The sequence below is a fragment of the Spermophilus citellus genome (assembly GCF_964194105.1).
Source record: "Spermophilus citellus genome assembly, chromosome: 8".
NCBI lineage: Eukaryota > Metazoa > Chordata > Mammalia > Rodentia > Sciuridae > Spermophilus > Spermophilus citellus.
The window spans coordinates 101,138,389-101,282,567 of NC_138189.1; the positions used below are offsets into that span (position 1 = coordinate 101,138,389).

The 144,179-nt window shown below is 35.4% G+C and overlaps 1 protein-coding gene across 1 annotated transcript; it reads left to right on the forward strand.

Annotated features, from left to right (window-relative positions):
- Window positions 1-12,509: 12,509 nt before the first annotated feature.
- On the forward strand, window positions 12,510-86,679 carry PPA2 (inorganic pyrophosphatase 2). The gene is made up of 12 exons (XM_081304459.1): window positions 12,510-12,751; window positions 21,986-22,053; window positions 24,344-24,388; window positions 28,790-28,843; window positions 33,196-33,315; window positions 41,846-41,932; window positions 56,744-56,870; window positions 69,607-69,734; window positions 72,067-72,152; window positions 75,350-75,419; window positions 85,354-85,393; window positions 86,485-86,679. Exons 1-12 carry the CDS (start codon window positions 12,577-12,579, stop codon window positions 86,511-86,513), a joined length of 1,029 nt encoding a protein of 342 aa, XP_081160585.1. The 5' UTR covers window positions 12,510-12,576; the 3' UTR covers window positions 86,514-86,679.
- The last annotated feature ends 57,500 nt before the right edge of the window (window positions 86,680-144,179 follow it).

The window sequence follows — 144,179 nt, forward strand, 5'->3', positions numbered from 1 at the left end:
TATCCCCTGTTTGAGATCACAGTAACATTTACAATAAAATCAATCTTTGAATACAATTTTCAATGAACTAAAGTCTGGCCCATTTGGGGGTCATTTTGACACGTAGTCAAGTGGAAGGTAAAGCCTTATCTCAGGTAAGCCGGGCTCTTTACAAATCTTAGGAAAAGTGTTCTAGTTCTGAAGCTGATCTTTGTCTCTCTTTTTTAGATACCATTTTATAAAGTTTACATATATTGTGTCCTGAGTCTGTATGAATGTTAGCAAAGTGAATATGACATTACATCTAAAACATGAATCAACATTCCCATTATCTTTTAAAATACCTTTAAATTTTTATATTCCAGTGTAAAAGGTAACATATGATATAAATAAATCCCCAATAAAATCTGTTATCCTTATAAGTTTAAAATAACTATTACAGACAATTTTAGTTTGGAGAACACCAGCTTGATGAAATGCTCCTTTAAACCTTTTATATTAAAGACTTGTATACCTGAAAGATGTGAACACATTTAATGTGTATAGAGGTGTAATGGTACCACAGTTACACTGATGTTTTTATATTAACCAAGTTTATCTTTTAAAGAAAAAATGTAGACTCTATAATGTAATACAATACTCTAAAATAACATTTGATGTTTAACCACAGATGTACAAACCTTAATTTCTTCAAGATTAGTTGCTCTAGGGAATGAAACTTAACAGACACAATGTAATAAATATTTTAAGAAGTTTTTGTTATTTTAACATATAAGTCAAACTTTGGTTTATATCAGCACATTAATATTTTTTCTTAGTGTACAACCTTGAATAGTTTCAACTATTTGTGTTACATATATATAACCAACTTAGCCATATATAAACCTTTTAATATTTATCCTTTATATATAGATTTTTATATTACTTAATTAGACCCTCTTATTGTTTATTTATATGTATTACATTTATACTTTACCACATAAAGACTTTCTTACCTGGAAACATGTTTTTTCCTTTTACTAAATAGATCTTTATATTTAGAAACTTTTAATAATTTTTTAATCCATTGGTCCCTCTTTCTGTTTATACTTTGAAATAATCCTTATATATTTTTTGAATTTAGATAAATTATTCCATTTTAATAAGATGAAATACTATGTTATTTACAGTTCTAATTAAAGTACAGTTGAAAGCTTTTGGACCCCTTGTATATAGAATTATACCTGTTGGGACTTTTAACTTTTAATAACCTTGTTTTAGTGATGACACACAGTAATTTTAAATTCCTTTTTAATTTACCAATTTATGAAAACACCAATATTTTTTAAGTGTTTCACTTAAGGAGTTAAGAGTACTTGATGTTATATTTAACAGTTAGCATTTTAACTTTGTAAGCCAATCAGAGGTCTCTAACAAAATATCCTTGATTAATTCCATACATGTCAGATCTAATTCACGTATTTAAAAAAAAAAACAAATTATCAGACAAGTGCATTGAAGAGCATTAGTCATTTTTTTTTCTGTTGAAGAAAATTCCTAGAGACAATGGATATTAGACACTTTATAGACATTAACATTCATTAACAACGGTTTGATCACCTAGAAGCAAAACTGTGCATTAGTAACTTTAAAGACATTTTTGCTTTTACTTATTTACCCAATTTAAATTGAACCTTTCAAATCATATGAACCAAAAGTATTTGGATCTATTTTTTAAAATTTTAATTTATGAGCTCATTCGTTAATTTTGGTACCAAATAGATGCAGACATGGCAATACATGTAAACGTATAGTACATGGGTGCACCTATACAAAACAAATAAACAAAAGCCTTGTAGGTTATTTTTTAAAAACCTATTAGATTGAGAGTTAATCCTTGTAAATTGGCCTTAGAACAAAGCATACTGTAGTCAGAAAACATTAACCTAGGCATGTTGAATCAAAATCATGAATTTAACAGATATAGAATTTGAAAAGCCTTCTTGGCCTTTGTCTGGAGCTGGAACTGCTCATCAAAGGTGAAAAGAGTTAAGGGGACATAGACAAACAATGGGGATTTATTCTTCCCCGAGGGAACTTCCCAAAGAGGCAGCTATATTGGTGACCTTGGAGGAGACCCCTGCCCCATTGGGGTCCTATTCTAAACTGGTTTTTCTGGTTTCTTGGATAGCAGCCACCAAATTTTAGCCTGATAATGAAAAATCTTTGGACAATTTTTAATAGTTGGTAGTTATTCATGCTTGCGAATACTGAGAGACAAAAGCCAAATTTCCTAGGCAAAATTATGTTTTTCAACACAGAATTTAGAATAATAATCTTATTTTAATCTGCCCTCTTTAGGAACTGACACTGTCTACCCTGTTGGTCACCTAGCCCAGTTCCTAAATGAAGGCAATCTCTAGAATGCTTTTTTTACCTTTAGCTTTTACTCTTGACATTTGTTTTAGTCCTGTTGGCAGCAGTTTACATTTTAATGCAAGCATTAGTGAGCACAGTTAAAACCTTTTTAACCATTTTTTTAAACATTAGAAACAAACTGACATAGAAATTAAACACAAAACAAAATGGGGACAAACAATAACAAACAAAAAACAAGAAAAGACAAAATCACAAGACGAACAATAAGACACACAACAAGTAGGCACCAAGGACAAATTTAACTGACAGAAAACCAGACTTAGACCAGAGGAACGAGTAAAACTCAGACTTGGACAAAAAGACCAAGGAAAAACCAGAGCAGAGAACCAAGAGGCTTCTTGCTACAGCCCTGGACTTGGGGAAATAATGCTGTGTCCAGCTTTCCCTGGAGCCTCTCCAGACTCGGATCTGCACAGACCAGACTTACCTTCCCCAGGGAAACATAGATGACTCTTAGCAGTTTTAGGTGGGCAGGGTTCAGTGGAGGGATGGCCTGGGACTGAGGAACATCTTCTCAGAGGCCTTCCCCTGGGTAATCTCTCTGCCACCACACCTCCCTTGGTGGTCCTGAGAGATCTTCAGAATTCGAGAAAAGTAAATCTCACTGGAGCCTCCAAATATTGTGGGGCAGGTTGCTCAGAAAACACACCAAATCTCAGTTTTATTCAAATTGAAGAGTCTCTATTTAGCAGGTTGGCCAGTGACTGCTCCCCCCAGAGGACCCATAACTGTCTCTGCAAGGAACAGCCCTGAGCCTGAGCATTTTGGATATTTTAAGGCAAAAGCTGCATCTGGGTTGATGTAGCTGTAAGCAAGTAGGTACAGACCCTGAATTGGGCAGTTAGTGAGACAATGCAATGGGTACATTGGTATTTTCCATGGGACTTTCCAGGTTGGCATAGCAGCAAGCAAGCAGAAAGTGGGTCAAAATGATCTTAGTCCAGTACAAGTAAGAGAATGGTTACTAATATCTAGACAATCAATCTCTGACAAGGTACATTGCCCAAGAAAAATGGAAACCAAAGAAAACAGTTTTACATTGTATAAGAATTGCTATTTTGTATTGCTAAGTATGTTATGCTAGGTAATCCGTACAGAGATGGGGCTTTCCCATTTCTTACATGATATGGAGTCTCAGGGTAAAATGGAGTCTGTTTGGTCATTGTCCATATAGCCTGGCTCATAACAGATGGACATGGAGATGCGCAGTTTCCCATTCAAGGACTTACTTTCTCAGTTGTAGGGAATACTATTAGCAGAGAACTTTCAAAACTGTCAGTCCCCCTCAGGCACGGTCTCCACTGCAGAATTACCTTCCCAAAGTGGGTTATACCCACCAACTGATGTGAGGGTCATAAAGATCCATCAAGGCTAATGCTCACCAGCCATTTTACCTCTAGTGCTCCCTGTAAGTTCAGCCAAAGCTGTTGTTTGGGTCTGTCTTACAAATATAGTTCTCTTTCTGCTAAATCCTGAATCTTTTGTCTTCTACAACTGTTATTGACAAGGAACCTCCCTGATAAATACCCTTTATTAGAGCCTGCTTCTCCCTGGAGAACCCAAAACTTGGCAAATATAAATTTTATGTATTTTGGCAAAGATTTTGTCAGGATGTATTTCTCAGACAAATGTTGCCTCAGGACCCGTGCCCATTCTTTTCTGTATACCATGCTCCCCTTTGCTATTATCTCCATTTTTTTAAAGCTGCCTACTGAAATGCTACACCTTTACAATGGCTGCCTTTGAATCTCAGACTAAACAGATATCCATATGATTCTGTAATAGCTTCGTATATTTTCTTTCATGGAACTTATTTTGCTTTAATCTCATCTATAGGTTTACTTGATTATTTTTCATGCCTGAAACTTTAACAAGACTAATTATATATTTAGTATATTTTAGTCTAATAAATGAAGGGTTGAATAAATGACAGAATAAAAAATGAATGCTCCTAAAAATATAAACAAGAAAAACTCTCCAGCTGCTAAGATTCTAAATGCTTCTTATCACAAATATCATTAACTGAAATTACAATACTATTCTGTATTATTTTGGGGAGGTCTGGGATTTCTCTTTGGTGTGGACATGAGGTCTGCTATAAATTAATCCTATTCACATTTTCTAGCATTGAATTATATCAGATTTATTTCAAGGAATTGCCTTTGGAATCCAGGGTTCTTTTGAATCCAATCTGAAACCCATTACTCCATGTAATTAGAATATGTATAAAGAGGAAAAAATAGTTCTATAGTTAAATCATTTAAAAACAAAATTAATTCCCATTGCTCAAGGCCTAAAAAGAAAGTCTAGAAAGTGGGCAGAGAAAATGGGTTGTCTCATTAGATTTTGTTCATGACCTATTATTACCAATTTTGTAGCTCAACCCTTGAATTGGATTAGAGTATTATTATGATTACTATATTTATAATATTACAAGGGATTTATAATGTGTCATTTGGAGCTGAAATTCCTCATGATTATTTTAGCCTAGAAGCAATAATAATACTTAATCAAGCAAAACTTTCTGTTTTTCTCATGCTACTTAGCAATGTGTAGTTAAATTACATGATTCTTATATGATAGATAAATTTTATTATGTCCAATTTAGTAAATAGCCAGGAAGACTGAAATCTTAATACCAAATATATTCTGTGAATCATTGGGACTTGGTTAAAAACAACCTGATTGTTCTCTTTTCTATTTTTAAGAGGAATATGGGCCTCAGGACATGGGCTTATTTTCACTTAGATAAAATCAGTTTGAAAAGGATTTCTATATGCTAACATTTTCTTTCTCTCTCTTTTTTCCAGTCACAGGAAAATTAAACTAATTTCTCATCTCTCAACCAATTATGTCTCTATTTGCTGTAGATGTTGCAGAATCTGTTTCTTGGATCACTTGTTTCATTGAAAGTTCTATCAAAATCTCTTTTAAAGTAAAAAAAAATCTAAAATGAAATTAAAGAATAGATCTTTTATTTGCTCTTTAATCATGATAGTCTTAAAAAGAAACCCAATGTACCAATGTAGTTGCTTTTATTTAATTTTGTTTTATTTGTCTAACATATTCTCTTATTCAGCTCTTCTTAACCACTTACACTTAACTACTTCTAAGGGAGAAGGAAAAATTAGGTGTTTGTAACTAAGGTAGAAATAGGAAATTAGTGAACTTTTTTTTTTAAGATTTAATTTTTATTTTTGTTAACTTCCAGCTGAAGCACAGCAATAAAGCCTATTGTAGTGTTAGTAGTACCTCTGATTTTTATCTTTAGTAAAATGACATGTAATTAATATATTGCTTTCTAGATGTTGCAAATGTCTGTAAATATGATCTACACCCATTGCTATTTCAATATTGTGGTATTTACTAAATTTGCTGCTAGGTCTGATCATTTAAGTCCTAAAAGAAGAGGCAAGTATGTCATTAGATCACAAAAGATTTTTTCCTAAAATACTTTGTAGATATGTTTCAATATAATTGGTTTCTTCTTTATGTATTTTATTTTATGCATTTACAAACATTATTTTGAGAAGAATTTCATAGTCCTAATGAGGCTGCCAATAGGGTGCATAGAACAAAGATAGTCAGGAACTCTAAAGCAGTTATTTTCAAACTTATTAGACCTAATTTCCCTCTTTCTAAAAAATTGAGGTGAAATTCACGTAACACACACTATTCTGGAGTGCAGAATTTAGTGGCATTTACAGTGGCATTTATAGTTGTGATATTGTGTAACAATTACTTTTCTCTGATTTTGAATGATTTTAGTCACCCAAATACCCATACCCTTTAAGTAACGTTTTCCTCTCCACTTCCTTCACAACCACTAATCTGATCTCTATCGGTTTGAATGTCTTTGATGTTTCATTATCAAAGAAAAAAATACAACATGTGACTTTTGGGTCTGGCTTCTTTCACCTAGTGTAATGTTTTTGATGTCCATCCAAGTCGTAGCACGTATCATCCTGCATTCCCTTTATGGTGAAGTAACATACATTGTCTCGCAATTTGTATATCCAACTCAACAACAAACTTAAAAATGAACAGTGAACTTAAATAGAAGTTTCTCCAAAGAAGATACAGAAAGACCAAAAACCACATGAATAGGTGTTCAACTTTATTGGTCATTAAGGAACTACAAATCATTCTTATTTTGAAGTATCTCATCAGAATGGTTATAATAATTTCAAAAATAAATAAAAAACAACAAGATTCAACAAGGATGTAGAGAAATAAGAACATTTGCATATTGCTGGCAGGGATGTAAAACAATACAACTAATATGGAAAAATTGGTGATTCCTCAAAAAGCTAAACATAGAATTGCCAAATGATCAAGCAATTCAACTCCTAGGTGTGTGTGTGTGTGTGTGTGTGTGTGTGTGTGTGTGTGTATCAAGGAAATGAAAATGTATATCTACATAGAAAGTTTTATATGAATGTTTATACCAGAATTGTGATAATAGCCAAAAGGTAGAAACAATTTGAATGTTCAATGATAGATGAATGGATAAACACAACCTACCTTTTAATAGGAAATATTTTCTAACAGCTTTTTAATTTCTTCCAAAAGGGAATTCATACATAATAAAACCTGTCATGCTCACAATTTTCAGAAAATCAATTTAATGAATATTATATAAAAAGAAGTAAAAGTAATTTGTAATAAAATTATATGTATTTTGACATTCAAATACTCAGGCCTCAGTACTCTGGACAAATGTAGTAGTCATATGTTTGCAACTATATGCATAATCACTGGTGAATTGAAAGCTCTAAATGAAGAATGATACAGTGTGTATTATTAGTGACTTAAATACCATAAGCATATTAAAACAAGGCAAAAATAACTTTGTGTTTATATCCAAAATGACATTAGTTTTTCTGCTGAGATAATTTTTAAAAAATATTTTTTCACCTACATAAATGTCCAGTGAGACATTTGACAACAAATGACACAATACACATGATGAGTCTCTTTTGTGGGGGCTATCCTATGAATTATAGGATGTGCAGCATCCCTGGCCCCTACACACTAAATGACAGTAAAGCTCCTCAATCATTGTGACACTAGAAAATACCCTAACAATTTCAAAAATGCCTCCTTGGGGGCAGTACTTACCCTTTGGAACCTTTGATGCAAAGTCTACTTTCTAATTCTTAAAATCTCTCTAAAGATTCATATTTTACTCTTAAAATTAAATGCAAGTTCTGTATTCTATGATATCACATAAGGGTGATTGTTTAAATCTATACATAATTCTCACGTATCTAAACTGCATGGAGGAAGATACATTGTTCTTAAAAACAAGGCCTGCCTCCAACAGCATTAATGAGTAATATTGATGGCCCTATAAGGTAAGGAAAAGTTTATACTTCATCACACACAGTAAAACTTCCTTAAAATCCATTCAAAAACCAGGTGTAGTGGTGCATGCCTGTAATCCCAGTAGCTTTGGAGGCTGAGGAGGGAGGATCACAAGTTCAAAGCCAGCCTCGGCAACTTAGGCCCTAAGCAACTTATTGAGACTCAGTCTCAAATTTTTAAAAGCATAAAAATAAAAAGGGCTGGAGGTGTGACTCAGTGGTTAAGCAACCCCTGGGTTCAATCTCCAGTACCAAAAAGAGACCAAAATCCTCTACTCTTTCCTCAATCTATTGTTTAGATTTTGCAGCCAAACTAACTTCAAGTCAAAATAAAATCTCATGACAGGTTTTCTGGTCCCTACATCCAGATGGACACAGACTTCTTGGAGAATGAATGATTTTTGTATTGTCCTTTTGTCACTTTATAGTGAGGGAAATGGTCAAATAAGGTGATTAGACATCTGGGATCTAGTGTTTAAGTTTTCGGAAAAGACTTAGGGGAACACTGTGGCCCTCAGATATGTGCTTTGCAGCCTTGCCTCCTAGTTGCTCAACCCTTGAATTGGATTAGAATATTACCATGATTACTATATTTATTTATAATATTACAAGGGATTTATAATGTGTCATTTGGAGCTGAAATTCCTCATGATTATTTTAGCCTAGAAGCAATAATAATACTTAATCAAGCAAAACTTTTTATTTTTCTCATGCTATTTAGCAATGTGTGGTTAAATTATGTGATTCTTGTATGATAGATAAATTTTATTATGTCCAATTTAGTAAATAGCCAGGAAGACTGAAAGCTTAATACCAAATATATTCTACAAATCATTGGGACTGATTGCTCATGGAATCATAGTGTTGCCACTCTACAGTGGCTTTCTCTGAGTAGGTAGTTAAAAATTGCTTTAAACTAATCAATTTTCAGAGATTTGTCTGATAGTAAAAAAATTAGGAAAATAACTTTAAAAGGGTCACTTCAGACAGGATGTACAGCATCCTGAATTTTTTATAACAGTTTTTTAAAAAACCCTTCCAAAATGAAATGAGTAGTTTTACTTCTACAGAATTCACAGTTGGCTTTTAGATGTCTTAAAGGCTGAGCCACCAACATTGAGGATTTAGATACTCTCATTTATTCTTTGTCACATGGTTAGAAGCATCAGCCCTACTGAAATTCTTTTTACTTGGACCAAATATCTATTTTCTTAATTCAAAGTACCCAGAGCTATGTCCTAATATTTGAGTTGAACAATCTTATCACAAATTCTCACGAAAAAATATTCTGCTGAATTATCATACAGGTGTGGAACTACTAGACATATGAGATCTACATAACACAAAGAGAAAATGATTACCAATGAAATATGGCCTCATTCAGAAACTCATCCTATTCATATTAAAAATCCCTGAAAGTGGGAGCTAAAATTAGTTGCTTTTCAATAGCTGTATCTATTTTAGAAAGAATTTTTGTATTTCCAATTAGGGTTCAGAAACTTTTCAAAAAAGGGCCTCTAAGAATTTAAGCTTTTATTCATTAAGCTGGTAGAGGTGTGGGAGGGAAAGGTGAATAAAATTCTATGAAATGAAAATTAGCAAAGACATTTGCTTGAAAGTAAAGGTAGACAAAATATTCTCAATAAGGAATATCTGAGTGAAATCATCTAGGGATGGCCACAAGGAAACCTAGTTACACTTAACATATAAAGACTAACAATTTTGCAGGCTAAGCTGCAAAAGTAGCAAAACATGAAGATGCTTAGCAAGGGAAATTCAACTTAAGAGTAAATGAATGTTAGAAAGAGAACATTTAAAGGTACTAATTATATTCTAACAAGCAACATTAGAAAACTAAAAAAAAACTGTTTTTCATTAGATGATAAAGAATAGTAGATTATCATAAAAAAGGAAAAAAAAACAATTTCAAAATTTAAATTACCATGCTAGATATTGGTTCTCTAGTTTTTGAGATGTCTCTTTCCATCAATTGTTTTGTTGAGATTAAGTTTGTTTCTTCATGTTTTAAATACTTTATATTTTTAGACCAGTTTGGGATTCACAGCAAAATTGAGCAGAAGACAGAGGGATTTCTCTGCCCTATACAAATACACACAACCCACTTACTACCAATTATTAAACACCAGAGTCCTATATTTGTTTACAAAGGAATCTATATCAACATCTCATTAGCATCCAAAAGGGTTCACTTTTGGCTTTGCATATTTTGTAGGCTTAGACGAATGTATGGCATGTATTCACCATTCTAGGATCCATTCATAGTAGTCTTACTGCCCTACAGTTTCTTAGTATCCCACGATTCAATAAATGCCAGTGAGAATGAGAAGCAACTGGAACTCTCACACATTGTTGGTCCATTGCTACTTTGGATTTCAGTCATATATTGAGGCCGTGTGTACAACCTACAAAAATTTACTCTGTCCATGGTAAGTCCAGTCTCACATTCTGCTACTCAGAGACCCCTACTGGTGAAAGTAGTTTTATCTTTAATGAAAACTGCATTGTGTTAAACTCAACATATTCCAAGCCAAGTTTATCATCTAATCTCCAAAAGTTTTAATCCATTTTTATTTCTTTATATCTGGGAACAACACAACATCTCTTTTGGTTGGTCTGTATAAAAAACTGTGTATTTTTTTTAACTCTTCCATCACCGTTTCACCGCTTTCAATAGGCATCAAAAATTGGTTCCTTTTTCAAATGCAGTGTTCCTTTCTGTTTCTACTCCCAGAACTACTGTGTCCTCGTCACTTGATATTTGAGATACTGTCAATACATAGACAGCGTATCTCCTATTTCCTATTCTGGCCCTTTCTACATATAAATTATAAGTCAGTTTCTCCAAATCATAAAATTTATGAACTCAATTCTTTTCAAGAATCTCTAGTGGTTTTGTATTTTGTAAACCCTGGACACATTATTTAACAGTTTTATGTGTCATTGTCTTTACGCTCTACCTTATAAATTCCCAGAATTGAGATTTATACTTGCTACATGATGATAACAGAGGATGTCAATGAAGGAAGTCCAATGAGTTAGACCCCCAAATGTCAAAATTTGCAATAATTAAATATTGTAAAATAAACATTGTCCTCAAACTCATATTTTAAAATTATTAAAGAAGTTAATCTGACTCATCTATTACTATTTTATATCAATCATATTACATACTCTGACATTTGATATTCAAATATTTTAGTAAATTGTAGAGAATGGAAAATGGGATTCTAAGTAATTATAAACTTATTTAATAAAATTCATTGTTTCCTTTTTGGATGTATAACTCTGCAACATTTAAAATGTAATTTACAAAATAACAAGTTAGTGTCAAGATTTCATTTTAAGTAAATATTATATTTTGAAATGCTTAATATTTTCTTCATTAGTTTTTACAAATCAGGATGCACATAACTTGATGGTTACTAAAAAATGCTCCCAGAATTAAGGAAAGCTATTGACAAGAGAGGCCTCAGAACTACATTCTAGATTCTCCCAAAGGATAACTACAAGCATTAGGATACAGAGAATGGTGTTAATTTGAGAAATAATTCTGAGAAAATTTTTCTCTTCACTTTGCAAAGTTTAAAACTCTGTAGATTTTTAAAACAACCTAGATTTTTAGCTACCTTGTTTCAGCAGGAATTCGTCTTGTTGAAACATCTGATCGTCAAGGTTAATTGAACAATTAACTTTTTTTCATATAAAGAAACCATAAAATTATACAACCACCATGATATATGCACAAAAGAAATGTTCTCTCCTTTTTATGGAAGAGTCTACCTCATAGTTCAGTCTAGTCAAGTTGACACATAAGAAAGCCACCAGTGCTGACAAAAATATTTTAGAATCTACAGTTTAGTCAGTCTAAGTGGTCAGTGAACTTCACCTAGATATCCTTTCTGGAAACTTGGTAGAGCAGGTTTCTAATTTTAACTGTCACGATATAACTGGAGATAAGTGGAAGAAACTGAATGCCTAATGTGAATCCTGTTGTCATCTAGGGTAGAAACTTGTGGAGTTTCAGAGGTCTTCCTAGTGGCCTAATGGTTCCCTAAATAGGTGGTCTAAAGGAGGGAAAACTGATATTTGTGGCAGACTTCTGCTTGCTTGCAACATCTGTTCTTCCATTCTTCTGTAGTGGTATGGCTCTCATTTTTTTTTTTTTTAACCTGAGCCCGTGACCACTCAGAGTAAAAGCTACTGGGTTATAGTTATTTGTGGCCACTATATTAAGTGCTGTCCAGTGGGGTATAAGTAGCTACAGGTAGTGCAGGCTAATTGTGGAAAGTTGCCTCTACTTGGACTAAACAGCAAAAGGCTTCATGGAGGAGGTAAGGAAATTACTTATGACCTTTATGTAAGTCAGCGTCAAGGCCAAATTTTCATATGGAGGCATGATCATTATGTCTTACTGGGACGTCTTTGTGTAAGTACACTTGTCTCCTATGTTGGACAGGGTCTAGAGCAGCCTTTGGCACAGTAGTGCATTACCGCAGCAAAAATACAATATGATAGTAAAGGTTAATGGGGGTAAGTGAAGGATTGAGCGGACGAATGAGCGCTCCTCTGGGGTGGTGGACCTTGTCTTGTTCATCTTTCAGTCTTGGCTTGGCTATATATACCCTGTGCACCGCTGGCGGGGCGCTGGTATTCCACTAGTAAGGGTGGGAATCCTGGTCCAAGGCCCAGGGTGGGAGTGACGACTCCCGAGCGGTAGGGGGCGCCGTCGTGCGGCCGGGTCGGGCCGGGTGGCTACCACAGCCCTGCACAGAACCGCACAGTCGTCTACGCCATGCGCGCGCTGCTGCCGCTGCTGCGCACCGGTAGCGGGTGGCGCGTGGGGGTCCCTGCCGCCGCCCGCCTGCCTCAAGCCTCGAGCGCGGGGAGCGGGCCGCGCCGCGCCATGGCCCTGTACCGCACGGAGGAACGCGGCCAGCTCCACTCGCAGGATTACCGCATCTTCTTCAGTAAGTAGCTCGAAGAGGTCCGCGGCGGGGCGCGCCGGAGGAATGTGGCTGAGTAGTGGAACCAGGGGGACCTGCGCTGCCCGCGCGGCCTGCCTCTCTCTTTCAGGCCTTCCGCGGTCGCCGCGCAGTCCAGGCCATCTTCTTGCACGCGGGAGCCCGCGCTGAGCCATGGGAGCTTCCAGCGAGGGCCTCTGACCAAGACCTCAAACGCGGATTGTGGAGATTTAGGACGACAGGCATCCCCGGCGCCGAGTCGCCCACGGCCCAGCCAACCGCCCTCTCGGAGCGCATCCGAGCGCGCGGCCACCCCTGCGGCCCGCAGCCTTTCGCGGAACCGGGGCGGCAGTCTGGGTTCACACCGCTTAGTTGAGGAAGGAGGCCGAGTCCGCCAGCGCCCTCCCTTCCGATGGCGTAAGAAAGCCCCTCCTTTCGCGCAGTGGAGAGGCAGGCTGAACTCTGGAGATACAGGGATCTTCTCTCAAAAACACACGTTTGTGCTCACAAGTTTGCATCCTGAGTGCTATCCACAAGCAAGAGCCGCCCGGGCCTTGTGGTAGGGAGATGGTCCTACTTCCTCTGCAAATTGCACTAGCTAGAGGGTCAAGCGACATGTCGGGCACTGAGCTGGCCAACTAAGACTTTCGGAAAAGGACCCAGGTCTCCGTGACTGTCATTTATTTTTCTATGCACCCCAGGCTCCCCTTTGTACGTTAGCAGCACCCGGAAAGTAGCAACGGGGATTGATTGGTTTTCACACTCCATTGACTTCAGAGCCCCGAGGGGAGCTGTAAAATCCACCTGGTACCGTCACTCACCTATTAGTAATCCAGGTCCTGGAGTAAACCGTGAAGGGCTTCTTCACTGTTTAGCTCTATAACCCTGATTCCGGGCGAATTTCTTACTTTGCCAAACCGTGATATTTTTCCCCCCTCCTCTTCTGGAAAACAGGGCTGCAAACATCATATGACATATTGTGTATGTAAAGTGATTAGTTGCAGGGCCTAATATGAATTATTTAACAATAATAATATCTGTAAGCATTTTTGATATCTGCTATTTTTAAAAGGTTTATAGTTTTCCTGCCTGAGATTACCGTCTAGGGTTATTTTATGGGAGAGATAACAGAGCTTGCCTAAACTCTTGTGAGGCAGCTGGTACTAAAATTTGTTTTCTTCAGCATTGGTTGTTCTTTTCCTTTATGCTACAAGCTTTTTTCTCCATCCTCCTTTGGTCAACATTGATCAGGTCGTGTTAAAAAGTGCTGAACCAATGTTATGCGCACCTGTAATCCCAGCGATTTGAGAGACCGAGGCAGGAGCATTCAAAGTTCAAAGCCAGCTGCAGCAAATTAGCAAGGCCCTCAGCAATTTAGGAATCCCTCTCTCAAAAAGTAAAATGGGCTAGGGATGTGGCTCAGTGGTTAAATACCCCTGGGTTCAATACCTGGTACTCCCCCACCCTAAAAAAAAAATTACAATGTAATTTTTACTGGAACTAGTTTCCCATAGAAACAATGCTGTACAATGGCATTTAGCTTAAGCAGATAAAAGCTTGTCCCCTACTGCATAATACATGGAAGTATCCTAGATCTGCAATAAGTGTAGTTATTAACAGGCAAAGTAGTTAATATCTATGAAGTGTACTAGATTTGATAGGCATGGCACAGAGGAGGTTTCATCGTGGTCCCTGCCCTCAAGAGATTCACAATATTAATGTAACTCATAAATGAGAATATAAAAACACTAAATATATTTTACTTGAATCTTGAAGAGAGGCAGGGAAAAAAGTGCAGAGAAGTCTGGAGCTCACAGTGTAGTTGAACAAGCACTGGATTTGGACTGGAGAGTTCTAAGCTTTAATTCTCGTCCTGCCTTTAACTTGCTGTGTACTGTTAGGCCAGTGTTTGCTACATTTCTTTTTCATAGGGACAGTTTCCTCAACTGTAAAAGGAAGTAATTTGCCTTGAAGTGATCCTCACCCAAGGCCTTCTTGGCACTGGTATTCCTCGAAGGCACTGGATGAATGATAGAGATCCTAATGGTCTCTGTTGTTGCAAGACCTCTAACCCCTTATTTTGGAGTCTGTTGGCCTGTTTTTGTGGTTTCTTTAGCTGCAAATGTACTTCAAATCCTTGATTTTTCTGTGATTTACATAAGTAAGAATTACTTTTCACTCATTTGAGAAAATAGCAGGTAGGAAAAAAGAGGTCTTACTGAGGTATATGAGCAACAATTGGAATAAAGGGGAGTATGATTTTGGGGGAGTCCAAATGGTGAGATTCTAATTGGAGAAGGTATGTTGGATTAAATAATTCCTGATCTAACCACCAGATGGCAGTCTTGGCAAAGGACTGTTTACTACTGACTGGAAAGAGTAGGACAAAATGATAGGAAGATGCTTGGGGGGTAAGTGGGTTCACCGGAAAACAAGGGACAAATTGCTTTTTTGTAAAGAGGCTCACTCACAATAACTAGGTGGATGGGTTTGAAGGATCCCAACACATAGAAGTGATAATGTTTGAGGAGATGGAAATGCTAACTACCCTGATAGGATTAATACATGAATTGTATACATGAATTATAACACTCTACCTCATAAATAAGTACAAATAGTATATGTCAATTTAAAACAATTTGGTTTCAAATTGGATACACAGTACTAGCATCTGTACATACCTTCACGAGTAATTCTGTCTCACTTTAAAGAGGAAAAAAACAACAACAAAAACAAAATAAAACATGATATAGCACTACTGGCTCTGTTCCGCATTATTAAAATGGAAGTTTTTCCACAAACCCAATTATATCTCAAATCTCTGAAATACCAGTGTAGTGAGTGATACAACATTTTTGAGCTTCCTCTCTGTAAATGGTTGCTCTTTTGTGCCATTAAGGAGAATATTGATAGATATAATTCTTTAAAAAAAAAATTGGTATAACTTTGTGAAAATAGTATCAAAGTAAGACAGGATGATTCAGGGGAAGGAGCATCCTGGATCATCAGGCCTCCTTGGTGACAGCTCTGGTCCTATTAGTAACCTGCTGCACAGCCTTGTATCACTTCACCATTCTGTACCTCATTTTATTAAATCATAGAATGAAAAGTTTAGACTACATCATTTTCCATTCTGTTCCATAACTTGAACACAAGCATCTCATTATTAGGATTTCTTTTAAAACAAAATATTTCATGGTTTAACAAATTAAAACACTCATTGCTTTATTGCCTTCTTGTAGAGTAATATTATTCATGTTAAAGTACTAGGAAATTCTGACATAAATTGTCCCACACTTTTGAACCACAGAATACTTATTTCACAGAACATTGTTAATGTCTTAGTGATATTAGAGTTTCATGGAACTTATTTTGGGAAGTACTGTGTAGGACAATTTCTACAACTTCTAGAAGCAACTGGGTTGTGATAACAGTTCTAGACCAAGGTCCATTAGATTGTAGTCCTAACTTCACCATCTTGGACAAGTCTTGGCTCAACTAACCACTAGATGGCATCTCATAGCTTAGATGGTGTCCTTTAGCTCAATTTCTCCATCTGTAAAGTGGGTCTAGCACTAATATTTCTATAGAATTGCTGTGGCAGTTAAATCAGACTGTGTGTAAAGATCAGTATCTTACACACAGTAGATATTAAATATATGTTATTTCTTTTTCAATGTTAAGACATTAGACAAATCTTATCACTAGATTCCAAGAAGGGTGAAAGGTAATGGAATATGTGTAAAAGTCAATATTTTGAAAATGTTCCACTTTATTAATTTCTAGGTTTCAGAATTTTAGTGGGTACTGCCCTACAGTCTTTTTGTGTAATCTTTAACTGTAAAACAATAATGAAATTAAATTTGTGTATATGAGATCAAACACCTACCACTGCATGTTAATGTACCTTGATACATTGGATGTTTTTGTTTGTTTTGTTGTGATAATACACATTTTAGATTTTAAACTTTTCCTACAGGATAGGGAAAAGTTGTTTTCCATAATTTGAATTTTTGTTACTATGGGGTAGATAACTGGTTTATTTAAAGAAACAGTGCTGTGAATAGTTGAAGATACTTTTACGTAGACTGAGGATGAATCATGTAGTTCTTTATCAGTTTGCTTTATCATTTATGGTAAGCATAGGCTTGTGTTGAAATTATGGTAAGTTTTCTCTAAGTGCATAATTTGAGTAATAGGTAGAATATGACATTGAATGTGCTATATATTTGAACCTATTAAAGCTTCCTATGAATAAGTTCTCATGACCTTTTAATTTTTAAGTTTGCCCATATAGAACTCAAATTGACACATTAAAAGATAATGGCTATTGTGTGAATATAAAAAAATTTGATTTCCTTTTTTTTAATCCTCTTAAAAACAGCTTAGTTTCCTAAATGAAGTGCTCTGAAATATAAATCTTGTGATCTATAAACTTCTTTAAATTTCTGGATCTTACCAGAAAATAAAACAATTACAGTGAACACACTGATCTTTTTAAATGTTCAGACTCTGCTCAAAATCCTAGTGACTTTCTATTTCATGCTAAAATAAATAAATTTGAAATCTTTACTGGTACACAAGATCAAATACTGGTCTACACCTCTGGTTTAACTGCCTGCCACATTTCCCTTTGTCAGCTTCCTATCATCCTGGCCTCCTTAACTGTTTCTCAGATAGCCTGAGAAGTGCTCTCCTCAACACCTGTGCTTTCTGTGCCTTCAGTGCTCTTCCCTCAATGTCTGCTTGACCTACCCCCTCACTCCATCAGGTCTGTGCTGACATGTTACTTATAGGGGAGATCTTTCTTGATCATTCAGTATGAAATATCACCCCTTCCTTTAGTCACTCTTAACACACCCTGGTTTGTTTTCCTTTAGAATGCTTATCATACTGCTATAGTATATACATATTCATTACTTCTGTTCTCCCACTAGAATGCAAGTTCTATAAGAACAGAGCATTGGAATTTGTATTCCTGGTACATAGAATAGTGCTTGGCATAGAATATGTGTTCAGTAAATATTTACCAAGTGAATTAATTTAAGGAAAACTTACAAGGTAAATAGGACAAATAGAAAGCAGAAAGAAGAAAACTCAAATTCGAAGTTAATGGGTGTTCTCTGATATTTTTAAAGGCCAAGGCACCCAAGCAAAAGGAAAAAGAGGGGATGAAGAAATAGCCAAATTGAGCTCTTGAAAACTAAAATGTGATTTAAAAAAAAAAATACAGCCTCAGCAGAAAGTACAGTGAGCTGAATTGTGTTGTTTCAAACTACAAAATTTGCGATAATTTGTCATAACACACTAAGAAACTAATATAGATGAATCAGAAGAGAAAGTAAATATATGTGTATATATTTTTTATCAGAAAATAGAACAAAATATCAGAATAGAAAAAGGAGATAAAAGGAAGAGACATGGAAATTCTAGGATGTCTCACATGTGACTAATGTGAGTTTTAAAAGGAAAGAACAGATACAGCAATGGAGAGGATATTTATTATCAGAGGGATAATAGGGGAGAGTTAACAATCGAATGACCCAAGTATTAGACCCCCAGTCACTTTGTTGTGCAATCTCAGAAAAATGGAGACTGTGAAGAAGATCCAGAAAGTGACTGGAGGGCTGGGCAGTAGGGGGATAGCAGGCCACTTGCAAAGGGATGAGAATCAAACTGTTATCTGACTTATAGCACCAGAGAATGCTTAAAGACTGTGGGAGTAATGCCTTCAAAACTCTGAGAACATAATTTCCCTCCTAGCATTCTCTACCCAGCCAGCCATCAGTCTGGGTAAGGACCAAATAAAGATCTTTCACACACTCATATGCCTCATGTGCAGTTGTTTTTAGAGAACACATGTTAGGGAATGGTCCCCCCAAACAAAGAAGTGAACTAAAAGAGATAACTGCATGGGACCCAGAAAACCAAAGGTCTTAGGATGCCAATAAAACATCAAATCCAGATGACAGCAAGAAAATAGAGGGCTCCAGAGAGGATTCCGGTTTTGATGGTATCTGTGAGGTACTGGAATAATTTGTAGATATGATTGTGACAGATAATTCAAGAAAGGTAATTAGAAACATAAGGAAAAATAGAAGTTGAACAAGAAAGGAAGCTTAAATTATAACATCCTATTTGTCAAAAATCAACACATGAAACAGTGCTTCTCAAACTTGCCTGAGCATAAGTTTTAATGAGTTCTCATCCTTCCTTTGTGTACCAGGGGAAATGACTAAGTGTGCTGGGAGGACTCCTTTATGTTTAAGCGTATTTAAACTCCTTTGTAAGTGTGCATTACTTAATGGAAGAAACTACTGAGAAAATTAAGCTTTTGAGAAATTAAGTGATTTACAGGAATATTACCCATTAAAGCATTATCCTTACCTGAGATCTAAAGATATATTTACTTTTTTCCAGTAACAATTGTTTTATTATTTTTAATTCATTATTATTTATGAATGCTATTTTATGATCCAAGTCACTTCTAATCTATATGGTTATCTAAGTCTGTACACTGACAATTTATTCACTTATTTGATAATTAATCACTGACTAATAATCATTCAAAAATTAGTAATGTTATTTATTTTGTTCTTTTATTGATCGTAGATAACTTTGAAAATCAAGTAAATGATTTGAAATTGGATGTGGAATGCATTAGGGAAATTTTTGTTTTGTTTTTAAGGTTTATCCTTTTAATTCGTGAAAAAGGCTTATAGGTCGTAGCCAAAGTTTTATAGACTTTGCTCTTTGTATGCTTTGCTTCAATTTTATCTCTTCCTTATACAGATGTTCTTTAGAAGTTGCCTTGCTGTCAGGGTGGAAAAAGAAAAATTAACAGTTTGGAAGGGAAAAAATAAAATAATAATGGAGATATTTATTCAACGAATCCTCTCTGGGCAGATATTTATTGAATGTCAATTTACATGCCAGCTAGTTTTCTAGATACCGGGGATCCAAAAGAAAGTAGAACAAGACAAAGCTGCTAAAGAGATAGCAGTACAGAATTAAAATCTACATGACTTAAGAAATTACCAAATGAAAATTTTGTATGTTTGTATTAAGCCTAGCTTTTAGAAACAGATATTGTTCAATACAACTGTATATTGGGTCATTGCACTTGTTTAAATAATATATACTTTTAAAAGTATTTTAAATAAATATTTCAGTATATAACTTTTAAGATAAGGTAGTTTCTGTTATTGAAGTTTGTTTTGTTTTAAGCTTAATATTAATATTCTTACCACTTTGAGTGGAAACAAATGATTTGTTTCTCTCCATAATGAGACCATTGGATTTTTCTTCTTCATCTTTTTAAAAAATATCATTATTTGTTCTAAATAGTTTTACATGAAAGCAGAATGCATTTCGATTCATTGTACACAAATGGAACACAACTTTCATTTCTCTGGTTGTATAGGTCAAGTCCCACCATATGTGCAGTCATACACATACCTAGAGTAATGATGTCCATCTCATTCCATCATCTTTCCTGCCCCCCAAAACCTTCCCCTTCCCTATCTCCTCTTCGCCCAAACAAAGTTCCTCCATTCTTCCCACAATCCCTCCTCCCCCGACATGGATCAGCACCCACTTATCAGAAAAAACATTCGGCCTTTGGTTTTTGGGGATTGGCTTACTTTGCTTAGCATGATATTCTCCATCCCCATCTATTTACCTGCAAATACCATAATTTTATTCTCTTTTAATGCTGAGTAGTATTGCATTGTGTATGTGTACCACAGTTTCTTTATTCATTCATCTGTTGAAGGGCGTCTAGGTTGGTTCCACAGTTTAGCTATTGTGAATTGAGCTGCTGTGGACATTGATGTAGCTGTGTCACTATAGTATGATGATTTTAAGTCCTTTGGGTATAGACCGAGGAGTAGGATAGCTGTGTCAAATGGTGGTTCCATTCCCAGTTTTCTAAGGAATCTCCATACCGCTTTCCAGATTGGTTGCACCAATTTTCAGGGCCACCAGCAATATATGAATGTACCTTTTTCTCCACATCCTCACAAATACTTATTATTGCTTGTATTCTTGATAATTACCATTCTGACTCAAGTGAGATGAAATCTTAGAGTAGTTTTGATTTGCATTTCTCTGATTACTAGAGAAGTTGAACATTTTTCATATATTTTGATTGATTATATATCTTCTTCTGAGAAGTGTCTTCAGTTCCTTAGCCCATTTATTGAAGGCACCGAAAATATACATTAGCAAAAATATGGCCTCTTCAACAAATGGTGCTGGAAAAACTTGAAATCCATATGCAACAAAATAAAATTAAACCACTCAAAGTAGATCAAGGACCTAGGAATTAGACCAGAGACCCTACACCTAATAGAAGAAAAAGTAGGCCCAAATCTTCATCATTTCGGATTAGGTCCTGACTTCCTTAACCAGACTCCTAAACCATAAGATGTAAAATCAAGAATTAATAAATGGGATGGACTTAAGCTAAAAAGCTTCTTCTCAGCAAAGGAAACGATCAGTAACATGAAGAAAGAGCCCACAGAGTAGGAGAACATCTTTATTACACATACATCAACTAGAGCACAAATCTCCAGGATATATAAAGAATTCAAGGGCTGGGGATGTGGCTCAAAAGCGGTAGCGCGCTTGCCTGGCATGCGTGCAGCCCGGGTTCGATCCTCAGCACCACATACAAACAAAGATGTTGTGTCCACAGAAAAACTAAAAAATAAATATTAAAAAATTCTCTCTCTCTCTCTCTCTCTCTCTCTCTCTCTCTCTCTCTCTCAAAAAAAAAAAAAAAAAGAATTCAAAAAGCTTGACACCAATAAAAATAAATACCCCAATCAATAAATGGACTTTTCTTCTTATGCATTATAGGTGAAAATTGGGAATTCTGTTACTAGGTTTCCTAGGGAAATTGTTGTCAGTTTTAGTCTAGTTCACTTAGTAATGGGTCTCTTCAAAAGTGAATTTTTTTTCATAGTTTGGATTTTAATTTATTGTAGGTGTTTTCTGTTTGGGGTGTTTTAGGTCACAGGAATAAGTAAATGATTTCAGCAACCTAGTACTGTTTAGTTGGTATATATTTTTCTTTGGTCCTCAAATAGGAACAAATTTTAAAAGTTGAATTAAACTTTAAATCAGGAGTTAATGCTAATTTGAAAAAGTTGGGTAAACTTAAAAGAGGATGAGGATATTATTGCTATAAAGAACAGTGTGTCCATTGATTTAATTCTGTGTTTTTATTCTCTACAGAGAATGTAGCTGGTCACTACATTTCCCCCTTTCATGATATTCCTCTGAAGGTGGACTCTAAGAAAGAGGTATTATTTTAACTTGTCTTGGGGGTGAAAATAGGTACTGCTAGTATTGCCATAAGATGATTTTTTTGAAAGCCCCTTGAAAAAAAAGAATGTGGTTGTTAATCAGGAGGAGAAACTGAGGAGTCATAACAGGATTGCAAGTCTCCTTCATGAATTAAAATTTGCATGAAAATAGTATTCTTCCAGAAAGGATTGGGAGGAAAGGATGTGAGTGGTTCATAAAATTTAGGCAATCTGGTAGGAAATAAGGATTAAAGGTAATAGTTTAGGAAATTAACAAGAGGCTTATAATTTTAGTAATAGTAATATTGTTAAATTTTTTGGATTATTTCAGTTTGCTAACCACTATATGAACATATGCTATTTTATTTAATCCTTGTGGATTGCTCTTATTTTCTCCAAGACATTAAGGCTGCAGGCATTTTATTGATTTAATATCTCACAGCAGATAAGTGCCGGAGTCAAGTTTTAAAGTGGCATTTCTGACCACAGAGCTCATGCTCCTTGACGGTTCTGAATCAAGAACTAGAAAAGTAAGCCAGGGGCTGAGGGAGGTGGCAATGGTAATGTTTGAATAGAACCTAGTCAGTTGACAATTGTATGGATATAAAGGATATTTGTTGAGGAGGAATAGGAGGAACCTATTGTAGGGAGAACTGAGAAGGCCTCGGAAATATGCACTGGGGCATTTTGATACTAATACCTTTGGGGTATTAGTCACCTTAGAGGCTGAACATCACACATGATACTGAGTTTGTGGAACACTGAAGTAGGGTTAGCAAAGAGTACCAAATTGTCATTAATAGTGGCAGTAGGGTCAGTGGTAGGATCTGTTGAGTGCTTGTGGTACTTGGCCAGGCACTGTGGACAGCATTATCTCAATCCTTTTTGGAACTACTGTGATTCCCTTTATTTTGTTAATGATGTTAAACACCTTACATGGTTACATATATAGACAATTGTGGAGGTGGAGTTGAATTTAGGTGCTTTAATTCCAAGAACTGCCTCCCTTCTCTCATGCAATGTCTTGTTTATTACTGTAAGTGTTTTTATAGGACAAGGGGTCACATAATCTGTAGAGAGAGAGAAACCAGAGATGGCAGAAATAACTCAGTGTTTCTGTGTGTGTATGTGTGTCCATGTGTTTTGTTTTGTTTTAGCCAGGGAACTATTAAACCTGAATTTTTCCTCTCTCCCCACACCTCTCTTTGCTTTGGCTAAAGCATTCATTCATTCATTTATTCATTCAATGAATAATCATTGCATGTTTATTATGAGGCAGCCATTATTTCAGGGACTGCTTGTACTGGAAGTGTTTAAGTGTCATTCACACTCAGTTGGAGGAGACAGACAAGCACAAAATCAATCAGATAATGGTAAGTTCTAAAAGGGAAGTGTAGGACAAAGAGTTGACTAGTGGGTGATATTGTTGGGGTATACCATGGCAAATCTGTGTACCTTATAATAACACCACAATAATGGGAAGTCATGTAGTAGGTAGGGATAGAATTAGAAGAAAGTGATATGGAAACATCTTGGTGGGCATAATATTCCAAAGAGGATGGATTTGGGTGAATGTGAGATTCAGGATTGGACAAAATTGAATAGGTTTCCCTAATTTTCAGCCAGTGAGGATTGGAATTTTTGTACCTTATACTTTGGGATGTAGAATTTTAGTAATAGAAATAATGTTTCAGGGCTGACCTGGAGTAATTATTTTTCTGTTTGTTTTCCTCATTAGTAGTCGTTTTGGTGTGTAAATGTTACGTATACTGGGTGAATGTCTGTGAGTGGCATGATTTTCCTTCCCAACACACCACGTAGTCTGGTTTAATTTAAAAATGCTTAGTGGAGGCGTAATAATCACACCTTGGTAGAATTCACAGGCAGGAGGTGCAGCGAGTACTTTCATGGCTTGTTAGTCATGCTCCCTGGAGTTTCATTTCAATAATGAAATGACTGTTTTAAGCGTAATCACTGGAAATTGCCAGTCTTTCCTTTAAGACTGAACAGAGCCTTTGCTTATTTTATAAAACCTTGGAAAATATACTTGAAATAGATTCAGCTTTTCTGATAATTTATTTTATAAAACACATCTATGCTGTGTTCACTGGAGATGCTAATACTGAAGGAAAGACTATGTGGGCATTTGGTAGGTTCTCTGTTGAGTCAGATTTCTGGACAGCCTCTGTAATAGAATGGATATACAGTAAGCATACTTCTATTGCTGTGCAGTGCATCTGTATTTTGTGAAATATTGCAATCATAAATACTATCTTTTCTTTTATAGGAAAATGGCATTCCTACAAAGAAAGCACGAAATGATGAATCTGAGGTATATCTAAAAGTTTTTATTTCTGAGAATCACTTTTTTACTGTCTCTTAAAGGCCTTGATGATCGTTTAGATTTGTGAAAGTACGTCTAAATTTTTTTCCTGCAAGACTTTCGTATGCATGTTTTTTTTTTTTTTTTCTAATCTCTCTTTAAGGCAGCTAGGACAGAAAGCACCATTTAATATTGTTTATTGTGATTAAATATTTATAATATAAAATTTGCCATTTTAGCCTTTTAAAAGTATATAGTTGATTGGCATGAAATACTTCCACAATGTTGTGCAATCATCACTACCATATATTTATCCCAAAGTGTAACTCTAGACCCATCAAGCAGTGGGTTCCAACTTCTTCTCCCCCAGCCCCTTGTAAATACTCCTGTCTCTGAATTTGACTTTTCTAGATACTTTATTACTATTTCATTTTTTATTTTTACTTATTTTAAATTTTTTTTGTAGTTGTAGATGAACAGAATGCTTTTATTTTGTTTATTTTTATGTGGTGCTGAGGATTGAACCCAGTGCCTCACGCATGGTAGGCAAGTGCTCTGCCTCTGAGCTACAGCCCCAGACCACCATTTCATTTTTTTTTTTTTAATATTTTTATTTTTTAGTTCTCGGCGGACACAACATCTTTGTTGGTATGTGGTGCTGAGGATCGAACCCGGGCCGCACGCATGCCAGGCGAGCGCGCTACCGCTTGAGCCACATCCCCAGCCCCACCATTTCATTTTTTAAGTGAAAAAAACTAGAGAATCAAAGCATGAACCCAGATTTTAGTAGCAAATTATCACAGTAGATAACCTAAAGTAAATGTATGCCATGAAAATTGTTCTGTTAATCTGTTAAAAATTATAATAGAGAAGATAGTTGGAGAGCAGGTTTCAGAATTGAGAAACCTGTCTTTTTGGAATACAGGAGAAGAAAAAGTTACATCAACTATATGCCAAAATAAATATATTCCAAATATATCTTTCAACTGTGTGATTGTCAAAACTTTTATAGTTATTCACATAGGACCAGATCATTTGATTGACATCTTTTCCCATCTCCTACTCTGGGTGCCCTTTTATTGTGCTGATGCCAGTCAGCTTTTCTTACCACTCTTTACTTTTGTGGCCTTATCTCCTTCTATTCTCTATCCTTACTGAAACTTTTGACTCTAGTGTTTCTACCCTGGAACCACTTAGAACACTTATTAGAAATTCACATTTCAGGCCCCATCCCATAGCTGCTAAATCAGAATCACTACTTCATGGGCCCTGGATGAACTACATGCTTAGCAAGTATTTAATGTATATCCTAAACATGAAGTTCGAGAACTAATACCCCAGATGTTGGGCAAACAGACCCTCAGGGACTTGAGACCTTATAGTTCCTAGCAACTTGTATATTAACCTGAAACAGTTTTTTCAGTGGCAAAAAAAATATGTTTTGTGTTCAGACAATCAAATTAAAAATTTCTTACACTGCAGTTTCTATGTTGGAGACCATCCAATACATGTTTATTTGAAAGACAGAAGAAGGAAGGCTGATTTTCTCTTGCCCCTCCTGGCTTTTCCCAAAATACAGAAAATGTAGTGACTCTCTTTTCATATTATTAGTTTTTCTTTTTTATTTCTGCAACAAAAATACAAGGAAAAAAATGGAGGAAAAGAAAAGGGCTGGCTGGAGGAGAATGGCCCTGTCATATGCACAGCTTTCTGATTTGATTTGAGTTCCTTTTATCTTTTTGGTTTTCTAATAAATTCTGGCAGGCCATTGTCAGTTTATAATTAACACTAATCTTAGGAAAACCAGACTAACATTGACTTTAAAAAATTACAGGCCAAATGCATTTTAGCTGTAGAGAAGAAAGGCAGGCTAGGAATAAGCCCGAAGTGATCAGGAGCAAATGATGAAGGAGAGTGTGGCTTTTGGGGTTAAAATTCAAACCTATTCTTCATCTATTGTTCTTTTGGCCTAATTCAAGTCTGTGAGTGGTTTGGTAGGTGTCATTGTATGAAACGATTGTCACTAGCATGGTCTCCTCTGTCATCTCTGAGTACTCATCCACATGCATTTGTCCTCTTATAGCTAGGCTTTCAAGGATGAATAAATTATGTGAACATCTGCCATTTACTTTGGTTCTTCTTTTTAACAGCTTCTTCAGACATATTTAAACAGGTGCAGGGGTACCTCATGAAAGAGCATAGAAAATGAAACATAACAGCAGGACTGTGTGTATCGTTGCTAGGATAGGTATGAGCCTTACTTCTGAGGAGCACTGTTGAGAATTCATTTTCAGCTTTGTTTACTTCCTTAATGGGTTTGCAGTCTTGCCATTTGTAATATTTAGTCTTCTCTAGAAAAACTTGGTAAAACCAACATTACTTTTGTGCCTTAATGTATTTTTATATTTAATTGTAAAAAAAAAAATGGCATTCTTTGAATTAATAGCTTTTGTGTTTCACTAAAAAAACCCCAGGAACTTGTTTAGCAGTGCTTTAAGCCAACTCTGGCTGCATAGTAAAATAGCTTGGAAAGATTTTAAAAATAAGCAGTGTCCTGGCTCCACCCCAGCTCAACGGAATTCAAATAGGTGGGTGGTGGGGCTTTAGGCATTCTTTTTATTTTTTCCTAATTCTTTCAAGCTCACCAGGTAATTTTGATGTGTGGCATGATTAAGTATATTAAATTACTCAAATGTTCACTGGTTTTTTGGTTTATTTCTATCTGTTGTGAACTAATGATTTTTTTTATTTGTTCTTTTTAGATACACATGACAGTAGAGTATGGTTTGACATATTATGCATAGCTGGAATATATCTTATTCTAATTAGGATTCTATTCTTATGGTTGGACATGATGTGGAATTTCACATATATGAACATAGGAAAGTTATATCTGATTCATTCTACTGTCTTTCCTATTCCCATCCTCTTCCCTTCATTCCCCTTTCTCTAATCCAAAGTACTCTGTTCTTCTTTTCCCTACCCTCCCTTGTTGTGAGTTAGCATCCACATATCAGAGAGAACATTTGGACTTTGGTTCTTAGGGGTTGGCGTATTTCATTTAGCATGATAGTCTTCAGTTCCGTCCATTTATCGGCAAATGCCATAATTTCATTCTTTTTTATGGCTGAGTAATATTCCAGTGTGCATGTGTGACATTTTTTTTAATCCATTCACCTGTTGAAGCGTACCTAGGTTGGTTCTGTAGCTTAGCTATTGTGAAATAAGTTGCTATAAACATTAATGTGACTGCATATGCTGATTTTAAGTCCTTTGGGTATATGTTGAGCAGTGGGATAACTGAGGCAAATGGTGGTTTCATTCCAAGTTTTCTGAGAAATATCCATACTGCTTTCCAGAGTGGTTGCACCAATTTGCAGTCCCAAACAGCAATGTGTGAATGAACGTTTTCCCCCACATCCTCGCCAACATTTATTGTCATCAAGTTCTGATTTTGGATGATTAGTTTCAACAGACATAAAAATTACTGTCAATTTGCTATGATATTTTTAAATGAGCCAAATACCAACCTGTTTGCAGACTGGCCTGATGCTGGGCCACACTTGGAGCAATGCTGTTTTAAACCATTGCTCCTTCCTGATCACTCATTGGTTACAGATATAAAAAGGCAGGCAAATCACCTTGAACCTTATGGCTTTCTCTTTGTAAGGCAAATTGTGGGAAATTATTTTTATTCCCCATTCTCCTTGGTTTAAGAATTCTACAAAGTTCAGTTGTAAGAAAAGAAGATATAGTTCTTTTGTAATTTTAGCGAGTCTGATATCGTTAGCTAAACCTGCTATGGTTAGGAAGGCATATCTAACTCTTTGTGAATTTTGTAACTACCTATCCTGACATCCTTAATTTTATATTATGATTGTAACTTGGCATAAATATTCTTTTATAATATTCAAATATTTAACTTAATAATTTTCTGTGGACTTTCTTTTAAGTGATGTAATTGATCTTTCCAGCCTCATGCTGACTGGGACACAGATGAGAGGTGTGTGAGACTGAATGTGTGTATGAGGGACCCAGTCTCTCACTCCATTTTAGCTGGAGGATGAAAATCAGAGCACATTTCTTGACTTCATTCTAGTTCTACCACTACATTGCAAAGGTACTTTTGTGTAGTAACCTCTAACTGCAGTAGGGGTCAGATGACATATAAAGGCTTTCATTCTGCTGTTTGTGTTAGACAACTTCTCCCATTTTTAGAAAAAAATTAAGGCATGAGTAGACAAATAATGCAAACACTGAGCATTTTTTGTGAGATCAAAACCTAAAGCATATTTTTAAAGTCTCTACTGATTTTCATTTAGCAAAAGTTTCTCCAAGTGAAAAAATAAGAGATCTGTAAAACATTTTATGTTCTGCTTATCTTTCTCTCTCTCTTTTTTTTAACCACAGAATTTGTTTAATATGGTTGTAGAAATACCTCGGTGGACAAACGCTAAAATGGAGGTATGGATGTATTCTGTTAAGGAAAATTGAAATGCTAACTTAACGGTGATCTACATTGTTTTTAACTGCTTGGCATAATACTTTGAATTAGATGATTGATAGACTTCTTTATAATGAACACAATTAAAAATATTGTTATGCACTTAGACTTAAATTTTAAAAAGGAAAAGTATTCAAAGCTGGGAATACACTTTAGATAGAATGTATTTAAAATTTTTAAATTTTGTCTGTGTACTTTGTTATATGTATACTTTTCATCGCCTTTTCTTTGACAAGATGGCTGATCCTTCCTACATTTTCAATGTTTCCTTAAATAGATTTTGAGATGTATTCAGTTCATAGACACAAGTGAAACATTTATTTAAGGTTAATGATAGTTTTAATTTCTGAGGACTTAATTCTCCTTTAGATTTTTACCATGCCTGTAATGAATGTGTTTTCCTGACTAACTTAAGTTATTAACACTATCTAATAGCCTTTTTGTTTACACAGTGAGTTTTTTAAAAAATTATTTTAAATTTCCAATGACTCCAGGAGGCTAAAGCAGGAGGTTCACAGGTTCAAAACCAGCTTCAGCAATTTAGTGAGGCCCTCAGCAACTGAGTGAGGCCTTGTCTCAAAAAAATAAAAAATAAAAAGGGTTGGAGATTCGGTTCAGTGATAAAACACCTCCCTGGGACCAATCCTGATACTACCAAAATAAAAAAAAAAATTAATTTTAATCTTTTCCATGAGACATGAATCTATCAAGAATAGTTTTTTTCAGTGTTTTATGTTCTTTCTTCAGTTAGATAAGATTCCTTATGTTTCTGAGCAAAATTTAATTTGTGACCCTTAGATTGTTTAGTTAATTAAGTCTTCAATAATTAGGGATGTGATGGCAAGTATAATTTTCTGAATCTGTATTCAGAAAATTATTAGTAATTTTTGTTAACATTTTAATAGAAGGGAAAGGTGTTCGATTCTTCTTTTTATATTGTTGTAAGTATAATGTTTCATCTTTCTTGCTATACTTCACTTCAAATATAGGAGCAAGGGTGTGTGAGAGTCTACCTATGTTAAATAGCATTTCTTCATTCAAACATGGCTTTAACTTTTTTTTTTTTTTAAATAACAGATTTGGGTTTTTTTGTTTTGTTTTTAAATGACAACATGAATGTGTTTGGTAGGAAAGTAACTTAGAAATGAAATCATTTGGTTAGATTGGGTTCTTTTAACCATTTTATAAAGTTGTATAGCAAATGAACAATTTATATTTTATATATTTATGGAATACAAAGTGATATTGTGATCGATGAGTACAATATAGAGAAACTAAATCAGACCAATCAGCATACGTACCACCTTAAATAACTATCATTTTTTGTGCTGAAGGCATTTGAGTTTACTTGGCAATTTTGAAATATACAACACATTATTAACTATATTCACTGTGCTTTGTAATAGATCAAGAACAAAACAAAATCTTACTCCTCTTTCTGAGATTTCGTACCTTTTGACCATCATCTACCCAGAACCCTCACAGCCCAGTGTCTGTAACCACCATTCCACACTCTGCTTTTTTAAAATGTTATATTGCTTTTGTTTTTAATTGATACATAAAAACATGAAAATTACACATATTAGTAGGGTACCATGTGATGTTTTCATACATCTGTACATTGTGTAATGTTTAAATCAGATTAAATATTTCTATCTCTGCAAACGTGAATCATCTTTATAGTGAAAATTTTCAATATCCTTTGTTCTAGCTTTTGGAAATTTACAGTCCATTATTGTTTTCTGTTGTTGCCCTACTGTGCAATAGCACAGTAGCATTTCTTCTATCTAACTGTAACTTAGTACCAATGACTCCTCTCTCTCCACCCCCTGTACTTTCCCCAGCTTCTGGCAAGCACTGTTTGAGTCTCAAATTCTAGGAGATCAACTTTTTTAGATTTCCCATATGAGTGAAATCATGTGGTACTTGTCTTTCAGTGCCTGGCTTATTTCACTTAACATAATGGTCTCCAGTTCTATCCATGTGTTACAGATGGCAAGATTTCATTTTTTTTTTATAGTCGAATACTATTCTGTTGTGTATATATACAACATTTTCTTTATCCATTCATCAGTTGATGGAAACTTAGGTTGTTTACATCTCTTGGCTTTTGTGAATAATACTACAATGAATATGGGCATGCAGATGTCTCTTCCATGTACCAATTTAGTTTCCTTTGGCTATATATTCCGGAGTTTATTGCTGGATCTTATGCTAGTTCTATTTTTAGTTTTTTGAGTAAGATCTCTACTTTTTTTCTGTATTATACTAAATTACATTTCCATCAACGGTACACTTGGGTTCCTTTTTTCAGTATCCTCACTAGCACCTATTATCTGTAGTGTTTTTTTAGAAATATTTTTTAGCTTTAGGTGGACACAATATTTTATTTTTATGTGGTGCTGAGGATCGAACCCAGTGCCTCACGCATACCAGGTGAGCGAGCTACTACTTGAGCCATATCCCTAGCCCATCTGTAGTGTTTTTGATAATAGCCGTTCTTACTGAGATGAGGTGATCTCTTTTTGTGGTTTTGATTTGGATTTCCCTGATGATTAGCATTGTTGAGCATTTTTTCATATACCTGTTGGCCATCTGTATATCTTTTGAGAACTATTTAGGTCTTTTGTCCATTTTTTAGCTAGATTACTTTTTAAATTAATTAATGAATTAATTAATTAATTTCCTGTTATATGTTCTGGATACCAACCCCTTTGCAGATGTGTCGTTTTGCTAATATTTTCTCCCATTTTGTAGTTTGTCTTTTCACTCTTTTTATTATCTCTTTGCTGACCAACAGGTTCTTAGTTGGATGTAATTGCATTTGCCTATTTTTGCTTTTATTGCCTATGTTTTGAGAGTCAAGTCCAAAAACATTGCCTAGAATAGTGTGTAGTTCCCCCCCATACACACTTTTTTTCTTTTTAATAGTATCTGGTCTGACATTTAAATATTTACCCTTTTTATGTTGCTTTTGTGTAGCTATGAGGTATCAGGGTTCAGTTTCATTCTTGCAAATTGGATATACAGTTTTCTCTAATAAAATTTATTGAAGAGACTGTCTTTGTAATGTTGTGTTTTATTGGCATCTTTGTTGAAAATCAGTTGACCATATACATGTGGGTTCATTTCTGGGCTTTCTAATTTATTTTACTGATCATTGTTTCAGAATTTTTTTGTTAGTATCATGCTGTACTATTACTTTGACTTTGTGGTATAGCTTGAAATTAGGTAGTATCATGCATTCACTTTTGTTTTGTGTGTGTGTGTATGTGTGTGTGTGAGTGATTTGCCTTGGCTACTCAGGGGTATTTTTATGGTTACTTATGAACTTTAGGATTTTTTTTTATATTTCTCTTTAAAGCAATGACTTTGAAATTTTGATAAAGATTGAATTGAATCCAGTTTACATTACTTTGAATAGTGTGGATATTTTAGCAGTATTTTTTTTTTCAATTCATGAACATGGGATGCCTTTCCATTTACTTGTGTCCCCTTTGATTTTTTTCCAAAAGAGAAATCAAGAGAACAATCCCATTTACAATAACAACAACAACAAAACAAAAAAACTTAAATTACTTAGGAATAAACTTCATCAAGGAAGCAATAGACCTGTATGCTAGTAAGTGTAAAATGTTGGTAGCGTATAGAAGTGCTATTGATTTTTTGTGCTGGTTTTGTATCTTGTAACTTTATTACATTACTTTATTATTCTAACAGATTTTTGGTGGAATCTTTAGTCTTTTATACATATATGATTGTATTGCCAGGAAACCGAAATAATTTCACTTCTTCCTTTCCTATTTGGATGCCTTTTATTTATTTCTCTTGCCTAATTGCTATTGGAAGGACTTCTGATGTTTTGTTCAATAAAAGTGGCAAGAGTGAGTATTGTTGACTTATTTCAGATCATATAGGAGAGGCTTTCAGTCTGAGAATATAGTGAAAATCTTTGCAATAATCTTTGTTGGTAGGTAATAAGAGGCCCAAGATTAGTAACAAAAAAGCAAGTAGATTAATCTTTATTTTCTTGCCATTTCAAAGATTTTATTATTTGTGTTAGAAATAATGGAATTTATGAATAGTTTAATTCCTAAACATATAATTAGTTGTTTCCTTTCCAGACAGCTTTCTCTTACACAGTGCTGTAAATTAGTAATAAGAACTGGCTTTATTTTAAGTCACCTTTGATTTTTAAGTTGGAATATGAAAATTTAGTTTGAAAAATGGCAGATTTAAGAAATACTGTTTGGGTATAGGAATAATCATTTCACATCCCCCTCTACCTTCTTTTCCCCTGTGATCTGCTTAGATAGCCACCCAGGAGCCATTGAATCCCATTAAGCAAGATGTAAAGGATGGCAAGCCACGCTTCACGGCGAATATCTTCCCTTACAAAGGTTATATATGGAATTATGGAGCCCTCCCTCAGGTAACATTTTTGTTATAATGGTAAAACTTTTCTGTCTTCTGAAAAATTGCCCTGTAAATCCTGTGAATTACTTGAATTTAAATTGGTTCTGAGGACATGTCAGTTTGAGAGATTTGTAAATTTAAAAGTTTTTAATGTGGAGTTTTATTGTATCAGTAAATTTTGTTTCAAACCATATATGTTTATATTCAAGTTTTTAGAGTACGAGGCATATAGAATGCTCAAATTTGATATTTTGAGCACACTTCTTTTTCCGCGCTTGGCTATTGTCAGTGAAAAAATTTTAAGCAAGGCTTTATCTGTAGTCCTTCCTTTAATTGTGCTTTTGTATACATTCATATCTGATATGATGAATTTTATGTTTTTAAATTCAAATCTTTTAGGTTATAAACTTTTTTTCAGAACTCATTATAAACAGATGACTTGTATTAGTCACTGTTTTGCATTTACAATTTCCTTGTGAAAACAATGAAAATGGGGACTAATATTGATGGAGAATTTTTCTTATTATTGTTTTTAATCCTTTCTTGCCCCTGTGTCCTCATTCTTATTAAGCAGCAACTCTTCCAGATTATTTAGTGAGTAGAACTCAATGTGCTGGGTCCAAAGTCTAGATTGTGAAAAAATAAAGAAGCATTTGCTTTTATGTTTATAGAACCCTTTTGATCATCTGTATGGAGATTTAATTTTTATGTTTTTATTTATTAATTTTAATATTATACATTAAATCCAAAGATGCTACTGGGGAAATATATGAGAAGGGGATGGGGGTTCAGGCTTAATCTATCCTGGAAAACAGCTGCCAGTGTAGAATAAACATTCACAGGGAAAGAAAAAAGAATTGTTCTCTTTAAGAGCCGCCGGCCTCTGATGCAGTTGGACCACCCACTTGGTTAAATTTTTGGCTGAAGGCGAGCTCCTGAAATGATGTGCTAAGAATGAGAAAATCTATGGAAACCATGAAAGCAGGTTTTTTGACTTGCCAGGTGCATAAACAGACATTCTGTTTAACCCAACAGTTCAAGGTTAAACAAATCTGTAAAACCTAGTGGGTACTGAGAAAGAGAGTGTATGGATGAGGGGATGGCCAAAGAAGCCACTGAATCAGAGATGGCATAAACAGGCATATAAAGTAGAGTAGCTGAGGGAAAACTAAAATGTATGTATTTGTTCATGTCTTTAAACATGTGTTAAGGATTTACATGCTCTGCAGTATATCAGATGTTGGGTTTTCAGACAGATGAGATGCAGATATGCAATCAAGGCAGCGTAGTAATTGGCTAACTGTGAAAGTGGGAATCATTAGTGACATAACTTTGGGTAGGATGCTTTGTGTTCTGTGTCTCACTTTCTTCTGTAAACTGGAGAACGTAAAATGCTTATTGCCCATAGTTGTGTTGAGGTGAAATAAGTTTGTTATATTAGAATCCTGTGTAATGGATGCTAATCAGTTATAATTACTATTATTATTATAACCAGTACTTTTATTATCATCTGGTCCTTTTTCTGAATCTATTTACAGTATGAATAGGATGGTTCCCAGCTAAGTCAGTAGTTACAATGTAGCATAATAGGTGCAACTAACACTAATTTTATTATTTTGTGATGGAAAAAATAATAAAGCAGATCTACTGACAGCAGGGAAGGAGTGAGGCATGAAGGCAAAAACAAAAGCTTACATACTTTTCTGTTTAAAGTCATGTTAAATTTTTGTGTTCCTCTACATTTGAATTTTCAAGATGCTCTTTTCTGTTGTGATATTAGACTGTTAGATGCAGTAGTTCTTCTCAGATCTAAGGAAAGTAAGGACATGAGTAGCCTGAACATCGAGAGCAAAAGCAGTCCAACAAGAAACAGCAATTGTAAGGGCTGAGGTAGGAGAAAGATAGTGTGGCTAGAACGGAAGTGAAGGAGAGGAAGTAGACCTGCATTCTCTCTGCCATTTTTAACCAGATATCAAATTGATCTTGCAATGTGTGTGTGTCCGTGCATGCGCATGCACACGCTCCTGCATATGCATGAACACTGTAGACGGCATGTGTTCATTATCTACTAAGCAAAAAATGACTAAATTCAATATGTTTTTCCACAGTCGAAGTCATGCATATTAGTTAAGTGAAGGGATAATATAAGATAAAAGCCAGCCCCTAGTCCTGTTTACCTTTTTGATGTTGTCTGTGTCTGTCCTCCTCTCTCTCCTCTTCCTCCCTTTCCCTCACTCCCTGCTGGCACTCTGATGTATAGGTGCACTCCCTCCTCAGGCCTTCCCAGCTACTGTGTCCTCTCTTTGGAACATTTTCTCAGATATACATATGCATATACCTCCTGAAATGTTTGCACAAATCACCTTCTTCATAACTCGGCCACCTGAACTCATTCTTGCTTCTATATTTTTTCCTCCTTTGCATAACATCTACCAAAATGTAACCTACTATATAATTTCATTATTTATTATGTTTATTGTTAATTCCTTCTAGCCAGAATGAAGATTTCACAAGAACAGGGATTCTGTCAGATATGTTGATGGATATATTTCAACTGCCCTGCTTAATGCCTGGTACTGAGTTGATGATCAATAAATATTTGTGAAATGAATATTTGTGATAATAATTAATTAATGCATTGTATGTGTTTAGTTTCATAGGCATATATAACTATTGGATTTTGTTCTTTCTTTCTGATTTGCCTTGTAACAGCAGAAAATTTGTCAAGAGCAGTTACCAAGCCAACTGCTTGGAAGAATTTAAACAACAAAATACTGTTTAAGCAGAAGTATCTGTTTAGCTTGTGATTCATCAGTACACTGTCATTTCAGAACTTCAGCCATCTAGATTCTTAACCTTAGTAATTCTCCCACATAGTGCCTTCCTCAGAGTTTGAGTTTTCTTTTTTTTTCCTTCCCCCAATTTCTTTATAGTACGCAGTTATAATTATTCCAGTGTTATATCTGAGTGAATATTTTTGTCTAGATAATATTATTAAAGGATTAAACTTACTTTAAAGTCAAGATTTCTTCAGTCAATATAATTCTTATAGGTTTATTATTATAAATTTGATTTATTGACCCCCTCCCAATATTATACAGTATAATTTATCAGTTTTAGAGCCCGAGACAAGTGACTAAATCTCTTTTGGCCTGTTTGTCTGTATGATCATGCCACTAAACCACAAGGATACTGTAACAAACCAGTAAATCAAAGAGAATTTTTAGCTCCATAGCGAGTTCTCAATATTAGCTCAATGATGCCATTGTTGCTGCTAATGGTAAAAACTCTTGCTTTAGTTTGAAGCTGGAAAAGAGCACATAAGTGGTTGAGTAGCTTTATTTCCTTTAACTTCATGATAGGAATCCTGATTAATAAGGAAGGAATTCTCAAGACCCACCTAAATATACAGCTTTGTGTAGTTCAGTGATTTTTCAAAGAGATCTAAGGACCCAAGCACAGTGATTAAAACATACCAGATAATATTTATAGATTATAAGATGAGGGTCTCAAGACACTTGCATGAGGATAAATAAGGTTTGTTTTAAGCTAGATCAATAACATTTATTCCAATTTATTCATTTTCATATGGTCATGCTTTGTGTATCACTTTATTTTCCCATCAATAGGTTGTTTATAGCTTTTTGTTATGCCTTTCTTGGGCCCTTTTTAATATTTTTCTGTATCCATAGAATGTATTTCTAGGCATATACTTATGAATCAAATTGTGAGTTATATACCTCGATTACTTACCAAATTGTTTACAAAAGAAGTTGTAGGGGCTGTGGCTGTGGCTCAGTGGTAGAGCGCTTGCCTAGCATACTTGAGGCACTGGGTTTTATTCTCAGCACCACATAAAAATAAAATAAAGGTATTGTGTCCATCAAAAACTAAAAGTATATACATATTTTAAAAAAAGAAGTAGCAAATTATACAATGTGCATGTATGAGTACATACAGTGAACTCCACTTTTGTGTATATAATGCACCAATTTAAAAAATGAGTAAACAGAAGAAGGAGCAGTAGAGAAAAAGGATCAGGAGGACAGAGGAGGGGTGGAAAAGGAATGTTCTGGGGGTTAGAATGGAACAAATTATGCATATATGAATATGTCAGAATGAATCCCATTGTTATGTATAACTATGGTGAACTAATAGAAACATTTAAAAAAAATTAGCAGTTTACACTCCTACCTACAATACAGAAATCTTAGTAGTAATGCAGTGGAAAATAAAAGAAAGAGTTGACCACAGGCATAGAGAAGGACTGATGAGAGCAGCCACCCATGAGACTGTGAGTTTCCCTAGGAGGACTCAGCCACTGGAAGGAGGAACAAAAAAGAAAAGGTACCAGTTGTTACCAGTTTCATGTGCCCTATATCCCAACTAGTATTTAGTATTATCAGATTTTATTATTATATGTTTGAAATCATGTTGCATTTTGATTTATATTTCTTTGCTCATTGTCTTTTAGTAAATTTACAAGTCATTTATATTTCTTTTTCTCTGAATTACCTGTTCATGTCTTTGGACCATTTTGGTTGGGTTACCCTTCTTATTTAGATGTTCAAGTCATTTTTTAAATTCTGCATACTAAATGTTATCAGTTTTATTAATAAATATTGAGATTTTGAACTTTCTTTTGACATTTCTTCTCAAGCTTAACTGTGCTTGTCCAGTTGTTTCTCTGCCTAGTTATGCACCTAAAACTCCACAAGAGGGCATGCTCAAAGTTTGGTCAAGATTTCTTCTGATGAAATTATATTTTCAAGTAAAATTGAGGCCATTTAATGTGTATCTTTGGCAATAAATCTAAAACCTTGGGCTGGGGATATAGCTCAGTTGGTAGGTAGAGTGCTTGCCTCGCACACATGAGGCCCTGCATGTGTTCAATCCCCAGTATCACACACACACACATACAAAAAAAAAAAAAAAAAAAAAAACAACAACAACAACAAAAACACCTAAAACTGTTAATAATAAATTATTAAAGGCAGAAGTGGAAATAGGAAGAATCAGTCTGGATATGTTTGCTGGTATGGAAAATTGTGAAGAAGTGGCCCTAAAGTCAACAACATTGTATAAGTTAAGAATTGTATACTTGTATACTTATTTTCTCAATAGCAGGAAATAAATTGGTAGATAATATTGAAAGTGGAGTTCTCAGGGGAATGCAAACCAACAATCAGGACCCCCAACCCAAACCAGATCCTATACAAGTTATAGGAAGACAATTTTTGTCTCCATATAAAGATGGGCTTTCTTAAAATTAACACTGATCAAAATGGGCTAAATTAGCTCATGAATTTGTAAACACCCTATTCACTGGTTGTGTTCATATAGATTATGCATGACTACTAACAATCACAGAGTTTTAAGGCTAGGATATACCTTAAGATTTTCTTTTTTTTTTTTTTTTTTTTAGTATGTTAAAAATGTGTTTTCTTTTATTTCTTTTTTTTTATTTATTGGATGTTCACAACATTACAAAGCTCTTGACAAATCATATTTCATACATTAGAATCAAGTGGGTTATGAACTCCCATTTTTACCCCAAATATAGATTGCAGAATCACATCGGTTACACATCACATTTTTACATACTGCCATATTAGTGACTGTTGTATTCTGCTACCTTTCCTATCCTCTACTATCCCCCCTCCCCTCCCCTCCCATCTTCTCTCTCTACCCCATCTACTGTAATTCATTTCCCTCCATGTTTGTTATCCCATTCCCCTCATAACCTCTTATATATAATTTTGTATAACAATGAGGGTCTCCCTCCATTTCCATGTGATTTCCTTTTTTTTCTCCCTTTCTCTCCCGCCTCATCTCTCTGTTTAATGTTAAACTTTTCTTCCTGCTCTTCCTCCCTGTTCTGTTCTTAGTTGCTCTCATTATATCAAAGAAGACATTTGGTATTTGTTTTTTTGGGATTGGCTAGCTTCACTAAGCATAATCTGCTCTAGTGCCATCCATTTCCCTGCAAATTCCGTGATTTTGTCATTTTTTAGTGCTGCGTAATACTCCATGGTGTATAAATGCCACATTTTTTTTTATCCATTCATCTATTGAAGGGCATCTGGGTTGATTCCACAGTCTAGCGATTGTGAATTGTGCTGCTATGAACATCGATGTGGCAGTATCCCTGTAGTGTGCTCTTTTAAGGTTTTCAGGAAATAGTCCGAGAAGGGCAATAGCTGGGTCAAATGGTGGTTCCATTCCCAGCTTTCCCAGGAATCTCCATACTGCTTTCCAAATTGGCCGCACCCGTTTGCAGTCCCACCAGCAGTGTACAAGAGTACCCTTTTCCCCACATCCTCGCCAGCACTTGTTGTTGTTTGACTTCGTCATGGCTGCCAATCTTACTGGGGTGAGGTGGTATCTTAGGGTGGTTTTGATTTGCATTTCCTTGACTGCTAGAGATGGTGAGCATTTTTTCATGTACTTGTTGATTGATTGTATGTCCTCTGTGAAGTGTTTGTTCATGTCCTTGGCCCATTTGTTGATTGGGTTGTTTGTTTTCTTATTGTCTAATTTTTTGAGTTCTTTGTATACTCTGGATATTAGGGCTCTATCTGAAGTGTGAGGAGTAAAAATTTGTTCCCATGATGTGGGCTCCCTATTTACCTCTCTTATTGTTTCTCTTGCTGAGAAAAAACTTTTCAGTTTAAGAAAGTCCCATTTGTTGATTCTTGTTATTAACTCTTGTGCTATGGGTGTCCTGTTAAGGAATTTTGAGCCCGTCCCCAACCTTAAGATTTTCTTATTTGAGTCATTCTTTTTTTAGCTGAGGAAACAGATCTAGATGTCTTAGTCAAGGCAGTTTGTGGCTGAGGTAGGATTAAGATCTAGTTGTCCTAGCATATGGTGGTGTTCATTCTGTGAGAAGGAGTGAGGTCAAAAGGGGGTCCAAAGAGGTTCCCAATTAGAGAAAAGGAATGTCTCAGATATTTTCTGATTTTTTTATATAAGTTGTTGAATTTCAGTTATGCCTTGATCCCATATTGCTTTCCCCAGCACAAACTCTATACCATGACACTATCCAGGGTAGGATGTCCTATTGACTGTGTCCTATTCATTTCTATTTCTGGCTTGGAGTGGGTTCTATTTGATTAGATGCCTGGAAATAGGAAAATAATAGCAGTAATGGGAAGAGTAGGGGAAAAGAGAAGCTCCACAAAAATATACTTAGGAGATTCTGAAAATAAGAAAGGAGATTTGAAAGATGAGAACCACAAAATAGAATTGTTATTGTTATCAAAATTTGGATATCACAGATAATGAGTGAGAGTATGAATTCTAATTCCATTCTAATCTACCATTTAGAAGCTGTGTGAGCTTGGGCAAGCTGGAATGCTGTGTTTCCGTTTGTTTATCTGAAAAATAGGATTAATGGTACATTCCTCACAAGTTGTGTGTGTGTGTGTCACTTAGAAAGTGTCTGTCACCTATAACCAGTCTGTAAGATTAGCACAGTTGAGGCAATGAAATCTTGTTGAAGATGATTCTCTTTAAAATAAGATTGGGTCCGTTTATTCCTAGATGTACTATACTAAGTACTACAAGTAAAATATTGGAGTTTATCTAGGGTTGTAAGTCAGTGTCCAGTTTTAGTTATCCACATAAAATTAGAGAAATTAAACTTAGGTGTTCTGAAATCCAGGATAATATTGATAACAACCTTGAAATTACATAAATCTCTTCATCTCTTACAATGTAAATTGAAGACAAAGTTTAGCAAACTCATATGGTTCCATTCAGAATCAAGTAATCATGAAAATTTTGGGAAGCAGTAATGCCTAGGGGATATCTAAACTTGATAGCCAAGTTCTGTTATGCTACTTGTTTATTAAAATGCAACATGAGTTTTGTAGTCAACAGAATAAAATTTTGCCAGTAAACTGGAGAGTTGACATCTTTGCATACTTTTAGCAAGATCTTGAGATATAATGGCAAAGATAGAGGATTTCTTTTTTAATGGAATAATGTGAGACAAAAGTAGAGACAAAAGACAAACGTCTTTTATGTAATGGATAATGTCTTATTTTTTTCATTTGTGAAGGGAAAAGTGTGTTTTTGCTGGTGGAAATCATTTGAAGAATAGGAAGCTTATTTTTTAACACGGAAAGCTAGATCCCTATGCTGTTACCATGTCGGGGGAAGCATTGAGTGACAGAAGCCCTGATTGCAGCATCAGTGGAAACACAGAAACAAGGGCCTAGACAGTGAGAACATCCAAACCGAAACTCTGAGAGTGAATGTGAATTTAGTCACTGACTAAACTTGGAAGACAAGTGTGTCTGGAAATACCACCCACTTTCAGATGGATGAAAGACAGAAGAGAGGAAATACTATAAATCTGTTTTAATTATTATGATGCTTAGGGACGTACTGGCATGTTGGCCTTGAGCCTATGTAATTTCTGAGAATTTTTGCTTTGCATTATGACTGGCTGTAAAACTTCATGATCATTTGGAAAGATTAAGATACATTACAGTGAGTATTAACCTACATTTCTGCTTTTTTTTTTTTTTTTTCCATAGACTTGGGAAGATCCCCATCAAAAAGATAAGAGCACAAACTGCTGTGGAGATAATGATCCTATTGATGTTTGTGAAATAGGCTCAAAGGTTTGTTTTATAGACTGTGTTAATTCTAACATGTGTTTTGTTGTATTCATGCCATAAAATTTCATTTTAGCCTCTAGTTCTTCCATTCTGCAAAGTTTGAGCCTCATGATTCCTCTGATCCTCAGTCTTTTCTATCTTTACTTTCTTCTCCATAAACAGGAGAGAGTAATCTAAATCACACAGAATCCAGCACACTGCCTGATTTGGTAATAACACAGCTGGGCTTGTTCCCATACACATTGTCTATGGCTGCTTTTGCACCACAGGGACAGAGTTGAGGAATTGTAGCAGAGGTTTGCAAAGCTTGAAATATTTACCATTGACCCTTTACAGAACAAGTTTGCCAAGCTTTGTCTTGTTACCTGGCTATTAGCCAAACAGAAACTTTAATACTGATGAAAGCCAACTGGTACCTTTTCTTTTTTGTACCTCTTTCCAGTGGCTAAGTCCTCTTAGGAAAACTCACAGTCTCATGGGTGGCTGCTCTCATCAGTCCTTTTCTATGCCTATGGTCAATTCTTTCTTTTATTTTCTACTGCATTTACTAGTAAGATTTCTTGGTATATGCAGACACTTAGCTCTTCTTACTCTGTTCTCATTCCCAGCAGAACACCTCATCCTTTATCTTGTACAGTTTGTGGACACCGCAGATAACTCCCTTACCTTCCCCCTCAGACCTGAGCCTGCAAGTGTTCTTTGCTCCCTCCTTCCACTTGTGCCCTAAATTCTGGCCATCCTCCATCTTAAATGCTGATATTTTCATATCCTTTTGCTTTTCTGTATTTATTATTGGCTATTTCCCCTTTACACAAAGACTTGTGAAGAGTTTGCAACACTCATTTCCTTCTCCTACTTCCCTTATAATCTTGAACTCATTTCAAATTGTTTCCATCTCCCACTTCCCTCCATGGTTTCAATGAAACTGTTCCCACTAATGCTACCTGAGAACTTTCTTTGAGTCAAATTCAATAGGCTCATTTTATAGGCTCTGTTTAACTTGATTTGTTTTAGCATTTTATATTGTTAACTTCACCGTCTTTCTTGAGTTAAAGTCACTTCTGCTTTGATTATACCATAATAACTGGTACTGTATCTAATCATTCTGGTTTCTTCTTCCTGGCTCCTTTTGAAGTGTTCTTCCTGTGCCTTAAATATTGGCTAGGCTGAGGGTATGTTCTTGTCTGACTCCTGTTCTTATGTAGGATCTCTCTTGGTGTGTCAGACCTTTGGATTCATGGTTGCGCTCTCAAGTTGTTAACTTCAGCTCAGATCTATGTGCTTAACTGCCTCTGTGTACACTTGGATGTCTCCCAGGCTTCTCCATCTCATCATGTTCTAAACTGTTTTCATTATTTTCCTCTCTCCGATTTACTCCTCTCAATATTTGAGTCTCAGAGAATGACATCTCTTCTCCTTCCTTTTCCATTTCCAGGTTCTTGAGGTAGAAACTAAGGGGTTATATTTTCTCAATCATTCTTTGCTTTTCTTTATTCAGTTAATCATGAAATATCGATTCTGTTTCCAAAAGAGCTTTTAAATCTGATTCTTTCCATTCACATTGCAGCTAGCTTTGTCTTGTCCATTTTTGTATCTTATTTGACTTATTCCTGAAATTAACCAGTTTCCTTGCTTAGTCTTATTTTTACAGCCATCACTGATTCCAGACTCTTATCCTGCTTTACTCTTTTTAATGCCTGCCCCCTACCTCTTTTTCTGGCTTCCTTTCTTGCCACTCCTTATTTCCATACTGCCATTCAGCTGTGCTGGTCTTCTTTCAGTTCCTATTGTGCATCTGTTCTCTTGGGTCCAGGTCTTCATTACCTTTATGAAGAATGGAACATTTCTCCTCCCTTCACATTATTTACTTCCCTATTATTTTCACTTCTCTTCCAATCGCTCATCTTCAGATCTCTGCTCAATTATCACTTCTTCTGGGAGGTTTGCCTTGGTGTTCCGTAAATTGCTGTAATCACTGTTCGTGCTTCTGAAGTGCTAACCATGCTGTGTTGTCTAGGTGTCCTCTCTATGGACTGACTGCAAGCTTAGGGAGGACTTGACTCATTATTGTGTTTGTTACTAGTGTGGAGCGCCATGCCTGGCACATAGCAGGTACTTAATTTAAAGAATGCCAAATAGGACCATAATCTGTTGCGTTCTTTTAGTTTAGATTAAATCAACTGTTTTTGGAAACTCACACTAGCACATTGGATGAGGAAAACCTCTTGTTCTTTGTTTACTAATATTATTTTGTTGCTCTTCTCTGTTTTCTTTTTCATCTTCTTCATTTTCCGTATTTCTCCTCCTCTTCATCCTCCTCTTAGTTTTTTTCTTCTTTTTTTCTCTTCCCATACTTCTGCCTCCTTTTCTTTTTCCTCTCTCTTCTCTTTCCCTCTTTCTTGTCCCTATTCCAACTTATATTTCTGGTCTTATATAAAGATAAGTTAGAATTCATATGTGCATGACTATAATTCCTCTCACTGTACAGCAGAAATATGACTGAGTAGTGAACTTTTTCCCCCAAACTTAAGCTATAGTTTTAGGAATTCCATTTTTTTAAATATTTTTCATTTCAGAGGGTCAGCAAAGTATGTATAAAATAGATTGGAAGGAAGGAGGATAAAATATTTTAATGAGTACCTCTGACCCAGATTCACATCACATTCCCAGAATCTTATTTGATAATAATAACTGAATAACATTGCACTGATCAAAAGATTATATATTAAAAAACCTATTCTGAGGATCTAATCCTGGGGGCTGTTCAGTTTATACTTAGTACAAATTATTAACCCATTTTGTCCCATCATCCCAGATGTAGAACAACTGTAAAAACTTAAATCAAGCAACAAATATACCACTTATGCTAATTTTTAATAATATTTGAACACTTTTTGTGTACACTGAGTTGAAAACTTGGGACTTAATGGGTTAAGTCAGACTATAAACGTTATGCAAGGACTAAGTGTGAGTGAAAAGAATAAATACAAGTGTCTTATTTTCACCCATGTAAAAATGTGTCACTGTATATCTAATTAATGAGATTGTTATCTAGGATAAATCATACAAAAACATTAAATCAGATCAGTTGGTTCAACTTAGTAACACTAATTTGTTACCAACAGAAAAAAGAAATAACTTTCAGAAAACTTGATACAAGTTTTTAAAATAAATGTGTTAAAGTCACTAACTATGCTGATAAAACTAATTATTTTAAGTATAAGTGATTTTTAATGCAGTATATATAATTACCACTGAAAGTATATTTTTACATTTTATAAATTTTGGTAGATTTAGGTATGTAATACATAATTATTGAAAAATATATTGACTAATTGTTGTTATGCTTTGTGTAGATGCAGTATTAATTATACATGATCAGAGGAGTATACTTCAGTGTAGACCAGAATATTGTGATTTACAAGGGAAATTATCATAAAAAAAGAGCAGGGGACGTATACTAGAATATAACATTATTCGAAGTCTTACAAAAGAGAAATTAATTCCTTGGCACTACAGTTGCCAGAAAGTAAAATATTTCCAATATATTCTACAATTTATAGTTTTGTAGACCTGACTACAACTTAAACCCAATAAGTACTAAAATACTGGGGTTTTTTGTTGTTGTTGTTGTTGTTTTCTTCTTCTGTAAGAACAAATTTCTTAGTTTTGTCTGGTTTTGTTTCTATATTTCACCCAGTTTTCTTCAACATTTTGGACTTTTTCCTTCAATATGCAGTATTTTAAAAATTATATTAATGTAAGTAAAACTAAGGACAAATCTTCCCTTACAATCCTGCTACCATAATAAATTATGTTTTTTCCTTGTTTTCTTCTTCCTGGGATAAACATATAAATATTTTATGTTTATTAGACATTTTTCCAGTGTATTTTTTGTTATAGAATTTATATACAGAAATTTTTATGAATGTAGCTTTTCTCTTTTAATTTTTTTGGGGATAACTAGAGGTATCTGGTGGAATTTCTAAAACGATGCCCCAATGATATCTGTTCTAATCCCTGGAGTCTGTGCATGTAGTGAGATGTCACTCCCTGGATTACGTTATTTATCAGAACAGTTTAGAATAGGGTAGTTAGTTATCCTGCATCATCCATGTAGGCTTATTGTAATTACATGAACCCTTAAAAACAAAGTTCTCTGGAAGTGGGCAGACCAGAAAGTGAGAGGTTTGAGTAAGTAGAGCACGTCCTTTCTGTTAAAAGATGGCTGAAGGGACGGTCAGTGAGGAAGAACGTTGTCGACTTCCTGTTGCAGAGAGCAGTCCCTGTTTGACATTCAGCCACCACAAAAAATCAAATTTAGGGCTGGGGTTGTGGCTCAGTGGTACAGCACTCGCCTAGCATGCATGAGGCACTGGGTTCGATTCTCAGCACCACATAAAAATAAAATAAAGGTATTGTGTCCACCTACAACTAAAAAAAAAAATAAATATAAAAAAAAATCAAATTTAACTAGTTTCTTTTTTGATTTTGACTTGGTGAGGCCCTAAGCAAGAAAATCCAACTACGCTGTGCCTGGACAGAAACTGGAATGATAACTTTATACTGTTTTAAGCCTTTTGAGTTTATAACTATGCGGCAGCGGAAACCTAATTCAGAGGATTTTAGAAGGCTTTAAGCAGTTTTACTTTCCATTGTATTCTTGGGTTGATTGGATCCAGGTGAAGTTTAATCTCATTTGAATTCTGAATCAACATAGAACTTTTGTTATAGACACACATTGTATTCTGCTTATACAAAGGTCCTGAGAGTTGGCACTTGGTCAGTGTGTGCCAAAATCCTTGTGGAGCCAGAGAGAAAAAATTACTATCTATTGAAACCTCTTATGCTCTTGTTTATGTATCTGTTGTTTCCTTGGCTCTTTGCTTCAACTCTATGGGGAATAAATGATATAATCTTCATTTTACTGTTGAGAAACTAAAGCCAAAATATTGTGTAAAATAATTTGTCTCAGGTCACTTCTTGGAGAAAGAGAATTCAACCCCACAGATTTATGAGTTTAAAAATCCTGACCTTTGAAATTTTTCCACAACAGCCAGAAAAGTTAGTAATATTCTTACTGTGATTATACCTAAAACCTTTGAGGGATACCTATGCTTTTATTTTGGAATCTCAATCACTTTCAAACATGTTGAACTATATTATTCCCACAGAATTGGTAATAAGATCTATTATATACGTTCATTCCCTCAGAAGGGTAGGCTGATGGGAGAAACGGGAAAGTAGACTTCTTATAGCAAGAGCAGTTTATTCTTTTAGTTAACAAGATTCTCAGTCATAATTGTTCCCAAAAAAGTCATAAATACACAATCATCATCTAAAGAATAAATCTTGGTTAGGGGCACCCCACTTTCTTTTGTGCATAGTCATGAGAAGAGTGCTTAAATCTGCTACAAGGAGCATTTTGTAGAAAGTCTGTTTTTAACACCACATTAATAGGCAAAGGAAAAAGCCAACTCCTGAAAGTTGATAATAGACTGAGAACCACAGACATAGAGATTTTTAACATTATGTTTTTTGAGGGATTATGTATTATTCATTTGGTGTCTGACAGAAGACTAAACATTATACAGTCAGCATAAATTTCTTGAGTTGATTTAGGTTGAATTGATTTAGATTGAACTGAAGTGTAGAGGTTTCCTAGGAACTTTACCATTTATTCCTAAACATCTTTTCCAGAATTTTTGATTTGAGTTTTCCTTTCCAGTTTCTAAAGGTATTGTAGCAGAGAAGTGGTTTGTTTGAAATAAAACTACCCCTTTCTGTTAACTTTGTGATCAAAGTGTCTTATAATTAAATGAAACTTGATGTTCTCCTGGACATGCTTCCTGCTTGCCTTATAACCCATAAAAAATCTGATCTGTTCTTATGCTATTTGAAAATTCAACACAAATTATATTTGAGAAATAAATAATGTACTTTTAAAAAGTGTATATGATTCCCAGGAATTCTAAAAGACACCTCTCCACCAGCTTCAACACTAGATAGATAATATATACCTTCAATATATAATATTGAACTGTCCTGGAACATCCCTGGCTTCCTCCCACTAGATGCTGGTGATGCTTCCTCAATGGTGAAAATCAAAAATGTCTCTAGACATTGCTAGATGTCTCCCAGAGGGAAAAATCTCTGGTTAAGAGCTATTCATCTGGGCTGGGGATGTGGCTCAAGCGGTAGCGTGCTCGCCTGGCATGCGTGCAGCCCGGGTTCGATCCTCAGCACCACATACCAACAAAGATGTTGTGTCCGCCGAGAACTGAAAAATAAATATTGAAAATTCTCTCTCTCTCTCTCTCCCCTCTCTCACTCTCTCTAAAAAAAAAAAAAAAAAAAAAAGCTATTCATCTGGTACATCAGTGAGTTAACCAGTGTAGCCAGCTTTTCACTGGTAATTTGAACATTTTTGTTTTATTAAGGATCTTACAGTTCTTTGTATGGTAGCCTCTAGAAGCCTTGTCCTCAAGGTTACTTTCTCTGGTTCTTCTGAGAGGGTGCTGGATCCTGGTTCAGCCTGATTCCTTTTCACCAGATCTTCTCTGTATATGTCCTCTTTAGAATAGAGAACAACCACCACTAAACACTTTCCTAGGCAGCTATAAAATCTTTCTGTGAAGTACTTCCTTCAGTTTTAGTATGTGGCACACTTGGATCTATAAATATCACCCATATTTTTATAAGAACTTATCAAATCTTCCTTTTGGACTTGGGAATCTTAAGTACTTGTCAGATCTTCCTTTTGGACTTTAAAAATCTGGAATTTATGAAACCACAGTCCAGACTTGAGGGCAAGTACTTGAAATATTTTGTGATTGCAGCTGATGAGAAGCATGACCCTTGGGCTAGGAGGGGGATGGGAAAGGTAGAGGCAGCCTTTCAAATCTCAGACAATTGAGACCTAAACTATAAAGGTAAATTCTTTGTTAATAATGTCACTTACTATGAACAATGATGCTGTTGTATTTCTTTCACAAATGTGGCTTTAACCTTTAACCCCTGGAGGCTTATAAAAAGAGCAGCTGAGCTGATCAAACATTGGCTTGTGTGAGTTCCTGCCAAGATTAGTTCAGAGGATCCCCTATTTAAGTCTGCATGTTTCCCATTGCCCATCTCCAAAACCAAGAACATTCAGAGCCTCCAGGAAGCTTTCCTTAGTTTCTAAGAGAAATGTTGGAGTGTATGAAGTTCACCTTAACAGGCAGATGCAAGGAAGATATGCTTCTTCTGTTAAGACATAGAGAAGTGGATTAAGAAATCTGGGGTTTGGTGTTTCTGTAATGATCTAACAGCAATAGTTACATGCCTTTTATAGAATTAGATCACTGCAGGAAATGACGTATGAAATGCCACTTGGAAATCTGATTCCCTACTTTTCATTTTTTAGGTATACTTGAAGGGCAAGCTTTTTTTTAGCATACCTTTGCCAATAAATTTGTAGTTATACACAATAAAATGACGATTAACGGTCTGTAGGGAGGGAGACCTAAGGGATGTCAGTTGCTCATTTATGAAAATATGACAACTATTAAGAACCACCTCCATTAAAATTTAATTTGGGATTAAAAATTTTAATTGATATAAAACTCATAACAGGAAGTTAATCATTTGAAAGGGTGAAATAAATGAAGTGGCATTTAATTCAGGGTTGTACAACCAATCACCTCTATCTAGTACCAAACATTTTCATGACCCTAGAAGGAAACCCAGTAGCGGTCATTGTCCATTCCTTTTTCCCACTCCCACATGGCCTCACAACTTCTAATCTGCTCTACTGATTTACCTATTCTGGATATTTCATATAAATGAAACCATATAATATGGAACCTTTTATGTCTGGCTTTTTTCACTTAGTGAGCTTTTGAGAGTCATTCATATTATAGCACATGTTAGCATGTCACTCCTTTTTATGACTGAATAATATTCATGGAATATTTTTCCATTTTATTCATCCATTTATGAGTTGATGGGCACTTGGCTTATTTCCACCTTTTGGCTATTATAAATACTGCTTCCTATGAACATTCACTTACAAGTTTTTGTTTGAATACCTACCTCCCTAGGAATAGAATTGTCAGTTCATATGGTAGTAAGTTTAACTTGTTAAGCAGTCACCAACCAGGTTTCCACAGCATTGTCCATCCTCACCCACAATATAAAGAGTGTTCCAGTTTCTCCACATCCTTAGCAGATATTTTCTGGGGACTTTTTTGTTTGTTTCCTTTTTTTGTTTTTGATGATTGTCATTCTAGTGGGCATGAATGGTATTGTGAATAACTTTTACTTTAAAACAAGTTTACATTATGTGAAGCAAATGTGGATAATTATTATTACTATTATTATTATTATTTTAAACATTTAATTTTTAGTTGTAGTTGTACACAATACCTTTGTTTATTCATTTTTATGTGGTACTGAGGATCGAACCCAGGGCCTCGCACATGCTAGGCAAGTGCTCTGCTGCTGAGCCACAACCCCAGCCCTGGATAATTATTTTATCCAGGAAAGTAATACATCTATTTTTTAAAGTTTTATTTATAAAGTTTTATTTATAAATTTATAAGTATACTATTTATAAATTTATTTATACATAAATATATAAATTTATTTATATTTATTTATAAATGTTACATTTACAAATAAAATTATTGAGGTATAATTGGCATATAATAAATTATGCTGACTACATATTTAATGTGTACAGATTGATGACTCCGCATAAGTATATGTAAAATGATTACCAAATCAAGAAAAGGAACATTTTCATCACCCCAAATGTTTTCCATTCCTTTGTAATCTCTCCATCTCCAACCTCCTCTGCCCTCAGGCAAGGACTGGTCTGCATTCTCTTACCACAGACTGGAAAAAGCAGAAGCTTTGGCTCAGTTTTATGTGAATTGCAGGTCTTTCGCTCCCTGACTCTGATTTCAGGCAAAAATTACAACTGTTGTTAAGTTTCAGTGTCCTCATTTCTAAGGTGGGGCAATCTACCCTGCACAGTACTGTTTTGTGATGTGAAATAAAATGATATACATAGAGGGAACGGTTTAGTGCCCATATCACCATGTTTGGTAAATGATTACTTCCTTTTCTGCCTTTGCTCTTTTCCCTTTTCCTTTATGGATTTCACTACCCTCATCTGGATGATCCTCCCTAATGTAGATCCAGATCAGCTCTGTATCCGTAGTATCCAATAGTCTGTGACTTCCCATCTCCTCTCCTTCCTTTTGCCACAATCTTGCCCTGTTGGAGAACCTACTCTGACACTCTGTTCCAAGGGCAGATCAGTAGTGCTGGGAAAAGGAGGGTACAGAGGTGAGAACCAATGCACACAGTGTTGACGCCACTTATTGAAACTCACATGTATTCTGTCTTATGATATTCTCCTGGCCTAGAGTATGTAAATCTCCCAAATTGTTGTGCTCGAATTCAGGACCCCCAAAAGACCACCAGAGACCAAGATCGATGTAAGCAGCAAAGAGGTGTTTATTGCAAGCTAGCTCGGTCCTCCGCGCACACAGCAACTGGTGACGCTGAGAGGCCCCAGCCCAGGGTTTGCAGCAGTTTTATACACTCTTTGGGGAAGGCAGGGACTTCACATACATCATAGCATCTCTTAGCAAATCATCACACACCGCGGGAAAATAATAAAAAACAACTCTAAAATATGATTAGCACATTGACTATTGGGAACAAGTTGGGTAAGGGTGATTGGTTAGTACAAGAGGGGGATTCGTTTGAACTGATTGGTTTAAGCCATGAGGGGAGTACATGCTGAACTACATGGTTTCCCAACATGTTATCAACCACCATAAACTACTGGGAGGGTCATCTGGCATCCCAGTTATTTTTTCTTTCTCAGGCTGATTGGTGGTTGCTAGGGGGTTGCTATGGGTCCTCACCTAGCCTGACTGAGTCAGGGACACCTTGTGCTGTAGATCTCTCCTGTTATTTATAGATAAACAATTCAGCAGGGTGGGTATGTGCCTAGGAGTGCTCTGTGGGTTTTTCCAAGGACAAAGGCCATGTCCCTTTCTTGGACAGGCTTTGCTCTGAGGTAGAGGCTGGTTTCTCAAAATAAAATAGCAAATCTTTAGGAAGAGGAATTCATTCTTTTTTATATACAGTGCCTAACATACTTCTGTGTACTTAACAGAAGCTAAACATGTGAGAGTCTGGTTGATATAACTATATATCTACTCCTAAAATTGAGATTTCCATTTATTTATATAATCACATTAATCTGTTCTGTAAATTACTTACAGCTTCATGCACATTTGGTTCAAGATTTTAGGATCATTTTGTAAATATTCTGAAAGCATTTATTTGACTTAATATTTTTAAATCATTTTTTTCTCAAATAATTTCAGAACACAGAGTGACTTTTTTATGAATACCTTATTTTCTAAATGTAAAGCTGCATTTTGAATCATGAAGAAATTTATTCTGAAGCATGTGTTCAAATTTCAGCCTTACAGTGAAATTCGATAGCTAACTAAATCTTTAAAATTAAAAGGACAGGGCCTGGGGATGTGGCTCAAGTGGTAACGTGCTCGTCTGGCATACACAGGCTTGGGTTTGATCCTCAGCACCACATAAAAATAAAAATAAAGATGTTGTGTCCACCAAAAAACTAAAAAATAAATATTAAAAAATTCTCTCTCTCTCAAAAAAAAAAAGGGTATAGAAAAAATGCAGGCATTGGCAACTCGAGGGAGTCACTAAAATACTTTCTTCTTTCAGGGATGCTTTACCACTGAGTCACATTCTTAGCCCTTTTTTTTATATTTTATTTAGAGACAGGTTTTCGCCACATTGCTTAGTGCCTCCATAGTTGCTGAGGCTGGCTTTGAACTCGTGATCCTCCTGCCTCAGCCTCCTGAGCCACTGAGATTACAGGTGTGAGCCACTTTACCTGGCCAGAATGATTTTCTTAAGCACATGGAACATCTGCTTCCACATCTTGCTCTGTTTAAGTTTTTTTTATATATAAAATATTTTAAAAATATCTCATAAAAAGTGTTGTTTATATCTTTTAATATTAATAATTTTTGTTGTTATTCATTTTAATGTTTTGCTTTTCACTAGTAGTTGATTAATGTTGTTTGGGAAAAAAAGGGGGGGTATTATGAAGCAATTTAAAAGGATTTTGAGTACACTTTCCCTCCCAAGCAGCTGGAGCCATGTTCAGATTATGTGATGATGTATGTATGTGAGTTTATATTTTATTTAGTGTGAGTTTGTGGGCCTAGTAGATATCTTAAATTTTAATATGTATAAATAACCTAAATTTCAGCATCAAATGAGTAACGGGTTTAAATTGTCTATTTCCTTCATGCCATATTTTCAAAATATATGAATTATGATTTTACTTATATAAAGTGATTTGTTTTGATTTTTTAAATTAATTGTGTGCTTAGTAAAATTGCATTATTTAACTTTTCAACTTAAATATTGACTATCATGTGAACCTTTCTGGGTAGCATTAGGGAATGAGTTTTACTTGTACAGAGAACTTCATTTCTTCTCAGAACAACAGGAGGGTTATTGCTTTGTGAACACAGGCTGCTTTGTTTCTCTCATCTCCTCCTTTCTCTGACTTTACTCCTTGTTTGTCTTTGATTCTTATTTACCTATAGATTTTTCTTGGTAATAGAACAAAAACACACAACTGTGCCATGTAATTTCCACAATTTCTGGGCTTGTTGGTAGAATGAAATCACAGTTTTTATTTTAAATTCTCATTCTTCATAATGTAGCAGACACAGACAGAGAAAGTCCCTCCAAAATTGAGAAAGCAAAATATGGATGGGAGGATCCAGCTATCAGGCAGCTTCATATTGTGTGAGAACTCTAGGAACACTAAGTGGGAATATTGGTTCAAACCTAAAGGTGGTTGTATTACGAGTGAACTTGAGCATCTCTTTTTTTTTTTTTTTTTTTCCAGCAAGCTGATGGAAGTCTAGAATTACAGATACCTACCACAATCTGGCACAGTTTAATCTGCTTTAGATAGAGTGAAATCAAGTGCCAAAAATCATCACAGAACTTTCAGAGCCATCTCAGCAGCACCAGAGAAGGGCAGGGACAAGTATGTATTGTTAGACAAAGAAAAGCAATGATTTCTGCAGACCACTCAATTTGCCCTCCTTACCAGGGAGCTTTAGCCAAGGGGCTATAGACAATCGAGGTATTCCCTCAAACCCTCCTGAAAACATTTAAGTACTACCCTGTTTACATAATATAACTATAAAACTGGTGTGATTGTACATCATGTACAAGCAGAAGAATGAGAAATTATACTCCATTATATATGATGTATCAAAGTACATTCTACTGTCATGTATAACTAATTAAAACTAAATTTTAAAAATTAACAATTAATAGTAAAAAGTCTAAATACTTCTTGCCAAGATATTTGAGATGGAGAGATTTCTTACTGGGCCTTTCAGTTTTGGACTCTGCCGGATATAGGGAGTAAATATATAGTAAACATTCAAGCTTTGGCTACAATGACCTCTGAATGTCTCTTGGTGTGGAGGTAGTAATTACACCAGCTGTCTCTGTACTAGGTTGTAGAGCTGTGTATTCACTTCTTCACCTGCCTAGCTCAACCTTTTTTTTTTTTTTTTTTTTTTTTTAATAAGCTTCCCAGAACTCAGGTTGTAATGCCTAACCAAACTGACTTTGACCCACCCTCCTCTGGCATGAACCTCTCTGGCTCCAATGTGTCTATGGCATTTCCAAGTGCTTAAATGTTCTTAGGAAGTTTTGAGTATCTCTTTATACCATTAAAGGTTGCTTTTCATTTTTTATCTGTGAATTGCCTTCATGGTTTCACATTTTTCACTGAGTCTTTGGTGATGATTTTTTTTAGTAATTTTTAATAGCTCTTTGCATATAAGAGATCTTATATTTTTTGTTTACATTTTTTTATTATTAAACTTTATCAATACATAATGTAGCCAAGCACAGTAGCCACTGCTGTAATCCCAGAGGATCAGGAAGCTGAGGCAGGAGAATCACAAGTTCAAAGCCAGCCTTAGCAACTTAGCGAGACCCTGTCTTAAAATAAAAACAAAATAAAAGGGGTTGGGGTTGTGGCTCTGTGGTTGGGTGCCCCTGAATTCGATCCCTGGTACCAGTAATAATAATTTATAGTCAGTAAAATGTACCCACTATAGGTATAAAATTAAGTGACTTTGGACAAATGAAACATTCACATAACCTACTTCTTCTAGTCAAAATATAGAATAAATCCATCACTTCAGAAAGATTCCTTTTGGCCCTTTGCAAAATCTCTTTGATCCCAGGCATTCTAGATTGGTAGCGTTTTTTTAGAATTTTTGATACCCTTATATATGATCTTCCCCATCCTGTAATATTTATTCTGTGTCACTGGTCTTGAGCAATTTGATTATTAAGTGCTTTTCTTTGTTTTGGTTTGGTTATTTTTTGTTGGGGGGGGATTGTTGTTTTTGGTGCTTTCCCACTCTTGTACGTTTGTACTTTATACCAATTTGGGGGGCTTTTTGGACATTTTTCTTCAAATATTTTTCTGCTTCTTTCTTATTCTAGGATTCCAATTATACATAAGGGAGTATGCTTGATGTTGTCCCACAGGTCATTGACACAATTAATTTCTTCTTAGACTTTTTGTCCTTGAGCTTCACTTTGGAAAGTTTCTGTTCCCACACCTTTTAACTTTCTCCTTTTATAATGTTTGTTTTGTTGTTAAACATATCTAGAGGACTTTTCATTTCAGATAATGCATTTTTTTCTGCTCTAAGGTAGAGTTTGCCTTTTTTAAAAATATCTTCCATTCCTCACCTTCACATTTTCATATTTTTCTTTCACTCCATGAGCATTTTACAACAGTTGTTTTAAAGTTTCTGTTTAACAATTCCATCATCTGTCATGTCTTGATTGATTTCTGTCAGGTGATTTTTTTTTTCCCCCCCTGTTTAGGGCTTACTTTTTCCTAATCATAGGCAGAATTTTGGCTGTTTTGACTGTTATGTTATTGAATAGATTTTGTTTGTCTTTAAAGAATATTTGTTTTGGCAGGTGGTTTGCTTATGGACCATTTTAATTGTTTTTGGGAATTTAGAAAAAAACAAACCCAACTTTCTTAGGTCAGGTCTAGAGTAACCTTTACTGGAGAGCTAGTTTAGCTCTATCATTAAGGCTTGCCTCTGGACCCCCTAGTGAATGTTGGTCATGCTGAACACATTTTTCTTGGGCATTGAACTCCTGCTCATATACTTCTCTGGAAGTTATTGGTCTCATGGAGTCTCAACTCCTTCATACACAGGTCAGTATTACAGCTGTCTCAAAGGATTCCCTCTGATTTCTGAAGGTCATTGTCATCTCCAGTACTGTGCCCCACAAATTCCAGCAGACTCATCTTCCTTGGTTTATTATATATACACACACACACACACACACACACACACATATGGTCTGAAGAGTGTGTTGAGCAGAAAACCAGGGCAGCCACAGGCCTCTCCTGGTTTGTTTACTTCACTCTGGGGTCACAGTTTTCTGAGAGGACAAGTTTGTTTTGTTTTTAACACATAATTCCATCATGGGTGGAAGTGAAGGTTTTGAGATACATAGTTCTAACTTTTAGGACTTTACAAGATAGGCTATATGATGGTTTTTACATTTTTTTTTAGTTATTGAAATTTTTTATTAAATTTCAGTCTATAGTGCTTTTAATATTTCCTATGCTTTTTCTGATATGGATAAATTCTCCAAAGTTTTGTAAATGTTGAGTTTCTTTTCCATTTGAAGGTTCTATCTCCTGGAGAGGTTATTCATGTGAAGATCCTTGGAATTTTGGCTCTTATTGATGAAGGTGAAACAGATTGGAAATTAATTGCTATCAATGCGAATGATCCTGAAGCTTCAAAGTTTCATGGTAAGTCTAAAACTTGTCAGAAAAATGAAATAAATGAGTATATCATTGATATTCTTAGAACTTAATGTCATTGGAATTCTTAGGACTCAGATAAAATACAGTTTATGTGTTTGGGAGTTATATATTTGGTGTTTTATTCTCTTTTCATGGAATGTAAAGGGCAATTCAATATGTTTTTTTTTTTCTGAATAGTATCATAAAGAGAGAGCAAAAGATGTAGGCAGACACATGATATTTTTCACTAAGCAAATATATTCTGTGATTACCCTTATAGAAAAGGTCCTCTCTGTCTCTTATTCCCTCTCATTCTCTTCCTTCTTCCCTCTTTTTCTTTCTTCTCTCCTTTCTTCCTATCTCCTACTTCATCTTACTTCTTTTTTCTCCACATGTTCATAGTTCTTTTGAGTGTTTGCTTCTATTTTGTAAACAGTGTGTTTATACCTCTATTTCTTAATCCATATATTTTCCTTTCCCTCCATTTTTTCATATATTTTTTTTATTGACTCTAGTTGCTGCTATGAAAAGACATGGAATTTAACTTCTTGAACATTTCTCAATTGTGTTATCATATTTCCTCTATTATCCTAGTAATTCTAAGTATTATACTTCAAGCTGTATTTATTGTTCAGTGACCACAAACAGTAACTCTTGATTTTTGCAGTATAGATCTTAGGACATTGAGATTTCATTTATATATTTTTCTCATGGTTAAATTAACTGCCTTCTATAATATAGAACTTCAGAAATGACTAGAAAGATGTAGTTTTCTTCTCTGCCCCTTATGACCCAAATTTTCTCAGCTGCACTTCTTGTTCTATGTGTCAAGAGTTATAATGTTTGGGGATCTAGCTCAGTGTTAGAATGCTTGCCTAGCACGTATGAGGCCTAAGGTTTAATCCCCAGTACAATAACAAAAAAAAATGAATTTATAATGTTCAAGTTATGTTCTTTAAGTATAACTGTTTTTCATGTTGTGTTTCATGGTTGAATATGAAAATTAAAAACTAACATCATTTATAGCATCATTCTGTAAATATTAGTCATAAAGATTATCATACTATCTGTTAAATCATCAAATTTGGACAGACTCTTCTGAATCTGCTGGGTAATTATCTTGAGGTTTCTTTCCATTGCTTTCCTGGGTGACTTCTACTCCCTCTTAGATTCTATCCTTTTTTTTTTTTTTTAATCTTTCTTTCTCATGTTGGTGGTGTACATTTTCCAAAAGTTTTTACAGAAAAATTGTACAGAAGATTATGAGTTAAAACACTTGTCATTAATGGCATTTTTGGTAAACAAATAAAGGGAAAAATTAAAAATGGAGGTAGGGGGTGCTGGGGTTGTGGCTCAGTGGTATATAGTGTTTGCCTAGCATGTGTGAGGCCCTGGGTTCGATCCTCAGCACCACATAAAAATAAAATAAAGATGTTGTGTCCACCGAAAACTAAAAAATAAATATTTAAAAAATTTTTCTCTCTCTCTCTCTCAAAAAAAAAAAAAAATGGAGCCATCTGGAAGCTTTTTTAAAAAAATTCTATCATTTTTTGAGCATGTGTATAATATAGTAATTTAGAAAATTTTTCTATATATTGCTATTTAGAAATTTTAAATATTTATAGTACCCTAAAAAAAGAAACTATTATTTGGCATGGTTAGTATAAATTTTTCTTCTATGGAAAGTTAAGAAATCCAGTTTATACATAATGTATCCTTTTTTATATGCGTGTGTGTGTATGGTTTTTCTTAAACAATATTAATATAGACACATTTAAGCTGTGATTCTTTAAAAAAGTGTCAGAATTTTTTCATTTTGTGTGTATGTGTGTATGGGTATATGATGAAATAACTTCTTTGATCCTAATGAACATGTGTGATATGTGCAGACTTTGGTAGAACTGTCCTGTTTTAATATATATATGGTGTTTAACTTGAGCATAACTGAATGAAAACTAGCCATTGTATCCGAGAGCATATTTCAATTAGTAAAAACTTGTTTCTGGCTGTATTTCTGTAATTTTAACATTAATATTGTATTATTCATGTTTTACCTTCTGAAACTGGAATAGACTCTGTGAAAATCTTTAAAAAGTCAAAATAACATTTGAAACCAAATTCCTTATACTCTCTGAGAAAATTGGTCACTTTGGCAGGCTCATTTAACACTCGGAGAGCACAGAGACCATTTAATACACTGTAATTAGGTTCCAGGCCCTAGTGCTCCTAATGGTACCTTAATGGCCTGAAAGAGTTAATAAGACTCCCAGGGCACCTAAATTGTTACTGGAGAATGCCTTGGCCATTAGAGATAATAGCACTTGGTTATGAAATAACCAAGTTCAGAGTTTTTTAAGATTGAAATGCTGGGGCTTGTGTCATTTTTCTCTTGGTTAAATTAACCTTCTGTAATATAGAGCTTCAAAAATTGACTTGACAGATGTTTGAGCCTCTTCAGAACTTCAGGAGAGAGAGTGTCATGAGGAGGTAATTTAGGTCTAGAAACCATTTCAACATGTAGAGCAAGAGAGAATTCTTTCATCTGGTCTTTAAATCAATGAAAACCATTGTCTTTTGTCCTGCAGAAGCTGTTACCTGTACAATAATTTTACAGTTTTAAAAAGAGAAAATTAAGAAACAAAAGTTAAAATTTTAAAAAAAGTTACATTGATGAAGATATATTCTGAATGAATAAATTATAAGACCATTAAAGGGATTATTTTAAATTAGGCATTTGGGAATTTTCCAAAAGCCAGCATCAAACTAATCCTGAAGTTATCAGTTTTTATGCATTTCATATATGTTGAATTTCAATGTATATTTAAGGTAATTTAAAAGTTAAATAAAACTATTTAATTCATTTTATTGACTTTCAGGGTAGGAATAAACATATAATATGAATCTACTTAACTTAAATTTTCATTTACTAATAAACACTTATAGTGCCCTTGCATTTATTTTTTTAAATAAGCAAATAATTACGGTTTTTTATTTTCTTCTTCCTAGAACATAATTTAATACTGTCATCTAAGAAAGGAGAAAAAAAGAAGGAATAGTAGTTATCTTAAGGGGAAATATTCATATTAACCTTTGATAGCAGAAGGAGGAGGGTTCAGATTGCTTTCCTGAACATGTTAGAAGATAGTGAAATATACTCTCTGGTTTGGAAGAGAGTAGCAAATCACTGTGGTCATCCAAATAGCACCAGCTTTGTGGAGCATTAAGTGTGTGCCTGGGAACTATGCCAGGGGTTCTCTTGAAATTATCCATTTAATCATCATACAACTTCAATCAAGATATGCAGGTCCCATTTTTTTTCAGTTAAGGAAACTGAGGTACCAGGGGAGTGGATGCTAATAACTTGTCTAAAATAACATCAACCCTTGGAATCCAGACCCCCGTGTTCCTCATTGTCACATTGCATTGCTCTTCTAAAAAAATTCTGGGATGATCAATTATATTTTTGTTCTCTGAGAATACTGACCATTTTCTCTTAATTAAGCATCAGTAAGATAATGATAATTAGAGGTCCAGTTTAAAAAATAAAATGTAGCTCTTCTGATCTTTATCCCTTTGATTTCATTAATAGTGTGCCTTAAGAGGCATGAGTATTAGGGATGGGTGGGAGGAGGCAGTTGAAGAACAAGAACATGCTCCAGTTAAATACACTGTAATTAACAGGTAAATTACTGGGAGTTTTTTTGCCTCTTTAATGAACCTTAACCTCTTCACAGGTTTTTTTAGGTTTTAGTCAGGCTCCTATGATGTGATGAAGTATGGGGAGGCTTAAATTCTAAGATCCTGCCCCTTGTTTGTTCATTATCTGACCTAGGAGAAGTCACATAACCTTCCTAAGCTTGGGTTTCTTTATTGATAAAGTTGCAGGGAGGGTCCTCTAATTAGTAAATGGTCCCTAGGGTTTTCCCCATCTGAGTTTTTGTTATAGGAAGTACTTTTAAACCATTATTTTTAGTCTGTTTTCTTCTATAATTAGAAAGACCTAAATTATCTTCAAAGTTAATGCTAAAGGAAACAATTTATTTTTTATTATGAACACATACTAATTGCCCAGATTAATAAGATTCACTGTGATATTTCTGTGCATGCATAAATTGTGAAAATAATTGTTTAAAGGATTGTGATATCGATTTCTTGGGGACATTGGCACATTTTTTTGAGTGCTTTAGGGTAGCTGGAAGTTCAATGGAGGTCTCTCTGACCCAAAGCCTTTGCTTTTAGCCACTTTTATTATATGCTTTAAATCGAAATTAGGTTAGAAAAAATGTTTTAATTTCTTCTATGCACATTCCATTGGTCATGAGAAATTTCTTATACACTGGTAATATGAATATTTATTGTTGGAAATCTACCAAGCCTTTCCTAAGAATTGTTTACTAATTCAATAAATATGGACCTATAGGTAGTATGACCTTGCTTGATAATACTTATTTTGAAGTGTGTTAATTTCCACTATTTTTTTTTCATGAGGTTAATGTATGTTTTTGTACATCTTTGACTTCATGAAAGTAGAATTTGCAGAAAAGGAGAACAGAGAAGGAAAGGGCAAGCACAATGAGGATAATGTTCACTAGCCTACATATGTTACACATGGACATGCAGAACAGTCTGGAAAACATGAAAGTCTTTAGAGATCCTAAGTAAGCACAAACCATTAAGAAAATTAGTTCTCTGAGCAGGAAGCTCTATTTGTAGTGTAGAAGATACAGTGAGTGTGTGGAATGAAACTGTTGTTTCTTGTGAATATTTGTAAGAAGACATTAGAAACACATGTTCTTGCCTCCCACAGATTTTGTTTAGTTATACACTTTTAGCTCTGTGAGAGCAGCACATAGAGTAGTGAAAGAGTTTTGTGCAAATGATTGTGGCATCATTTTCTTTGATAAAATCCCATCGAATTATAAGTTCCTTGTTCAAATTTATTATTTTTTCTTCTTTTTTATCCCCTTTGGACAAAATGTTAGCATTAGGCCTTTTTTGTTTTTCTTTCTTTCTTTCTTTCTTTCTTTCTTTCTTTCTTTCTTTCTTTCTTTCTTTCTTTCTTTCTTTTTTTAATTTTGAGATGGGATTTTGCTAAATTACAGAGATTGACCTCCAATTGGGATTCTTCTGCCTCAGTCCCACTGGTTGCTGGATTAACAGGTGTATGTACCACCCTGCCTGGCTTTCTTTTGAATAACAAGGACAGAGATATGGTGTTAAATTTGTTATTGATTTTTATCTAAAAATAGAAAAAAAAATACCTCCTGACTATGTACTTTCCTTACTTTGTATTTTAGTTTGATGGAAACAGTTCAGATAAGAGTAGCATTTTAATGTTTTTGTTTTGTTTTGTTGTTTTCTGATCTCTGTCCTCTATTTGTGGATATGTATGGTAAGGTTAGAGATGTGAGTTTTACAATTTGATAATGTTCCCTGGGTAATTCCATTATATTGCCTGGTATGATATAGATGCTCAATAAATTTTTTGAAACTGATGAATACATGTGCAATGATAAACCAGAGATGTTTAAACCAAGACTGAAAGTATCTTTAAATTAGGTCCATTTAAAAATACAGTTGCAGGCTAGAGATTTGGCTCAAGTGGTAGCGCGCTTGCCTGGCATGCGTGCGGCCCAGGTTCGATCCTCAGCACCATATATAAACAAAGATGTTGTGTCCGCCAAGAACTAAAAAATAAATATTAAAATTCTCTCTCTCTCTCTCTCTCTCTTGAAAAAAAAAATACAGTTGCATTTTCAATTATTTTAAAGAGAGAATAATCTTTATTCTCATTTGAAATTCTGAAAAATATTTAACAATTACAGTTGTTTCTTTAGAATTGTATTACATACCTTATTATTTTTTATATGAGTGACATTCTAACCCTTATCATCTGTGTTATTAGTGATTTTTCTAATTAACTCACAGTCCAATACATCTTACAATCGGTCACCAATACTTCCCGATTTGACCTCAGAAATATTTTTCAAATCTATTCTCTCCTTACCATTGCCTTTAATTATTGTATCTTGTTTTTTCATTGAAGCAATGTTAATATTGCTCTGCTCGCAGCCTCCTGCCATAAAAATTTATATTCCACACTATTTACTACACTTACCTGATTTTAAAGAAAACTTACCTTAAAGGAAAGTAGAAAACCTCTAGACCCCTCACTCTGTACAGAAAAATCCACATTTTCTAACTTGGTAAAAGCCTTATGGTGATCTCCTCCCACCTATTATTTTAGACATTCACTTATTTACTATTTACTAAAGTTCAAAACACCAAGCTTCTCTACCCCCTCAGATATGCCAGGCTCTTTGCAGCTCAGTGGATTTGCCTGCATTTCTGCCTCTCAGAAATACTCTTTGTCTACTTGGAAACACCTGCTCATCTTTTAAGAACCAGTCTAAATGTCATTGTCTCAGTGAAGTGTTTTCTGACTCTATAAGATGAAGATAGTTGGCTAGTTACCAACTCCTTTTTTTTTTCCCCTCCCACATCATTTTATTTAATTCTATGAAATGTCTGATTTCACATATTTGTGATTTGCTTGTTTCTATGTCTGCTCATCTCTCTAGATTATGAACTCTTTCAGTGCTGGGACTCTCTCTCATTTACCCTTTTTTATTTTATTCAGCTTTATTAAATTTACATACAGATTCACTTCATTTTAAGTACATAATTCAAGGAATTTTGACAACTACATATACTGTCTAACAGCTATCAGTCATAACACAGAACATTTTCAGTACCTTGCAAATTCCCACATACCCCATGGAGTCAATCCCTTTCTCCTCTCCTAAGTCCGCAGCCAACACAGGTCTCTCTGCTGCAGTGATTTTCCTATCAGTGGTGTATGGTGTCAGTGATCTATTAGTGAGGACTTTAGCATGTGAAACATGGTTTTGGTTGTGTGAATTCTTGTTCTTGCATGCTTTGGAGATGCAGCATGCATGTAGCCACATCTGTTAGAGTGATTTGTTCCCTTTGTTGCTGAATTATTCTGTTGTATGGTATGCCACAGTTTCAACTGTTGTTGGAAAATTGTATGCATGTGTGTGTCTGTGTATATATATGTGCAGATGCCTTTTATGTATGTTATTTTTAGTGTTTTATCAATTCCTAGCTACAGTGATTTTTCAGGGCCATTATACATATTAGAAATAAAGTAACCTTTAGTGAAAATGTGGACTATTTTTCTAAATCATTGGTTTGTAAGGAGTTATTCATTAAAAAGGTTTTAGGACATAGGAGAGATGATAATTCTTTTAAGAATTAATCTCTTATTTTTTATTAGATGATTTTTCTCTATTATTTAATCATGGCGATCTTGATTTTTTTTTTTCTCATTTGATTTGGATTTGAAGGAATAATATACTTTACAACATGGCACAATATGTGAGTACCAGAACTGAAATTTGAACATAGTGCTAATTCCAATCTTTTTTGTTCTGGCTTACCTTAGCTCTTAAAAATTTCTGCAGTATACTCATTGTCATTATTTTCTGCATATTTTAGTCTTGATTTGCTTTTGGATCAGAAAGTTTTATTTAAAAAGACTTTTTTCTTTTTGCTTACTTATTTTATTATTGATCTTTATGTTTACTGTGCTTACAGAATGTATTGTTCTATTTTTTTATGTTTAAATTTTCTTGATTTTTTTTCATTTTTAGTAAATAATCTTTTTTAAAGTTCATTGTACTTTAATAAATCTCTAGGTTAAATAGGTCTCATACTTTAGATTTCTCTAATATATACTATTCATGGGCCGTGTTGATAAAATATACCTTATTAATTTGATTTTCCAAGTTATTTATATCATTGTTATTTGCTTATTTGGGAAAAACAGTGTTGTCTTAAATAATTCTGAAGTTTGGGCAATATTGAAGTCTCAGCAAATAAATGTGATTAGAAATGCCCTCTGGTGTGAGAGTATATTTTTAGATTGAAAAAATAGAAAGAATTTTCTAATTTACAAAATACTTTTTGTAGGGTTTTATTTTTGTTTGTTTGATTAGTAGATTATAATTTGTGGCAGTCTATTAGATTTTAGAAACAAGTGTATTGATTTACACTGAAAGGAAATTTGATTTTATAAAATATTATACCAAATTCCTAGTGAAGGAAAAAGATGTCATAGAGGCTGCTTTTTAAAAAAATAAAAGTGTTACATTTCTGTCATCTACAAGAGATAGAATGGTGGGTTTTGAATAAGGTATTTTTAATTATTCATTTTTGTAGAAATATGAATTTAAATTAAAGAAATTTCTAAAATTTCCAGTGGGTTTATTTTATTTTTTTCCAATGGGTTTATATAGAACTATGATTATTTATAAAACATTGTTTTATTGTTGTAATATGAAAATTCTTATTGATCTTATAATCTTTGTTAATTAAACTTTCAAATATGGAAACAGCTCTGTTTTAAAAAGTAAGTCACCACTGCACATTATTAATCAGAAATTAGGACACTTTTTATGGAGCCTTTAAAAAAAAAAAACTAGGGTGATATGTGTTTTGGTGACTAACTGCTTTACTTTTTCTAGAATTTAAATTGTCATTGTTACAGACTTGTTCTTTTCAGCTCTTTGATACTTTGAATCTTATGTAAGAGTCTGATCTTGACTGATATAAACCATTTTTCTTCCATTGGTGATTCCTTTCAGTTCTGCTTTCTAAAAAAAATACCCGAGATCTGACAATTTATCCCTGTTCCACCCTGCATCCCTTGGCATGCCTCATCAGAGTTCAGCAGTTGTAGATGCTCTCGATAGCTCTCACTAGAGCTCTCCTTCCCTACTTACTCTATACAGTGCTGTCCTTTCTACACATGGCAATTGGAGAGTTCTATCTAAAACATGTACTCCTCTGCCCAACACCATCCCCGAGTAAAAGCCAGAGTCCTTGGGTGGCCCAGCAAGATGTGCGTGACTGGCTAGTGTCTGCGTCTCTAATCTCATCTCTTCACACTTCTCTTTCTCACTCTGCCCTAACCATAGTCTTTTCTCTTCTGTTTCTTAAATGTTAAAAGCTCACTTTTACCTCACGATATTTGCATTTACAATCTTCATCTCTGGAATACACTGCTTCCAGAAACTTGAATGAGTTGCCTCCCACACTTTGTCCAAGACTGATAAAATATGTCTTATCAGACACTGTCCCGACCACTCTTGTCTAAAATCCTCTTCCCACCCCAGTTGTAAAGCAGGCTGTCTATGTGTCTTATAGATTTTTTTTTTTCCCTCTAGCTTTAACTATTTTCTTACCCAGGTCTAATTTGACAACAGATATTTTTAGCAGTTTTATTGAATTCAAAACATTCAAATTAATTTCACAAAAACGAAAGCTCTTTTTTGTATTGATATATAATATTATATACTGGCATATATAATATGTAGTTGAATTTCACAATTATAACAATAGATACATGATTATAACAAAAAGTAGAGTTGACAGAAATACTTTGGGAATAAACATACCTGATGTGTGGTAAAGCTAAAATTTAACTGATAGAAGCAGAAGTGTGGGCTTTTTTCTAGACTACAGTTTACACAAAACTAGAGCTTGATTGGTAATACAAAACAAAAACTGAAATTTGGCTAGATTATATAAAAGAGCTCCTTCCAGATTCTTCTAACTTTTTTAGATTAGTTCATCTTGATATGATTATCTATGATAGAAACTTTCACGTAAAATTCAAAGAGTGGTAATAAATGACTGCTAGAGAATTATTACTTTTATTAAAATAAAATATTTGTAAAAAATATATTAAATAGAAAGGTTTTGCAAATGGATATTGATCATGTTTTCACAAAATCATAAATGATACATAATCCCACTGAGTGATACTCTTAAACATGATTAAATTGGCAAATTTTATACTATGTGTATTTTACCACAATTAAAGAACCTTTGGATAATGTTACTATGTCTATATGAGAAAAAGTAGAAGTTATGGAATTAGAAGACATTTATATAATACTGCTTCTGCCATGAATGAGTTGAGTTAATTTTGGTAAACCTTTTAAGCTACCTTAGCTGTAGAGTCTTTATATTTAATATGCATGCCTCTATAATGTCACAACAGTCTGTAAGCTTCAGGCACAATTTTATATAATTTCAGAAGAGTAGCTCATGGAATTGACTTTGTTAATATTGGATATAAGAATTTGGCTTCAGGTATTTGCTATTGAAGATTTTTAAATGTTGAATGTTAATTTTTTTCTTTGTTTTGAGTTGTTTATTTCGAGAATCGAAAAGTTCATCTTGTATTTATAGAATTATACTTTTTATTGGCATTATTAAATGTTTGATTTTTTTTAATTATTCATGTGTTAACTGGTTCTCTTCATAACTTTTGAGGGAAAAGACCCCTAGACTGAGATAGATAGTCTTTCTGTTTTTTTATTTGAAGTCAGCAAATTAACTAGCAATAATCAAATGAGATGAATGGGAACAGAAAATGGTAGATTAAGGTACAATGATGAAATCATAACTAGATGTAAATAATAGAAAATTATTTTAGTTTGGATACTGATATAATATGCATTTCTTTCAACTTCACTGGAATAAAAGATGTTTTCCTCTGAAAAAAATAATCGTGAGTTGAAAAAACAATTTTCAGAAATGTTTTTTAAAAATAGAAGTAGGAAATAAGAACATGATCAATAGAAAAATCACCTTAGAATTCAATACAATTGACAGGAAAAAAAATCAGAATTTGAAGGGGGAACAACAGTAGATTAGGTGAAATATTTATTGAATGTTCTATTTGGGGCTTGACAAAGAATTATGTGATTCAGTATACAATACATAATACTGAGGAAGTGATCTTAATCTTTAAAAAATAATATCTTGCACATCTATAACCAAACAACTCGGGAGACTGAGGCAAGAGGATCACAAGTTTGAGACCAGCCTTGGTAACTTAGCAAGTCCTTGTCTTAAAATAAAAAAATAGAAAGGGCTGGGGATGTGGCTCAGTGGTAAAGTACCCTGGGTTCAATCCCCAGTACAAAAAAAAAAAAAAAAAAAAGACGATCTCCATCACTTACTGATTACTCAAGATGTGTTGACTGATTAATAAAGCATATGTGGCCTGTGTTAAATTTCAAATGATTTCTTTCCCACACCTTGGATAACTATAGCATTACTGCCTTTTGTTCAAAAATTGTTTTAGATAGATTTGTGACCATTGATATCATTTTAAATTTTAGTTTGAATACTTTTAGGCATATCAAACTTGTATAACAGGCAGGAGGCCAAGTGTAAAAAAGCAAAAGATTAATTCTTTCTGTTTAACCAGTGGCTGCAAAATGCTTGCCTTTTCCTTGTCAAGCCTACAGTGTGGAAATTCCTGAAAGAATTGAATGGCCAAATCTGAAACCAAGTGTCTTTGCATTATCCCAATGTATGATATGATCTTCTTGATTTTAGTTTTAACTTTCTAATTTTTCAAGTGCTACCAAATTTATTTGTTAATTGCTATAATATATTCTGCATAAAAGTACTATGCTAAGTGTCCATTATGCCATGTCTGAGGCAAAGTGTTTATTTGTTATACTTTTTGAATTATTATTTACTGGAAAGTATACCTTCCCTAGGGATTTCTTTGGAGGTGGAATTTTTTAGTATTAACACAGTAATTTTATCTCCAGCTATATTCCAGTGAATGTCATCAAAACATTGGGGTTAAGCTGTTTGTGTGATAATAGAACTTCAAAGTGACTACTGAAATCATTACAAAATTCAAATTTAAAATTCTATGTATCATTCAGATACCACTCTCTTTAAAATTGCAGGGTTACTTTATTTTTCTCTATGAGATTATTCACCATTGGACATATTGTGTATTTGTTTATTTGTTGTCTTTCTCTTCCTATTATATAAGTCATGACAGCAGGGGCACTGTTTTTGTTTATTAATCTGTCTTACTGCTTCAAACAGGTTTGACACATTATGAAATATTTGGGTAAAAATGTGTGAAACCCTCGTTATCCACCTTCAGTGTGTTCTCTTGTGGGTGCTGCCCTCCTCATTGTGTCTTCAGTATTCTTTTAGTCTAACATTTCTTAAACACTGACCCTGACGTTGTGATTTCCCTAGTTTAAATCCTGCATTGTCTATAAAATGAAATCTTTCCCTTAACTTACGTTCTTCAGTGGCCCGGCCCTTCCTGGGTATATCCTTCCTCTCTGCTCCTCCTAACATCCACATCCTAATCCCACGGAGCCAGCTGTGCTTGAATTTTCTGAAATATGTTCCCTCACTTTGACGGGTGCTGTTCTTTCCACTTTCCCCCTTTTGTCTGATTTTTGCTGTGCCTCCCACTTCCATGATGCTCTTTCACTCCCTCTTTTAGGAGATCACCATTCCTATATATATCTCCATCAAAACCTCATTTCCCTTTATTGCTGCTGTTGTCTGTTTCTTGTAACTAGACCTCTGAGCATCTTGACAAAACGATTATTGTATTCATCTTCTTATTCCCTGTGCCTACCACATCATGTGAAGATACTCAGTAAATATAGATCAAAGGACTACTATTTTGCATGTGAAAATAGATGTCTAGAGGGGATATGATATGTGTCAACCATTACACCTCCAGTTAGCATAATTAATTATGATACTAGTTGGACTCGGACCCTTGTGTCCTGGCCCCCTCAGTCCAGTGCTCTGCTACTAAATGAAATGAATTTTGTATTTTTAACAAAATGTCTTTGTGTTTTTTCCCTTACAGATATTGATGATGTTAGGAAGTTCAAACCAGGTTATCTGGAAGCTACTATTAATTGGTTGACATATTATAAGGTGCCAGAGGGAAAACCAGAAAATAAGTTTGCTTTTAATGGAGAATTCAAAAACAAGGTGAAAATGAAAATCTGAATTTTAATATGTGCCTCCTGGTGCTTGTACAATACTTATTTCACTTGGACTATTTCTTATGTGAATCTTTATACATTGCTCGATCACAAAGGTGCTTTTTAATGACTCATATCTTTAAGGACATTATCTTATCATTTAAAAAATGTTTTTCAGGAGATTCTAGTGAATCAACAATGCTGAAAAATATCTGTTTCCATTATCTATGTATATAGCTCCTTTATCTTCTCAGAACATAAAGGAATTCCACAATCAGTTACTATCTTTGCAAATTGTATATGAAGAAAAACCCTCCATTTACTATTTTGAGAAGGAGAAAATTACTTACCCTTAATGTAAATGCATAGGGTCTTCCCTCTTAAGGGTTCATTCTACGGTGACTGTATTAAACTGCTTAACAACTGCATTTGAGTTGTCCTATTATCATAAGACTTTTCTATTAGAGTAACACAGAGTTACCATAAAGTATCTCTAATTTGACACAAATGCAGAGAACAGGCCAAGGAGTTAAAGTGTAGGATATTTTTTTAAAGTTATTACCCCTAAGTAAATTGCATATTCTAAACCAACCTCTAAGTGAAACATACTTTAATGAGTAAAGCTTGTCTTGCAAGTAAAATAAGGTATGTTAATGAAAACCTAAAACTTACTGTAAGTATTTTGTTATACCAGAATTGATTGCTGAACCCAGTACCCTTAATATATTGAGGGCTTTATTTAAGAATAGTAAATATAAACATAAAACTATTACTTTAGCCTAGATTCTCTTAAAAGTTAAATATTAAAACATTATTCCTATCTTTTTCCTCAGAATATATGTTGCATTTTATGTTTGAAATAAAATAGATTTCAATTCTTTGTGGTACTTTCATGACCTTTTATTGCCTTCAGGTATATCTACCAAGTATTGACTTTATAATGAGTGAGATGTCTTTTGTGTTTTGTTTGCTTCAGACAAACATTAGTTTTTCCTGAATGAAGATTAGGTCATTTTTAATTTTTTCCAGAAAATAAGCATTATACGCATTGTTTTTTACCACTGCTATTTAAGATATGGAGGCAAACTTAATTGTTTCTCTTTGACATGGTTGTAAAAGATGGCTTCCCTTTTTTTAATTCTAGGGTTTTCCTGACTACTCCTTTAAGCAAGTACTGGAATTGGTTCTAAATTGTCACAATTATCTGAATAATTAGGCTAAAAATCTTTTCTTGCATTATCCAAATGATATATTGCATATCTTGTCCATGTCTTAAGCAGGATTCCCCAGCACCACTTCCTTAAGAATTAAGCCATTCTCCTTCATCTTGGCCAATAGTAGACCTGAGAGGTTAAATTTCCCATTATTATTATATCTCAGAACCCAAGAGTCTTTATTCTTTCTTATCATAATATGTTTATTTGTCACTGAAGGAGAAAAAAGCTGATAACGTATTAGTTAATAATTAAGGACTATCCTTAAAGAAACAACATTTTGAGCAAAAACATTGGAAGAATTTTCTGCCTTGGAATAAGCAGATTTTCCTTAGATAAACACATCACATGTATATCTAACAAGTGTATCTCTCTTTTCTTTTAAAAATATTAACTTGTTTTTGTTGTAGTTGGACACAGTACGTTTATCTATTTTTATGTGTTGCTGAGAATCGAACCCAGGGCTCCGCCCATGTTAGGCGAGCGCTCTACCACTGAACCACAACCCCAGCCCTGAGAAGTGTATCTCTTATTGATCATGCACTTTCAAACATATTATGACTTATCACTAGAAAAATTGGGGAAAATGTTAAGGAGGTTTACAACTTTGAGACGGTGCATAGTCCAAAATTACTTTTCAATTAGACTTTGCAGTTATTGTAATGATAAAATAAGTGGGTGCATGCTTACTTACAAATTAGGTTCTAAGGTAAGCCCTTACATACAACATCTTATTTATTCTTTTAGCAACTCTTAGTTTTAGATAAGGGATTGGCAGGCTCTATCTGGTGAGGTCAGATAGTAAATATGTTTGGCTCTACAGACTTTATGGTTTCATCACAACTGCTCAGCTCTGCCATTGTAGCACTAAAGCAGCCATAGGCCAAGAAGAGGTGACAGGCATATTTGACCCCAGACCCCTGACAGTTTATTCCCATTGTGTCCCATTTTAGAGATGAGGAAGTTGAGGTTTCATGAGATTAAATACCCGCCTAAAGTCATACAGCTACTAAATAAAGAAGCTGGAATTTATACTCAAGATTGCCTGCTCTTAACAACTGTCGTGATATTAATTCTGTGTTAGAGTAACATTGTGATCACTGTGTCTTATTTTGTTGAAACTAGGCTTTTGCCCTTGAAGTTATTAAATCTACTCATGAATGTTGGAAAGCAATGCTTATGAAGAAATGTGATAGAGGGGCTATAAATTGGTAAGAATTTGTCTTTTCTATGTATGTAATGTTATTTTATCTTTAATTGGTACTAAATAGCCATCTAATACTGCTCAGATATCAGATTTTTTAAAAAGAGGTGTTCCAATTATTTTTTTTTTGTTTATAAAATACTTAGGAAGCACCTACTCAGTGTGCAGTACTGAGAATTGGGCACTGTGAAGCTATGAATTGACATTTACCTTAGGGATTTGTATTTTAGTAGGAGACAATGACAAGTAAATAAGCATTAAATTGCAGTACATTGTGATATGTGCAAAGATGAAGTAAAAACAGTATCTTCACATGAAAACACATGATTACTATATGTAATAAATACCACTACCTCATCATATCTTGATAAGAATAGTAAAAACTTTCTCATCCAACATATCTGGGTCATTAGCTGATTTATTAAGAGAAATCAAATAGTAGTAACATACAGTAGTCCAACATTTTATTTTAACTTAAGACATTTAAGTATGTTTATTCACCAATCTTTGGATGTAGGGCTATGACCTTTTCTTTCTATATAGATCTCATGTAGATTTTCTCCACGTATTTTAACATAATGTATAATAGAAAAATAAAGATCCTCTAATCCTTAAGCTCCTTACAACTTAAAAATCCTTGCACATTTTTAGTGTTTTCTTTTCCAGATTTTCACATCTAGCAATTTGCCTTTATTGATGCTTTTTTAGAACCTCAGTGTTGTATGTAGCCTGAATAGTCTGGGTATCATGTAAAGAAAAGAGGTTTACTTAGTTTGCAGTTTTTGAGGTTTGAGAACATGGCACCAGCATCTGTTTGGCTCTGATGATGGCCTTGTGGCAGATGGCATCATGTGTGGGAAGAGAAGCAAGAGGCTTGGCCTAAGCTCTATCTTTTATAGCAACCCACTCTGGTGGGAAGTGACCCACTCCTGTGAGACCAGCCTTAATCCCTTCAAGGGGACAGTCAGGACCCAGTCACCTCCCACTAAACCCCACCCTTTAAAGGTTCCACCACCACAACACCCTGGAGACAAGCTTCCAGCGCATGGTCCTTAGGGACAGTCATATCCAAACTAGCTATATTCTGTTACCTCTTTTACAGTTTTTTACAATAAAACAGTCATTTTTTAGCTTAAGAAATTTTAGCATATAAATCATAAGCATGTAGATAAATTAAAGTCTTCAGAATCTTAATTCATTTTATTCATTTTTTCTTAATCTTAATTACTAATTCCTAAAATATATTCAGAATTGTTTCTTTTGCCTCTGTTTAATGAATTGCTTCTCTTTTAATTTCATATAATATTCTATTGTTGACTAAGAAGCCCTCCTTTTTCTTTCTTTTTTAGTGTTTTTCCCAATCAGTTCAGTTTAGGTCCACACTATTTCTCACAGCCATTCTCTCCATCAGTATTACATACAATGCCTCAGAAATATCTCAGCAAATTGTTAAAAATTTATTTGCAGGGTCCCTTCTCTAAACTTGATATACTAGGACGTCTAAGGGGTGGCCTTTAAGCAGGTATATAATTTAAAAGTTCCCACATGATTCTAATGAGGCTCTCTGCTTAAGAAGCATGAAATCTAAACTTCTAAAAAGCCAACCAAGGCTTCCATAATTTGACTGGGTTGTCTGTCCTCATTTTCCTCCACTTCTTGCCTCCTATTTCATTTGTCAGAAACTTAAAATAGCTTTGCCACTCCTATGCATACCACACCCTTCCTGATCTCTAGACCTTCACTCATTTGGGGCTGTTTCATATGTTTTTGTTTTTTAACCATGATTGTCTTTTAATTTCTTGAACTACCTTACTCATTTTTGAATGCCCTTCTAGTTATAAAACTGCTTTAATTCAGTGACATAATTTCTATATTCATATTTTTATTAACAACCACTCTCCTATTTAATGTATTTTATATATCTCTTCCAGAATTATCTTTCAAGAGTACACATATACCTGTCATTTTGATACTAAAAAAAAATAACTTTTTGTGACTCCCTTCAATTGTAGGATTTGATCCACTTCTTTTTTTAAATAATGTATCCACGTCTGCTTCTCCAGGCTCATGGTCTGTCCCCTCTTACCCCTCTGACTTTCCTCCATGAATATCTATCTACTCCCTCTTCAAGAAGCAGTTCAGATGCCACCTCATTTCTTCTCACATCATTGCTCCACAGGCCTCTGTACAACAGGGAGTGTTGTGTTATTTGTTTATATTATTTATTAGCACATAGCAACAGGACTTACTGAAGGTAGTTTAAATATACTTATTGAGTAAAGGAATATATATTCAGATTTTCCAAATTATTTGGATCTTGAATTTGTTTCTTTTTGCTTTGCTAGAAGGTATATTTAATTTATGGAATTACTTTTTATATACCCAAAGCTCCAGTTCATTTAGCTTTGTATACATTTACCCCAACCTCACTTTCTAGTACAAACTCTAGAGGTTGTGATCCAAAATCATTATCTTTCTTACACTTTGATTTTTTCCCCTTTTCTCCAGTTAGCATAATTAATTATGCCTTAGAATGAAAAGCCTTGACAAATCTATATCTTGCACGTTGTCTTTGAGGATTCTCATGAGTATTATGAGCCTTTTTGATTTGAGATTGCTGGCCCTATAAATTTTATCTTTTATATATCTGTTCTTTTCAAGTAATTGTCTATTTCATTGTATTATTTCAAAAATGCAATTTGGGTTTGTTGTATACAACATTTTTTTATATTTCTGATTCTTTGTTCTAATGTCATGTCTGCTTATTTTGGTTAGCACAGTGGTTCATGTGTCATATTACATTTATAAATGTATTTATTTTTATGGTGTTGCATCCAATTATAATAGTATCACTTAGAGGAAGATTTTTTCCTTATAGTCCCTTCTGTGGGTCAAATTTTATTATTCTTTTAAGCTGAAATGGAGTTTCATTATAACTTTGTATACATTCCAGAAAATTATTAAGATTTGTATATCATTTTTGGAAGTATTTTTAAGTTCTGGAAAGTGCTATGGAGTATTCTATATTTGTAACTGCCTTAAAAATGTACAATAATTTTAGTTGTCCTATTTTATATTCATTGAGTTCCTTGTTTATTGACTGAAGTTATACAGTCAGCGTGAAATATTTGAAGTTCATTTTCTTTTTGGGTAATTTTGCCTTTTTTATCGTGTTTAATAATAATGTCCTGTTTTCTTCTTCAGCACAAACGTGCAGGTATGTGGTAGCCCTTTCCATTGCACTCCAGAGAAAGCAAGATCATTAGTTGAATCGGTAAGTAGCAAATGTCCAAGGCATCCTTTAATCATGTAGTTTTGTGGGAAATCTTGCAGAAATTCTGATGTCTAGCACTGAAATATGTTGAATCATTTTGGGAAGCATAAACTTAAAAAAAATTTTTGGAATTTTTTTTTAATGAAGAGAATTTAAACAAAAATTTTAAAACCTTTTAGTTGAGTTTTTCAATTCTGTTTTCAAAAGTACATTAACATTTAACTAGTTTTATTTGATGCTATTTTTCTTAGCATCATCAGTTTGTTAGTATTTATATATTTATTGTCCTCTATGCTATTCTGTTCCTATAAGTTGTCTGTCATCCAGTGGAACTGGCTCTTGGTACAAATGCATATCAGCTTAAACAAAATGAAATACATAAGACTTTCTTTTCTTATTTCTATTTGGTTTGGCTGTCTCACAAACTTGCTTTCTCTAAGCTAAAAAGAGTTCCCTAGATTCTTACATGTCTTATTGATAATTCTGCATAGAGGCAATTGAATTTATTAGTAAATTAATGCTTCATTTGGAGAACACTAAATAAGAAAATTAATATTCAGATAATTAAGTAATATCGCTATATAATATATATTCAGGAGGGATCTTAGGCTTAAAATCCCATTTATAAATTAAGGGTTTTTAAAAACTAATTATAAGCTAGAAACTAGTGAATTGTTCTTTACTTTAGGAGTAACTAAAATGTTCCTAAACATTAGTTGCTCATTATGGCTGCTTTTAATTTTTTGCGCTGTTTGTTTTGTTTTGTTTTTTCCATTAATTCACCAGCTATTTAATTAGTGTCTGCTGTATTGTAAAATCTCAGTGCTGGCAATTCAGTATTAAAAATACAAACGCCTCTGCCCTTGTAAAGCTCAAGTTTTATTTGGGGAGATGGAAGACAAATAAATATGCAAGTAAAATATACAGTGTTTCAGTAGCAGTAAATACTATGAAAACAGAGCAGAGAAGGTAAAGTTCCAGGAGTGTGGCAGAGTTGTAGTTATAGAGGTGGTCAGAGACAGCCACATTGAAAAGACTGACGTGTGAGTCCAGGTTTGTAGAAGGCCAGAGAGTGAACATCTGGAGAAGAGTGTTTCCGGTCCAGGGTCCATGAGGAAAGAGGATGCCTGACACCCTGAAAAAATATGCAAGGAGCTACAATGGCTAATGGAGCAGAGTGTGGAGGAGAACAGAGGATATGAGATTGCAAAATTAGGAAAAGCCCCTGTGCATACTGTTTGAAGGGTTGTGTTTCTTATTCTGAATTAGGTAGGAAACCAATAAAGTGTTTTGAGCCAAGAGGTAGCATGATCCGACTAAGATTTTAACAAGATCACTCTGGCTGTATTGGTGGAAATGGACAATAGGAGGCAAGGGAAGATGAAAGGAAGCTATCATAGAAATTCAGGTCACAATACTGATTTATTTTTTCAACTTATCAGTGTTGTATCTCTATAGGTTATTTTCTGAACTTGGTTTTCATCAAAATGTATTTCTCTTTAAGGAAAAAAGGAAAGGAAAACAAAAACTTTTCGTTTTTATTTAAGCTGTCTGTTTCCCAAATCTCAGATTAAACTCTGCCCTTTATTTTATTTTGGGATTTATTAATGTAAATTTAATAGATACTTACCTTAAAATGATTTGCAAGATTAAAGTTTCTATGTTATATCTTATTTTTTTTATTTGCTTCTTATCATATTAGTGGGAAAACAGTCTTCTTGGAAAAGAAATTATTAGAGGATATAGATATGATCTAGATAGATTAAGAGAATACCTTTAAAATTCAGAAACACTAACATTTGGCTTTAATTACATGTTTTGGTAACTTTGTTACCAAAAAAGCTTAATAAAGAAGGTATACTGTACTGATTAATTTTGCACTAAAAATATTACAATAGAAAATCATATTTTAGAGAAACTTATCTCATGTCACTAAGTGGAACTTAACATATACCAGTTGAGTCATTAATTGAACTGTTGTAAGAAGCATATATTGGATGGAGATATTGAAAATCAAAGGGAGATCAGTAGAGGGAAAGGATCAGAGAATGGAAGGAAAAGAGGGACAGGGGAAGTGCAAAGGAGTGATATTGGCCAAATTATATTGTTATCTTGTGTGCATGTATGAATATGTAACAATAAATTCCATCATTTTGTACAATTATAATGTACCAATTAAAAATGTGGAAATAGAAAAAAAAGATATACTGCAGAAAGATAATTATTGTTGATGCCAGTGGTAAATTCATGAAAATTTAGTCATCTTTTAATACTTTCCACATAATTTTTAAAAGAAAAAAATACACAATTAAATATACTGTTGAAATCAAAACAATCATTAAATAGTCACCCAATAATATGTACTGACCAGTTAGGGAAAATGTCACTATATCTAAGAAAAATAAAAGCCAACAATTGATGATGATTATTCTGTACAATTTTAGAAACACAATAGAAAATATCTGTTGAATTTATCATACTTAGGTTTGAGATCTTAAGGGTAGTAGATTTAGAAGAATTAAAATGGCCTAATAGATCATTGGGTTTTGTTTATGATTATGTAAATGTTTGAATTATATATAACCATAAAAGGTGTGACTGTCAAAACCAAGCTGTTAATTAGATACCTGCACTCTGGGAATACATAAGAAGCAGAGTGTCTGGGCCACAGCCTGTGACCCTAGCAATAGGACTGCTCTGCTAAATGGTTCAGCCATGGGACCACCCAATTACTTTTTTTTTTTTTTTTTAATATTATGTGAACTTCTTTCCTTCCTTTCTTTCTTCCTTCCTTCCTTCTTCCTTCCCTCCCTTCCTTCCTTCCTTCCTTCTTCCTTCCTTCTTCCTTCCTTCCTGTTTCCTTCCTCCCCCCCCCTTTCTTGTTAAAACCTCTACCTAATTTTATAATCAAAAGGTATGAGGCTCCTTTTCAATACTTGAGAATGTTATGACTAACAGTTGGAACTTTATTTCAAAGAGCAATGTAAAGAGCATTTATAGTGAACAAAGAAATGTGTTTGTGTGTGCATGTAGACATACCCATGTTATTTGCCTTTCAGATAACATTAGTTGGTATTCTTTAAAGATATTTCAGTTAATTAGTAAGATTGATTATGCTACTTTTAGTATCCTTTGTTCTACTTACATGTTATTTTAAAATGTTAGAAGATTAAAATAGAATTATAATCTTAATCTAATAGACATAAAATTTGAGAATACATAGTCTTTTTCAAATACAAGAGCTAGGGATGTAATTCAGTGGCAGAGCACCTCTGGGTTCAAAACACACAAATCTATGTATTTAAATTTTTTTTAAAAACTTTTAAATATGCACCCAAAATTATAACAAACTATAAAATATTTAAAACTGAATGACAACTACTCAGTATGTGTTAAAACTTTGGCAAGTACAGCAAGACTGTTACTTGAAAGAAATTAAATGTATACAGCAAAATGAAGATAGAAAATTAGCCATTCAACTCAACAATTACTCTGCTTTTTTCCTCACTTTATATTAGAAGAAAGAAAATTAGAAAAAATAGAGCCAATATTTAATTCAAAAGAAAGCAAAGAATGGCAGAGGATTGACTTTTTAATTTGGTTTCCAAGGCTGAATTTTGTTGTTGTTGTTTAATAATAATAAAAATTTATGAAATAGAGCAGGCACAAATTAAGGATATCAGGAATTAAAGACATAACTACAAACAGGAGACAATCAGAAGAAAATACTAGGAGATGCTTTTGGAAGTACCTTTCTAGACACAGATGAACTACCAATTTACCAATATTAAATCATAAATAAACAGAATCCCCAAGTAGACTTAAAAAATTTTTTTCAAAAATTCACAAAGATGGCAGTTTTCTCCCATGGCAATTAATGATATCAGTCTATATATATATTTTTTTTTTCATCAGAATCCCAACAGGGTTTTCACTAAATTCGACAGGGTAGTTCCAGAATGTATACAGAAAAGTAAATGAACAAAAATAACAAGACATAATACAGTGTTGTAATTATCTGATTGCTGAAAGTTTAGATGTCTGATGATACCAGATGTTTTCAAGCATATGGGAAAGGACACCTCTCTTACTGGGTGGATATGCTTTATAGGGGTGTATGTGGTATAACTACTTGGAAGAACATTAATAATTTCTAGTGAAATTGAAGGTGCTTATAACTCACTGTTTAGAAGTTGCCTTTCTAGGTAGGTATATCTCTCATAGAGACATTAATACATGTGCTTATGTAGTCAGATGTGGAAAAATTGGGAACAATAAGAGACCAGGTAAATAAACTGTAGAAAATTCATAGTGTTTTGTTTTTCATTATGTTTAAGAACCAGGAAATCCTTGACTATAGGTGAAGAGTGAAGTAGCTGATGTTTTACATGAACCTATTCTTAGTATTGTTATTTTCAAATTTAAATATCATTCACTTTCAATATGAAAAAGATGTTTTTAAAAAATTACCTCCAATCCAAATCTCACACACATACCACCCTCCAAATGTTCTCAACAGCTGACTATTGAACCTACCCTTGATGCCATGATGGTTTTTTTTTTTCTATTGTTTTCTTTCTTTCTTTTTCCCCAGTACAGGCAATTGAACACAGTGCCTAGCACATGTGAGACAAAAGCTTCACTACTCCCTAGTCCTTTTATTTTATTTCAAAGCAGGGTCTGGATAAGTTGCCAAAGCTGGCCTCAACCTTGGGATCCTTCTGTCTCAGCCTCCCCAGTAGCTGGGTAAGCCACCATGCACCATTGTTTGTTTTCTTTTAAATAAAGCTTTGTATATTCTAAATGTATTCTGCCAATCAAGAAATATATTTTAAGCCGGGCACAGTGGTGCATGCTTGTAATCCCAGCGGCTCTGGAGGCTGAGGCAGGAGGATTGTGAGTTCAAAGCCAGCCTCAGTAATTTAGCACAACCCTAAGCAACCCATTGAGACCCTGTCTCTAAATAAAATATAAAAAGGGCCTGGGGATGTGGCTCAGTGGTTAAGCACCTCTGGGTTTAATTTGTACCAAAAATACAAGTACACATATTTTAAGAATGAATAAATGAAAACATTTTCAAAATTATTTTTAAAATAATATGTAGTGATAAATGTCTTAGAGTAGCTTGCAGTTTCTTTTCTGTAATGCTTTTTAGGTTAATGAGAAGTTGCTCAATTATTCTGTTTTTTTACACCATCCATTTTCTTCTTATGATATATTTGGCAGCTCCAGAAAGAAGCAGCTGTTAATTTTCAAAAGGAAATTTAACCAGATAATTTTCCAACAAACTTTGCATAATAAGTATCCCATACAACTTAAATAGAGCACAACAGTTTCAAAAAATAAGTTGGTTACTATACAGTCTGTTTAGAAGGCAGGAGCAATCAAATCCCCATGCCTAGTCTCAGTGAGTGGAGTTTTTATGTTCCAGTGTTACTGTCACACTCAGATTCATGGTCTGCCATCCTCAAAACCAATAATGGTTAATTATTTTTTCTCTACAAGAAAGGCAGATAGAATTTTTCTTCTTCTTTTAAGTACTTGGAAACATTTAAAGATATCATTTTTAAATTTTTTAAATGCTTAAATTATATAAGTGTCTTACGTATGGTTATGTTATTCTTTAATATAAAAAAAAATTTCAAAGCCTTATCCTAAAATAAAGAGTAGAAAGAAAATTAACTGTAAACCATTTATGATTTATAGGAATGTATTGGAGTTCTTCAAGGGAATAGAACAGATAGATATTTATACAGTTACGCCACTGTTTGTCTAAATGGACCACATATGACTGTGGTCCCATAAGCTTATGATAGAGCTGAAACATTCCTATTGCCTCATGCCATGTAGCTGGTGATGCTGGTATAAACTGCTATTCTCAGTCATTTAAAAGTACAGTTATGTACCATGCATAAGTCTTGATAATGATAATAAATGACTATTTTCTTGATTTGTGTATTTGCTGTACTATACTTTTTATCATTACTTTTAGTGTTTACTCCTGTTTATTAAAAAAATAGCTACTGTAAAATATTGTGCCATTGTACATGAGAAGCAGCCTCACACATCTTAAGTTAACTGAGTCTCTTGATTATATCAGTTATCATATGCTTGATTTGATCTCTTGTTTTGTTCATCATAGTTCCTAATTGTATAAAGTCTATGAGAATTGCCAGTACAGGACCACATCAAGTGATTGACCTGAAAATGAAATTAAAAGTGATTAAGGATTACTAAGGTGGAAAATCAGTAGTTATCATTTGCCAGCCAGGCATGTCCCATTCCACCATAGCTACAATCCTGAAGGACAAGAACAAAATGACGAAAGCTGTTAAAGGATCTGCTTCATTGAAGATACCAACACTAATGAAAATTTGAGAAGGGCCTGCATCAGACATGGAGGAAGTTGATGGATTAAAGATCAGACAGGCATATCCCTCTCAGCTCCATGATGATCACAGGCAAAGCAAAAGTTTGTTTGCAATTGTGAGAGAAAGGACTGGACCTGACTACAATGTTGAATTTACTGCCAGCTCGGGAGAGCTAAATGATTTAAGAATTTTTATTCATTACATAATGTGGAAGTGAGTAATGAATCTGTGGGAGCAGATGTTCAACAGCTGAACTTTTGGAAACTCTAGAGAAGCTGACTGTGGAGGATAATTCTATGCCAGAGCAGACATTCAGGATGGATGTAACCCTCAGGAATAGTATATCTGAAAGGACTTCATCCATGAAGAGGCCAAGCCAGTGCCAGTTTTCAAGGATTTGAAGAACAGGATAACAGTCTTGCTTGGGGCAGTTTTGCCAGCTACAAATTGAGACCCTTTGTGATATGGCAGAGTAAAAACCTCAGGGCCTCCAAGCATACCACAAGCACACAGGCAGTGAGAAGTCATAAATGGCCCTCTTCCAAGATGCCCCCTGAATTGCTGGGTCAATAAAATGGAGAAGCACTGTTATTTTCAAGAAAATAAAAAGCTTTTTAAGATATTGCTTATGGTACATAATCTTCTCTTGCCATCATCCAATGTCACAGCAGTGTTTCTGTCTTAAAACTCCACCTCCTGGATCCAACCAAAGGATCAAGAAGTAATAGATCAGCTTTTAACCTCTTCTGCCTGTGAAAAACCTTAGCTCAGGCTGCTGCCGTAGTTGAAGAAGACCTGATGCAATTCTGGATTGTTATAAGATAACTGCACCAAAATGTTGCTTAGTATTGGTGATGTCACCTAAGAGATGTCAAACAGCTTTAACCTGTGTGGGGGTGAAGATGACAGGACCTCTTAGAGGTGGTTCCTGAGTGTGGTGATTTGCGTGTGGTTTGTCTTTGCCAAACTCATGTTAAGGCATAATTCCCCAGTATAATAGTATCGAAAGGGATAGGTCTAGTGGGAGATGGTTGGGTCATGACTACCCTCACGAAAGGAATAATGCTAGTCTCACAAGGTGGATTTAGAAAAGTCCAAACCTGGTCCCTTCTCAGTCACTTGCTTCCTCTCTTGCCATGTAACCTTTCTCCACATGTACCTGCTTTTCTACCATGTTGTGACAGAGCCAAGTGCCCTTACCAGATACCAGAACTATACTGATTGGATTTTCCAGTCACCAGAATTATAAGCCAAATAAACCTCTTTTCTTTATACATTACCCAGTATCAGCATCACAAAGGAGACAATGACACTAAATAAATGATGATGAATTGTTGGAAGTGGAACAGGCAAGAGAAAAGGAAACTACAGAAGAAGTAAAAGAAGACCGCCAAGTAAATTCACAGTGAAGGGTTTAGCAGAAAATTTTGCTGAACTCAACAAGCTCTCCTTACAAAGTTTGAAAACATGGCCCCAACACTGAAAAGTTTTCATTAATAGACTTGTTCATGGAGCATTACTGTTCACAGGTGAATCTATGGTGTAAAAAGATAAGCAAACCATAATGAACATATATCTGAAGAGTGGCACTGCCCCAAGAGGAACCTCAGGCTGGTCCTTCTGGAGGGATTCCAGAAGAAGGTGTAGTTCTCTTAGAAAGTGACAGTGTTATAGGAGATATTGCTCCGAAGACCTTGCAGTGGGTCAAGGTGTGGAGATGAACACAGTGGTATTGATCCTGACCCTGGGGCCTAGGCTAATGTGCACACTTGTAGTCTTAGTGTTTAATGAAGTAGTTTTAAAAGGAAAAGTTAAAAATATGAGAAAGCTTATAGAACAAAGATATAAAGAAAAAAAATTTGTACAGAAGAGTCAATATTTTAAATAGGGTTGGGGATGTAGCTAAGTGGTAGAATATGTGCATAGCGTGCACAAGGCCCTTGTTTCAATCCCTAGTTCATGCACCCATCAATTTTTTTTAAGTCAAAAAATCAAGTTTATAAAGTGAAAATGTTACAGCAAGCTAAGGTTAATACAGAAACTATTTATTTTTGGTACATTCACACAATTGAAATCACCTACTAAAGTGTTTTTCAGCATGTATGCCCATTGTTAAACAATTCATGACCGTATTTATAACAAGATTTATTGCAAGGAATTAGTTTGTATGTTTATGGAAGCTTGGCAAGTTCAAATTCTGTAGGTGGGCTGGTAGGCTGGACTCAGGAGAGTAAATGGTGCAGTTCTAGCGTGAATGCCAGCAGCCTGGGAACCCAGAGGAATCATTTGTGCAGATTAAGTTCTAAAACAGCCTTCTAGAGAATTCCCTCTTGATGGGGAGGTTAGTGTTTTTGTGAGTCCTGCTTTGGCACTAATTCAGTCACATCCCTTTCCACGGAGCAAGAAGACCAAAGGGTCAAAGTTAGAGATTCACCAGGAGCCTTTTTCCAGGGCCTCATGGAAATCAGGTTGCACAACTCCCTAGATCCATACTCCTGACAGTGCCCACTCTTGCTTCTACTGGGGCCAGAATTGGGTGGTCATTGGAGGCAGGAAGTGCATATAGATGTGTGGCTGTTGTTTTTGCTCAGGTTTGGGTGAGGACTTAACAATGCAGAAAAGAGTGTGGTATAGGAAGAGAAGTAGGGCAGGACCAGGGCCATGTTCCTCTTTCTTTATCCACCACATTCCAGCACATGTCTCTGAGGTCCCCAGAATGCTAAAAGAGAGGTTAGAACAAAGATATTTATCAGAATAGTTGTATAGGACATATTTTATATTTTATTCATCATTTCATTCATCATTTCATTTCATTATTGTAACTTGAAAATATTTATATGTATGGTATGTAGTCTTCCATTTTTACCTCTGCCAAGACCCTTCATGTTGAGAGTAGACAAATTTGGAGGATTAGAAGTGGATTATTAAATTTTTTGACTTGGGCAGAGATTACATAGATGTTCACTCTATTGATTCATTAAACTAAATACAGAAGCTTTGTGCTGCCTTCCCAATAGAATGTTAAAAATGAAAACAAAACAATGTTGTTCATAATTAGGGGGTGAAAATCTTGTTTCTTAGAAAAACCTTTTTTTAAACTTGTCTACCACAGATTACATAATCTCTGTTATAAGACTCTGGGCTCAGCCATCAAAATAAACAGAAAAGGTGATTTAAAAACTCTAGAAGATAGCAAAATGTATATTTACACACATTATATTATAGCTGTATTATGTACATGCACCTATATTTGAATGTGTGTTTGATATTTTGAAAGAAAATCTCTTCATATTTTCAACTACAAGACCCTTAATAGTTCTCATAGGTTATTGATAGAAAATATCTTCCAGCATGCTTTTTAAATTTGACTCTACATCTCTGGTTTGTTTGTCAGAGATAATGAGCAATGATAATAAAATACAAAAAAAAAAGGGGGAATTTTTTTAGGTTAGGAAACAGTTGTATGTCAATTTTGTTCTAAAATTTCATGAAAATATTTTAGTTCTGGATTTGTCTTCCACACATAAATATTCATTATAACAGACTGTGTTCTTATCTTTCAGGTCTTAACATCTTCGTCAAATAAAGAAAGTAATATAGACGGTATAGTATATTTTGTTTCTTGAGTAACATATATGAATTTATTTGTTTACAGTAGTAGAAACCAAAAAATTAAATTAATTGAAAAATTATATAAACTAAGAAAACTATTTTCCAAAGAACATTTGAGTTTTTAGATAAAATATCATTTTCTAATTTCTGAAAATGAGAAAAACATTACTTTTAGGATAGAAAATGGTTTGTGCAGTGGCTGTTTTTGCTTTGTTTTGTTTTTGTTAAAGTAATGAGATTCCAGCTAGTTCTTAAAATAAGACACTCCAGATATCTGATTCTGGAAGATTCCTTTATTATCTCTCATCATTTTAATATATAACTCATTTTTACTAAAGCTCTTAAAACTTATAATAGGATTGAAAATAAATACCATATTTTTTTTATTACCTTTACTTGAAACTGTTTTGAGAAACAAGTAAGGATATTCTATGGTAAAAATTCAACATGGGAGCATATGCACATAATGATTTAATCTTTCAAAATATTGCAAGGCTTTTGGCCTTTTAATATAAAATACAAGAGTCCCTTTCACTTTACAAATTTGGAGGGGAAAATGAGAACTATTTACTATGTGTTGAGTTGCAAGATGTTTAGAAAGGAGTAAAATCCTAGATATGATTGCATGGGAAGGCAAGATGTGTTCCTTATATGCTAAATTAACAGATTGTTTCTTGCAATACTATCTCATTTGGGGAATTGGGTGGAACCGTAAAATTGGAATTTTACAGTAAAAGGTTTTCCTAGACCCTTCTTGTTGTAACTAGGATACTAACTTCTGTTTTGTTCATTAGAAATGAAAATGACCCTCAAAGGGGTAGGAAATAAGTTGGTAAGGCTCTCGAATTTTTAATGTAGTTTTATATGAGGCGTGAGTTAAATGAAAGAGAACATAGGACAAGAGTTTAGAGGGAAGTGGCTTTAATTAAAGAAACATAACATACTACAAATGTGACTCTTTTCATCTGCTTAAATGTCTCCTAAAGGTCTGAATTAAATGTCTTATGCTTTCCTTCCTCCCTTCCCACCCCCACCCCTCTTCACCTCTTCCTTACACCCTTCTCCCCCCATGTTAAACACAGACCAAGTATGGCACTTCCTTGGCAAGTGATTTCAACGTTTGAAGTTCTGCCATCAAGATTTCAACTTCTATGGGACTCCAAGACTCATTTTCCCTTAGTGCTGGAGACAGGCAGGCCTATGAACATTTGCTGACTTTCTGTTGAATCTTCAATTGTTTTCAATAACGTAATATGTAAATAAACACTTGAAATTTTTGAATTTGTCTCTTTTTGCATATTTATTGATACAAAGGAAAAAGATTTGGTTTAATTTAATAGCAAACATTTAGAAACGTGTTTTGGCCAGTTTTAATTTTTATTCATGAAGGAACACAATTATTTTATTAGCATTTTTGTCTATATGGTAAAGGTGAAAATCACAAATTTAATAAGTCAATAAAATTTTTACTGATCCTATTCATACTGTATTACTCTTTTCAAGTTCATTGCTAGTAAAGCTTTTGTTTAGGCAACTTCTGTCCTCTCTTATTAGTGCTTGTGTAAATATGTCACATTTTTAGGCTCTTTTCTATAATTTATGATTATGGAGATCATGATCATTTTTGATTCTCATTCTTTCCCATTCTTTCAGTTCTCATCTCTACAGTGATGACTTCCAACTCTGCATAGGAAGCCCAGATCTGTCTCCTGGGCTTTGCCTATTGGACAGCTCTAAATGCCTTTGACCCTTCTTGTCCAAAACTTAACTCATCTTCTCTTGTCTCGAACAACGGAATTATCATTCTCCTAGTTCCCTTCTTGAAATCCTGTTGAATCCCTCTTTACTCATGAAAACACATTAGTTTCTTTCTTTGCCATTCTTATTCTTTTATACCCTTACTCTGCTGGAGTTTTCCCTTTATTTCACTGCACTCTTGTAACAGCCTCCTATCTCTTCTCTGTGCCTCTCAGATCCAGCCTTTCCACCTCTTTCCCAATTGCTCTAGTTCAATTTCATGCTCTCTTGTATCTTCACCAAGTGGTTGTCCTGCCTCCAACTTGATTCCCTCCATCCCATTCTCCACATACTACACAGTGATTTTCCTAAAACATACATCTTTTTGTTGTTGTTGTTGTTCTAATTAGTTATACATGATAGCAGAATGCATTTCAATTCGTTATACACAAATGGAGTACAACTTCATTTTTCCATTTACATGAGTCGCAGCATTTGTGCAATTGTACATGTACCTAGGGTAATGATGTCCTTCTCATTCCACCATCTTTCCTTTTCACCATTCTTTTTAACCCATACCTCTTCCCCTCCCTCCCCTTTGCCCAATTCAGAGTTCCTCCATTCTTCCCATGCCTGCCCCCCAATCATGGATCAGCATCCATTTGTCAAAGAGAATTTTTTTTTATTGGATGTTCACAACATAACAAAGCTCATGACAAATCATATTTCATAGATTAGAATCAATTGGGTTATGAACTCCCATTTTTACCCCAAATACAGATTGCAGAATCACATCGGTTACACATCACATTTTTACATACTGCCATATTAATGACTGTTGTATTCTGCTACCTTTCCTATCCTCTACTATCCCCCCTCCCCTCCCCTCCCATCTTCTCTCTACCCCATCTACTGTAATTCATTTCCCTCCATGTTTGTTATCCCCTTCCCCTCGTAAACTCTTATATGTTATTTTGTATAACTATGAGGGTCTCCCTCCATTTCCATGTGATTTCCCTTTTTTTTTCTCCCTTTCCCTCCCGCTTCATGTCTCTGTTTAATGCTAATCTTTTCTTCCTGCTCATCCTCCCTGTTTTGTTCTTAGTTGCTCTCATTATATCAAAGAAGACATTTGGTATTTGTTTTTTAGGGATTGGCTAGCTTCACTAAGCATAATCTGCTCTAGTGCCATCCATTTCCCTGCAAATTCCGTGATTTTGTCATTTTTTAGTGCTGCGTAATACTCCATGGTGTATAAATGCCACATTTTTTTTATCCATTCATCTATTGAAGGGCCTCTGGGTTGATTCCACAGTCTAGCAATTGTGAATTGTGCTGCTATGAACATCGATGTGGCAGTATCCCCGTAGTGTGCTCTTTTAAGGTCTTCAGGAAATAGTCCGAGTAGGGCAATAGCTGGGTCAAATGGTGGTTCCATTCCCAGCTTTCCCAGGAATCTCCATACTGCTTTCCAAATTGGCCGCACCCGTTTGCAGCCCCACCAGCAGTGTACAAGAGTACCCTTTTCCCCACATCCTCGCCAGCACTTGTTGTTGTTTGACTTCATCATGGCTGCCAATCTTACTGGGGTGATCTTAGGGTGGTTTTGATTTGCATTTCCTTGACTGCTAGAGATGGTGAGCATTTTTTCATGTACTTGTTGATTGATTGTATGTCCTCCTCTGTGAAGTGTTTGTTCATGTCCTTGGCCCATTTGTTGATTGGGTTGTTTGTTTTCTTATTGTCTAATTTTTTGAGTTCTTTGTATACTCTGGATATTAGGGCTCTATCTGAAGTGTGAGGAGTAAAAATTTGTTCCTAGGATGTAGGCTCCCTATTTACCTCTTGTCAAAGAGAATTTTGACCTTTGATTTTTTGGTATTGCCACTAAGCATGATATATTCTCCACCTCCATCCATTTACCTGCAATACCATAATTTTAGTCTCTTTTAATGCTGAGTAATATTCCATTGTGTATATATACCACATAAAACATACATCTTATTATGTTTTTCTTATAATGCTTTCAGTGTTATCGTATATTCTTGAAAATAAAAATCGGATTATTTTCTCCAGAAACCCATCTTCTAACTGTGCCATGCTACTCACCCCTCTGTAAACACGTTATATTCCCAGCACTTCTGCTCTTCCCTTGCCAATTTTGTTCATGACTCTTGTCCCTTTTTCTATTATCACTATCAATACTGCATTTACTAATATATTTTTGTGGTTCACAAAGCACTGTTTTGATGATACTTTCCATTTAATGCAGAGTACCTATTGTGCAAAAGGTACTATTTTAAATACCACATGTGCATATATCCTGTAAGGTAGATGTTGCCCATTTCAAAGTTGGGGTTCTGAGAAGTGTTATAATTTGCCCAACGTCACACAATGACTAAATTTCAGAGATGTAATTAGAACTTTTTGACTCCCTGGCTCTGAATCTCACCGTTTTTCCAACCTGCTGTGTATACTGCATCTCATACCTGATGTAGGCAAAGCTCATAGCATCCCTGTTGTACAGATGAGGATATAGGCTGCGAGAGTTTAATGACTATCCCAAGAGTAAATAGCAATGTTTTCTTTGAAATTACATGAACCTCTTTGAGGGACAAGAAAGATTATAATGGGAGTGTGTGTGTGTGTGTGTGTGTGTGTATAGTTTTTTATTTTATTAACATACTGACTTTTTAATTTGTGCAAATAAAACTTATAGAAATATAAATAGAGGACATCTACCCTTGTAATAAAAAATGAGCTGAATTATCAAGGGAAAGATTGATGGATTTATGCATGTGGCTTATTAGTCTCCCAAGAGTGGAAGAGAGAAATCATGTCTTATGGTCCTTATGTGAGGCAACTCATACTTCATATTCGCCCTTTGCCTCCTCTTTTCCAAGCAGTGAATAATAAAATGCTACCTAGTTCATCAGCCTTACTGAAAAGATGAGTCCATCCCTCTGCAGTACCCCAGTTATTAACAATTGACTTCAAAGTTTGTGGTTTTTCATAATTATAATCTTAATAAATATAGAATTTTGAATTCAATGATTGCAAACATCTTTCCACATTACTATATAGTTTTTTTTCCCCCCACTGCTAAGGATCTAACCCAGGGCCTCATACGTGGTAGGCAAGTAGTCTACCACTAAGCTGAACCCCCAGTCATCATTATTATAATAGTGACAATTTACATTTCATGAATGGGTCTTTTATGATTGTTTCAGGATGTTTTTCAGACTAGCTAATCTTTGCCAGCAGAATCCCTTGGAACAATAAATTGAATGGGCTTTATATTAAATACTTAAAAAGGAAAACCACTGGGAAATAATAGAGCCAGTCATTGCTAGAACTCCCTAAAAGAGACTACAAAACCAAAACTGACCCCTGGATGGGTTCCACCATCCAGGTAACACCCACAGCCAGTTCCCATGTCTGTGAAAAGCCAAAGGACTGAACTATTCAAGATTGATTTTTCTTGAACTTGCTATTATTTCAAATATCTGATAAACGTATGAGCTTTTGTTTTTTTTTCACATGGATAGAATCACACAAGATATATTTAGTATCGCTCTATCATTCTTTAAAGGAGCACATTGAATTTCATCAAATCCATTCCTCCATCAATGACTGTGTGCACTTTTAGTAGTTTATATACTCATTAATAACATTTGATGACTAATTCCCAAGAATCTGCTGCTGCTCATTTGTTACTACCTTATTATTATCATGTAGTACATTACATCTTTAAGTTTTGGTTAGTCTCTCATTTTCATCCTTCTTTCTACATTCTGTCTGAGGTGTATTTGAGGGTTGCCAGTGGGCCCTGTGAAATTCTTCATCAGAACCACCTAGAATACTCAAAGTACAGATTTGTAGTGTTCTCTAAACAGCTACTAAATGAGAATTTCTGAGGTAGGTCACAAAGACACTTTCCTACCCCCATGAGTTATGAATTAGGGTTCTAAGCCCTTGGAGTTAGATTCATAGGATAGCTCACATTGCAAGTTTTTCAATGTTAATGTTCTATTTTGATTATCTTCCTCTAAGAAGAGATAAGGAAAATCAGATGTCTGCCTGTCATATGGACACATACATAGACTGTTATTATTACTTCCTGTTAGAAAAAAAAGGGGGAAATAAAAATTATATTAAGCTTAGTATTCGATATTATATGTGTTTTGGGTATAACAAAAAATTTACTATACGTAGTAAGAATAAGTATTTCTGGTCTGGGGATGTGGCTCAAGTGGTAGCATGCTCGCCTGGCATGCGAGGGGCACTGGATTCAATCCTCAGCACCAGATACAAATAAAGATGTGTCCACCGAAAACTAAAAAATAAATATTAAAAAATTTTCTCTCTCTCTCTCTCTCAAAAAAAAAAAAAAGAATAAGTATTTCTAAGAAAACTACTAGATAACACTGTTAATTAAGCCCATAGTAATTGGACTCCCCATCCGCCACACACTTGGGCTTCCTAACACCCAAAGAGAGGGAAGCCTGGGAAGCCTTGTGACAGTGAAAAGGTGGAGCTATCCTGACAAGTTCTGGAAGGAACAATGATGGGCACAGAAGATAGAAGAGCTTTGTAAAATATGTGGGAACTAGCCACAGATCAGGGTTTCTGTGACTGACCTGACATCTGCTCTGTTCAGAAGACAGTTGAGACCAAACTCTACTTTTCAGGTTATTCCTTCAGTGAAAGAAGCTAGGAGACCAGTGTTACCAGACATAAGCTGTTCTTTATATCAGTCCAAAATATTTATTGAGCTCTCTTGTGCATCTGTCAGTCATTCCTGAATGCCAGAACTCTCAAAGGATCCTGGTTCACCCTGAGAGGGAGGATGTCACAGCTTCCTCTTCGATGTTCAAAATGCCCAGTACATAGGGCTCTCCCCCCTTGTAAAATAGCTGGTCGCAAAAGATTGAATCCCACTGCAATGACTTCAGTTAGCCAGCCCTCTGTTTTTATACATGCTTCCTCGTTAAAATTTATTCAACCATTATTTATTGACTGCCTCTATGAATGTGCCAGAAGTATTCCAAGTTTCCAGGATGCATCTGTATCCTGAAACAGAAAATCTCTGCTTTTGTGGAACTTGCATTGTGTGAAAAAGACAGAACATAAACATAGTAAATTTATATAATATGTAAAAGAAGAAGACTAGGATACAGAGGGATTAAGAATCAAGCTGGTTTCAGGGTAGGGGAAGAGAATTTAAAAAAAAAATTTTAGACATGGATGGACCTTTAATTTATTTATTCATTTATTTATATGAATAAATATAAACCAGTGCCTCACACATGCTAGGCAAGTGCTCTACCACTGAGCCACAACCCCAGCCCGAGAATCAATTTTTTAAATGGAGTAGGTCAAGGCAGGCCTCATTGGAAAGATGAAAGGTGAGCAAAGGGTTGAAGGGAAACAGGAGTGAGTCTCAGTGGGCCTTGGGGTTGAGCCCAGAGGTTGAAATACTAAGAACAAAGTTCCTAGGGGGGAGTGTATCTAGCTTGTTCAAGGAACAGCCAAGAGGCCTCTGTGGATGGAGTGGAAGGAGTGGGGCAGAGCAGCCCACATGGGCCTGTAGTCCCCTGAGGACTTGGCCTTTTTTACCCTGGAAAATGAGAAGCTGTTAGGAATCTTGAGCAGAGAAGTGGATCACTGTGAAAATTTTTTGTGCTGGGCTTGTGGCACTAGGATGAAAACTAGAAAATCATTTACAAAGTTTCTACAGTAACCCAATAAACTTGTAAAGACTATTTCCTTCTTAGAGAATCTTCTTAGTATAATCACCTACAATCATAGAAAAAAATTTTATAAGCAAATAAATTTTGTAACGATTATTCCAAGTTATATTGCCACTCACAATATATTGGATTTCTAATTTCTTCCTATATTTCCTAGAATAGGATAATTTGTTTAATTATTCCTAATATATTTAATTTTTACCTATATACTTACTAGTCACATTGTCTTTATGAATTGTGTATTTTGTCTACTTATTTTACTGGATCTTAGTTTTTAATCAATTTCTAATATCCTTATTAGTTTTATGTGATGAATACTGGATCCATGTCTAATGAGATTAGCCACTTTAAACCCAGAAATCTAAACTCAGGCCCTGAAAATATTTATGGTGAGATAACTGGGGGAGCCAAGATGAAATAAACTAATTTTTATTGTTTGAGGCAGGATCAGTTACAGAGCTTTCCCTATTATTTTGTTGCTTTTCGTTCTCTGTTATAAGCTCAAAATGAAAAGAAAGTGACATTTTATAACTTTCAATAATACACTAAACTAAAGCAGGATAAAAGAGGTCATTGTGGTTGTGAAAGAAATCATGAAAGAATGTCAAATAGTCTTAACCAGTGAAAGCAACTAACAGTGGATGGCAGATCCTTGGTCTTGAACTAGAACTTGGTAGTTCTTATATGTTAAAATTAGGCATTAAAATTTTTTTCCAAGTTGCAAGATTAGGGATTACCATCCTAAGGCAGAAGTTTTTCCCATTTGAAAGGTAGAACATGAATATTAGAATTTAGGCCCAAATCTCATTCATCAGTAGCATTTATATCCACAGATAGACAAAAACTGATAAGCCCACTGTGAAATCAGCAAGTCCACTCACTGTCACTTCCTGTCTAGCCAACAGCAACTCAGGCAGACTGGGTGCTTCTGGCTTTTGGCGCCAACACTTCCTAATGCCCTTTCCACTTGGCCATGAGGCAGCTGGAGCTAGTTCTTATCCTGAAATCTCAGCTCAAATGCTGCCTTTTCTGTGAAACCTTCCCAATCCCTTCAAACAAATTAACATTTACTTCCCTGGGAGAGGCGAATTGCACTCTTTATTCTTCCATAGTATTCAGGTATTTTGGCTTACATGGGAATTGTTCATAGGGTCTTTACTGAATTATAAATTCATGGAGAGATTATATTATTAATATTTTTGCATTATTGTTTTACACAGCAACAATTCACGTATCCTGTGAGGAAGACAGATATTCTTTCCATTTTACTTATTAAGTTTGGCGGTCAAGTAAATTCTTGGGAATCTGAAGCTTGCACATCTCATACTCATACTTCTCCTGTCACTGAAGCTGAAAGCATTCAACGGGGTTTCTCTTGTTCTATCCCAGAGAGATAAGGTAAGAATCTATTCATGTTAAGAGTCTCCAAAAGATGAAAGATGTCTACTCTGAATACCAGTTGTTTTAATTTAAATCATTTTTTTCTTTTTGGTTTGTTTTTAACGTATATAGACCAGATCACTACATTTAGAAAATTAATCAATCTTATATATTAAAATTAAGCATTAAAATTTTTTCCCCAAGTTGCATTATTCCTGCCTCCTAAAATCCCACTCATCACTGAAATTTTTGTTAAAATCCTTTCTTCTTTTTTGGCTATGGAAACTCCAAATCAAGACAATAAACATCTGCCTAATATCAAAACAAAAGTCAGTACCTCATTCTTTATGCATTCCATATGCCTTTTTTAATGCAGCCTGGAAATACAATGTGTTTCTATTGTGTTTTTTGAAACAATGATTAGTGTTATCCATTCTGGTTTTTTTTTCCTCCAAGTGAATAAATAATATCCAGAAAGTAAGATTCTCTGGAAGGGATCTTAGCAGTAGCAGCATTCAAGGCGTTCTGAGAGTTCTCATATGAGATTCTTTTAATGCCCCGGGGACTGAAGCTTGACTTATGGATGCTGATCATCACATGTCTTCTTGCTGCTTTCTTGGGGAATATGAGACAAAAATAAATATATGAAATACTTGACAATAAAAATAGACTCAGGGCTCAAAGGCCAAGATTCTTGTTCCAGAACGGCCTCTCACATGGTTTTTAATATAATTATTGGTAATAACTTCCATGTTTGAAACATGACCTCCTGAACTTGAAAGTAGAAGTCACATATTTTGATTTTCAGATCAGAAAGATGATGAGAAGCACATGAGAGAAGACCTAAATAATCAAAGAAAGTAGTCAAATAAGAATAATAAGTAGTAAGGGGGAAAAACCATAATCCATGTGGATCTAATATAAGTAGTTCAATTGATAAACTCTTATGAAAAAAATCATTTAAAAGAGCATCTGTTGCACTTAAACTAAACCATTTCACAGAATATTTTTCTTACAGAAACGTTAGCACTTCCTTTTCTTCCCACAATATTAAATTTATCATTCCTCTTGATATCTTTCTTTAGTTATGTTTTTTTCTTACAACGATTTAAAAATTCTAATTTACTCAAGAAGATTGTGAAACTCTTGGTAGACTTTCAAACCAGAATTTAATTTTTACTAATCCGCACCCCAGCTTCTACTCTCTGACCCCTCAAAACAAGGATCCTACAAATGTCAGTAGCATTAGCATTAATATTATGTCTAGAGTATACTTAACCACTTTAAATGGATTTTATGTAATTCAGCAACTGCAATTAACTGTAGACCATAGGTTGCTTTTCCATATCTAAAGAGGATTTGCAATATAGAATTTTTAAGACTGAAGATTTCTGCTTATAAGAGGCAGAATGTAGACTCACAAAGGTCATTGCCTGCTATGGTTTGGATCTAGGATGTCCCCTAAAGGCTCATGTGTTGAAGGCTTGGCCCTTAGCTGGTGGCCTATTGGGAGGTGTTGGAGACTATAGGAGGTAGAACTGAGTGGGAAGAAGTAGGTCCCTGGGGGCAGGCCCTGGAAGAGGATACATTGTCTCCTGCTCCTTCCTGTCTCTCTGCTCCCCAGCTGCCACAAGGTGAACAGCTTTCTTCTGAATGACTTTCTGCCTCACAACAGGCCCACAACAATGGAGCCGGCGTGCCAGGGACTGGAACCTGTGAAACCTTGAGCCAGAATACATCTTTTCTCCTGAAAGTTGTTTTCCTCATGTTGCTTGCCACAGCAATGAAAAGCTAACACAGAAAATTGGTTCCAAGAAATGGGTCATTACTGTGACTATACCCAACCATGTAGTTCAGAAGTCTTTAGAACTGGTGGTATGTGGGAGGAATTTGGAAAAATTTGGAGATACAGGCTGCAGAAGCCTTAGAATGCTGTAAGCAGAACTTATCGAGCAATTCTTGTGAGAGTCCTACAATGCTGATGGGGCTGTGGACAATAAAGACTGCTCATGACATTTCAGATGGCAACGAGGACTCCATTGAGAACTGGACTAGTCCACATGTGTTACATTCTAGCAAAGAACTTGTGTGTATTTTGTCCAAGTCTTGGGACTTTATGTGAGGATGGTTTAAACATGATGGACTAATTAATAACAGTGGAGGAAATTTTAAGGCTGCACAGCATTCAGGGAGTGGTATGGGTATTGCTGGTGACTTTTAGCCAGGTTTACTGCTAGGGAGCTCTGTTTCCCTAAGGCTGCCTATGAAGTTGTTTCCCCAGGATTCATGTTCAACCGTGCAGGCACTCAGAGGAGCCATAGACCAAGCAGGTCTGGCTACTGATCATACTGTCAGCAGACCTATACGTTGTCCACATGGGGCTGATTTTGCAGAAATGCAGAATGCTGGAGTTATGGTGTCACAGAGGCTTTCACCCAGATTTAAAAGGAAAGCCTGAGAGGCCAGGCAGTGTGTTACAGGGTCAGGTGCCCTGTGGTCAGTCCCTGAGAAGGTAATGTGTAAACCTGTGAGAGTGAAGCCAAAGCTGCAGTGGGGGACCCTAAGGAGTGCCAGGAACAGATGAATGGGTAAAGAAAATGTGGTATATATACACAATAGAATATTACTGAGTCTTAAAGAAGAAAGAAATTGTGGCATTTGCTGATAAATGGATGGAGCTGGAGAATATCATGCTAAGCAAAATAAGCCAATCCCAAAGAACCAAAGGCTAAATGTTTTCTCCAATATTTGGATGCTGATGCACAATAAATTGAGGGTGGGTTGTACCAAGGAAGAATAGAGGTACTTTGGATTAGACAGAAGGGGAGTGGAGGGAGAGAAGGGGATATATGGGTGGGAAGGATAGTGGAATTAATCAGATATTATTACCCTATGTGAATATATGATTACATGACTGGTGTAATTCTACATCATGTACAAGCAGAAAAAATGAGAAGTTACATTCCATTTATGTATGATATGTTAAAATGCATTCTACAGTCATGTATAACTAATTAGAACAAATTTTTAAAAAAGAATAAAAGCCCTACTAGGGAGAAAAATAGTCTCTACATATGATAAGAGGAAAAGCCTACCTTCCCTACACCTAACAAGATCACCTTAAAATTCAGGTAGCAAAAGCTTACCCATAACTAGAAGAGAATATTGACAAATCCATACTCATTGTAATTAGTAAACCAAGGAGACAGAAAATTAGTAAGATAAACTATTTGAATGACACAATTAATAATCTTGAACAATTATTATGATGATGTATTTTACATTCACAATTAGAGAATGTTATTTCCAAGCAAACACAGTAGAATTAAATATTTGACTGTGTACTACAAAAAAAAAAAAAGAAAGAAAGAAAAGAAAAAGAAATGCTAGACACATAGCATATCTGCTGAGGAAAGCTGCAGGCAATGAGAAAAGCCAACCCAAGAGAGAGGCCCCATGAGCTGCAACCAGCAAGGACATAGGTGCAGGGCTTCCCAAGCCTTTTTGAGCTCACATCTTGCTACCATGTGCCCCAGATGCCAGCTACAGAGCTATAGGATTTAATGTTTGCCCTGCTGGGTTCATCCTGGGGATGCTTTGGTCCCATCCCTCTTCTACGCCCCTTTCCTCCGTTTTGAAATAGGAATCTTTGCACCATGACTGTCCTACCATTGTATGTTGGACATATGTAACTTGCTTTTTAAAAATTATTTTTACAGAGGCTCACAGCTAAGAGTTTGCTTTGAATTTCGGAGGAGACTTTGAACTTGATCTTCCAAGCAGTATTGGAACTATTAAGACTACAGGGGGGTGCAATTGTAGCTCAGTAGTAGGGTGCTTGCCTAGCACCTTGCCTAGGCACTGGGTTTCATCCTCAGCACCACATAAAACTAAATAAATAAAATGAAGGTATTGTGTCCATCTACAACTAAAAAAAAAAATTAAAAAATAAAAAAGACTATAGGGACTCTTGGAGATGGAGTGAGTATGTTTTGCACCGTGAGATGAACATGAGCCTTTGGGGGCCAAGGGCAGAATAGTATGTATTGGATCAGGAATGTCGAGTGTTGAAGGCTTCGTCCCCAGCTGTTGACACTGTTAGGAGGTGGGGGCTCCTTGGAAGAAGTAACACAGGAAGCTCTGGAAGGGGCTGCCATGAGAGGAGCTTTCTTCCACCATACTCTCTCGCCATGACTTTTTGCCTCATTTCAGGTCCAAAGCAATGGAGATGCCCAACATGGAACCTCTGAAACTATAAACTAAAGTAGTTCTTTTGTCCTTTAAGTTGTTTTTGTCTGAGCAATGAAAGGCTAACACATTGCTTAAAGCCACACAGTGATGAAGATTGACATGAAACTAGATCTTCTAAACCCAAACTTGTTTTGTTTTTACTTTTGTTTTGGGATTTTGGTCCTGGGGATTGAATCCAGGGGTGCTCTACCATGAAGCTAAACCTCCAGACCATTATTTTATTTTTGAGACAGGGTCTTGCTAAATTGCTGGCTTGGACATTGTGATCCTCCTGCCTCAATCTCCCAAGTAGCTGGGATTATAGGGCACACAAACCATACCAAGTTGTTCTTTCTTTCTTTGGTCTCACTTTCCTTTGTGATTTGTCTCCCTTAAATTAGAAAGTAACCATTGCCCTTCGTGGTTTATGCATGTAATAATAATCGTAGGACAGCTGGGCATGGTAGAATGTACCTTAGTCCCAGTTATTCAAGAGCCTGAGGCAGGAGGATTGCTTTAGCCCAGGAGACCAGCCTGGACAACATAATGATATCCCAATTCAAAAAATAAATGTGAATAATTGTTTTTCTGGCCAAGAGAATGAAGATATAAATCTTTTACTATTTTTTGTTGTGAATTTCCAACTGACAGCTATTTAAAATATTGATGTTAGTACAAGATAGTATTCTTCATAAGGAAATTTATTTTTGTAATAAGAACTTCTTGGTAGGCTCTCAAATTTCAGTTTGATTACCACTGTCCAACCTGGAAATATTTCTTGCAAATGTGACTATAAATTAAGATCAAATATAAGTTCAGGAATATTATATATAGCTTAACAGTTTAAATTAAAAGTTATTACTTGCAATTAACTCACAGGAACGGAGGGGGGGCAAAATTATGTTGAATTTTTATGTAGGAGTCTGAGAGTAGGTTCTTGGCTCATCTTTGGAATGCTTACAGCTGTAGCTCCCCAGAGCCTATGTTAGGAACTGGGAAGAAATGACTGCAAATCTTTTTTGTCTTTGTCTTAATACCGAAATTAGAAAATGAAAGTTATGTCAATCTTAGTTCTTCAGTATTGAAAGTTAGTGGTGTGTTAGTACTTTTAGCAAATGAAAAAACATAACCCAACCATTCTATTAAAAGTACTATCCTTGCCTGGCATGGTGGTGCACACTTAAAATCCCTGTTACTGAGGAGACTGAGGCAGGAGGATTATAAGTTTGAGGCCAGCCTGGGCAAGTTAGCAGGACATGTCAAAAAATAAAGTTAAGAGGTGACATGTAGCTCAGTAGTTGAGTTCTTATGGGTTCAATCCCCTGTACTGCCAATAAAGAAGTAAATAAAAATATTGTCTTTATACTAGTATTTGTGTGTATATTTCCCCATGCTATAAAACAAAAATTACAACAAATTAGATTTGCCATTTTTTTGGTGGGGTTGAACTCAGAGGCGCTCAACCACTAAGACAGATCCCCAGCCTTTTTTTATATTGTATTTAGAGACAGATTTTCTCTAAGTTGCTTAGGGCCTGGCTAAATTGCTGAAGCTGCTGGCTTTGAACTCACGATCCTCCTGCCTCAGCCTCCTGAGCCCCTGGGATTACAGGCATGAGCCACCCTGCCTGGCATGATTTTTCCACTTCTTAATGCTCTTTTCTAATTGTGCATTGAATGAAAGACAGAATTCCAGAGAAAACAGATGATGTAGGAGCAGAAATTGACGTTGACCAGATACTCTGTTGCACAGATTCATTCTCTCTAACCATTTGTCCATTCCACGAAAGCTTCCTGCAATGTATTACAAGGAACATACTATGGGAGAAGTATTGAGATTTGGTGTTGGGTTGGGTCCTTGCAGTGACCATGACAAAGAATTATTTACTGATAACTATATTAAGTAAATTTGACTATATACTTCACATATGCTCATACAAAAAAAATAAGTAATTTTAAAATGTAATTTCAAGTTAGAGTATTGCTTACTTCTTGGAGATAGAGAGTACTTTTAATATGCATATGGAATTTGTTTTCTTGCTCTTTTCCCTCCCCTAAAATAGATAACTTCACTCCCAAACAGTTTTATACTTGACAGTTTCTGTGGTATACCCTTATGTGTGGCTTAAAGTGCTGCTTCTTGGGGGGAAAAAAGAGATAACAATGAATCTTTATTTTCTTCCCAAACAGAAAGTTTACTATTGCTTATATAGAACAGAAATATTTGATGATAAGATTAGTGTAAAAATTCTGTCCCCAAGAACATGCATCCAATTATCTTCCTATGTTCTTTGAAAATAGGAATATAATACTTAACCATCATCATCAGGTAGTGAGTGACCCTTTGTTCTTTTTTTTTTTTTTTTTTTTTTTTTTTTTTTTTTAAAGAGAGAGTGAGAGAGGGAAGAGAGAGAGAGAGAGAATTTTTTTTAATATTTATTTTTTAGTTCTCGGCGGACACAACATCTTTGTTTGTATGTGGTGCTGAGGATCGAACCCGGGCCGCACGCATGCGAGGCGAGCGCGCTACCGCTTGAGCCACATCCCCAGCCCCAACCCTTTGTTCTTTGTCACCAAAGAGAACATTGTTATTAAAACCAAAGTTGTCAAGGCATTGTAAGAAGGAGTCAATAATTTTAATATCTTTGATACAACAGATAACAGGTTATTTGACAGTCCTTTTAAAATTTTTTGTAGTTACAGATGGAAATTATGCCTTTATTTTATTTGTTTATTTTTATGTGGTGCTGAGGATAGAAGTCAGTGCCTCACACGTGTTAGGCAAGTGCTCTGCCACTGAGCTACAGCCGCGGCCCTATTTGACAGTCTTATTTGCATTCTCTTTGAGATTAATTCTGCAATCATTTCAGCTCATAAAGAGAATTTCCCCTTACTCTGTTCTCATTAATCCTCTAAAGAAATATGCTATATTTTTAAGTTTTGAATTTAAAATTTTTACATTGTGGCATTTAGGCAAGAAAAAAAAATACATTAAGCAATTAATGGTCTTAAGAATGTCAGTTGTGTGACCTTGGCAAGAAGTTACATTGAAAATCTCACATGAGTTAATGATAATGAAATGACCCTTTAAACTGAACTGTTCCATAATTATGTTGGGAGTGTACTTGCTGCTTATGCTCAAACATTGGAGTGTTTGAGGAAGAATGGCCTCAGGTTTGCATTTGTCTCCTCTTCCTAACACTCAGGATGAACAAGAATAGCTTATTGACTGATTCATATAAGAGGTAAACCATTGTTAAAATAATTTGCCCCCAAACAATCAAATACATGATTATATTTGTGTGATTTTTAAAAATTTGTTACTTTATATATCCTGGAAATTAGTGTTCTGACATGCATATAGCAAAAAATTTCTCCCAAAATGTAGGCTCCCTCTTTACCACATTGATTGTTTCTGCTGAGAAGAAGCTTTTTAGTTTCAATCCATCCCATTTATTGATTCTTAATTTTATTTCTTGCACTTTAGGATCTTGTTAAGGAAGTCAAGGCCTGATCCAGTGTGATGAAGATTTGGGCCTACTTTTTCCTCTGGACTAATTCATAGGTCCTTGATCCACTAATTCATAGGTCCTTGAGTTGAGTTTTGTACATGGAGAGAGAGGTTTAATTTCATTTTTCTGCATATGGATTTCCAGTTTTCCCAGAACCATTTGTTGAAAAGGCTAGCTTATCTCCAATGTATGTTTTTGGTGCTTCTGTCTAATATTTATGTGGGTTTGTCTCTGTGTCTTCTATTCTGTACCATTGGTCTACATGTCTATTTTAGTGCCAATACCATGCTGTTTTTGTTACTATGGCTTTGTAATATAGTTTAAGGTCTGGTATTGTGATGCCTCAAACAATCCAATCAATAAATGGACTAAGGAGTGTAACAGACACTTCTCAGAAGAAGATACGCAATCAATCAATAAATATATGAAAAAAATTCAATATCTCTAGTAATTAGAGAAATGCAAATCAAACAACTCTAAGATTTTAACTCATTCCAGTCAGAATGGCTGTTATCAAAAATACAAATAACAATAATAAGTGTTGGTGAAGATGTGGGGGAAAAGGCACATTCATACATTGCTGGTGGGACTGCAAATTGGTGCAGCCAATCTGGAAAGCAGTATGGAGATTCCTTGGAAAACTTGGAATGGAACTACCATTTGACACAGCTATCCCTCTCCTCGTTCTATACCCAAAGGACTTAAAAATAGCATCTACAGTGAAGCAGCCACTTCAATGTTTATAGCTGCACAATTCACAATAGCTAAACTGTGGAACCAACCTAAATGCCCTCCAACAGATGAATGGAATATTATTCAGCATTAAAAGAGAATAAAATTATGACATTTTCAGGTAAATGGATGGAGTTGGAGAATATCAAGCTCAGCAAAGTAAGCCAATCCCAAAAAACTAAAGGCTGAATGTTTTCTCTGATAAGTGGATGCTGATCCATAATGGGGGAGGGGAGGTGGAGACAATGGAAGAATTTTGATTGGGCCAAGGGGAGGGAGGGAAGGGGTTGGAGGATGGGAGTAGGAAAGATGGTGGAATGAGATGAGCCCCATTACCCTAGGTACATGTATGACTGCACATGTGTTATCTCTCCACATTGTGTACAGCCAGAGTAATAAAAAGTACAATGAACTGAAAGGCTTTCTGCTGTCATGTATAACTGATCAGAACTAATAAAAAATAAATTTAAAAATTCTGTTACTTTATTAAACTATTTCTGAATAGCAGATTATCACAAAATTTTGTCACAACACAATACATATTATCCACAGTTTCTGTGATCAGAAATCCAGGCAGAGCTGAGTTCTACACTTTTGGATTGTCTCAAGACTTGACTGGAGATGATTTGTTTCCACTCTTACATGGTGGTTAGGAGGATTTTGTTTCTTGCTAATTTCCTTGTCACACAGGTGTCTCCAATAGGTCACCATGCTTCATCAAAGTGTACAAGACAAGAACAAAATAGTCTCCCAGCAAGAGACTTCATAATCCTTCATCATAATCCTAATTCTGAACGTGATGTCATATCACCTTTGCTGTATTCTATTGGGTAGAAGCAAGTTGCTAGGTTCAGACTACATATGAAGAAAGAGATTCTACAAAGGAGTGAATAGAGGAGCCAAGGATCATTGATTGCCATTTTAAAGTCCCCCTACTATCACTGTAAACATAACCAGTAGAAATTCAACAAGGGCCAATAGAAGATTGCGACTGAAGGGAGATCAACATTCCAAGGGCGAATGTTCCCTGGCAAAGGAATTGTGTTCACTAGAGTCAAAATTGAGGCATATTATGGGAAAGTTTTTCCTAGGAATAGTCTCAGTGTATCTAAAATCTTGGCCAATGATAAGTAGTCACACCAAGCATAAGCATTCAATAAGTAGTTGTATTCATTTGAAATATTTTATGTTTTGAGATTTTTGTAAGTATCTGGTGAGTTGTGAAAAATATAGAAGATACAGAGGAATGAATGACGTGGAAAACAGAAGAAGCTAATCAATTATTTTAAAAGCAGTTAAACTAGTGAACAAACTATTAGAGATTGTAGTAGAACACCATCAAGGAACATAGCACTGGAACTCATGAAAAAATTTGGGTTTCTCACACTTGACTGCAGATTATCATTGAAGTATCAGAAATCTCAGTGGCTGTCAGGGAAGGACAGTGCCTGGGCTGTTTGAGTGGGTGTACATGGTTATTGGGGAAGGATTTGTATTGACTGAGTTATCAAGACTATTAGGTAAATGTTCAAGAAGCAATGAGATAGCATAGTATAATTGCTAAAGCTTTGGATCTGAAGTTGAACAGACTTCCATTTGCATTCTAGTGACACTACTTAGCATTTGTGTGAGCTGGGGTAAATGACTTAATTTTTTGAGCTTAGTTTCCTTTGTAAAGTGGCTTTACCAATAGTATCTCCCTCAGGGGTTTGTTTTTAAAATCAAATGAGATAGCATACATACCATTTAATGGCATACAGTAAATATTCACTAAATATTAACTATTACAAATTGACGGCTATATACCAAAGAAAGAGAAAGAGATGAAATGGGATGGCTCAATTTTTGGCCAAGGATGAGAGAATGATAGCAATATTTATTCACAAATAATAAGGGTGGAGGAGTTCACAAATGGTATAGATGTCTTATTTGTGTGAGGAATGATAATATCATTTTCACTCTTGTTAAATTTGATGTGGCAGCATGTGACCATATCCAGCAGATTCTTTATGTGCTCAGATGGGAGGTTAAGTCTGGAGATGATGGTTAGAGATGCTTTATCAGTTAGCTTTTCAACACTGTGACCAAGATACCCAACAAGAACAACTTAAAGGAAGAAAACTTCATTTTGGCTCATGATCCCGAGGTCTCAGTCCATAGATGGTTAGCTCCATTGCTGTGGTCACAATGTAGGACAGAACATCATGATGAAAGGGCATGGTAGAGGAGTGCTACTTTGCTCATGGCAGCGAGGAAGCAGAGAGGGAGAGAGAAAGAGGCCACAGGAAAGATGCACCCTTCCAGGACATAGTCCAAGGGACCTATCTCCTTAGCCATGCCCCACTGAGCTACAGTTATCTCCCAGTGAGTCCATTCAAACTAGGATGGAATGATCAGGTCAGGGCTCTCACAACAGATCATTTCACCTCCTGCATTAACACAAGAACTTTGGGGGGACATTTAATTTCTAAAACCATGACAGATACCATTGTCTTGTGATCACTTAGTTGTAGTTGATTGGTCCAAGGTAAGACTCTGCCCCCTTCCGTTGACTTCCACCAGGCAAAATGGATTTATTCAAGACCTAAGCCTAAGCTGAGCCAACCAATATCCTCTCTTAGAAATCTGGAATTCAGACCAAGACATTTCAGCCCAGTCTTCCTGCTCCCTAGAACAAAATAGATATAAACTAAAGATGGTCTGCAGGGAGGAAAATAAAATAGACACACAAGGGAAGAAAAAAAAAACTTAAGAATTCTAGATGTTCTGAGTCCTTGATCTAAGGGGTTCCTAAGGCTCAGCTTCATTCTTGCCTGGGATCCTTTAAAATTTATTCTAGTTCATGTTAGGTTTCTATTACTTGCAACTTCTGAGTACAGTCAAGAAGTCACACGTAGGAGACAACTGTAGGTGTTGCAAAGACTTCTGAGGCATTTTGGGGAAGCAGATACTGTGAAGGGAGTATACAGTAAGAGAAAAAAGAGAACACCACCAACTTGGAATTGTGGGTGTCAGGGAATTCCAGGCTGGAATGGAGGGATAATAGGACAGCCACATCAAATGCTTGTGTGGTTGAGGAGAATGAGGTCCAAGGAATCCCAGTGAGTTTAGATTTGGAGGAGTCACTAGTATCTTTGACTGTCAACTTGGCAAACAGTGTTCCCTCCTTCATAAAATCATCTTTGCCTAGCACACAGGTTGAGCATGTCCATATTTAATTTGTGTCTGTTGGATAAATGTGTTGACTGAATTAAATCTATGCTGGTTATGGTTCTAAATAGTCTGATCTTTTCATGGTAAGGTTACTAATTCTGGCTGAGTCATTCACTTAGTCTTGAGCTCAGAAGCAGCACAGAAACTGCTGAGACTGACATCATTGTGGCCATTTTTCACTTGATATTAGCTGCAAAGCCAAGAAACAATTCACTGTGGCCATGAGGAAAGGCAGGAGAAGAGGCTTCTTCAGGCTGCTTCAGGAAGATGGAATGGAGACCTTTCAGGAAGGGAGAGGCTCAGAGCCGAAGTGTGGCCCAGAAGGATCATGCTCATCAGAAACAGATTTTTTGGAGAATCAAGAAATATTCATACCAGGTGAACTGAATACATTGTTGCTTTTAGAAACTGAATAACAAGTAACAAATTGCGTAGCTTTTTAAACTCTGGGTTTTCCCTTAAAATAAGAGTGAATAGGGGCTGGGTTGTGGCTCAGTGGTAGAGCGCTTGCCTAGCATGTGTGAGGCATTGGGTTCAATTCTCAGCACCGTATATAAATAAAGGTTCATCAACATCTTAAAAAAAATGAAAAAAAAAAGAGTAAGTTTGAGCATGTTAGGGAGCATAAGTTACCTCTTTTTTCTTACCTTTTTTTTTTTAACTGTGTGGTTCCATGTATCTGTATTTGATTTTCATAAGAAAATGTATTTGTATTTGATAAGGAAATGAATTGATGTGTGTCAAAAAATATATGCATAGGTGTTTTAAGAATATGTTGTAAGTTTTTATTACCCAGATTTACATTTCTCTGGACCTATATCGCCGTCAAAAGAGGCACATAAATCTTCTACAAGCCTGATGACCCAAATGAGAAGAACAGAAAGGTATTCCCTAATAGTGCCAGAAAGACCCTAAGTCCCTCTGAATCTTACCTGTAGTCAGAAAGGAGAAACTACAACACAGGATTTTTTTTCCATAAGACATTTGGGAAGACAATGTGAGAGTATAGACATGTATAACTTTGACCAGAGAAAACACTAATTTCAAGTTAGACTGCACGTCCCCTACTGACCCATATGACTACCAGTATAGAAAATGTCACCCTCGGGTGATTCCCAGCTCTCAAAATCTTCTGTCAGATTACTTCCAAGAAAGAGATGGGTGCATATTGATCCCCTACCAGGCAAAATAAAAATTGGTAATATTCTGGGATCAGCTTTCCTGCTGCCAGTGTGGTTCTTGTTTACAGCTAACCAAAGCTTGTAGAACATTCATGGTAAGAGGGGGTGAGTATGAGCTTGTCACCTGAAAGCCTTGGCAGCTCTGAGGTGAAAGCATTTTTGTTTAAAGAAGTAACTAGAAACACTAACAAGTTTAACATCTAATATGGTGGATACAGCCACTCAAATTTATTGAAAAGAATTTGCAGTAGGGAAAAGTGTCTCCCAACAGGTTAGGTGGAAGAAAGTTAAATACAAAGTAGCATCTGCTCTGAGTAAAAGTTTGTTACAAAGTATACAAACAGAACACAAAAGAATATAGAAAACTAGGGATGGTGTTTGTTAAAGTGGAAGAGATGATTTTCATAAATCCTTGATATTAGGATTTGAGGTCATAATGTTAGGAGTGTAACAAATCTGAAGTAACCAAAATTGATGGATTTATAGCAAGCAATAGGGTTTTACTTGAACTACAATAAAAACATCTTACCCTAAGCCATAAACATAATCATTGAATCAAAGAGTGGCTCAAATCCAGATATGTGTGAGCCAAGCAGTTATATAGGGTGATAGAGTGGTGAGGTCCCACATCCCAGGCTAAAAGCCAAGAGAGCTCAGAAATGGTAACAGGATCACTTAAGTGAGCTTGCTCTCTCCATAAAGAAAGGCTAATAGCTAAACCCTAAAGCTGAGCTGTTGAGAAATTATGAGTAACTGTGGGTTTATGGCTAGTTAGGAAGAGAAACATATATGTCAGCTTCCTCTGGGAAACAGTCCACAAGATAAACATTAAGGATGGTCTGGTGATGATAAATTGTGCATAGAAAATTGACCAAAAGAAAAAAAAATGAAAATTTTATTTGGGAGGAGATGGGTCTAACGGACTGCAGACAGATGTGGTGTTCTGCAAAAGTAATTAGAATTGGAGTCCTTGAAAGACGGCCAGCTCAGCCACGGAGCAGGAAGTCTCACTTCCCTGGACTTAATGATGTGAATGAAAACATGGATGCTCTCTGCTTGTCTGTGTCTAATGAGCAATTGTTTTGAATCTTCATTTTTAGATCTAGACTTATCTCGTGGTGAAAAGCACAGACTTTGGAGTCATATACATTTCAGTTCCATCTTATTTTAGGAAATTTACTTAAATGCTATTTATTCATCAATAAAATTAGGAGAGTGGTCTTTTCTTAGAGATGATGGTTGTTTGCATGCTTTACTCAGTTCATAAAATCTACTCACATTCCTTCACTCAAGGTAATTTAAGAAGAAAGGAAGAATAATTTTAAAGATACTCTTTTGAACCCCCAAGGACAGGAAATGTTGTAAGCCCTCAGAAGCAAGTAAATTCAGGAATTGAAATAGAATGGGGATTCTGAGTCAGTCAGTCTTTATTAGAGCCAGGTTGAGCTTTGTCCCTGCATCATTCTTCAGTCTCTCTAAAGGCTTGCAATAGATCCAGCATGGCTTCATTCATTGCTTCTAATATTTCATCTGTCTCCAATTATAAATTCCTATAAATATGAATTTAATTGACATATTTACCTGGTATCAAATGTCTACCTCTGGTCTAGTCGACGGTGCCCTGGTGCATCAGATTCTTGTCAGAGGAGAATCTGTCCTTTCCTGGAATGTGATGATGAGGAGGGTGGGAATAAAGAAATAATAATAGGTATCTCCATAGCTGATACTCCACTAGCTTAGGAACAGTATGAAGATCAAATTAGATAATAGATGTGAAAGATCTAGAATAAAGCCTGCCTGATGTATGTGAAGTAACCGGAATATTGCATAGCTTAAAAAATAACATCTTTGAAATAACAAGCTGATGGGAAAAGACCATTTATTCTTACCTACTTGATTTTTGAAACCATATTTTGCTGCACCTGTCATAGAGAAGGAAGCTCAAAGAAATATTAGGCATGTGAGATCTCGGAAAACTTTTCTTCTATATCAAAGCAGCAATGAGAAGGAGCTGCTCCAGCAGCTGATGTTACTACGATGGAGTTCTTCCCAACTAGTGAATGTTTGCCACCCACCCCCCAGCATCAGGGTCCTATTTGTGCTTCCCACAAATGTTTACTGACTCTGAGTACCAAAGCAAATGGAAATTTACTTATTTGAAAAGCTACCTAGCAAAATGACTAAACTCAGTACTTTTCTTAAATTTATGCAAAAGACATATGGTAACTGACCAACTTCTTTTTTTATTAATTTTTTTTTATTTTGATGAGGGTATTGTGTATTAGAGGCTAGACAGGGTGAAAATAAAAGTTCCTTGTTTTAACATTGAAATCATGCTTACTCTGAAATACCTCTTCCCTGACTAAGAGAAAGTATCCCACAAGTGGAATAAAGGAGTCAGGCCCCCACAGAACCAAACTCAGCTAAAACACAAGCCACTACCAGAGAGGCACTGTTTGCTTCCTGCCTAAATAAGGTTCTCTATTTTTAGAATTTAAATATCCCTTTAATTAAAGGAACATTATGAAATGGGCATGAATGCAGTTTTCCTTTCACACCTGCAGCAGTTGTGGTATCTAGAGGTAGTGCTGTCTATAAAAGAAAAATTATCCCAATAAACTGAAGCTCTGAAATTGATACTGTACACTATGTAACTTTTCAAAAAAATTTTTCAAAAACTCATACACAATGGACAGTTTCTCACAGGTCATCTGAATTTACTAATGTATTACATTTTAAGAATATCTTCACTCGCTGGACTGCCAGATTTTAAGACCAAAAATATAAATAAAGGCAAAAAAATTAATTCTCTTTGAAAGATTTTTTTAATGATTTCATACTTGTGGGAGACATTACCTAATATATTTTCTTCTTTTTACACTTGCAGCTTTCCAGACTTTATATCCTTTGGGGCTAACTTCTACTTTAGTCTAAAGTCAATATTTATTTTAGAATAATGAAGTTGTCAGGAAACGTCTCATAGAAAACCATGATGCACACGTTATGAGGAGAAATATACCATCTTTCACATGTCAGTGAATTGACTATGGTTAACTCTGATTTTAGGCTGGAGGATTTGGGGAACAAGGCCTATCTTCAGCCAAACTTAGAATAACATCAAGGATCTATATTGTTCTACCTGGATCCAGTCGACTCTGTGCAGACTTCCTGAAATTGCCCCAGGTGGGCTTGATAAGACAGGACCTAGAAGGCCCTTTTCACTGGGGAGTAAAGATAATATGGTTTTATGGTGGATTCATTATATCTTACTAAAACACGTCAGGATTGCATGGACATTATAGATGTGAACATTGGCATGCTCATGTTGTTAAAAGGCTAGGATTGGGTAGAGATCAGATGAACATTCTAGCCTTCCTGCAGATGTTGGAAGAGTCTTCTCTGAACCTTGCATAAGTATTATATTCATCATTTCATTTTATGGTATTATCAACCCAAACTTCTCTCCTGAGCCTAACCAGTGAATCCAGCTGTCTTTTAGATATCTCCAGCTGGCAAATCCATAGGCATCAGCATGTCCAATATCAAATTCATATTTTTTTCTCTCTCTAAACCATACTTGTCCCATGAATAATGGGTTCCAGCCTCTTTCCGATCCAGAAATCCCGGAGTTATTCTTAGTAATTCCTTTTCTACTTGTCCCTATATCCAATTTTACTAGGTCATGTCAATTTTGCCTTTCAGTAAATCTTTTATTTGGGGGTCTGTGCTATTCCTAGACTATCTTTAAAGTCCATTCTTTTAGTATTTTGCTCTCTCAATTAAAAAAAATGGTTAGTTTCCAAAAGAGGGTCATTTAAAAAATAAACGAATATTCTATAAGAAAACAGCAATATTAAAAGTATATATTTCAGTAATTTAGCTAAAAAGCAATGTAATAGTAATGTGAATAATTTTAAAAGTTTAAAGGAAAATGAAATATGAATTTTGTTTCACAAAAAGCAATGATAATGACAGTGCACAGACAAGTATAGTTCTTCTCAAACTTTAATGTGCTTCCAAGTCACCTGGCGTTCTTGTTAGAAGGCAGATTCTGGTTCACTTGGTCCTGGGTCGGCCTGAGGGTCTGTATTTTTAAAAAGTCTCAGTGATGCTTCTGCTGATGGTTAGAAGACTACATTTTCAGGAGTAAGTGCTTAACAGTACAACTTTCATTAATGTTTGCATCTCAAGGAATTCTTGCCTCAAACATTCTTGTCTTACTGGAAGAAATATGAGGAAAAACTGGCCTTTTAAAAAAATTATTGGAGATATTGTACTGATGTTGGTGCTATGATGAAGTAGTCAAAACCCATTTGCATTTTGTCATTGTAGGTGATAACCTTTATTTTTATACCAGAGGTAAAAGCTTCAATTTGCATGAACCTAGTAACATAAAATCTACAGATAATGTAAGCTCTTTAAAGGTTAAAAAAAAAAGGAGGGGGGAACAAAACAACACTCTGGAAATCCATGTTTGCAGGGCAGGAACCTAAAAACACCTCAACAGCAACTGAGAAATCACTTTGCCTTATGCTTAGCCACTCTCCGCATGTGAAATTGTATTGCCAGCAAAAGACTCCAAAATTTTAGCCAATATAAGCCACATTATCCTGAAAATAATACATGATTATTTCCCTTAAACAATTGAGAATTTTTATTACTATTCTAAAAATAAAGGAGCATTCTAAGAATTATAGAATTTGTTACATACCTGAGAAACTTTGTTTGTAAATTTCTTTATACAAGTAAGATATTGTTATCTATATGTGATTTTGTTTTGCTCTTCATATAGTAGTATAGAAAATTTTTAGCATTTGCCTTTTGATATCTGCATTGCTCTTATTTTCATATATGTATTGTGAAATTCTATTATGAGCTGAAATTCTTATGAGCTAAAGTGGAGGGTTCATTACTATTAAATGAAGAAAAAAATTAATACCTGTATGACTTTAAGTCACATACTGTAACTAATTGCTTTAGAAGCATTATGTCATTACACTGTGCATCAAAATTTAATGTACGGTATTATAAAGCTGATGTGCAGAAATGAGTCACTGTTTCTAGCTGTCACAAAAACCCCCACACTCAGCTTTGTGGTTCCTTATTTGTCCTAACATATGCAGTAATAAAAACATTACTTCTTATGAAATATGTTTCAATGAAAAACTTATTCCATACTACCTATTGCTAATGACAGAGGTGAGAAGAGACAGAAAGCAGTCTAAGAAAATCATTTGGATATATTGAAGAATGGAGTGTAGTATTTGGCAGTGGTTCAGATAAGCACCATCCAGAATCAACTTCATCATTGTGAAAGGACTTCAGTGGCCATTCAGTTTGAGGGCAATAATACTCAAGTGAGAGAGAAAAATCCAATGAAAACCTAAACATCATTTAACTTATGGTATCAATGGGCACAGAACAGGAACCCCTCAATGGAAATGGAAAGTTTGGGAGAAAGTCACTTCCAGGAAATACTGCCATATGCAGCAGAATCCAAGTCTTCAAGGAAAAGTCCCTTGAAAAGGTGAAACATTTGCTGTATCCAAAATTTTTAATTCCTTCTCTTCTCTCTTTCCCCTCCAGCACTTACCTAGTTCAAGTTTTTGTGATTTCTCATCCAGATAATTACAGTAGATTCCCCTTTGGTCTCACTGTCCACCACTCTTGCTGCTCAACCTATACCAACCCAACTCACTATCCACATCAGAAACAGAACCACCTTTTCAAAATATAGATCTGCCTCCATATCTTGCAGCAATGCCTTATCAAATGCAAGGTGAAGTCTAAACTTCTTTTTTTTTTTTGCATATGACTTCCCCCACAGCCTGGTCTCTCTTCTTTTTTCACTCCTTGTACCCTAATCTTAGACTTATCTTTGTGAGATAAGTATTTAGCACAGGGTCCACAAAGGACTCAATGATTTTTTACATAGATTCAGTATATGATTATTTTCCTTGATTCATTTATCAGCAGACAAGTTCATCTAGGTGTATGTAATTCTTTCAGTCAAGCAGTAGAAACATATTTTGGGTCCAAATGCCTATTCTCAGATGGCTCTTAGGGCTTCCTCTTTTGGATGATTTACTTTAGAATGCTCACAGTGGCATGAATGCATTTGATTTTACCACATCATTTGTACCAGCTGTATCGTTTTAAGTAATCTAGTGGGTTTGTATGCATCACAAATGATATGGCAAATTTCTTAACAATACATTTCTTTAGTTTTTCCAACCTAGTTCTAAAAGAGAAATAAAGAATCTGTGGATACAGAGAGGCAGGAAGCTCTGGGGCTTGCTGGAATAGGACCCAGGAATTCTTTCCCACTTCCATTGTATTGGGCTTATTGTAACTATTAGAAAACATTGGTCTCTGGACATGAATAAACCAGGACACTACTCCAGACTGAGCTGAAAGTTTGTCACACAGGAGGTCACCCCAGGGTATATGTAAGTCATCCTTCATTCAGATGGGTTATGGAAGCAAAAACTCCTCTGGACTTTCATCAAGCAACTTTCCAGTTTTCTTGTGCCCATTGATGGCTCCTGATGCCTGTTGGTGTGCTCAGCCAGTGTCTATTTCATCATATTTAAGTTCCCTGGGTCTCTTCATTGTTGTTGCTACATTGTGAGTGATTTGATATTAGGAACTATATCTGACACACTCCATCCAACACAGTCCCACTGGAAACGCACTTGCTGAGTAAAGGGCTGAAATGGGCACCCTTGGGAACAGTGCCTGCACTGGGGCCTCTTGCTGTTTCTTTCTGTGGGAACCTTATGACTGTAGTAAAAAGCATAGGGGCTGAGGGTGTTGGGGACCAGGACAGCAGAGCAAAGGGGAGAAGAGAGCGCCCGGGCCAGCTATTCCAGCTCTCATCCTACTTTCTGTTTGGATAGCACATCACATTTGGCTGGGGCTAAAAAGCAAAATCCTATATTTAATGAGCCAATAAAATGCCTGGAGCAGCAGGGGCTTGGGGGGACTTGACTTTCCACTAAGCTAAAAGCCGATAATTGAGCCTGTGCGCCAGCTGAGACCTGGAGATTTCTACTGAAAGAGCCCTGGCTTTAGCATTTTTTTTTCTTTCCCCCACCTCTCATGTGCAGCCAGCTCCTGATGAGGACTCAGGACTCACTCTCCAGAGAGTTAACTGCTATCACCTAAATTATTTTGATTAACCCTTAACTCTGAGAGTCTCAATTTACTGACATGCCACATTAGCGGCAATGCTCTTGTGTAAATGACTGGGGGCTAGGGCGATGCACCCGGTTCAGTGCCAAGGGGTTGAGGTTGAGACTCTTTCTCTCTTTCTGTCTTCTTCTTCTTCTTCTTCTTCTTTTTTTTTTTTTAAGGCTTGAAATAGAATCGTAACTGTTTCTGCTTCAGAAACACACAAGGGAGAGGAAAAGGTTAGCAAGAAAGACCATTTTGTACTATTTTAAACGAATCTACCCCTCAAGTGACAAATTTAACAGTGAAATTGCTTTAGTGGGGATTTTAAAAAAAACTTATCAAAGGGAGCCCACTCCTCCATCATGTCTAAGCAATTTTCATCATCCACTTAACACTTCTAAGAAATATTTTTTAAAAACAAATGAAATAAAATATTATGATTGACTAGATCAATTAGCATTGTGATGGCTTTTAAGCTTGATCTAGTACCTGGGAACATAGAAGAAGATACAATAATGGAATCAATCATGCACCTGTAGTCCACTGGAGTTTTAATAGATTGTTCAATGTGTATGAAATGAAATTTAAAAAAAAAAATTCCATGATTACTATGTCAGGTTTACTATATAACAGTGATTGTACACACTTCCAAGTTTAAAGACAATGGGAAAGACAATTCATACAACTTAGGTCAATGTATTGTATTGTGGGCTAGAGCAGCTGTGTCAATCTGTGTCATTTCATTTGCAAGGGGATTTTCTGCCACTTTATTTTTTTCATTCATTAAAAAATGTCTTTAGAGCATTTCATATAGTAATATAGGATAAAAGGAATTGTTTAAAATGTTTTAGTCAGGAAATAATTCCTGTCTGGCCTACATTTGCAAGCCATTTGTGCATGCAATTTGACTAGTTGGGAAACTGACTCTGCAGACTTACATTCTAGAAAAGCTTTTGTCTTCTCTCCTCCTTTTGCGCCATTGCCTTCTGCAACAATCTCATATAATTTGAGAATTGGAAGTCTGAAGCAATGAGAAACAAAAGAATAAACCAAGGAGGCAAATAATGAATAAGAGATAAGTGGGTGCCTGGAATGTTCTTCTCCAATTCCCCCAACCATACAGGGTTAAAGGAGATTTAAAGCTCATTTGTGGATTTCTTCATGTGTTCACAATTACACAACATCCTTATTATTAAGAACTTTTCCCTTAGACTCTCTCTCCAGAAGGTACATATAAAACACTCTTTTGTTTGGGGAAACAAGATTTTCAAAGGCACAATTAAAAATCCAACCAAGATCCATCACCACAGTATAAAACTAAAATCAATAATAGTTGATAGTAATGTAATTAATGTCAAGTATTATAAAATAATTTATTAAAGTGAGTTTCTTGCAGAGATTTATTTTTAAAATTAAGAACACATTTACAAAAAAAAGAACACATTTACTTAGCTTAACTTGAAGTTCTGAAATCAAACCATATGCATTAACCCTTCCGCTTACCTCAGTTGTTCTCAAACTTTAATGGGCATGAATCAGAATCAACTGAAGCGCACATTAAAACACAGATTGCTGCATTCCACTTCAAATTTGCTAATCCATAAGTCAGAGACAGAACAAGAGAATTTGAATTTCCAAAAGTTCTCAGAATTCTAAAGATGCCCTACCAGGAATCCCATTCCTTGGTTTTCCAATCAAACATCAACCTTGGTACTGCTGTGAGAGGATTTTGCAGGTGAAGTTAAGTTTACTAAATAAATAGGAATTATCTGGGTGGGCTCAATGTAATCACACAGGTCCTTAAAAGCAGAAGAGGCAGGATAGAGGAAGCTGAAAGCAAGGTTGGGGAGGTTTGGTGCATGAGGAGCAATCACACTGCTCTTGGTAGGACCTTGGTCCTACATGGAACTGAATTCTGATAATCAGAATGAGCTTGGCAGTAGATGCCTCTGCAGAGGTTCTAGAAAGGAGAGCAGCCATGCTGATACCTTGACTTCAGCTTCCTGAAACTCTGAGAGAGAACACTGCTGTGCCCAGACTCCTGACCTACAGCATCTATAAGATAATGAATTTGTTTTATTTTAAGTCACTAAACTTACAGTAATTTATTACAACAGCAACAGAAAATCAACACACCTGGGAACACAAATGCTGCTGGCAGGACGGCAATTTGAGAGTCATTGGCTTACCTTTTGTATGTCCACAATTATTACCAATTCACAGGCTTCTGAAAAACTTCTCATTTTCGGAAGTAGAGAAACTAAGAATGAATGCTGTTATTATTTAAAATAAACTGTAAAATAGAACAGTGCTAAACTCTTGCAAATCAAATATATAGTAGCTATAATAATGACTACTGATACGTATCATGCACCAAAACGCTCAGTGTCAGGCACTGCTAGGTTATCTTTATGAATTTTCCCAGTTAATCCTCATAGTAACCCTATGAGGTAGACATTACCATTGTTGTCCTTCTACAGTGTACAATATGAGACTCAGAGGAAACTTCCCTAGAAGCAGGAAGTCAGGTGAGCTGCACAGTAGGAGGAGAGCAACCACTCACGCTGTGGCCCCATCTACCAATGTGTTGGGTGGCTTGCTCTGCCAGCTTCCATCTAGTGACAACAACCAAGACCTACAAGACCATTTTCCAGCTTCCTGCAGGCAAGGTATTGGTAACCTGCAGGGACAGTACAAGATTATAAAGTAGAAACTATAATATCACAAATCCATACTGCTAGAGAGGAAGACACATAGACAATACGAAGAAACAAGGGAAGACAATGCCTGAAACAACCAAACTAATACAATAATAGATTTGATTGACAGCACAGTCGATGAGATGTCAGAGAAGGAGTTCAGAATGTACATAACAAAAATGATCTGCAGAGACGGCTCATAACAGCCCATGCAGGATCCAGGATTTCACTAGGCCTGGTTCACCCCTCCCCCAGAGGGACAGACACTGCCAGAGCCTAGCCTCTGGTGCAGGACAGCCCCTTCTGACCAGTGGACTACTACTGGAGCTGAGATCCAGCCCAGAAGGCTCACAACAGCCCACATGGGATCCAGGATATCAATAGGCCTCGTTCATCCCTCCCCTGGCAGGTCAGACACTGCCAGAGCCTAGCCTCTGGGGCAGGACGGCCCCTTCTTATCAGCAGACTACTAAACCCAGCAGCCCAGGTCCACCCACTCCAACTTACTCAGGTCCCAGACCCAGGATGCAGTAGCATCCATTGAGAGACACCAGTAGGGTTTGGAAGCCCAATATCAAGGTGAGGTACAGACAATCTGCACGGGTACTACAAGAATAAAGGGAAGAAACTGTAAAATCTCAGATCCACACTGCAAGAAAGAAAGACACATAGACACCATGAAAAAACAAGGGAGGAAAGTGCCCCTAACAAACAAGGATACTATAATAACAGAACCAATGCACAGCAAAGTTATAAAATATCAGAAAAGGAGTTCAGAAGGTTCATAATTAAAATGATCTGTGAGTTAAAGAATGACCTAAATGAGCAAATACAGGCAAAAATTGATCATTCCAACAAGAGATAAGAGGGCAATACAGGCTAGCAAAAGATTACTTCAAGAGAGAGATAGGACCCTGAAAAAAAAAAAACAGAAATCCTTGAAATGAAGGATACAATTAATCAAATAAACTCAGTAAAAAGCGTAACCAACGGATGCAATAAAGAATACTAAGTACCCAATCTGGAAAATAAAGTTGATCACACAGTCAAGAAGTTAGAAACACTGAACAGAACATCCAAGAATTATGGGACAGCATCAAAAGATATAAGAGTTATTGGGATAGAGGAAGGCACAGAGTTTTGAACCAAAGGAATGCATAATCTCTTCAATGAGATAATATCAGAAAATTTCCCAAGCATGAAGAACGAACTGGGAAACCAGATACAAGAGGCTCACAGGACACCATATGTACAAAATACAACAGATCTACACCAAGGCACATTATAATGAAGATGCCTAGCATACAGAATAAGGATAGAATCTTAAAAGCCACAATAAAGAGGAATCAGATCACATATAGGAGGAGACCATTTTGTATCTCAGCAGATTTTTCAATGCAGACCCTCAAAGCCAGGAGATGGTGGAACAACATATACCAAGCTCTGAAAGAAAATGAATGCCAACCAAGAATCTTCTCAAGAGTCAAATAGACCACAACACAATAATTTTGTGTGACTTTAACATACCTCTTTCATCACTAGATAGATCTTCCAAACAAAAGCTGAACAAAGAAACTATAGAACTCATAATATAATCAATAACTTAGACTTAATTGACATATATAGAAATTCCAACCTTCAACAAAAAAAAATACTTTCTTCTTAGCAGCACATAGATCCTTCTCTAAAATAGACCATATATTGCCGCAGTCTGGCTGGGCACAAAATCACGAATCACCACACACCTTGTAGATTCAAACAGCAATTCTTTATCCCCAACTCACACCGGCACTGTACACACACATACACACGTTCTGGGGAAATCCACGTTCTGAATCCCGGATACGGGAGAACTCAACAGGAACTCAAGGAATGGGCGTGCCTGAGGCAGCAGGATACGCCCTATTCCCAGCAGGGTACACCTTAAACCTGGAACCGCCCTAAACCCAAGGAGCAGGATACTCCCTAAAACCTGATCCGCCCTAAACCCGGATCCGCCCTGGTCCTTGAGCAAGGTCACCTTACTCAAGCATACATGCAATGTCACTGCAAATGACCTGGGTCCAAAGGCAAGCCCATTTCCACAATGGAGAGGCCTTCCTCTAAGCAACATGGGGTAGGCTGACAAGAAAATTTCAATGCGTCATTCCTACTTGGCAATGGCTCTCAGAATAGTTAGGGCATGTGTTGATAGAAGCCCAGAAACTGTAGTCAGAAAGAAGAAAAAAGTTCAGAGGAGGAAGGATTATCAAGAAAGAAATTGCAAAAGGCTACTACTAAATACTTTTTGTTACCAGAGGGTGCATGAATCAGTGCTACAGCTGCCACATGCGCGAGCCGGTCATGGCGCAGCAAGGAGTTTCCAAATGGCGGCAGCCGGCTCTTCCACTGCCGTGAGCCCAAATCCAGACCTGACCTGGAGGCACAGTCTCGCAGGTTCTTGCTCCCTGTGCCTGGAAGCAGTTTGAGTCCGGGACTCTCCCCAGGGCCACCTGGGGCTGCCCAGGACGCTGCAGGCGGAAGACAGCCCGCGTCCCTGAAGTTTGATCATTTCCAAGGCCAGTAACTACAATGGTTCTCCCACACTTGGAAGCTAATGAGTAATGAGCACTATTAAGGCTTATTTCAAATGTAAAAAAAACCTTGAGATAATGTACTAAATTGTTCAGAAGGTTGTTTTCGTAGTGCCTGCTGGAATACTACAGGATTTTCTTTAGCCATCCGGAGTTCATGCCTTCGTCCCAGTGCCGGTGAAGACGAGGGTGGAAGAATTTCCAGTGTTGCTGAGAACCAGATGACACTTCGGATCAAGCTAGCTGCCTGCAGAACTTACCTGAACTGTGATTTAAGCTAGCTGCCTGCAGAACTTACCTAGACTGTGATTTACCTGGACTGTGAGTTAATCTATTGAGACACTGTTTTATCTGGACTGAGACAACAAACTGTAATCTACAACAAATTGTAACTCGGGATCTTTGCTAACGGTGTTATTGCTGGTATAATTTTTCCAAGGGCTTCTTGCATGGAGCCATCAATTGGCTTGGTATTATGACATTTTGTATTCTTCCCTTCTACTTGTAGCATATTATTTATGGTGTTTGTGTAAAAACCACTATGGTTGTTATTTAAATTAAACAAAAGGGGAAAATGTTAGAGTCTGTAAACAAGTCAGGATGGCTCCTGGCAAATGTTAGAGTCTGTAACAAGTCTGGATGGTGCCTGGCATTTTGCCAGAGGGAGTGGTTTGTGAAGTAATGCCAGTGAGCCATTAAGTGTGGAGATTCCTTATTGGTTGACTGCTGTATGTTAATTAGATAAGTTATGTGGAATGTATAAATACCTCTGTTGTCCTACAATAAACGGCTCCCATTCCTGCTGTATCAATCTACACAAGTTGCTCGTCACCCCCCGGTTATTTTGCTGCAGCCGGACTCCGGCAATATACTATGCCACAAAGCAACTCTAAGCAAATATAAAAAAGTAGAGTTACTACCCTGTCAGATACTATTCTGTCAGATTGTAATGGAATGAAATTAGAAATCAATGATAAAATAAAAAATAAAAATACACTCCAACACCTGGAGTCTAAATAATATGCTACTGAATGAACAATGAGTTACAGAAGACATCAAGGAGGAGATTTAAAAGTTTTTAAAGGTGAATGAGAACACAGATACAGCATATCAAAATCTCTGGGACACTATGAAAGCAGTTCTAAGAGGAAAGTTCATTGCATGGAGTTCATTCCTTAAAAGAAGAAAAAGTCAACAAATAAATGACTTAACACTACATCTCAAAGCCCTAGAAAAAGAAGAACAAATCAACACCAAAAGCAGCAGAAGACAAGAAATAATTAAAATCAGAGCTGAAATCAATGAAATTGAAACAAAAGAAATAGTTGAAAAAATTGACAGAACAAGAAGCTGGGTCTTTGAACAAATAAATAAAATTGACAGACCTGTAGCCATTCTAACGAAGAGAAAGAGAAAACTAAAATCACTAACATATGTGATTTTAAAAAAGGCAATATCACAACAGACATTATAGAAATACAGAAGATAATTAGAAATTGTTTTGAAAATCTGTACTCCAATAAAATAGAAAATATCAAAGGCATTGACAAATTTCTAGAGTCATAATTTTCCCAGACTGAATTTGGATGATATACACAATTTAAACAGATCAATTTCAAGTGACTAAATAGTAGACACCATCAAAAGTCTACTAACCAAGAAAAGCCCAGAACCATATAAATACACAGCCGAGTTCTACAAGACCTTTAAAGAAGAACTAATACCAATACTCTCCAATTTATTTCAGAATATAGAAAAAGAGGCAACACTTCCAAACTCATTCTATGAGGCCAATATCACTCTGATTCCAAAACTAGACAAAGACACATCAAAAAAAGAAAACTTCAGACCAATATCTCTACTGAACATAGATGCAAAAATTCTCAATAAAATTCTGGTAAATCAAATACAAAAGAATATCAAAAAGATCGTGCGCCATGATGAAGTAGGATTCATCCCAGATTGCAAGGTTGGTTCAACATATGGAAATCAATAAATGTAACTCATCACATCAATAGATTTAAAGATAAGAATCATATGATCATCTCAATAGATGCAGAAAAAGCATTTGACAAAATACAGCACCCCTTTATGTTCAAAACTCTAGAAAACCTAGGGATAACAGGAACATATCTCAATATCATAAAGGCTATCTATGCTAAGCCCTGGGCCAACATCATTCTAAATGGAGAAAAATTGAAGGCATTCCCTCTAAAAACTGGAACAAGACAGGGATGCCCTCTTTCACCACTTCTATTTAACATAGTTCTTGAAACACTGGCCAGAGCAATTAGACAGATGAAAGAAATTGAAGGGATACACATAGGTAAAGAAGAACTCAAATTGGCACTATTTGGTGATGATATGATTCTATACCTGGAAGACCCTAAAATTTCCACCAGAAAACTCCTAGAACAAGTAAATGAATTCAGCAAAGTAGCAGGATATAATATCAACCCTCATAAATCAAGGCATTTCTGATTATCAGTGACAAATCCTCAGAAATAGAAATGAGGAGAACTACTCCATGCTCAATAGCCTCAAAAAATAAATAAATAAATAAAATACTTGAGAATCAACAAAAGAGGTGAAAGATCTCTATAACAAAAACTACAGAACCCTAAAGAAAGAAATCAAAAGAACTCAAACTATAACATGATTCTATATTTAGAATATCCCAAAAAATTCTACCAGAAAACTTCTAGAACTTATAAATGAATTCAGTAAAGCAGCAGGATATAAAATCAATACCCATAAGTCAAATGTAATTCTATACATCAGTGATGAGTCTAGTAAAAGAGAAATTAGGAAAACTATCCTGTTAAAAATAGCCTCAAAAATATAAAATACTTGGGAATCAATTTAACAAAAGAGTTGAAAGACCTCTACAATGAAAACTATAGAACACTAAAAGAAGGAAATTGAAGAAATCCTTAGAAGATGGAAAGATCTCCCATGCTCTTGGATAGTGAGAACAATATTGTTAAAATGTCCATACTACCAGAACTGTTAGACAGATTTGATGCAATTCCTATCAAAATCCCAATGACATTCTTTGTAGAACTAGAAAAAGCAATCATTAAATTCATTTGGAAAAATAAGAGACCCAAAAACTAAGTAATAATAATAATGATAATATTCTGTATAAATTTTATATAGTATATGTAATATTTGATTTTAAAACTATTTCACTGTAAAGAGGGCAAGTCTATAAATTTTTTAAGGGCCGCTTGTAGCTCTTCTGTTACATACATCTCAGTTATGTCTGAAAATTTTAGATCTACCTGATGATGTACATTAAATCTTTTAAGTTCAATGTAATTTTGTCTGTTTAGTACTTGAGCAGATATGATGGCTTGTTAATACAATTTGGGTATTTTCTCCTTGTGAAATGAAAAAGAAAGAAAAATAAGAGACCTAGTATAGCTAAGGCAATCCTTAGCAAGAAAAGTGAAACAGGAGGCATTACAATACTAGTCCTTAAACTATACTATAGAGCATGATATTGGCACCAAAATAGACATGTAGACCAATGGTGCAGAATAGAAGACACAGAGACCAACCCACATAAATAGTTATCTCATTCTAGGCACCAAAAAAAAATATGTTGGAGAAAGGATAACCTCTTAAACAAATGGTGCTGGCAAAACTGGAAATCCACATGCAGCAAAATGAAATTAAACCTCTATTTCTCACTATGCACAACATTCAACTCAAAGTGGATCAAGGACCTAGAAATTAGACCTGAGACCCTGAACCTAATACAAGAAAAAATAGGCCCAAATCATTATCATGTCAGATTAGGCCTCAACTTCCTTAATAAGATCCTATAGTGCAAGAAATAAAATCAAGAATCAATAAATGGGATGGATTAAAACTAAAAAGCTTCTTCTCAGCAAAAGAAACAATCATTGAGGTGAACAGAGAGCCTAAGGTATGGGAAAAAATTTTTACCACAAGCACATCAGATAGAACACTAATCTCCAGGATATATAAAGAACTCAAAAAAATTAATACCAAACAAACAACCCAATCAATAAATGGGCTAAGGAACTGAAGAGACAAATATATGAAAAAGTGTTCAATATCTTTAGTAATTAGAGAAATGCAATCAAAACTACTCTAAGATTTCATCTCACCCCAGTCATAATGGCAGTTATTAAGAATACAAGCAATAATAAGTGTTGGCGAGGATGTGGGGGGAAAAAGTACATTCATACATTGCTGGCGGGACTGCAAATTGGTGCAACCACTATGGAAAATAGTGTAGGGATTCCTCAGAAAACTTGGAATGAAACCACTATTTGACCCAGCTATCCCACTCCTTGGTTTACACCCAAAGGATGTACAATTAACATACTATAGTGACATAGCCACACCAATGTTTATAGCAGCTCAATTCACAATAGCTAAACTGTGGAACCAACCTATATGCCCATCAATAGATGAATAGATAAAGAAATTGTGGTATAAATACACAATGGAATATTAATCAGCATTAAAAGAGAATAAAATCGTGGCATTTTCAGGTAAATGGATAGAGTTGGAGAATATTATGCTAAGTGAATTAAACTGATCCTAAAAAACTAAAGACCAAATGTTTTCTCTGGTAAGTGGATGCTGGTCTATGATAAAGGGGCATGGGAAGAATGGAGGATCTTTGGATTGGGCAAAGGGAAGGGTGGGGAGAAGTTATGAGGGTAGGAAAGATGGTGGAATGAGATGGACATCATTACATGTATGATTGCACAAATGGTGCTTCTCTACACTGTGTACAATCAGAGAATTGAAATGTTGCACTCCATTTGTGTTCGATGAATTGAAATGCATTCTGCTGTTGTGTACAAATAAATAGAACAAATTAAAAAAAACAAATATTTAAAAAAAAAACTGAGGTGAGCTGTGAACCTAGGCAACATGGCTCCAAAACCTAAATTCTTTTGTTTTATTTTTTTGTTTTGTTTTGTTTTCACAGTGAGAGTTCTCACTGTGTTGCCCAGGCTGGTCTTTACTTCTAGGCTCAAGGGCTCCTCCTGCCCCAGCCTCCCAAGGAGCTGGGAGTATAGGTGCACATCCACCGTGTGCAGTGGAACTTAATCTTTTGATTGTTATTAACTTCTAATGCTATTTTTTATCTGGTTATGCATTTCTTATTGCTACTTGAGTTAAATATCTTGGTTTTTGAAAAATAGTGCAATGCAATTAATATGATTTTGCCTATTAAGTTTTGTTAACAATAAAGCACAACAATAATTTATTCAGTACTTATTAAGCATATACTATATATCAGGCAATGTGCTAGGATTGACTTACAAATTTGTGAATGATTCATGCCCTTGTTGAACTTCCATTAACTAAAATCAGCAACCATTAAAATACAAATGATATAACACTGGTCATTTGTAGTGAAACCAGAAGTAGTATAGCATTGCAATCATCATCATTTGGCACAATTGTTGTAATCCTAGAAATGCAACCAGACCTGACAGATTTAGTGAATCAAAATATAAGACCTCTAGTTAAACTTGCATTTTGGATACACAGTAAATCTCTTTTTAATGTTGGTAGGTCCAAAATATTGCATGGGAAACAGTCATAATAAAAAGTAATCTGTTTAACTAAACAAATAATTTTTAGTTCTCTATTTTACCTGGCTACCCTAAAATGCAGCAAAATAAAAAAGTGAAGATATATGACTATTATTTGGAACTAATCAACTGGAGAACTATTAGTACCAATAAAAGTTTAGTTTAATGGCTGGTTATAAAATATACACATATCAATGTCTTTTATATCTACTAACAAAATTATTTAGAAAATGAAATAAATCAGCAATCAATTAAAAATAAAGATGAAACTTACAAATGTGTGGAATAATAACAAGAAAGTAATAAAACCTGAGTGATGTTAAAGTTTTAATGAAAAAATGTATAAGAATTTTCTAAGTTCAGGTTTCAATTCCCACTAAATGATATATTTATTGCAATCCTATTAAAATTCTAGTAACATTAGGGGTGGTTCAAAATGATACTAAAATTTTAGGACAAATAGAATGTAAAAATAGCTTAAACGGCTGGGGCTGTAGCACTTGCCTAGCATGCATGAGGCACTTGGGTTCAATCCTTAGCACTACATAAAAATAAACAAATAACACAAAGGCATGCTGTCCATCTATAACTATAAATAAATAAATAAATGTAAAAGAGGTGTGAAAAAAAGTAAGGATGTGACCAAACTGAATTTGGCTCAAGAGGGTCTCTTGGTAAATAAAGTAGAATAAAGCCTGGCTGAAAGCCTTCTGGAATACAGATGTGTGTGAATGCATAAAAGCAGTGTTGTGTAACAAGGTGAAATCCTAGCATGAATAGCATAATGTCTGGGGCCACATCCCTGCCATTAGCATACTGGGGTGTGGGGGAAGAGGAAGCTACAAGGAGATGGGAAGTCTTTGCCTGTACTTTGTGTGGTCACCTTATTTTGAACAAACTGTACAAAAGAGTTTGTACATAGATGGGTGGGGTATGTTTTCCTGCCATTCTGTGATCCACCTGGATTTCAACAAAGACACAAATTGATTTTCACTTATTTTGAAGAGGAGAGGGCATGATACTTAGGCAATAGCCCACAAGGCAAAGGGATTTTTAGATTTGACTTTAAAATATTTTATAAATATCTAACAGACAAAAATGCCAATATTCTTAACATACAAAGAACTCTCAGTGTCAATAAAAAAGTGACACCATTGAAAAACGATGTTTACAAAAGAAGCAATAGGAATGAATAGTCAATAGGTATTAAACAATATGCAAATGAAATAGCTTATTAAACTATCACTTAATGTGGGAAGAGATAACTAACACCTTATCTGAAAAGGATAATGAACACCCTCATAAATTATTGGTTAAAAAATATGTATCAATGGGCTGGGATTGTGGCTCAGTGGTACAGTGCTTGCCTGACATGTGTGAGACACTTGGTTCGATTCTTTGCACCATATATAAATAAATGAATAAAATAAAGGTCTATCAACAACTAAAAATATACTTTAAAAATATATATATATCAAAGCTGGTAAACACCTGAGATTTTTGCCTTCACTGGAAAAGCCAGGAAATTAGTCTGTTGTGGTTTTATGGATGCCTGGGTAGGAAATAAAAGACTTTATTACAGCAGCAGTAATAGCCAGAATAGCACCACTTTTTTTTTTCAGTTCCCTAAGCCTGAGGGGATAAGGTGATCCTTTATCTGAAATTCCACTCCCCACCGTTGTGGGATTGAACCTGGGACTTGATCATGCCAGTCGAGTGCTATACTGCTTAAGTACATCCCCAGTCCATTGATTCAGAATTTATACTAAAGTAGATTACTGCGAAATAATGCAAATAGACATAAGTACATTTATTTTGCAGCATTTAGACTATCAAAAAATAGAAATAACAAATATGTGATTGTTTAAGTGATGGTACATCTATAAAAGTAAATACAATCTGTCCTCTGTATCTACATGTTCCACATCCTTGGATTCAACCAAAAACAGATCAAAAGTAGTTGAAGAAAAAAGTTATGTCTGTACTGAACACCTACATACTTTTTTCTTGTCATTTATCTAAACAACATAGTATATTAACTACTTTCTTGTCACTTACCTAAACAACATAGTACAACGACATATAGTATTTAAATTGTATTAGGTATTATAAGTAAGCTAGAGATGATTTAAAATATATGGAAACATGTGGATAAAGTATATAAAAATACTATGCCATTTTAAGCAAGGGGCTTAAACATCTGAAGACTTGGTATCCTTGGGAATCCTGGAATCAATCCTCCAAGGGAAAGTGTGTTATGAATCTATTTAAATGATTGAATAGGCCTATATTGACACAAATTTAAATAAATATGAAACATAAAACTTGTGGGAAAGTATTATAGACTGAATTGCAGCCCCCCTCTCCCTGATTTATTTGTTGAAGGTCTAACCCACTATGTGACTCTGTGGTGTCTGGAGATAAGGTGTCTCAGGAGATGATCAGTGTACGTGAGGCTGTGAGGGTAGGTAGGGCCCTAACTCATAGTCTTGTGCCCTTACAAGATGAGGAAGTGTTGCAAGAATGTTTCCTCTCTATTGTTTGACTTTCTACAGTAAACAAGTTTTACTTTTATATTAAAAAAAAAAGATCACATTTTTATTTTCAGAGGTAAGGGGGTGCCCTTTGAAACTAATCTCAGCATAACTTCATTTCTGTTTGATTTTCAAGGTTTGTCATTTATGTGATTACAAGACATGATAGTTCTCATTTAAGTAATGATTTTACTGATAAGCTGAGTGCATCTCCAGATGTTATAATAAATGTTTCCTGATGAAAGAATAGGAGGCTTAAGAGACAAGACTAATACCAAATGGAATGTTCAACCTCATTGAATGTGAATTTGAGCAGGTTAAAAACTGCCCAGCAATTAAATGAGTGGAATAACTTTTGTGTCAATCTCTGGGCTGCTCAAAATAATCCTGACCTATTTTAGTGGTCTTCTAGTTTCCTCTCACAGAAGGTTTGATTTAGATGTTGTTGGCGTGGTAAATTTTTAAAAAGCAGATATTTGGAGATAATTTATTTTAATTGAAATTAGTACTTTGGGGTAGATATAAAAGTAAAGGCAAATGCAGAGCTGGTGCTGTAGCTCAGGGGTAGAGTGCTTGTCTTAGCTCAGGGGTAGAGCATTTGCCTCCCATGCAGGAGGCACTGGATTTGATCCTCAGCACCACATAAAAAATAAATAAAATAAAGGTATTGTGTCCATCTACAACTTAAAAAAAAAGCAAATGCAGTCTCACATTAAGGCAAATTATTTCTTAGTATATAAAGGAACTTGTTTTCATAAGCTGTGTCACTAGGCAATCTGCCTTATTCAAAGGAAGTATTTCCATTATAATTTACATTGGTTTAATTATAACATCCTGCTATTTCTATGTAGTTATGATATATTAACTCTTAATAATCTATCACATTTATTTTATATAAGACCAGTGATGTATTTGTGGCCTCAGTTATTGACAGGGAAATAGATATATAAACCAGATGCCAATTGGGGTTTCTATTTCTTGAAAGTTGGGATGATTTTTGTTTAAGTCCTCAATATTTCAGTTTTTGTGCATTCAAATTCCCCACAGCATTTCTGTGACTTCCCAAGCTTACTTTCCTGTGGTTACCTCTACTCCTTCTCTGTCTTGGCTTATTCATAACATTATAGAAATAATACAGTTTATTCCATTGTAAAACCACCTGACATCAGCTAATAAGACCTGCACCATTTCACTTTATTCTCCATAGAAAAAGTCCAATTAGTCATGATTTTGTGGGTTTAGTAGTTAAGATTTAAAGGACTATAGGAAGAAATCACACCCACAGTCTACCACCAGTTTGCCTGCCCACTTGTCAGACTCTGCCACCCTGTAAGGGCCCCATGCTTCTGACACAAGACGCTTCTCGTGATCTGAAAATCCCTGAGATAATACTATGGTTCTGTTAGTTTGAATTTTGCTTCTATGGGAAACATTCTTTTCAGGTTGTTTTTCCACCTGGAATTTGGGGAGGCACATGTGTCCATTTCACCATGCTGATGACTGTGTAGCCTGACTGATGCTCTTGTTACAAAATAAATGATGGAGTGATCCAATAAACAAACATTTATTAAGCATCCTCAAAGTACCCACTCTTATAACATTATAAAACTACAGAATATTAGAAATAAGAGGGCTGCTGGTTGTCATCTATTTGAACCCGTTTTCTGTATACAAATGAGAAAACTAAGCAATAAGATCACACAGCTGATGGGTGGCAAGACCAGCATCTGTACACATACCTTCAATCCAGTCCAATTCTTCTTCTTAGATATCACTGAATATGGAGGATCCTTAATTGAGTTAAGGATACAAGTGAATGTTTGTAGAAATATCAGGGATGGGGGAATAGAAGAAGTACACAGAAATTGAAGAAATAAAACAAGCAGTGCCTCAGAATGAGAAATAGTGAAAGAGGATATGCCACACCACAACACTATTGGGCTCATTCAAGTGAGAGTAGTTCATAAGCACACTGAGGTGTGATGCAAAGGGAATGAACAAAGCTAAATGTGTTACTAGGTGGAAAAAAGAAAAATGTAAAACCAGTGCTTCACCAACCTTGACAATGTTTCATTTTGATTTTTACCCCCCAAAATTCCTCTGATGTCACTTTTCTTAATATGGGCTATGAAAGTAGGAGTTGGTAAATTTTTGAGAAATCCAAAGATTTATTGGAAACACTGGAGAAAGTTCAATAGTTCCAATATGTAAAATTAAGTATGACACTGTTAATCCAGGAAACCTCACAAGCAGACATAATATATACAATCTCTCTAGTCCAGAAGTTATATAACACTGATTGGAAGTGGTGATAGAAAGTGGAAATACTGTTGGAGTTTTTCCTTTGTTCCCTTGTGCATTAAAAATGGAAAACATCCATTATGGAAAGAATGCTTTTTTTTTTTTTTTTTTTTTTTTTGCTCTTGGTTCTGTAATATTTTCATTCTAACTCAGGACACAAAGTACCTTTACATGTGAATTGGTAACTTGAGCCTGTAATAATCCTTTCTTCTACCACTGAACTATATCCCCAACCCTATTTTTCAAAAAGTTTTGTTGCATGTAAGGAATAAGATCCATATAAGCTAAAATAGAGCACAGATAATTAAGAACACAAAACAAAGTAGGAGAGGGTCATGCAGAAACTAGAACTGGAAATTCGCAAAATGAGGTGCTTTCTCTGTCGTGTAAGTCTGCATGTTCTTTTTAAATCACTGCTTCTTAATACCTCTTTCCCCAAACTAAATTGTTTCATCAACACATGGCCCAATATGGCTATGTGGCCCAACACTTCATGATCCTTCTTCCAACTCTGTACCCATCATATTATTCATTCAGTTCTTCTGTCTCATGGCTCAGATTCTTCTTTGTTGTCTTCTTTTTGTTGTTGTCGGGTATTAATTTATTTTTTATGTGGTGCTGAGGATGGAACCAGTGACTCACACATGCTAGGCAAGCGCTCTGTCACTGAGCTGTAGCCCCAGTCCCTGGCTCATATTCTTGATGGAGAACTGGTTTCTTGTGCTCATTTTATTTCTCCATTTCCTTCTGAGAAGTGACCACTGTTAGAAAACTCAGCTATGACTAAGGGGGAGTTCAAGGCTGGGCTGGCTCACAGCCTTCTTCCAGCAGAGAAACATGATTTGCTGGATCTAGGGAAAGTCCACACTCTAAGATCTATGATTTGAGTTAATTCTTTGAATCACATAGTTTCAAATAACAATGTAATCACCCTTTGCAACTTAAGTGTTTTTAAGTCATCTTTTGGTCTGGAATCCAGATTTCCCTAGTAAACATTTAAGAAATTTTAAAAAAAAGAAATTTAGAATTGGGATTTAGGGATTTCACCAGGGAAAGCAAGTTAGAAACACTATGAACTTACTTTCCTTAAGCTTTAAAGTGACAACAGGCACAAAACTGCAAAATTTTCTTTTTGCTGCTCATTCTTTCACATGGTCCAAATTTAAAATAAAATAAAAATACGTTTTGATGGAAGCATGTAGTTTTCATGGTAGAATCCCTCATTAAAATAAAATCCAGTCTGAGAAAGAGGAGAAGTAAAAGGGTTCATAGTAAGGAAGATGTGGGAGAGCTGGTAGGTTTTTGTCCCCCTCCCCCACCTTTCTTGTCTCTGGGTTTAGCTAATGGCCAAATCATAGAATTGCATTTGCTCTTTTGTGGAAAGGTGAGAGTCTAATGCAAGGCATCATTCACACTTCCTGGTAATGTCTGCAGGATTTGGTGGGTCACAATGAAACATTTTATTGATTCCATGATGTGAAATGAATTAAAAAATCACCCAGACCTTTAGCTCCAGGCTGTCTCCTACACATGCAGTGATGGGCTCTCTGTTCATCATTGTGGCTAACACTGAGTAACACGTGGGGCCCAATTACAGTCCTGGTAAGAGAATCTTCAGGGAGGTAATTGTGGTTTCCTGCATCACCTTCACAAGGCCTCTGAGACAAGCAGTTCGTGACTGAGTTCCCAGTATGGAACAGTTGAACAGTGAGGGCACCAATGTGGCTTTCAGTAATTTTTACTTCTGTCCACTCGATTGAATCAAAGCTCTTGCATCCCTTTAATAAAGCCATTTTCTACAGATGCTGTGCAGCTGTCCTTGTCTGAAGGTGCCCTGAAAAAGAGAAACAGGCTAGAAGCCCTTCATTTCCTTTGTTCATCATAAGCAGACTTATTCATTGAAAACAAAACTCCCTCCCAGGACAGGAGAGAACAGGAGGAAGTGGGTTAAAGAGAAAGCCAGAAAGGATGGAGGAGCTTTGTCAGAAGCCTGCCTACGGAGGCTGTATTCTTGAGAGCATCTGGCTCTCTTGTGCATGCTATGATTGAATATTTATTATGGTTAATAAAGTGCTTTGGTTCACATAAGTTTCTTAAAGAGAACATAGCACCTAGGCATTATGGCTATTAGAATTTAATCCATCTGCCAGAGAGATCAAAACTTATCACAGCTGTCTGGACAGTGTCTTATGTGTCTTAACTGCTTCTCATTGACTTTGATCTGCTAATTTTTTTCTGGTTTTACATGTAGCTCTCCTCTATGTGCAGAAGAAGAATTAGCATGAGTGTATAATAATAAAAAACATGTCATTCTTTCTATTGAGAAATAATTTAGTTCTACCCTGTATTCATCTAATTGTTTCCCTTTGTGAATAAAATATTTCAAGAAGATCACAATGGCCAATAATATTCTCAGGCTGTACTAGAGACTCAAAGATGGGCTGCTTAGAGATCTGGTCTCCTGAACTGCATTGGACTGGTAGGTCTGTTACTAAAATTTAATAATCAAAATTTAATAGTATATGATTTAATTTTTACTACATTGTTCCAGTTGCCATTAAAATCTCTGGATTTTTAATTTTCACAGCAAAAGATATCCTCAATGCCTGACTCAGTCCTGAATGCTTTTATCCTACTTAAAAAAATTAGATTAGGTTTTCTGGTGATTCCACAGTCACCTGTTAATATATATGGGACTCATTCTTGTAATATGTTCAACACATCTTTTGCATTAAAATAAACCACTATCCAAGTTCCTAACAGTGAAAATAGAAAACAGCTGGTGAAAACAAGGTGGTATCCACAATAAGACATTATTTATTTTTTGTGGTTAGACGAAAATGTTTCCAGACATTTTTTTTCTTTTATTGCAATATAGCAAAAAAAAAAAAAAAAAAAAAAGTTCTTTGGAGAAGGCCACTATCTTAAAAGCACAGAAAATATTTAAGTGACATTATCTTAACTATGGTATGTTTTGCTGATGACTGATGGGTACAATCACATCAGTTTTGTTTCTTCAAGAACAAATTGTCAGTTTGGAGTTGTGGCTTAATGAAGAGTCCTTGCCTAGCATGTGCGAGGCACTGGGTTCGATTCTCAGCACTACATTAAAAAATAAATAAATAAAATATCCTGGGCTGGGGATGTGGCTCAAGTGCTAGCGCGCTCGCCTGGCATGCATGTGGCCCGGGTTTGGTCCTCAGCACCACATACAAAGAAACGAAGATGCTGTGTCTGCCAAGAACTAAAAAACAAATATTAAAAAAACTCTCTCTCTCTCTCTTTCTCTCTCTCTCTTTCTCTCTCTCTCTCTTAAAAAAAATAAAAAATAAAATATCCTGCCCATCTACAGCTAAAAATATTTTTTTAAAAAAGAATACATCATCAATCTAAAGTATGAGAGACAAAATTATTGGCTCTGTCTCTGAATAAGCAAAATTATTAGTTGCATCCCTGGAAGGTGAAAGTTCAGTATAGGAGGAAATTTCAGATACATATTTTGAAGGCAGGATTGTTGGCCATGTCAGTTAAATAAAAGGGTACTATTATTTTACTGCTGAACTGTGAAATTTACCAGTTTTGTTATCTCTGCCATTTGAATTGACTAAGTGTACTCCATCCAAATTGTCATGTGCACTGGTATGTAGGACTGATGAGCCACATGTACTTTTGTGTCATGGCTGGAAAGACTGTTACATAGTGGCAACCAACCAAGTAGTATATGATAAAATGTTTTTTTTTTTTTTTAAAGAGAGTGAGAGAGAGAGGAGAGAGAGAGAATTTCAATATTTATTTTTCAGTTATCGGCGGACACAACATCTTTGTTTGTATGTGGTGCTGAGGATCGAACCCGGGCTGCATGCACACCAGGCGAGCGCGCTACCGCTTGAGCCACATCCCCAGCCCCAAATGTTCTTGTTTTAATGGAGAAGGAAACATCCTGGATTCCTTTAATGGGTGCTCCAATTCAAAATGAAAGGCATCCCAGGTCAGTGGGAGGTAGAACCAAGGAACAGGAAGTGGGATAGTCATTACTAGAGCACTGTATTTAAAACATGGCATGTGACAGGTTTGCACTAAGACAATAATTCACTTCTGAGTAATGTGGCTTGGTGCTGTGTATATGTGTGTCAGGAGGAAGGCAAACTGTACATTTCTATATTGGCTTCCATTTGACTGATGAAGTTAGCTTAAGAGTAAAAGGAACATCTGTGCATACTTTCATACCAAGAGTATTCAAATTTATATTTGAGAAACTAGCCTGCCATGAGGAATACCAAACACTGCTGCCATGAGGAATACCAAACTTCATGAAAGGATTCAAAGTCCCTCCCCAATTATTGAAATGATAGCACTGTGGTGTTTTTTTGTTTGTTTGTTTGTTTGCTTGTTTGTTTTGTTTTTGTTTTTGTCTTTTTGTTTGTTTGTTTTTAAGATTAAGATGGGTTTCTTCAACTTCTAGGAGTCTCTGGGGGCATCCACAGGAATTAATTGCCTGTTTTGTTTAGATTCTGTGGGGTTGTGATTTTGGTTATGGAATGCAGACCCAGATGTGACTCTAAATTAAGGAAGTACTTAGTGGAAAGTAATAGCTTTGGCACTTTCAGTTTGTTCTTTGGCATAACTAGTCCAGTAAGTTATACTGATGTTACTTATGAGGGATTAGGTGCTAATAAATCCATCATAAATGGAAAATATCGTAAGATAATGCATTTTTAACCTGCTGAGCAATACAACTTGGAAACACAGTATGCTGTAAAGTATGAGTTGTTCACTTTTGTGATTGTGTGGCCAATAGGGAGCTACCCAGTATTTTAAGAGTGTATCATACCACATATGCCTCGCTGGGAAAATTCTAAATTCTAAGTGTGGTTTTTACTGAATGTGTATCACTTTTGTAGCAATGTAAAGGTGAACAATTTTAAGTCAAAACATAATAGGTTGGGAGACTGTATTATGAAACACGAGCTCAATTTTATTTATTTTTTCAGTACTGAGGAATCAAACTCTGGGACCTTAAACAAGCTAGACAAGTGCTCTACCACTGAGCTGCACCTCAGCCTAGTCATAAACCTTTAATGGCTTCCCAAGGCCTACAAAGTTAAAGCAACTTATGTCCTAGACTAGAATCTATGAACTTCTATAATGGAATCCCCTTGGTCTTTTTAATTTTGTTCCAAGACCTTACATATGTTCTTTAGGTAAACTGCTGCAATCATCATGTATTTCCCAAGCCCAAACCTGTTTAGCCTTAGCCCTAATCCTAACCTTAATTCTCACCCTGACTCTTCCTATGTTAGCTTGAAAGCTAGAACAAATATATCTACAGTGAAATCAAATGGAGCTAAAGAGCACTCTACTCCTTTCTAATTGCAGCAGTTATTACCTCTCTACTGCTAATTTGTCACTGACTATATACTGTTCTTTTTGTCTTTTATGTATTTAATATTTTAAGTGTTTAGCATGCATACTGAATCTAGTGTTAATGGTACAATGGGAAACAAGGTATGTCTGATTCCCCTGTTGAACTGCAATGCCCAAGAAAACAGGCTGTAGTGTAACAAATCAGTAAGCGATATGAAGGGAAACACAAGGCAGACTCCTTACCCAGATTGCAGTTCAGAAGAAATCTTTCGGTAGAAGTTACATTTAGTATAAACCTGAAGAGGAAGTCAGCCAGGCACACAGGTGAGAGATCTTAGCTCTTGCAAGAAAATCATGGCAGGACAGTTTATTAAAAGCAATTTGAATTAGTAGCCACTATCCATCCTTCTCCCTTTTCTAAGCAGGTGAATGCTACTGTATAAGATGGGGGTGGGGAGAGGTGATAGGTATACTTATCTAGGGGCACTGCAAACTCTCCTAAGGTATTTGAACATTATCTTATAAGGAACAATTAAAGAATTTTAAGAAGGGGAAGGACAAGACCAAATTTATATTTCATTATCATTACTAAGAATCCAGTGGAAAATGATTACAGGTTAGATAAATAATATGATTTACCTGTTCTAGTGTTCTGTCCAGTTTAGCATTTGGCTTAGATTTTTCATTTTTTGACATATTAATCATTTTAATTTCTAGCTTCTACAGGGCTTTTTCTTGTAGTGTTTGAGGTGTCTGTCAACAAATAGATTATCTCCTTAACCTGTGGTTAACTCTGAAAGGCACCTAAGAGAGCATGCAGGATACTCCTGATAGAACAACCCAGCAGGTACAAGTATCCAAGCCCTTTAGGTTGCCAGTAGCCATTGGAGAAATATCCTATCTGATGTACCAGCCAGCTGTGTAAGCTTGTACAATACAGGAAGCTTTCCCCATTAGTAGAAAACATGTGACAGTAAAGATTAAACATATATGAAATAGTGAGCAGGAAATAGTGTGGTCTTGCCATGAGCAGAAAGAAAAATCTCAGTATTTTCTACAGTTGCTTTGTATCATAGGTACTATGTCTGCAGTTATTTATTGTATTCTTTGATGGTGATCTTTCATTTAGCAACAAACCTTTACAGTAGCCATAAGTTCAAAAAATCAAAGTACATGTTTGTGCAAATTATGTATTGAATTATTCTTTCTTAAGAAAGTTGATGTTGATTAGAAAACTTGAGCGAGATGTTAACTAAATGAAAACCAGAAGACAGATCTTCTGAAAAATCATCTATTTCAAAACTCAGTCTTTATAAGAAAACTCTATGACTCAGAAATTCAATGTGTGCAAATGTAGAAAATGTGCTTCCTGATCACTCTGTAAAGTATGACTTTTCATTAGAGCAACATGACTAGTCATGTTTGATCGCAAGTTTTCAAGTGCACATAAAAAATGAGCCTATAACTATTAATATATTAGCTCCAATGGCAGAAGAGAAAATTTTGGTTAACCAATGCCAGCCTATCTGTATTATCAGATACTTCAAATAGAAGTCAATTTCAATAACAGTCATTAAAAAAAATCTAACGTACAAAATTTAAACCTTTTTGGAAATTCATTTGGTTGGTGTTATTATGAATGCTGATTGAAATTTTGTTTGAAAGAAGTTCATTTTTGAACAAGAAATTATTTTGCAATAATACAAATACGAATTTTGGTGAAGCATAGACATGTGATTTAAACTAAATTAAAAAACTTGTGGATTTGGATTGCGTTAAACCTATAGAGAACTTTTGGTAATATCGCCATTTTGATGATGTTAGTTCTGCCTATCCATGAACAGTTTATATTTTTCCATCTTCTAAGATCTTTTTCTACTTCTCTTTTTAGGGTTTTGTAGTTTTTGTTGTATAAATCTTTCACCTCTTTTGTTAGGTTGATTCCCAAGAATTTTATTTTTTTTGAAGATATTGTGAATGGAGTGTTTTTCCTCATTTCCATTTCAGAAGTTTTGTCGCTGATATACAGAAATGCCTTTGATTTTATATCCTGCCACTTTGCTGAATTCATTTATTAGTTCTAGTAGTTTTTTTGTAGACCCTTTTGGGTCTTCTAGGTATAGAATCATGTCATCCGCAAATAGTGATAATTTAAGTTCTTCTTTTCCTATTTTTATGCCTTTAATTTCTTTCATCTGTCTAATTGCTCTGGCCAGTGTTTCGAGAACTATATTGAATAGAAGTGGTGATAGAGGGCATCCCTGTCTTGTTCCAGATTTTAGGGGGAATGCCTTCAATTTTTCTCCATTGAGAATGATGCTAGCCTGAGGCTTGGCATAGATAGCTTTTACAATGTCGAGGTAAGTTCCTGTTATCCCTAGTTTTTCTAGTGTTTTGAACATAAAGAGATGCTGTACTTTGTCGAATGCTTTTTCTGCGTCTATTGAGATGATCATATGGTTCTTATCTTTAAGTCTATTGATGTGGTGAATAACATTTATTGATTTCCGTAAAAACTTGTGGATTTGAAATGTACTTGGATTTGTTTGTAATGTGTGCATACTTTATAATTACTATTAAACAAGCTGTACTATTACCAATTAAATACATGTTAATATATTTGCAGAGTAACTAAAATATATTTAAAAGAATATATATTTTAAAAGTAATATATTAAAAGTGAACATATAATAAAAACTCTGTAATGGAATTTATCAGTTGATGATGCTGAATAAACAAACTGCTTTTATGTGGCAAAATTTGTTTATTTTCTCTCTTCTGTTTATCAACAATACGATTTTAGAAATGTCTGAGCCTTTGCAGGATACTTTATAAGTAAGTCTATGTGACCTGTGGTGATTCTAAGTTTTTTAGATGGTTATTTGAACTTCTGATTGAATTTTTGTTTAAAATAATTTGGGACTTTTTTATTGCCAGTATTTAGCAAATGGAACACCAAAAAGTATAAGTATATAGCAAGTGTGTTATAAAAGAGAAAAGTAGAAATATGAAGGCATTTAAATTTATCCCTGTAAAAGTTGAGAAAGGGGGGGATAGAGAGGGCAGCAGAATACAACAGACACTAGTATTGCTGTATGTATATATATGGCTGTATAACCAATATGATCCTGCAATCTGTACACGTGGAAAAATGAGAATTCATACTCTATTTGAATCAAATGTATAATATGTCAAGATCATTGTATTGTCTTGAGCAACTAATAAAAAAAAGAATGGCAATAAAGAAGACTTAAGTGGTACACAATGATGCATTTTGAAATTTTAAATTTTGTTTTGCAAAACTTCAATTTGTGGGGAGATTTTTTTTACTTTAAAAAAATGTATTATAGTTATACATAAAAGGGGGTTTAGCTGGATGGAACACACTTTTAATCCCAGTGGCTCAGGAGGCCAAGACAGGATTGCAAGTTCAAGGCCAGCTTCTGCAATTTAGCAAGGCCCCAAGCAACTTAGTGAGACCCTGTCTCAAAATAAAATAAAAAGTCTGGGGATGTAGGTCAGTGGTAAATTTTCCCTAGATTAAGTCCCCAGTACCCTCCCCCAAAGAAAATGGGGGTACAGTTTGATATAATCATGCAAGCACTGAATATAACTTCCTCCCATTTCAGTCCCCACTACTTTCTCTTTCCTTCCCTTGTTCCTTTCCCTTGTCCCCCCTTCCTCTACTATAGTACTTTTCCTTCAATTTATTGTTTTTTAATTGGTATACACATACACTCATATATATATATATATATATCTTAATTTGGTCAATTTCATTCCTTCCTTTTCCTGTCCCCTCCTCCTGTATCAATCCCTTCCCTCTACTCCATTGATCTCCCTTCTATTTTTATGGAGTCTCCTCACTTTCCCCCTTTATTTTGCTCTAGCTTCCATGTATGAGAAAATACTCAACTCTTGACTTTGAGTCTGGTTTATTTCATTTAGCATGATGTCCTCTAATTCCATTTATTTATCAGCAAATGTTATGATTTCATTCCTATTTTGGCTGAGTAAAACTCAGCCAAAATGTGTAAAATGTGTGTGTATCACATTTTCTTTGTCCATTTATCTATTGATGGGCACCTGGACTGGTTCCATAACTTGGGAATTGCCCTGCTATAAACATTAATGTGCCTATATCACTATGGAATGCTGATTTTAGTTCTTTTAGATAAATACCAAGGAGTGGAATAGCTGGGTCATATAATAGTTCCATTTCTAGGTTTTTGAGGAATCTCCATACTGCTTTCCAAAATGAAAAATACTTTTTCTCAAATTATATCAGAGCTATACTAACACACAGCATGGTATTGGTATCAAAAGAGATATGAAGACCAATGGACTAGAACAGATAGAAACAAACTCATATAGATACAGTCATCTGATACTCAATAAAGATGCCAAAAACATATGTTGGAGAAAAGTAGCCTTTTAAATAAACAGTGCTAGGAAATCTGGATATTTGTATGTAGAAGAATGAAATTAGATCCCTTTCACCCTGCACAAGAGTCAACTCAAAGTGAATCAAAGACCTATGAATTAGACAAGAAATTAGCAGACATTGCAACTGCTAGAAGAAAACATGGGGTCAACACCAATATATTGGCACAGGTACCTACTTCCTTAACAAGACACTTAAAGCTCAAGAAATAAAACCAAGAGTCAGTAAGTGGAATGATATAAAATTAAAAAGTTTTTGTATAGTAAAGGAACAAGAACATTAAGAGAGAGCCACAGAATGGAGGAAATATTTGGTGCTACTCTTCTGACAGAGAATTAACATCTAAAGTTTATAAAGTACTCAAAAAACTTCACACAAAAACCTACAAATAAAACAGTCAATAAATGGACTTAAAAGACATTTCTCAAAAGAAGAAATTAAAATGGCCAACAAACATATTAAAAAATGTACAAAATTTCTAGCAACCAGGGAAATGAACATATAAAATGCACTGAGATTTCATTTCACACCAGTAAAAGTGGCAGTCATTAAGAATACAAATAATGATAAACACTAACAAGGATGTGGGGAAGAGGTAAGGTCGTACATTGTGTGTGGGATTGCAAATTAGTACAAGCACTGTGGAATGCAGTTTGGAGATTCCCCAGAAGACTAGGAATGGAACCACCATATGGCCCAGCTCTTCCACTCCTTGGTATTATCCAAAACACTCTTTTAATATGGCTGCTGTTTTAACTGGATAAATTAGTGCTCTGGGCTGGGATGCTGGGGAATGGAGAAGGCTTATAATTTTTAGTATCTACATTTGATGGAATGCTCAAAATGACAAATGGTGGCAAATTTGTGGGTAATTTTTTTGTAGAAATATGTATCAAAGGCACTGTTATGGTTAACAACTTTCAATAGCTTCTGAAATTTCAGCATTTAAAAAATTTTCTGTTAATTGGAAAATCCATCAATAGGTTTAATTTATTTATAAGAAGAAACCAGATGCTATAGGGTGGCATAAAGCCAGTATCTGAAAATATTTGACCTGGCATATCTACTATTTCAATGCAAAATTCAATATTGGTCTGATTTTACCAGGTACTAAAAAGAGTGCTTTGGACATTATGGATTATAGGGCAGTCATTAAAGAAGTAATCATTTCAAATTTGTTAATCATGAAATTCAATATTAATAAAAATTGCAGATAGTTTTATGAAAAAAACTTTTTAATATTTTTTAAAATAACCATGATATAAAAATACAGAGATAAGTAAATTAATACAGCATATAAACTTTTGATGTCAAGAATAATTTCTGGGGCTGGGAATGTGGCTCACGCGGTAGCGCTCGCCTGGCATGAGTGCGGCCCGGGTTCGATCCTCAGCACCACATACCAACAAAGATGTTGTGTCCGCCAAGAACTAAAAAATAAAAATATTAAAATATTAAAATCTCTCTCTCTCTCTCTCTCTCTCTCTCTCCCCTCTCTCTCACTCTCTCTTAAAAAAAAAAAAAGAATAATTTCTGCTAGGGGCTGGGGATGTGGCTCAAGCGGTTGTGCGCTCGCCTCGCATGCGTGTGGCCTGGGTTCGATCCTCAGCACCACATACCAACAAAGATGTTGTGTCCGCCGAGAACTAAAAATAAATATTAAAAAAAATTTAAAAAAAGAATAATTTCTGCTAATCTAAATTTATATTTTAGACAATCCATATAAAAAAAAATTTGTTTTAGGGGCTGGGGTTGTAATTCAGTGGTAAAGGGATTGCCTAATACATGTGAGGCACTGGATTTGATCTTTAGGACCACATAAAAACAAATAAAATAAAGGTAATTGTGTCCACATCCAACTAAAAAGACTTAAAAATTGGCTTTAATATACTGTTATTTTAGACATAAAACTTAAAAAATTAGAGCTTGACGTTATAATCATTTTAAAGTATACAACTCGATGACATCAATTATATTCTCAATGTTGTGTGACCATCATCACTGTTTCCAAAACTCTTCAATCACTCCAAAAAGAAACTGTACTCATTAAGGAATAATTCCTCACTTCCTTCTTGCCCCATCCCCTGGTAACTTCTGTATATTTGTGTCTCTATGATCTTGCCTCTTCTAATTATTTAAGTGGAATCATAAAATATTCTCTTATGTTTGGCTTCTTTCTCTTAGTGTGTTTTCAGGGTTCATCCCTGTCATAGCATACATCAGAACTACCTCTCATGATGGAAGAGTATTCCATTATATCTATAGATCATATTTTGTTTCTCCATACAAAATGGACACATGGATTGTTTCTACTTTTTGGCTATTGTGAGTAATGCTATAATGAGCATTGGCATACAATGAGTCTCTATTTCACTTTATTTGGGTGTAAACCTAAAAGTAATTGCTAGGCCATGTAACTCTGTGCTTAGTATTTTTCTTTTTCTTTTCTTTTTTTCTTTTTTGAGCAACTGCTAAACCGCATTCCATAGTGGCTGTGCCATTTTACTTTTTTACTAGTGATACACAAGGATTTTAGTTTCCTCAAATCCTGGTCAACATTTATTTTCCATCATTTTAATTAAAAAAATTTATAGCCATCTTAGTAGGTATGAAGTGAGATCTCATGATGGTTTTGAGAAATTTTACTTATAATAGCAGCTATTTGGATAGGACTGTTTTATCAGTTTAGCACTATAATGAAATCTGATTGGTATCAACTTGACAGACATTTCTGGATATCATAAATCAATTAAACGATGAACAGGGAGAGCAAAGAATAAAAGTGGACAGATACAAAAGCAATTGTTTCAGTGTGGCAATAAATATGTCCTGAACTGGGATAGTGGCAAAGGAAAATTGAGTTTAAAAACGTACATTTTGGGAAGATATTTAGTAGGTGAAATGAATAAACTCAATATGGTGAATAGAAAGAGGAAAGAGTTAAGCAAGATGCCTAAATATTTGGCTTCAGTAGCAGAGTGAATAGTGGAGCCATTACTAAGCTGTAAATCCCCAGAGGAGTCGGGCAAGCATAGAGGTGAAGGCAGATAAAGATGATGATAAGCTGGACATGTTGAATTTGAAATGTCCATGGGGCATCCAAATCAAGATGCTTATCCAGCAAGCAGTTGGAGCTCTGCGTCAGATGCTCAGGAGAGAAATTGGGCATAGAAAGTTTGGATTTATCTTTTTTTCCCCTGTCTTCTTATTTCCATAACAAAAGGATAAGCTCCTTGAGAGCATTTCAAACATTTTCTTGTTTCTCTGATTTTTCAGGCATATAGCAAATTTTAATTGAGAATCTTTCATGTTTGAAGCATTAACTAGATTTAAGAGGAATTAGATAAAAGATAAATAAGGTATAGCCTTTGTTCTTGGAGAATTTATAATCAAGTAAGGGCAAAATAAAAGTTTTAAAATAAATAATATAGGAATACAAGTGGGCTGCCCTGAGGCAGAGAGAAAAGTATTATTTCATTCTAAGGGGATTTTGAATGAATGATATCTACACTTAAAAGGCCTTCAGTACTTTGCTGATCCGAATGATCTAATCGTAGTGGCTGCATAATTTGTGTATCATGAGAATCTGCTCAAAATAATGAATTTTAATTTAAAAAGCAGGAAATATTTGCCCACTACATGTTTACATAAACTCTCTTTTTACCATGGTTTCTGTGCTTACACAAATGCTGTTTTCTATTTGCTATTTAATTTTGTTCTAAGAAAAGTTAACATCCTTAATTAATAGTATGAATTTTCCATTCACATTTATATTGTATAATGATAGTTCAAAATGCAAATATCAGAGCATCTGAAAGCTAGTATTACTATTACACAATTTGAAATTTGTGGCTAATTCCCTTCAATGAATGCCTAAAACTGTCCAGAAGTGACAAAACAAACCAACTTAGGTAAATTAGAAGAAGAACGATATCCTCACTCCAAGCACCTGGACACAAAGACTTCAATATTCTAGACAAGTACAAACCCTGGGCATAAGGACATTTGAGGGATAAGTGCAGACCATATCCAGCTATGCAGGGGAGGTTTCAATTTTCACCAGCAGCCAGATTGCTAAACTGTGTTTTGGCTGGGGGCAGCATCTGGGAAAAACCAGCCATGTACATCCCTTTCCTGAGGGCCTATACCCCAACTTAGCACAAACAGGAGAACTCCAAGGATCTTTAAGCCTCCACAATGGGATAGGATTGGTACCTAAATCAGGGACAGATGAATTAGGGACTTTTCATGCTGAAATGCAGACTCTAGTAAGCTGCTAACAAGATATGTCAGGTGAAGCCAGTCCAGGGTGTAGCCAGCCTCTCTGTGCTCTGCCCTGACATGTCACCTGTTGCACTTGT

What these genes read in the sequence shown, in the direction of transcription:
- PPA2 (XM_081304459.1), top strand. Translation starts at nt 12,577, where the DNA reads ATGCGCGCGCTGCTGCCGCTGCTGCGCACCGGTAGCGGGTGGCGCGTG. An exon ending in GGATTACCGCATCTTCTTCA is followed by an intron (nt 12,752 to 21,985) that starts GTAAGTAGCTCG and finishes TATTCTCTACAG; the next exon opens with AGAATGTAGCTGGTCACTAC. An exon ending in TTTGTGAAATAGGCTCAAAG is followed by an intron (nt 41,933 to 56,743) that starts GTTTGTTTTATA and finishes TTCCATTTGAAG; the next exon opens with GTTCTATCTCCTGGAGAGGT.